Below are 144,179 nucleotides of genomic sequence, written 5' to 3' on the forward strand. Positions count from 1 at the left end.
GGAGGAGCATCCTGCTCAGCAGTTCAGTCCGGCAACCACCGACAGTTGATTAAGTCTACACAGCCTCATTTTGAACCTACCCTCATCTTGAACTATTTCCAAACAAGAACTTTCATCTTGGCTGAATTCTAAACACGAACTTTATACACACCTTCTGGGAACTGGTTATATTTCTTTTCCCCTCAACCTACTGTGAGGATAATATTTTATAAGTTTATTTGTTTATATATGTATATATATATATATATATGTATGTATATATTTTTTGCATATAGCCTAGAAATAACCCAAATAAATTTATTTACGCTACCTCTTGTCTTTCGAATTCGTCACACTACGATCGTACTAAATCGTCCGTGTGTTGCAGCTACGTGGGTTAAATATTCAGTATCTGCGCAATCGACGGTGTAATAGCTTTCGCTTGTTTAGCGTTATAAAGCTATTGAGGGTTAAAAATATTAATTTTCTTGTCTTGCTTACTTTCTGGCAAATTTACTTTATCCTTCTGTTAAGTCCAGTATAACGATTATTCTTCTGACCGAGTTTCTTTACTAGAGCTTTACTTTACGAATACAGCAAAATGCATTCACTTTTCAAAACGTAATTAAGAGCCTTGGCAGTGTGTGTCGTCGACTAGTAGCTCATTTTGAACACTTTCGGAGTTCTTTCTGCTAAAAGAATAGTAGAGAGTATTTTTTTTAAAGTTCTGTTCGTTTTCCTTCTCAACATTAATGGTATGGCTCTTTATAACTTGAAAAATCCAGGTAAGCTATTCTTATTACATTTCTATAATGTGAAATTTTATTTTTTGTTAATGCCGCTGTAGGAATAGTTTAGAATAAATTGTTTGTCTTTGAAGTTAATCGTTCAAGAAATATGTATTTCCAGTATTCTTGAGTAAAATTAGTGTATTTTGAGAGAGTAATTGCTATTATTTATGTATCTTAATAAAACGAATCTTAAGCGCTGTGAGTTTCAAAAAAAAAAAAAAAAAATTGCCGATTTCTCGTTTTTACTTCTGTATGGAAGTACGCAATTGTCAGTTGTGTTTACTTAAGTACACCTGGAAAGTTTATGAAACTAAAAGAGAGTTGTAATGTATGATAAAGAATTAAATAAAGTTTCAAGGAAGGAAACAAAACTTTTGTCAATGCATTTAAATCGGAGAGTAAATGATTTTAATCAACATAATTTAAAAAAAAAAAAAAAACTCTGTGATTAAAAGCGGACTTTGTCCCACTTTTTTGTAATGATAAAATGTGTTAAAAGGAGGGAGTAAGATAATCAGTGATGCTTTTAAATGAATTTTATTTCAGAAGACAAGCAACAGCTTTTTAATACAGCATATTTTAAGCTTACTTTAAAGCTTTTGTGAGATTTTTATCAGAGATAAAAAGCATTTTATTAAAATCGGATGTTTAATTAGGTCTATTATAACTTTCACATTTGTTTTAAAAACACTCAAAGTCTTCATTGTATTATGTAAAATAAGTGTAACAAGCACAGTGAGTTCCTATGGGTAGAGGAATTGATTGTGCTTTCCTTTCCCCCTTCCACTTTTACAAATTAAAAGCAAGGTAGGATTGAAGGATAAGAAAGAATTAACGCCTATTCAGTAGTTAACCGTACTGTGTGATTTGAATTTGATTGGTACAGCCTATTAAACAAACTAAAATTATATTCTTATATTTCATACCATTAACTTTCTCTTTTGTTTATACTGTTTCCTGCAAAATTTTAAGTGCTATCACTTGTGCTAACTTACTGCTTTGTATCTGAAATTTTATTCTATTTGTCGAGTTTCTGAGAAATACAGTGGCTCCCAAAAGTGTTTGTACACTTATGATTTTCATTCAAACAGGGCTCTATCCATTAATTAAAAGTAAACGTTCTGAATGAGATTTTAATAATAAGATCTATAATCTATTCGTAACAAAATTACATGAAATATTTTTTAAATATAGTGAAACTTTATTTTTAAGAAATTAATAATCAAGAAATGACAAACATTTTATCACACAAAAGTGTTTGTATACTGAAATATTTTTGGATAAAATCAAAATTAGAATTATCGTTTGCCCCCTTTTTTTTTTTTTTGGCTAATCTTTGGAATATGGTAACAGGTAGTTTGTCAACATTTTGGTAAGGCGATAAAGGTTACTAGCTAGGACTTTAGCAGTGTACATGGATAAAGTCAAGAGTGTGCGCAATGCCATTTTGTGCAATTCTGGGATGTTTTTTTAAGTGAAAATATGTCGATGTGTACATGGATGATACTGTGTATGTGCAGTTCTTAAAAACGCGGCAAGACGTGGGCGATTCTGCACTTTCTCCCAATTTCGCACCTAATTTTCGTCATGATTAAGCACTTTTGTTCCATAAAAGTTCTAGCATGAGCGTAATTCGGATTGCAGATTGTTGGGAAAAAAATGTTGAGTTAAAAAAAAAAAATGCCTTTATTTTGTGAAAACAAAATGGCGTCCAAACAGAAACTAGCAGGTTGCTGTAGCAGGGTTGGTCGCCAAATTTTCGCCAAAAAATTGCCAAGTTACTATAATCCAAAGATAAGCTTTTTTTTAAAAAAATTTTTGCATTGTGGTGGCATTTAAAAATTGTTTGCTTTAATTTTTTATTGTTTACTTCATAATATTCTATTTATTATTGAAAAATGGGTCGCAGTCATAAAAAAATTACAAACAGCATCCGAAAATTTATATATTTTTTTTTTGCCATAGTAGGGGTAAATCAATTCGAAATATCACTAAATTAGTTAATTTATCCCATTCTACAGTGCAGTATGTGATAAAACGCTTCAAAGAAGAAAATCGGGGTAGAGTAGACTTTAAGGTACCCCTTGTATTATGGCGAAGTTGTTTGATTTATCGCCAAGTTGCTGTTTCATTTATGGTAGCCTGAGTAGTTGAATGATGTGGAAATCCTATTTTGATGTAATCGGGTGCATGATTCTGGGATATTTTGAATCGTGGGATGTTTCGTAAGCATTTTTGTGGTGTGTGTTGGTTTGATTCTTTAGATGGTAGAATGGCCGAATGTAGTAAGATTAATTTGAAGTTTCTGTACGATTTGGAGTGAAAGGGGAAAAGAACTTTAGGTACTTTTCCGTTTCGCCGGCGCAAATCTCGCCAAGCAGACTTTGTTGGCGACAACATACAGTATACACATAAAAAATGTTAATGTTAGTTCTAAGCATTTGTTATTTTGAAGGCATAAACATTTTAATATGGTTTAAAATTTTTTAAAAAGCCAATAAATAAAGACAATAAATTCGTAAAAAGACATTAATTTAAGAATTTACTATGCTTTCATGGTTCAACATCCCGATTCGCCAGTTCTTATCACGTGACCCCCAAGTGATCTCATCTCACGTAAACTACGCTACAAAAATCTAATTCTCCCATTAATGATTTACATTAATTTCAAGTTAAATCTTGATTTGGAATACAAGTTAGTTTAAATGCAAGAATTATTTCAATTCATACGAATAGCTTACTCGGAAATTATGTAAAACCGCACTGCTTTACTTCGCTAGTGCATTCTCATTAGAATGGATGAATTTAAACCTTGATTTTGCCTTTTTTATATTTTATCCTTCCGATGAGCGGTGTGATTGCATCCTAATTGACTTAATTACCGGGAATGGTCTTAGGGCATAAAATTGAACCATCTTGCAAAAATTCTATGTAATTGTATGCAAGTATTGAAAGAATGGCTGCAACTTGTTTTGAAAATGAAGCGTAAAAGGTTGCCAGCGAAGGTATTCCGTTTGCCATCGGTTGTACCATTATTGGCGACTTTATCGTTTGCGCCGGCAAAATGGAAAAGTACCGAACTTTAATTGACTGGTGTGTAAATGAAGGTTTACTTAGTAGCCATTATAAGTGTCCTGTATGTAGGAAGGATATGCGTCTAGTCGAACGTAAAAACCGTTTAGATGGATTTGAATGGGTTTGTAGGAAGAAAGGTTCATATAGTCACCATGTGAAGCATTCAATCAGAAAGAGTACCTGGTTTGAAAAAAGTCATTTGAGTATGATTGATATTTTGATTTTTACGTGGCTCTGGGTGTAGGAAGCGAAGTTGAAAATCATGGTAAATGAATATTTACTTTTGGTAGTGCTTAAATGTAAATGTATAACATGTTTTTCCTTTTTTATATTATTTTATTGTTTGGTTTAAAATGTATTTGGTTGATCTTTAGATTATGGTAACTTGGCGATTTTTTGGCGAAAATTTGGCGACCAACTCTCCTACAGCAACCCTCTATTTTTTTTTTCCCGCCGCCATTTTGTCTTCACGAAGTAAAGACATGTTTCTTTTCTTTTTATCTACTGAACACTTCTTCCAACAATCTACTAGCCGAATTACACTTATGCTAGAAATTTTATCTAACAAAACTGCTTAATCATGACAAATATTCACTGCAAAATTGGGAAAAAGTGCACAATACCATACTCCTTACGCATTTTTCAAAATAACACATACACATAAACCATGTACACGTCGACTTATTTTTACTTAAAAAAACATCCCAGAATTACACAAAAATGGCATTGCGCACACTCTTCACTATATCCATGTACACTCCTTTTTTCTCATAAATTAGAAAAATTTCACGAAAATACATGACAATTTTCTGAATCTTTAAACCCGGTAAAAAGAACATATGTGAAATTACCTGATCGCGAAAAAGTATATACCCTTTCCAAATATGAACATTTCCACATATAGAATAAATAAAATATCCAAAAACTTTTACCTCTAAATCATCTATTATATTATAAATGTCACCAATGAATTCATACCGCAAGCATTACAAATACTTAGTGTCAAATATTTAAATTATTTCCATGCACGTTTACTTCAACTAAAACGTATACCAAATTCCTACAAACATAAAATTCACAAAATAACTATCATTTAATTAAAATATAATTAAATTCAAAAACACTACTTAAAATATAAATAAGCACATACATTAAATTAATAAAAATTAGCTTACAATCCTAATTACTTTAAACTAAATCATTGCTAATAACAATTTTCCCAATAATACCAAATTACTTTACTTCCACCTTACATTTAGAACAATGCATAAAAATAATCTCCTCAAATAATTAAAAATACTAACTTACCTAATCTTCTTCAGAATCTTGCTTACATGGTGGATACACTTTTATTATGGATTCAATCAAATTATTGAACGATTTTTTCTGCGAATTTTTTCTCGACACTTCCTCCGCTAAATAAAAAGCAAAATTCTCTTTATCACATCTAGAATTCACTTTAGACAGCGCCATACAATCCCAAAATTATTCAACCCTACTTCACACAACACACAATGAAGCTTAATACAAAATAATATACGGCCACTGATATTTTTCCAAATTCCCCCCTTTTCCGATTAAAGAACCGTAATTCATCCAATAATATCACATGACATATCCCATGATCTCTCATTTCCCTCACACAAAATAATGCGTAATCGGAACTGAGTACTGCTCACATTATTACCAAAGTCCCAGGTAGTAACCTTTATCGCCTCCAAAATGTCACCAAACTACCAGTTACCATATTCTAAAGATCAGCCATGTAGGTTATTGAGATTAAGTATTTTTTGTTTGCCTATTTTGTAGAATTTGGTGCTCCTTTGACTTTTTAAGTGAAAATATATCGATGTGTACATGGACAAAGTAAAGGGAGTGCGCAATGCAAGTTTGTGCAATTCGGGGATTTTTTTTTAAGTGAAAATAGGTCGATGTGTACATGGATAAAGTCAAAGGAGTGCACAATGCCATTTTTGTGCAATTCGGGGATTTTTTTTTAAGTGAAAATAAATCGATGTGTACATGGATACCGAGTTTGTGCAATTGTTTGTCTTGTTAATTTGGCTTCGCAAGCCAAAATAACGAGTCAAAGAATTGCACAAAATCGGTATCCATGTTTCACCAAGGGGTACCCTAAACTATACTTTTACCGTAAATCAGATTGAAAACAAGGTAAGAAAAGGTCGACCGAGAAAGTTAACTAAACGTGATGAGAGATTTATTATTAGAAAATTTGTGAAAAACCAAAGTTTGAGTGCTGTAAAAGTTTCTGCAAAATTTAATGCAAAGTTTTCTACTTCAATTTAACCTGAAATTGTTCGACGAGTTCTCAGACAAGCTGGATTACATGGGCGTTCTGCCCGTAAAAAAATTTTTTTTGAGAAAAACAGAAAGCTTAAGCTTTCATTCGCAGAATCAATGATAAATACACCCGAAACGTACTGGAATAATGTCCTATTTGCTGACAAAAGCAAATTTAACATTTTTGGTTCAGATGGTCGAATAACTGTATGGAGAAAAAAAAATGAAGAACTTAGTTGGAACAGTTAAGCACGGCGGTGGAGGTGTTCTTGTGTGGGGGTGCATGGCAGCATCATGACTAGGTAATTTGGTATTTATTGTTGGCATAATGAATCATTCTCTTTATTTAAATATTTTAAGAGACAATTTAAAATTATAAGCCCAAATTTTGGGTATTGGAAACAAATTTATTTTTAATCATGATAACGACCCTAAGCATACGGGTTTCAACGTTCGCCTGTGGTGTCTCTATAATTGTCCACAGGTTTTGAAAACCACCTCAATCGCCAGATTTAAACCGCATAGAACACGTTTGGAAAGAACTGGAGGTTAAAGTATGAAAACACGACATCAAAATGAAAAGCAAACTCGAAACAGTCATGATGGAAGAATGGATGAACATTGATACAGAAATTATAAAAAAACTAGTAAAATCTATTCCCAGATGCTTAAAAGCTGTTGTGGATGCTAAAGGATATCCGATGAATCTTCAGATTATGGTAACTTTGCGATTTTTTGGCGAAAATTTGGCGATAACCCTGCTACAGCAACCTGCTAGTTTTTCTATTTTTTGGATGCCATTTTGTTTTCACGAAGTAAAGGCATGTTTTTTTTTTAACTCAACATTTTTTTCAAACAATCTGCTAGCCGAATTACGCTTATGCTGGAACTTTTATGGAACAAAAGTGCTTAATCATGACGAAGATTAGGTGCGAAATTGGGAGAAAGTGCAGAATCGCCCACTGCTTGCCACGTTTTTAAGAATTGCACATAAACGGTATCCATGTACACGTTGACCTATTTTCACTTAAAAAAACATCCCAGAATTGCACAAAAATGGCATTGCACAAACTCTTGACTTTATCCATGTACACTGCTAAAGTCCTAGCTAGTAGCCTTTATCGCCTTATCAAATATATTTTTTTTTACTCAACATTTTTTCCAACAAACTGCTAGCTGAATTACGCTTATGCTAGAACTTTTATGGAACAAAAATGCTTAACCATGACGAAGATTAGGTGCGAAATTGGGAGAAAGTGCTAAATTGCCCACTGCTTCGCGCGTTTTTAAGAATTGTACATATGCGGTATCCATGTACACGTCAACTTATTTTCACTTTAAAAAAATCATCCCAGAATTGCCCAAAAATGGCATTGCTTGACATACGCTTGACTTTATCCATGTACACATCGACCTATTTTCACTTAAAAAGTCAAAGAAAATTGACAAAAATCCAATTCTTCTTACTCTTGGAAAAAGCGCCAAACAAATAAGTGGGCGATTCTGCGCTTCAGCAGCGAAATTGTTTCTAAGTGCTTATTAGCTAAAATCACGATCGGAATTTTCCGGAAAATGTTACATGACCTATCTCATGATCTCTCATTTCTCTGAGACAAAATCATCTGTGATTCGAACTATGTACTTTTCAGATTATTGCTAAGTCCTACCTAGTAACCTTTATTGCCTTACCAAAATGTCACCAAACTGCCTGTTACCATATTCCAAAGATTAGCCAGATATCCTACTAAGTATTAATTTAACGAAAAATGAAAATATTTACTAATATGTCAAGATTTTTTTGCAGTGTACGAAGACTTTTGCGAGATAAAATGTTTGTCATTTTTTGATTATTAATTTCTTAAAAATAAAGTTTCGCTATATTTAAAAAATATTTCATATAATTTTGTTACGAATAGATTATAGATCTTATTATTAAAATCTCATTCAGAAAGTTTACTTTTAATTAAAGGTTAGAGCCCTATTTCAATGAAAATCGTAAGTGTACGAACACTTTTGGGAGCCACTGTGCATCAGGAAGCTAAAATTTCCAAATTATTCCAATCTTAAGTTTGAATTGTATTAATGGAAAGATTAAACTAGTGGGGGTTAGTAATGCAATGTGTAAAACTTTTGGGGAGAAAAATGAAAGGTTTAGTTTCCTGAATGTAAAATCTCTATTGAATTTGCCTTTTTCAAGCTTAAATAAGTGATATAAAACAAGAAATGGATGATAGTAAGTGTCTGTCACTATTGTTATCATGACCATTATTATTTCTAATTCAGGAACTACTCTTATATGCCCCCTCAGGTCGCCAAATGCGGCGACAAATTTCTCGATAAGCATTTTTGGCGGTGCCATATTACTATCTAAATTTTTTGTCTACATTTCGAACTTTAAGTCTAAAATGTCTCCAAAAACGCGGTTTTCGCACATGCAAAAACCATGTTTTTAACACACAATTTAAGCTAAAAATCCAAAACAAAAAATTTAAAGTTTCTAACCAAAAATATTTGACTAGAATCCATGTACACAGCAATATGTTTTAACTTAAAAAAAAAAAAAAAAAAAAATCAACAAATTGCACAATCTTAGGCAACGAATGAATCTACGAACTACGCACACCTCGCTTTAATAAATAACATAACAATAAATTTCAAAGAATGCCATGTACACAGCATCATGTTTAAACTTTAAAAAAAATATATCTATGAATTGCACAATCTAGGCATTACGCACAAATCAACAAAGTAAACTAAAAATACAAACAATTCCAAAAAACAACAATAACAACAGAAATTCATAGTAAAAAAACATAACATTCTACAAAATAAAACCAGTAAAATAAAATGCACTTACCATAATACATTCGTTAATAAAATTTCGGCAGTCACACAACATCTGTGAACAAAAGTACCACGATTTTGCTATATCACATCTCTTTCTGCGACTAAAAATTTCGAAAGTAACGATAAAAACTTCCTCCAAAGTTATCTTACTACACGAAAACCATGATCCAAATCTTAAACTCTGCTGACAGCCACATACTTTACGAGCAAGCATTTGACTGCAAATCCACACAAGAACTATCAGAATGTCCTTCTTCGTCTGAGTTCTCATAGCAGCTCTGTATTTCGGACTCCGTTTTAAAAGTCCCACAGAAACTCCAAAAATGCACTTCAATCATCATAAACACACCCGTGAACGAAAGACTCATTAGCAACTCCAACATCATACCTTTTAATACTAAATTTACTTTTCACACAATCTAAAATATGCTACTGAAATCTTGTCACCACGTCTATCATTTCAACTTAGGGCATTTCAAAACACGCACAACACGAACCAATGAGCAAATAAACCACTGCAGCAAAAGAGTTAAGTTTCAATGTCAAAAGGGTTGCCGTACAAACAACATCATCCCTAAAATCACTGCAATCGTGCCAAAAACCAGCACAGAACATATATCGCGACATTTGGTGATCTTGGGGCGAATATAAGAGTAGAACTGTAATTCAGAATTATTTGCAATTTTAGTCACCTGTGTAGGATGCATAATACATAAGATTTATTTAATTACTCTGTAAAGAATTAGGAAGTTTGTATAAGCATATTTAGTTCACAAATAATTGCAATAACTTTTTTCAGATTATAAAATATGTCCATAATCTATGGGAAAATATCTAAATTTCATATCATATATAGGGCTAGACTTAGTTTAAAATAGAGTAATGATAAAAATGTGAATTCATAATTGTTTTCTTCATATGCTTCATATTGAAAAATTGTTATTTCTATTCAATTTTTGTAGTATATGTGTATTTTAGGTTTAAATATGATTAAAATGTAAAAATATTTTAAAGCCCTGAGAAATTTAGATATAGATAGATACAAGAACATGTATTAAACGGGTCCGTGACACTTAGTCGACAACTACTTAGCCGACGGGACACTTAACCGACGGCGCTTAGCTGACACGGACACTTAGCCGACAGGACATTTACTCGACAAGGACACTTAGCCGACACGGACAGTTAGTCGACAAGACATTTAGCCGACAGGACATTTAGCCGACACGGACAGTTAGCCGACAGGACACTTAGCCGACAGGACATTTAGCCGACACACAGAATTCGCCGTCAGGACATTTAGCTATGGCACAGTTAACTGTCAAGACATTTTAGCTGACGCGTGCCCAATGATTATTTAAATTTACTATCAATTACAAAATTTCTCGACTTCTCCGAATCTTCTTCTTCGAAGATCAATTTTTAAGTTAATTTTTTTGCTTATCAGTAAAATTCAGTTTTCGATTCTTCAAGATCTCATATGTGCTTTTAATTATTGTGTTAATTTAGCATTGTTTGATATGTATCGTGCTGTTTGGTGTATATTGGCCAAATTGAAAAAGCGTTGAAATTTCTTGCCAGGGAATATGAATCAAATTTCGAAAGGAGAAAGAATATTTTTAGCTAAGTATGGCGGTTACTTAATTACATTTTAATATGGGATCTTCAAAAATTATCCGTAAAGCTTCTTCATTTAATCAACTTTCACATCATTAATAATTTTTCTTGTTTACGTAATGATATTAATTTTCCAATCTCGCTCTTTCAAATGCTTTCAAATTTCTAATTATCTTTACGTTTCATTGCTATTTTGCTCATAACATCATGGTACATTCCTTCCCTTAAAAAATCGTTTGGCTCCTCCCACTAATGAAATTTCCTTTCCCTGTCATGAAAAATCTGAATAATGCAATAAAAATTTTTGTTATTCTTGAATTATACTTTTTTATAGAAACATATGGTGATGCAGGTTAGTTTAGCAAATATATTTTATTTTGTTATTAAAACTAATTTAAAAAAGTGAATTTTTAAGACCAGCAAAGGTATAAATTATTTGTGACCTCTATAATTTGCAGTTCATGCCACCATCCTTGAGATAAAAATTATGGGAACTACTCTGATATGCGCCCTCAAGGCGCCTTGGCGAGAAACTCCACGCTGCCATATTGCTATCTAAATTTTTTGTTTACATTTCGAACTTTAAGCCTAAAATGTCTCCAAAAACACGGTTTTCGCTAATGCAAAAACCACGTTTTGAACACACAATTTAAGCTAAAAATCTGAAACAAAAACAAAAAATTTAGATAGCAAAACCGTGAAGTTTCTAACCAGAATTATTTGAGAAGAATCCATGTACACAGCTGTATGTTTTAACTTAAAAAAACATCTACGAATGGCACCATCTAGGCAACGAACAAATTTACGAACTACGCACACCTTGCTTTAATAAATTAACATAACAATAAACTTCAAAGAATACCATGTACACAGCATTCTTTTCAAATTTAAAAAACATCTACTAATTGCACAATTTAGACGGTACGCACTAATCAACAAAATAAGTAAAATAAATTTCAAACAATTAAAAAAAAACAACACTAACTACAGAAATTCATACTAAAAAAAACAATGAACATAACATTCTACAAAATAAGAACAAGAATAAAATAAAATGCACTTACCATTAATGCTTTTTCGAACAACAGAAATACCAATTTCATACCGCCTTTAACATACCGCCACGTAATCACTATCGTATTTATATAACAGCCAGACACACTATCCAGAAAATTCATACTATGGTTCACAAATAAATAAATTAACATATAATCACAAATCCCTACTTCTGTCATGCAAAGCCACTAAAAATAATCTCCCATACCTTCTTTCCACACCTCCAAATAACCATTGCCCCTCAACAGGATGGCCACGACGATATTTCCTTATGCCGAACTTCAATTGAGCAACTTTCACCATTAAATCTTCCCCCCTAGCTTCTCAGACACAAAGCATGACGGGAACCAACAAACTCCAGCGAAAGATTTTTCAACGTCAACAGAGTTGCCATACAACACACAATCGTGCCAAAAACCAGCGCAGAACACATATCGCCACATTTGGTAAAATTAGGGCGTATATCAGAGTTGTACCAAATTATGTAACATTTTATTGACCACGCCTCTCGCTTACAATACTTACGTAGGTTAATGTTTATAGCCCTAAACTAGTGCATAATGTTTAATTTAGAAGTACACTATTCTTTAAGGTTTTGTTTTATTCATAACTGAAGCTGCAGAAGGAGGCGGCCACAAACCAAGTAGGGCGGAGCCTAATTCGGTGCTATCTATCGATGCTACATTTAACTAGATCAGGCATGTAAATAGATAATATTATGTACTATGTTTTGAAAGTCGCAATGTGTAATTTTCAATATAATATGTTATATTAATGTTTTTCTTATAAAATATAATTTTTCTCAATATCTGTTAAAAATGTATAAATTTTCATTTCATTTTTCATTAATTTTATTTTTTTTCTCTTTCATTCCTTCTCTTACTTGTTTTTGGGTTAGCTACATGGTACTGCAGCCACCTAACAGAAGTAGGTTTGGTTTATGTAATTATGACAAAGCCAGAAGGCTATCTGCCCAAGGGAAGGGATGCCTTCGTGGAGGATGTTCTAAAGAAAACTGGCTCATATACGTTACATATGGGAAAAACTAAGGAAACACCCAAACTAAGGACAGTCCGTTCGCAGGATTCAAAATTCCGACCGAACTACCAGTGCTCTGCGACTTTACCACTCAGACGCTGCTGGGCCTATCAGAAATAGAGTGACCGTTTTACTTAATATAGAACCAGTCTCTTCTGATGAAAATTTCTTTTTTAGGCTAAACCTTTATAAATGCGTTGCTCGAAAATGTCCCAAACCTGAATACCGAAGTAAGTATTATTTTTGAATTAAGCTTTTAAAGAAAATATTGGCGGTTTAGTGTTAGATTAGCATCTCTATTTTATTTTGCTATTAAAAAAATAATAAAGAGAACTTTCAAGGTTATGGTGACCGAAAGGAGATGTTTAAAAATCACTGTCACCTCATCGTCAACCGGCAGTTATTTATCATTCTTAAGATAAAAATAAGCAACTTTATTAAAATGTCGGAATCGGGCAAACTCATTTTTACCTACTAACTATGGCCATTATGATAAAACTTCAAAAGTTAATACTGAGAGAGCTGAATTATTGCATAATTTTTGTTTAGGGAAAAAAATGATTGTGTATACTATATATATATATAAAGAGAGAGAAGAACTGCAATACTGCGATATACGATTTTTGTCCTGGGTTTCTATTGCCTGATCAGAGAAGAAAGATGATTGTGTGTGTAATATTATGATTGTGAGTACATAATGTTATATACAAATTAGTTAGGAAAAGAGAAATCTGTATATTTTTACAGTGTACTAAAACATGCACTATCCAATTCCGATAAATCATATTCAAAAGGCTTCCGCGCGACTTTAACACGATCCAAATCATTTAGTAGGTGCGGTTAGAAAATAAGAGTGGAGTTGCATATCAACAGCGTTTTCGATATATGAAGAGTGGAAAATGTAGTTCAGCCAAAACGTTCTGAATACATTTTGCAAAACTTTAAAGAATATTTTAACTCTAAATTAAACATTATGAAACAGTTTAGTGTTATAAACATTAACCTAAGTAAGTATTTTAAGCGAAAGGCATGGTCAATAAAATGTTACAGAATCGCGCTTTTAATTTCCTACAAATTTGAAAGCATTAAGAAGAGCCAGATTGGAAAATTAATATCATTAAGTAAACAAGAAAAAATATTAATGATGTGAAAGTGTTTAAAAGAACCCAGTTGATTAATGAAGAAGCTTTACGGATAATTTTTGAAAATCCCATATTAAAATGTAATTAAGTGACCGCCATACTTAGGTAAAAAAAAAAAACTTTTTTTCCTTTCGATATTTATGTCATATTCCCTGACAAGAAATTTCAGCGCTTTTTCAATTTGTCCAATATACACCACACAATAATTAAAAGCACCTATGGAATCTTTAAGAATCGAAAAATAAGTTTTGCTGATAGGTGAAGAAAATGATTTAAATATTGAACTTAGGAGAAGTCGAGAAATTTTGTAATTGATAATAAATTTGAATAATTATCGGGTACGTGTCAGCTAAACGTCACTGTCGGCTTAGTGTCCTATTGACTAAATGACTTGACAGTTAAGTGTCCCGTAGCTAAATGTCCTGAAGGCTAACTCTCTGTGTTGGCTAAATGTCCTGTCGGCTAAGTGTCCTTGTCGGCTAAGTGTCTTGTCGGCTAACTGTCCGTGTCGGCTAAATGTCCTGTCGGTTAAGTGTCCGTGTCGGCTAAATGTCTTGTCGGCTAAGTGTCCGTGTCGGTTAAATGTCCTGTCGGCTAAATGTACTGTCGGCTAAGTGTCCATGTCGGCTAAGTTTCCGTGTCAGCTAAATGTCTTGTCAGCTAACTGGTGTCGGTTAAGTGTCCTGTCGGATAAGTGGTTGTCGGCTAAGTGTCCGCGACCAGTATTAAACACCAAGTGAGTGTTATATGTTTTTATTAATGTAAATCAATAAAGGTAATTATTCTTTAGTGTTTTACATATTTATGCTTCTTTTACTTACAAATACCAAATATGTATAAAATTATTAAAAATTCTAACTGGTCTTCAAAAAACTAAAAGAAATATTTTTCTTCTTTTTAAAGTTATGATTGCTTCTGTTCCAGCTGATTGTTTTAGTAAAATGCATAGAAGTGTGTTGCTCTCATGTCCGTTGTCTCAAGTGCAATGATGAGTGTACAAAACACATGCTCTATGATCTAAGTAAATATGTTGTAAAAGCACCATATTCTGAATAATCTAAGATGAATGGTCAAGTAGGTAAATTTATGTTAAAAATATGGTATTTCACAAGATTAATGCAGATGCTTTAGCCTGGAAAGAAAGCCTCCATCTAAAAGTAACTTAAGAGGTAGATTATTAAATTATATATATAAACAACAAATAGACGCATGCAGTAATATTTTGATTAATCAAACAGTACGTATAATGTAAGACTGTTAGTATATTATCTGCAATTAACCACCAATTTGCAGTGGATGAAACTGTGTATTTAGTGGAAACTTTCGATAATCATTAGCACTACATACAAATGTAAATTTATTTATCCTTAGCATAGCTAGCACCCGTGAAATATGAATAACTGGGAGGTTCTCATATGAAAACTGAAAGGTTCTGGAAGATTTTGTACTGATGTTATTTCAAAAGAACTTGAAATTGACATAAATTTGCTCTGTAATACATGATTCATGTAACTATTTGTAATGTGATACTTACTTAAAATGAGTTAATATGTAGTTAGATAAATTTTGTAATTCTCTTATACTTTTATACTGAAAACGATGGGTTAGAGTAGACTGAAGGGTATCCTTTGTATTATTGCTAAGTTGTTTTATTTATCGCCAAGTTGTTGTTTCGTTTATCGTCAAGTTGTTTCATTTATGGTAACCTGAGTAGTTGAATGTTCCGTAAATATACTTTTACCTAGAAATGGGGGCTCCTTTAACTTTTTAAGTGAAAATATATCAATGTGTACATGGACAAAGTCAAGGGAGTGTGCAATGCCAAGTGATGTTTTTTTTATGTGAAAATAGGTCGACGTGTACATGGATAAAGTCAAGGCAGTGCACAATGCCTAGTTTGTGCAATTCTGTGATGTTTTTTTAAGTGAAAATAGGTCAAGTTTATGCAGTTCTTTGACTTGTTATTTTGTCTTTGTGTAGCCGCAATTGTGCTTATATATATGGCCTAGAATATTTTTTGTATTATCTGTAAGAACGTATATATACGTGCATATTAAAATATGTCAAAGAAATTAAGGCAATATGTCAAAGTACACAATTTTTTTGTGATATCTGTAAGAACGTATATATATATATATATATATATGTGCATATTAAAATATGTCAAAAGTACACAAATCCAGGTATGTAATACCAGGAGAATTTTTACATTAAAATCAAAAAAATAATTTGTTCTCATAGTAGTTTTTGGAAATTTGTGCTTTCTTAGCGAAAACCCTGATTGCTCAGAGGGTTAATAGTCTTGAAAAGTTTTATAAATGTCTACAATAGATTAAGACAGTTCAAATTAAATAAAATTTAATAAGGAAAATTGTGAAAATCACTGGGGGTTGGAAGAATAGAATTTTCACAAATTAAATTTTATTAATTCAATAAATTTCATTTATTTCTCAGAGACATTTTCTTTAGTAGTTTTTTAAAGTAAAGACTGAAAATTAAAACCTGGGAGATATGACAAAAAATGGGATTGTTAGAAGCTATGCCTTGCTGGTTGATGCCATTAAAAAAATTTAAAGCAGATATAAACATAAAATTCATAGTTGTGTAACCAATAATGCAGCAAATATGCCAAAAAGGAGAAAAGAATTAGAAAATAGTTTTCAGCTTATATTTTATTGTTTAGCATATATACTTGATTTATTTGTGAAAGATTTAACCCTTTGCACTCGGACCCTTTTTCGTGCAGTGCACCAGCAGTTCAAAATGTTTTGCAGCCTTTTTTGACTCGTTTCTTTTTGACTCCTAAAATCATTACACACGCAAATTAATGCATAAAATTTTTATATTTTAACATTTTATATATCTTTACACTTTTATAAACATAATTTTTGAAATATTAGTCTCTGTAATTTTTCTGTGTGTGATATTTCATGTAACAATTCCTAAGATGCATGCCCGGTTTGTAGGGGCAAGTATTACAATAAGTTGTTTGATGCCTTTTTCTGGTTTCATTTCTCTGAGAACAGACTTTGTGATAGATAAGATTTCAGATAATTTTATCTCCATCTAAAGGAGTATCATTTTACACTTCGTAAGATTATACAGAAAGTGCGTAGGAACCTGCTTCGAAGAAACTAAACGTAAACAGTTATTGCCGCGTATTGTATTTCCATATCAAACCAAGTGGTGAGTGAGAGTCACCTCTCGAGTGCAAAGGGTTAAATGTATTAGATGTACACATGTCAAGTCGACATATTTTCAAAGTTGTTAGATTGCTGAAGGCATTATGGCTTTCGTCTATGGATGCCATTTTTGAGTTGCTGCAGATAAAACGATGATAGCTTAGCTCGATGATTTTTAACATTTTTATTTAACACTAGAAAAAGTTATGTATTTTAACACACATTCACTGATACACAGTCACATTGATTACAGTTCGCACGATAAGCATTTTTATAGTTAGCAAGTCGACGTAACTGAAAAATCATGAAAGTGAATTGGAAGAGAGGTGAACGAGTGCTTCAATAACGGCAGCCAGGAACAGAGTAACCAGCCCGAATTTTTCCCTAGTGGAGATGAGGGAGAAAGCTGGTAGCGCCCTCTCTTGGGCCAGTGGACAAATAATAATAATAATAAAGAGTTCTCCACAGCATTAAGGGGCAGACTGCACAAGGAGCTGCCTAAAGTAATTAAATATATAGCACATCAGTTTTGTTAAAAATATTAATTTAAATAAGCAGTTTACCTACCTGACACTATTTCTCTGTTAAAGGCACTTAAAAAAGCTATGTATTTGTGGTATGAAAATGGCTTTCTGTGGTAATGTTAGCACTTTGATATCTTTTTGCTTTCTTCTTGTTCTTAATTCGGCATAGATCTAGCTAGTGATCTGGAGATTATAGAAACCAAATATAAAGTTGATAATTCATATTTAAGTAATAAAATGCTATGAAAATATAGCACTTGGGTAGATTTAGGAAGCACAGCCATTTAGCCATCTATCATGAACGAGACACGTTTGTAACAGAAGAAGCAAATCATAATTGCAAACCCTTCTGACCATCAGAAATTGTTCTAGAAACCAATATGACATTAGTTGCATTACATCATTATGTGTGCAAGCATTAAGCATTAAGTGTTATGTTCCTGTTCTCAACTATGATGTTTCTGCAACTGTAAACAGAAAAAGGCCAATGGCTGTGTTAAGACACATCACTTAACTTTTTACATTGTTTTGTACTGTATAATTTTTACATTGTATACTCAGTTCATCTATGTTCCTAATAATAATTAGCCCCACTCTTACATTGTTATATCTCTCTTATGTTCCTTTCCATTTACGCTTTCTCTTTTTTACTGCTATTATTATGACACACTATTTCTGGCATATCTTTGTAAACCTGCTTATCTGTTGCTTCACACATTACTCAATGCCTTACAGTACCTTCTGCCGTTTTTGGACTTGCTGCAGCGCTTGATGATTTTGAGCTCAGCATGAATGATTTTTCTTATGGTAATGTGATTAGTAAAAATATGCATTAACTAATTGTTTTTTGGATAGGAGCCTTTTTTTTATTATCCTAGAAACTTTTTGCTTAATAGAAATTAAAGAACTAAAGAAGAGAATTTCTGAGGAAATATTTTCTTGAAATTAGGGCATGTAAGGCAAATTTTTTATCATAAACAGTGTTTCATTAAGATATTTTTTAGTAGCTGAATGCATATTTGCTTAATCACATAATTTAATAAAATAGTTTTGTTCAAGGTAATAGATTAATTTTTGTACATTTTTTACACCAAATTAATATTTAATTGCTTTGTTCAATGTCTGCTGTTGTTATTGAAGGCATTAAAACTTCTCCTAGTTCTAAGATAATTACTCAAATCAATTGTGTTCATACTTTTGAGTAATATCTTAAGAGAATAGGGGTATTTAAAAACTTGTCAGTTCAAACTTCTTCTCAAGAGATAGGTGGAAGAAAAAAAAGAGTGGTGTTTGGGATTCTCTGGTTTCATCTTCTGTATTTTCTTTGTGAGAGTTGGAGTTAAGCTTAGGTAGAGCCTATCATGTATTTTGCTTAAATTTAGTAATCAAATCCAGTCTTACTTTTACATCTTATCAAAGATACTTTTTTTTTTTTTTTGGTTACACTCTTCTAACTTGTTCTTGAATTCTTGTTCTTTAATTATATTTGTATACACCATATTTGTTTTATACAAGGTGAGGCAGAAAGGGTGAACTTTTTTTAAGAAACCACAAAATCATTAATGTTTCCCTAAAAAGAAATGCATTGACAAATTCAGCTAGTATTGAAATAACATTTGACAGAATCAAGTGTGAAAAATAGCATCACCCACGTGGTGTCCATTATCACTGATGCATTTCTGAAGATGTTTCTGGAAGTTTGTATACACTTTCTCCAACATCACTCTGTGATTTGGTCAACTTACTTGCAAATAGCTTTCTTCAGTTCTTCCAATGTACAGGGCTTACTCTCATATACACATGCCTTGAGGTGTCCCCACAAGAAATAATTGCAACATGGAGCAGTTAGAGGACCGAAAGGGCTGATAAATGTCACCAGATCTGGAAATTAGGAGAAGAGAAGGCAAATAATGTCTATGGATGTTTTAAATGTATGGGCTGTTGCCCCATCCTGTTAAAATCACACACATCAAATTTGAATATGTTTTCATTCTAATTCAGGTAAAAACACAGTTGTTTAATCATCTCAGTATCAGTTCCCAGTAACAGTGTTCCCATTATTAGTGACAAAAACATAAGGACTCCTGATACCAAATTGTCCACTAAACTGTCACTTTAGGGCTGTGCAGCAATCTTATATGTAATTCTTCTGGATTTTATGGCAGTTCTGTTTATTCACGATGGCACTTGGATGAAAATGAGCTTCATCACTTGTGAACAAAATGGGTTTGTTATTTTGCTCAAAAAATTACTTCCATCTCGTGTATAAAGTTTAGTTACTGTGCAGAATCCCCAAGTTACTATTGTGGCAAGTTGCTATTGTGGCTGTTGTGGAGTAGTTACCTCACAATAGCCACTTGGTAGGAATTGCATTTCTAAATGCAAAATATATGTTACCAAATAATTACTAAGGCTAAGTTCAAAAGAATGCTTAATAGCAGACTGACTTTGACTGCACAGCAAGGCTTATCAGACTCTTTCCACATTTTCAGGGGTATGTGACATCTGTGTAGTACCCACTGGTCCTTTTTTTCAATACTGTACACTGTGTACAAATTGCTTTAGTGTTATAATCAGTAACAGCTTGATTTGTATGGATATTAAAAATGGCAACGAAACTTGAATTGAACTCCATGATAGACTCATTATTCTCGATAAACAGTCATTTGCAAAAATGCAGTGTTCTGTTGTCTATGGCTTCAACTAAAAAGACAATTTTAAAACTACATGAATCTCATGCTGCCTGCCACAGATTTGTCACTCCACCTGATGATGAGTTCAAGCCATTTAAAAAATATTCATCCTTTCTACCCCACCTTGCATTTATAGGCCCATTAAAAAATCGCTGTTATTATAAATAATTATCCAAGTGAAGATTAATTGAAATTTATGTATGTTCTCATGATAGTATTTTTTTTAATAGAAAAGAGCATAGTAATGTTTATTTTATATCATTTCAGCGGTGAAACGACTGATGAGGGAAGCTGCGGAATTAAGCAGTCCAACTGAAGAATATCATGCTCAACCCTTATCAGTAAATATATGCAATCTTTTGTTTGGTGAAGTATATGTAGATATTTGTTTGCTGAAGTATGGGTTAATGTCTGATTGACATTTTTTAGCTTTATAATATGAACTGGCACACCTAAGTCTAATTATTTTTTATACGTTGCAGATGCATATTTGTGAATTAGGATGAAACCAGTTGCTGCATATAAATACAATTCTTGCAGCTAAGATATGTTTGTGAAAGTACCAAATGGAATTTTATAAAAGCACATGTATTTTTAATAATGCTAATATCTTTAAAACACTAAACTGTTATTTAGAGTAGGTCAGTAGCAGAATATTATTTATTTTACATGACAAGAAAATGTTTTTGTATAATAAATGCTACCAAATTTAATTTCAGCTGATAATATAATGTATGACCTCCACACCAATTTTAGTTTGTGAAGTCAGAAATATTTTCAATTTTTTTTTTAAATGATGTTGATAACACATGCAGCTCAATTATCCAAAACTCAATTAGAATTTTTTTATTTTTCTATCTATGCTGAAGAGCTTTGCATGGAGAACTGAAATTATCTGCAACAGCTTCAAGTTTTCTTGTTTCATGAATTAATGCAGCCTTTTAAACAACAGAGCTTCTGTTAACTGATTAATAATAAGTATCATCAAATTATAGTTTAAAATTACTCCTTTTAATATATTTATGCCAGAAAATTTAGGGATTGTAATTTTGGTGAATGAATTTGCATTTTAGAATTAAATACATTAAATATACTTTCATGCTTAGAATATTTGAATAGGTGATAGAATTTTAATGATTCTTTCTTCCAAAATTTGTTTTCTCTTTCATGTTGGCAAATTCATCAGTGGCTGTAGCGCCTTCTTTTTCATCCATTATTTTGAAGCATTGTATTCTCAAGTTTATAGTATAATTTTGAAGGTTTTCCAGAGATCTGTATTTTATTTCCATTTCATTTTAGTTTACGTAGTTGTCATATCTCATAATGGAATTTTCCTTCGTAGTTATTTTGGCAATCAGTGCTGTTTTCTTTTATCTAATGCTATCATACTGACTGACTACTTTTTGAGGGGGGGATAATAGAGTGGAAAGATAGTTTGGAAAAATAACAGTATCAAAGAATTGCTGTCAGCATTTTGAAAGCTGTGTGTGTAAGTTTCTTAATATGGAGTTTCATAATTTTCTTTCATTATTTAATAATTGTGTTTATTGATGTTTTCTTGTATTTCTATTTAACTATTCATAAATAGTACGAAAACTTTCACAAATAGTAGTTATAATTCCAATTTTGCAGACACTCTGGATGGCATGTCGGTTAATGAAGGCTGATTCCATAATACACTAAAGAGCAGCTGAATTACGTATACCTGTCTAGTAACGCATAGCACTCACTACCTTTTGCCTCAATGATGGCTGTGATTCATCTTGTCATGGACTTGACAAGATACTGGAAACAATGGAAAGTTGTATGTATCCATGACTCCTGAACAACCTGGATTTCACAGAGATTAGATGGAAGGCTGTCAAAGCCTCTAACATCTCTCTCAATTGTATCCCAGATCTGCTTATTCGGATTCAGGTCAGGTGACCTTGCTGGTCAGTAAAGCTTATACAGGTCTGGAACGTTCGTCCAACCATTCTGATACAATTTGGGAGTGATAGCATGATGCATTATCTTGTTGAAGGATAATCTCTGTAATAGGCTGTCGAAAACAAACATATGGGAACTGATGGTTGTCAAGGATATTCCGGTAATGTTCACCTGCGAGAAACGATATCACACATACCAGGGGCCCCATTTCAGCCCATGTGAACATTTCCCAAACAAGAATACCACCACAAGCTTGAAGAGTCCTCTGCTGGCAGGAAGGATCCATTGCTTCATGTGGTTTATGCCATACACTGCCATAGGCATGTGCCAAAGTGAATCTCGACTCATCAGTCCAAGCAACATTTTTCCACATCTCGATGGTCCATTGGTGATGTTTGCATGCCCGTGCTAATCATTCAGTGTTAAATTGACAGGTAATTTGTTGCATTGAAGCCCATCTATCTGCTCTTACAATGCGGGCTAGCCACTGCCAACCTTGGTCATCCACACACAATCATCCTTGACAGTTGACCTTGGCAACGATGGTTTTACCGGAATTGACACACTCACAGTACACCCTTGACATGGCTATGTGTGAAAATCTGAGTGTCTGCACTCCTTCCAAAATGGAGTGATCCATTCGTCAGTCCCCAATGATTTGGCCACAATCAAATGTGCATAGACCTGTTGAGCAGCACTCCTTATCTTGTCAAAATGCTGCTTATATCATTTGCAAGTCACTTCTAGGCTTCCACTCAGAACTTGCATAAAGCCAGCTATCCCTAATTCATTTGCTCTTCAGTATATATATGTAGTGGGGAAGTTGAAGATGCTAAATAACAATTCCAACGTTGTTTTCCACACCACAGAACATTTAATAAAGATAATCAGAAAAGGTACAAATTAGATTAAATACAAGTGCTGTTTGATACAAACAGGATTCTGTATAGTTTTACCAGTCTTACCACATAACCGATTAGTGCCTACTCGCACTTGCTAATGTTATAAAGTCAATTTACCACCTTCCCGTGGAAAACTACAATTCCTTATTCTACACCATCACGTGCAGACAGACATCTCACCACCTTCGCGTGGGATAGCAGAAGAAATTCTCTGTCATACTCCTCTTTCACCTCGCTGCTGGCGCATCGGTGAGGCCCTCTGGTGGTTGTGTCGCACTTACGGATACTACATATATATATACATACATAGGGTATATGTTCAAATACCAGAAAAGGCATTTTTTCTGGAATTATGGACTTAAAATCTCTTCATCCAGATGTCTTTTAGAAGGCTTGAGGGCTAAAGAATATAGGTAGGAGAACTTAGGATTATGTCTCTGGGGGTGCTTTTGCCTAAAGTCAAGATGGAGTAGGCTAAACTACCACAGGGGCAATTACCTGGGGCCTCAACTGAGGGGGGAAAATGACAGTTTTTTTGTATTGGGAGAAATTGAAAAATTAAGTTTTGCTAATGGTATTTATATTTTCACTTTTCAATTTTTTAACTAATAATTATTAATCTAATTAGAAATAAAAGTTTATATCTAATTAAATAAAAAGTTTGGTCTGGGATTCAAATCCTGGTGAATGGGTGTGCTATGTGTAATGTGTATACGAGCCAGTTTCCCTTGTAAAGTCCTCCACAAAAACATCTCTTCCCTTAGGCAAGTATCCCTCTATATACAGATGGATCAAAATCCCAGGATCATGTTGGCGCCACTTTCGTCACAGAGAAAACAATAGTAGGGGTTCGATTACGTACAGTTTGCTCTGTGCTTACTTCTGAGCTTACTGCAATCCATCTGGCTTTGACTTACCTTTCAAAACAAAAGTACATAAAATTTATTATCTACACAGATTCCATGAGTGCCTTAATGTCATTGAAAAATCACGCTCAATGTACTCATCCAGTTGCAATCAGAATCCTGAAGTTGAATCATTCTTTAAAAATTCGGGGATACCAGATTCTATATTCGTGGATCCAGTGGACACGTTGCCATTAAGGGGAATGAATTGGCAGATATTGCAGCTAAAACTGCAACCACAATGTACAATCTTCAGATTCCACTAGCAGACATCAAAGGGTTTGTCAAAAGCAAAATCCTCAGCAAATGGCACAAGCAATGGGATGACAAAGTATATAACAAGCTGAGAAATGTAAAACCCACTATTGGATACTGGCCATGTATGGCTAATAGAAAGGAAGATGTCCTCTTGACTCGACTGAGAATTGGCCATTGTCGCCTGACCCATGAGTATCTTCTGAAGGGAGAAGAGAATCCCAGCTGCCCAAACTGCAATGCAGATCTGACAGTCCATCATATCTTGGTGGAATGCCAGAGTTTTAATTATTTTCGCCAAAAACATTTTAATTGTTCAGAACTGGAAATTTAATTGGAAAAAACACATCATCGTAATTTGTTTCTGTTTTTAAAAGATATTGGCTTTTATAATAGACTTTAACCTGTTTTTTTAAAAGATATCAGCCCTTATCATAGATTGTAATCTGTCTCTTCTTACCTAAGCTGGAAGTTTTTACAAATGACTAATTGCATTGTTACCATTTGTCTGGCGCAGATAACCTTGACAGGTTTTGTGCCAAATTACAATAATCCAATCCAATCCAATTCAATCCCTTAGGCAAGTTGCCCTCGAGTGTAGTCACATAAACCAGCCCTTTGGTGTAGTCACATAAACGAAACCAAAGTAATTAAATATAAAAGTGATACCTGCAACTGCATCAATGACTAATCAAATTATGTTAATTTTGTTACCACATGGCACCGCTATGCAGACCGACCTAGATAAAAAGCTTCTAGGCAATGCTAGGGGTAACCAGAAAGTACAACAGATAAGGGTGGTTCTCACCAGAGTCTTCTGTTAAAATCCAACAATCGAGTTTTCTAGAAGATCATTACATATAAAAAGATAATCAAAGACAGTGTGGTTTCTTATCAAAAGAGGAGATTAGTGATTACGCCTTGCAGTTAGTTTTCAGAGATTATAGGTAACAAACTGCCTATCTGTGTGGTCTACATTGATTATTTTAAGCACTGTTGTGTTCTTACAGCCTACTTTCTTGGACTTTTAATGCATTCATCATGCATTGGATTCATTGAACTGTTGTATATGTTTTCATTAGTGAACCTTTCAGGTTTTACAGACTCACTAGAATATGGCAAACAAAGGAATGAATTGGTTATGTATATTATGTAATTATACACACAAAAGGTAAGGAAAACAAGAGAAAATCTGCAGAAGCAGCTGGAACCTCACTGAATTTAACTTCTTGGTTAACTTAACCTGGTCTCAATATCAAAGGTCTTTGAGGTGGGGAATAGTTTTGTGAGAGCATTAGGAAAGTGGAAAAATATTTTTAGGGTTGCTGTTTGTAAGTTACTGAAAGTTCTCTGTAAGTTACTGAAAGTTCTTAAATGCTATTTCTGCCTTTTTGAATTCTGGACTTTGCAACTGCTGCTGGTCGGCTAAGTAGTTCCTGCCCCCCAGAAGCCTGCAATTTCACAGATATTTATTTCTGCTCTTTAAGAGCTGACTATCTATTGTATATAATGTAAATAGTTCTTTTGCTTGATTTTCTTTTACTGTTTGTATCTTGTATGTTTTACTTATTTTGTACAGTAGTTGGCAAGTTAGGAGTTTCGGATTCGCCACCACATCCCACGTGACCAGTCCCAAGCGTTGCTTTCAAAACATCAAAGCAAAGGGCTTCTTTTTGTATCACCTCTTCAATTCTACCTTGTATGCAGAACTCTGATCTTTGGATTCATTATATGTCAGACCCAGTTGGGATTCTTTGAGGGTACCAGCAAGAGCAGGAACTAATTATCCTGCTGAATGCCAGGAAAAACGCCAAAGCATCAAAGCCCCATAGGCAAAGCATCTAAAACTATCTCTAAACTATCTCTAAAACTTTCAAAACTCTGACTTTATGTGAAGTTAAGCAATTAAAAGATCCAGTCTTATTTTAGAATAACTGTATTTTACTCAATGATAGATATTTGATCCATTCAGCTTTGTCATTGTTTCTAAGGTATCGAGAATGTTCTTGATACTTATTGAATAATTCAATCCAAATGTCATATATAAACAAATGAAAAAATCCACATCAAAGAGTTCATTTTTTCCAGGAGGTGTCTCATCAACTTCAACATTTGTCTCCCAGTTATCTTTAAAGCTTCATTTAAAGAGAAAAAAAATTAAATAAAAAAAAAAAAAATGAAAATAAAAAAAAAAATGAATTACATCAAAAGATTAGCTGACTTCAGATCAATTTCATAAGCTTTTCCTGATACATGCACAACATGCGTCATGTACTTCGGTGTTTCCTGTGACTGTAACTGAGGCTGAAAGATCCAAAAGCTACTTGCAAAGCAGTCTGGAACAGAAAAGGATTGCCAGTTTAGCTTTGCTATTAGTTGAAAATAATTGAGCCCAAAAAATTAATCTTGATAAAATAATTAATGAGTTTGCTTCCTTAGCAGTTAGATAATGGATAATTTTATAATTAAAGTATAAAAATAAAGCATACTAAATAATTAGCTAGTAAACATTTTACCTTAATTAAGTTGCATATGTTTTATATTATGTTTTATATGACATCGAATAGCTTTGAATATCATATTCTTTTGAAATAACAGTATTAAACAGGATTAAAAAATAGCATATAATTTCGCACATCGCAACATTTAACTAATAAATTTTCATTTAACCCGTAACAGGGAAAGGTCAAATATTGGGACATAACCGGGAACGTGCGATCACAGAGACGCCGTCTCGTTATGATTTAAATAAAAAGTTCTAATTAAAATATTAAAATTTTACTTTGCTCATTCATTCTATAAACACTTATCTTCAAACAGGAAAAAAAAATTATTTTACAAAATCAATCAACACAAGGAACATCTTTTCTGTAACATGAATTTTTTTTATGAGAAATCACTTGCAAATGTAAATTATGCAAAACAAATCAGAATAACTATTATTTTTATGAATAATAATTGTTTTCCTTTAATTTAACATATGATAGATACATTCAGATGAAAAATATAAATATTGTATGAAACATAAAAGAAATGACAATACCTTAACTATCAGTAATACCATTGTGTTCTTGCAAAAAATATTAACTTAACTCAGCATATTCTTGTGCACATTCATGACATAATTTTTGTGTACATACCAAACAAACTGGCGTTTTACAACTTGCGCATAAATACAAAGTTTTCAGTTCTTTATTTTTTTCTAATATTTCATTTGTGAAAAGGAATCCCGAATGCTTTTGGGATCCATATTTTCACCCAATTTCCCATATGCTCTTAATCCTGGAAGATGTGCGGGAGTTCTCACATTTCATTGAGGTTCAATAGATGACCACTTGAAACGATTCCTCCCATAATAATATTTTGTAGATGAAATGGCTTCAGTCTCTGGTTCAGTGCATTCATTGTCAGTTTCAGAAAATTCTGATGTTGTGGAATGCAAACTTTCATTTACAAAATCTTGGCATTCATCTTCATCACTAAATTAACTTCCCACTTCATCAAGAATTCTTTGCAGCTCTTCTGCATAACGGGAATCAGAAGGATATACGATATTTCTCCGACCAAGTCTCAGAGCAATGTTTCCACTTGGGACAGAAATTGTAACACTGAGGGGGAGGTGCGGTCTGACATACTGCTCTCAGACAAAGGACTAGAATTTCACAATGAAGCAGGCGCAAAAATTGTTAGCCAATGGGTGAGAATTATCAAGGTCACAAAAGGAGAAGCTAGCAGGAGAACTCAATCAATCAGACTAAATATAGAATAGGGGTGATAGGAACAACACCTGTAGCGGTATCTGAGACTGCACCTCCCCAGTTACGGGCTAATTAAAGTGTACAAAACTACTTTAATTATTAAGAAAATTATCAACCCTAACTAGGAAAAAAGCGGTTACAGTTGGGAGAAACAGTAAAGAGGGGGTCCCAATTAGCATCTGTTGTCCCGGTTCCCTGAATCTCTAGTTACAGCCCTTAGATGGAGCTTATGTAAGGGTGGATCAAATAAAAAAGAAACAGTAGCCACAAAATGAAAAGCTATTATTTTCAAATGTAATCACCAAAATTACACAACCACTTGTCTCACTGTTACACCATCTGGTGAATACCTCTTTCGTAGAAAGAATTTGAAACCATTTTCAAACTGTGTTCATGACTTCACTGATGGAGTGAAAACGTTGACCCCGCAATACCTTTTTTAGTGGTTCAAAGATATGAAAGGTTCGGGGCTGTATGGTGGGTGTAACAACACACTCCCATGAAACGGCAAAAGCATGTTCAGTGTGTGAGTAGCTGTATGTGGCTGCACATTGTCATGGAGCAAAAGCATTCTAGAGGACAACATGCCTGGCCACTTGGCTTTGACTGCTGCATGCTCCAGAATATTGCAGTGCTGAGCAGCATTGATCATTTGACTTGGGGCAAGAAACCTAATGAGAAATGGCCCTTTCATCAAAATCGTAAAAAACAACCTTATATTTAGCGTAGGTATAATGAAACACTCAATCGATTTCGAAGGCAGCTAAAGGTCCCTCCTGATCAGGAGAAAGAAATACATAGAAAGAAGAAAATAGGAATCACAGAAACACGTGGTGCTTATCAGCACTGCACGTGGTTATAACTAGATTTTTAATCAGAGTTGCACTGGCCGCCTACTTTTACTGAGCCAGGCTGTCTGATCAAGCATAAAGAAATATTAGCGAAGTTAAAATAGGGAGCGAGGGGCAAATGCACATTACGCTCAAAATCTGAACTTCAAATAATGGAAAGCAACCACTGAACGGATTTTTATACCCTCTGGTAGTACCAAGTGCGAGGAGGTAACGCCATCTATCGGCAAAAATAATTGAATTAAGACAGTAGAATTTTAAAGGCATTAGGAAGGACTGGATTGGACTTCAAATCATTAACTAAACTTCCTAAATCTTTGTGAATGTGAAAAGCCTCAAGAAAATCCAATTCGCCTATGGAAGAAGCCTTTTGGATGATTTTTGCAGACCCAAAATCAAAATTATGGTTAAAAGTCCAGCTATGATACGCTATTGAAGACTTGTTAATTTCCCCTTTTTTGACATAAGATTCATGTTCCTTGATACGAAACTTCAACGCTCTTTTTGTTTGGCCAATATATCTTAAACCACACTGACATGATATACTATAAATTCCCCAAGAATTCAAGACAGAAACGCAATCTTTTAGAATCGAAGGGTGAATTTTATTAATAGGGGAGAAACCGACTTGAAAATTGAATTTCTGGAGAATCCGTGCAATTTTATAGCTAACAGAAGGATAAAATGGAAGCACGACAAGGTCATTGATATTATTTCTAACAGTGGAATGTCTTCTTTGATGGGAATCTGAAAATTTTTTGACGGCTTTATCAATAATCACGGGAGAAAATCCACAGTCAATCGCAACTGCTCTCAAATAATTAAGTTCATTGGTAAGCAAAGATTCAGAGGAACAAACTTTTAGCGCGCGGAAAACATAATAGTAAAAAGAAGCCATTTTTTGCTTAACAGGGTGGCATGACTTGGCATGGGGTGGTAAACAAACTGCAAAGGGTTTACGGTACACAGTGGTGCTAAAATCGGTTTCATTGCGAATTATAAGAATATCGAGGAAGGGGAGGGAATTGTTGGATTCAATTTCAAGAGTGAATTGGATGGCTGGATCAATTGAATTCATAATAGATAGAATCTCAGATAAATCCTCTTTATAACCGTCAAAAAGTGCGAAAGTGTCGTCAACATACTGAATCCAAAGACGAAAAGATAATTTATCAAATAATTTCATCTCAAAATAGTGCATATAAATGTCAGCAAGTACCAGACTGAGAGGATTACCCATAGCCAATCCTTCAACTTGACGAAAATATGCATTTTGGAAAACAAAGTGGGTTTGACTTAAAGAAACTTTAGTAAGCGAAACCAACTCATTAATTTCAGTATGTGTGAAGTGAAATTCCCGAAGCCTAGTTTCAAGACAATTTAGTGCTCCTTCGACCGGAACATTAGTAAACAATGATTTGACATCAAATGAAACCATAATGGAACGAAGTGGGGAAATATTTTTAAGTTTATCAATGACTTCAACAGAATTTTTTACGGTGTGAATATTGTTATCAAGTAGAGGAGAAAATCTGGAAACTAAATATTTGGACAAAGGATATGAAGCAGTACCTATGTTGGAAACAATTGGTCGAAAAGGAATACCGGTTTTGTGGACTTTTGGAAGAGCATAAAGTCTAGCGCAATTAGTAATAGGCGGAATAAGTGATTTCTTCAACTGAGTTGGCAGAATGTGGGAAGATTTAATAGCACTTTTTACTTTCATGAGGTCCGAAGTTGAAGGATCTTTAGGGATCGAGCAGTATGGGCCTTCATTTATCAATTTAGAGACCCCAGTAATATATGTGTGTTTGTCCATAACAACGATCTGTCCGCCCTTATCAGCTTTAGAGATAATGATATTAGTATCAGAATGAATTTCACGTAAGATCTCATTTTCCTTTTTGCTAAGATTAGAACCCAAAGATTTATTGTTAAAATTAACGTTATGAGTAATTAGGTGGCGGATTGTATCCTTCTGCGTTTCCGAAATTTTGGAGAATTTAAAGGCTTTCTCTATAGGGGCGATGATTTGAGGAATTGAAGGTTTAGATGTCTTTGAAAAGTTGAAATTATATTTTAATACTTTTAACTGATCCTCCCTTTCATATCGGAAAAAAAGTCAACATGATTTTGCCCTTACTCTGCATCATCTTTACCTTCTTTGGTAGTAAGGAGCTAGGATGTTTCCATTGTTGGCTTTATCATTTACTTTCTAGTTGGTAGTAATGGTGCCAGAATTCATCACCTGGCACATCTCTGTCCAAGTTGTACTCAGCATGATTTCGGAAAAGATGCTGCAAGGACAATCCCATGAGAAGCCATCTTTGATTGTCTGTGAGATTGTATGGCACCCACTGGCATTCATATCGGAAAAAAAGTCAACATGATTTTGCCCTTACTCTGCATCATCTTTACCTTCTTTGGTAGTAAGGAGCTAGGATGTTTCCATTGTTGGCTTTATCATTTACTTTCTAGTTGGTAGTAATGGTGCCAGAATTCATCACCTGGCACATCTCTGTCCAAGTTGTACTCAGCATGATTTCGGAAAAGATGCTGCAAGGACAATCCCATGAGAAGCCATCTTTGATTGTCTGTGAGATTGTATGGCACCCACTGGCACTCAGTTTCCTGTAGTGCAGTTTTCTCATAGTGATGGCTCAGACAGAACCGAAACTGTGTCTTGTTTTTGCATGGATGATCCGGTCAGCTTCATTCACCAAAGCACCTGTGATGACAAGGTGACTTTGACCAGTTCGCGGATCCTCTTTCAAAGATTCCTGTCCCTCCTGGAAATGCTTGTGCCAGTTCTGCACTCAACTCAGTGATAGCGAGTGTTGTCCATACACTGTTTTCATTCACCTATAAACTTCACGAAGTACAACATCTTTCTGCTGCTAAAAACGAATTATGCTACATTACTCTTCTTAAGTTGGAAACATTATGCAGACATGGATGAAATGACAAATGATTGCCCATTGGGCGACACTATTGGTTGACTACCAGCACATATCATGTAGTTCTGAGTGATAATGTAGGTCAAGTCCATTCCCTAGTAGTTGGGTTGTCTTTCTTAATACCAGCACTTCCTTTACGCTCAGTTTTCATGACACTTGTGCAAAATTATCAAATTATGACCACTGTCATTTGAGTGTACTCAAACAGTGAAGACACAATTCAGAACTGGTTTCAATCTGAGCCAAATTCTTTCTATGAACGAGGTATTCACCATTTGTTGCAACACAAGTACTTGTGTAATTTGGGTGATTACATTTGAAAATAAATAATGCCTTTGCATTTTGTGGCTACTGTTCTATTTTCATTTGATTCACCCTTATAGATAGCTCTACTGTATAAATCTAGTTTGTAATATGAAAAAGCTAATCTTTTTGAACTGTTATACTAAACAGTTTCCATCTATGAAATTATGGAAGGAATGTAATTAAATTATGGTTCCACATTATAACTTAAAATTAAATATATTCTAAATTGCAAGAAAACATTTTATTGGTAATAATTAAGTAACAGATGTCTAAATTTCAGTCTTTCTGTCTTTCTCTTTTCATTTCCTTATGTATCTAGAACACTGATAGCTCATGCAGCTTGGCAAGTTGCCAGTTTTAAGAGATGCTGTTTATTCATGTGGGCAATGGATCTTTAATTTATTTTTTAAAATAAAACTATGCTTTGCATGACAGATTGAACATTTAAAAAACATTTTTCTCAGTAATTTATTTTCTAATAATCTAATTGATATAATTTATATAATACCTTTATTTAGTATAATTTATAATAAATCTAAATTATAATTTTTTTGGCTAGAGTATATTTAAGGGTGCCCCTTGAATTATCGCTAAGTTGTTTCATTTATTGTAACTTAAGTAGTTGAATCTTATGGAAACCCTATTATGATGTAATTGGTTGCGTGAATTTGACTGATGGGAAAAGATTTGTAAGGGCTTGTTTGTGTGCTGGATGTAGGTTAGGAAGTACGTTGTTTATTTTGTGGTTTATATGGTAAAATGGCTGAATGTGTTAAGATTAATTTAAAGTTACTGTACGATTTGGAATGAAAGGGAGAAAAGCATTAGTTGACTGGTGTGTAAATATAATTATAAGTGTCCTGTTGGTACGAAGGAAATGCGTATGGTCGAATGTCGGAGGATACCAGCACTACGGAGGATACTATCGGAGAATACTGGCACTTGTTTTTTACTCTTATTTCTGTGAATTTATGTGGCACCATCAGTATACAGATTCTAGTTCAGACAATTTTGTGAAGTTTTAGGATGCTGTTAAGGAATTTTGTTTGACTGAAGACATGGAAATTTCTAAATAAGGTAAGTGGGTATTTCATTGTGTAGTGCTTAGATGCTATAAGGAATTTCCTTTTTTATGTTACTACGTTGTTTGATTTAAAATTTAGTTTATTGAGATTCTATATCTTTTGTTTGGCTCTAGTGTAGAATTGGCTGCTCCTTTGACCTTTTTAAGTGAAAATAGATCGGTGTGTTCATAAGCAAAGTAAAGGCAGTGTGCAATGCCAAGTTCATGCAATTCTCTGATTCTCTGATCTCTGATTTTGGCTTTGTGTAGCGGCGATTTTTGACGCAAAAATTGCCGCTACACAAAGGTAAAATAACAAGTCAAAGAATGGCACAAACTTGGTGTCCAAGTACCGCCAATGGTCCACCCGTAAATATATTTTTACCTAATTTTTTTATTTCAGTGTACAACATCAGTATATAAAAGCTGTTTTAATGGTACGAGTATATATTGGTATATTACAGAATAATCACTTGAGTAGTGCAAAATGATGAACATGTCATATTTTTCATAATTTTATTTTTAGGGCATTGTCTTTGCATTAAAAACTGTACTTTACATATAACTTGCATACTTTTATTGGATAGGATGGCTTACTGTGGTGGTTGTAGAACTGTTGCACTGAAATCTAGATATTTGGCAAATGTTTTCTCTCTTTTTTTAAGCATGTATCATCATGTAATCAAGAGTTGTCTAGTAATATTTATATACAGGGTGTTTTATCAAATCAGTTGCAGACTTTCTGGAGAGGTAGAGAACATCTAGATGATGGAAAATCACATAACAGTGCGTGGTTAGAAACACTTTCTTAGTGCAGTAGTGATGACACAAAACACAAAAAAAGGAAGGACATGAACGGTGTGACAAAACATGTTTTATTATGTTTAGTATAGCAGAAACCAACAAATAAAAACAGACAACAATTTTCATTAAAGAAAGTGTTCAAAATTATAACCCCATACCGTGATGCAGGCCTCGCATCTCCAGCGCTAGGAAGATGCAGGATGCGCGGTTCCTGCATAACAGCCTGGATCATAATTTCAAACACCTTCTTTTATGACGATCATCTGTTGTTCTTGTTTCTTGGTTTTTGCTGCACTAAGCATAATAAACATTATTCTCAGCCTGTTCCTGTCCTTCCTTTCTTGTGTTTTGTGTCATTACTACCATGCCAGGAAAGTGTTTCCGAGCATGCATTGCTGTGTGTTTTTCCATTGTCTAGGCATACACTATCTGTCCTGAAAGTTATGAACCGATTTTCTGAAACACCCTGTATAGCAGTTTTCAAAGGTGTACTAGAGAATATGTTAATACTGTTTAGAAAAGTGGTATGTTATTTTTCTGAAACTGTAGTGATATTTTATCCCACTCATACACATAACTGTGCTACTAGTGCTAATTTTTTGAAAGATTCTTCTGTAGTCAATTCTGATCAGTTGCAATCATAAGTAATCAATTATTTGTTCAGTTTATGTAAATTTATTCATAGTGCAAAAATGAAAATAGTGATGGAAAGTCTTTCAGTAATATTAATGCAGAAGGATTCCTTTTATTAAAACCAGTTAATTACATGAGTATTCAATAATTTGAATTTTTCACCAATATCAATTTAATTATCAAATCTTCTGCAGTTCTGTGCATTGAAGTTCATTGCTCTGATAATGGTGCTGTAGTCTGTCTTTTATAAGTGATTTTTGTGTGTGTGAGTTTTGATGCAAGTAGTGAAAATATTAACAGACTTTGATTTAAAGAAAACCAGTTTTTACTACTAAAATTGTTGTGTGTTCCATGATTTGTGTTATATTCTCTGAAAATGTGATTTTTAGATGATGATGAGGTTATTGAAATCTTCTAAGCAGAAAGTGTGTTTTCTTTTTATTAAAGTAACTCTGCATAATTATAACATTTCATTAATGCTTTAATTTGTATTCATTGTAAACATAATACTTTATTTCCAAGGGAAAGAAGTATATTAAATTCATACATCTCTGAAATCAAGGCTTATCAAGGTTATATTTACATATCAATACTTGTTATAGGTACACTTCTCATAAAGAATGAAATATTTTATGTTTTTCCCCTGTGTATTTCTGATAAAAAATATGAATTTTTACTTGTTGTTCCGTCATATTTACATAGTCTTGCAAAACCTATAATGGTGATTCATCATAATTTATTTTTTTTTCTTGACACGTTGACTGCCTTGGGGGGTCACTGGTGGCCGGGACTCGACTTGGCTACAGCGCTGTGGGGACCACCGGTGACCAGCGGCACGACCAACAGTAAAAATATATAATTAGAGTAAATATCGATACAGATAAATTTTTAAATGATATCCATTGTTACTGTAATGTTTTGAAGAGTAATAGATCGCAAAAATTTAAATAATAAATCACCAAAATGGTCTGCAGCACGTCAGGGGTGAGCGATAACCCCCACCAGGAAAAATGCATTAGAAACGATTAAATAACTCACCTTATCTTCTGTAGATAATATTTCAACATAGTATGCATCGAATAATAAAAAATTCATGTTGGTGCCATGGGCGAACCATGTAAAATGCACGCAGCATTCAACGTGTTAAATGTTATTTTGTATAATGCTTCCTTCATGCAACTTGAAAATCTGTTATTGTTAGCTTCCAATTATCAGTTTAACTGAGACCTTTTAAGTCTTGAGTTTTTATGAAAAGAGAACTAATTTAGAAAGTAAATAATAATGAAAGTAACTCAGATCTGTGATCAAGACCAAAGAATGTGTAATCAAAATTTTTTCAAAAATAAGGGAGTGACTTGGCATATTTTTGGCATATTTTCAGATGAGGAGTGCATAAATTACTTTTATAAAAGACATCTGTTTGCCAATAAACTTACTTTTATGACAGGGGACTGATATAGGTAGTTAAGGTGAAGGCATGTTATCATAATATAAATGGCAGACACTGATATGGCATTCATAACCACCACCAGTGACATCATGTTTATTTTCATTCTTTCTTCTCTTTCGCAGTCTAAACGTCTACATCAGTGTTATTTCATTTTTATGTGTCTCATTCAGTTCATATAAAACAAAATTCTCTAATTATGTTATTTTGTACTTTATTTAATTAGGACAATCTCTTTGAGTGGCATTTTACTCTTCGTGGGCCTCCAAACACAGATTTTGCAGGCGGTGTTTATCATGGAAGAATTACTCTACCCCCTGATTATCCAATGAAGCCTCCTAGCATTATCATGCTTACCGTATGTTTGAAAATTTATTAGTTTTTATATATATTTTCTAAAATTAGTACAAAGTGATATACTGTTTAATGTGATCTAGAAATTAGTAAATGGTACTGATTTTCCAGATGAAAATGTTAAATGTATTCAAAGATAGAAATGTTAAGGCATCTTGTCCTGACGAGCAATAACTTCTTTTCTTAGAGTTATGACATTTTTATCCTTATGCCTTCATATTTTGTGGGTGCATTCTTTGGGCAACTTAAATTTATAACTTAATGTATATTTTATCACTACTTGTTGAGTAAAATGGAAAAAAGAATAAGCATATAAAAATATTGTAGCAAAATCAACTCCTGAACTTCTGCAGAGATTAAATGTGTTATTTAAAAAGTTAAAACACCTAGAATAATATATCAAAAGATCAAATGTAGAAGTTTGCTCTGTATTTATATATCTTTCTTGATTAATCAGTTTGACTGGTTTTTATATATGTTTACTAAAATTAGTACAAAGTTATACACAATACAGTCAAAAGTCTTTAATCCCGATGTCCATAATCCGGACCTCAAAGCTGCAAGCTTTATGCGCATGCGTCAACGCATTGCACGTAATACCTTTATGCATGCGCATATGCATGTACTCGTGCGCATAATACGTTTACGCATACGCGTTTGATGTATAACGGATGGTATAAGCTAAGCTAAAATTATCTAATTATCTATTTCAGTGAATGTTGCAGATTGCGTTGTTCCTAAATCTTCGAATTGGATCCGGCTTATTATTTTTTGCAGACTGTTAGAGCAATTTTATAAAAGTAAGCTTGAACTTTTGATTATGTCAAAAAGAATTTCTGATTCTGGAGCTGCCAAAGGATCTACGAAGTGAAAGCATGTTTCGATGTCCATCAAACAAAAAGTGGAATTGCTGCAAAAAATGGGTAAAGGCATATCCTTTGTTTCTCTAACCATTCCGAGATCTGTTTATCAATTTCACGCTGCTCTGTGGGGGGGGGGACGTTGCGGCGCGCAATGAACTGAATGTGGATCTGTCAGCACTATCCTTATCTTCAGAGCAGATGTTTTTATTTTATTCGGCTTATAATTCCTTGCTAAATGTAGTATTTCATCTCGATGTACTCCGTCTTTGATATGATTTAAATCAAATTCCTCGTCATTATAAATATCACGAATACACATCAAATAGTTTTCTGGTTGCAATTTTCTAATTTTGACTATGCGTAATGTATGCTTTACGTATGCGCGCATTGAAAGAAATGTTTAATAAAGTAAACAAATAAATATTAAGCTTTTTTTCTGTAAATTTTGATACCCTTTAGATCATAATTGCTCTTTATTTCATAAATTACGGTTCATTTTATAGTTTCTGCATGCCATCTTATCAGATTTAAGCTGATGATCTATAATTCAGAAAAATGGATAATCTGGAATCGCTGAAGTCGCGATGAGTCCGGATTAAAGACTTTTGACTGTATTTTAGAAATTCTAACTTCAGAATGGCATTTTTTAATCTTTAAAACAATTGAATGAAACATGGTTTCCACTCCAAAACAGGTATCACCTAGCAGGCGAATCAGCACTCGGCAAGTTTGCTACCATTGAAAATTGTTCATGAACAGTTTTAATAAATTTAATTCCATAGGACATTCTGTTTTGCAAGTGAAACCAGCTATGATTTAAATTTGTACATTCTTTGGATTCTACTTCTGATTTCAAAAATTTTAATAAGCTGTCCAGTCTGTTTTTTGGGTCTGGATGGTCAACATTTACATTTCGTTGATAGGTTCTTAAAAAATCTATTAAGCGAGGCTTGTTTAAAAGGCAAAGAAGTGCAGCACTTGTATCTGCAGTTGTGTCAAACATTTCTGCAATACATATCATCATATAAGGCACATAAGGTGTTTTGAGAATGACTGGACTTGGCATTTCTCAGGAGTGGTTTTAACATTTTCTCATATCAATTTTCATTTGCAAGTCATTTCAACCAAGTCTTCAAAAATTCTGTGGCCTTGGTATAATTAACTGCTCAAGGAGAGAAACTTTTCATAACCTTTCCTTCCTTGCATGTCAACCCTCATGAAACAAATACTGAAATTTATCATAGTCCGAAATCATGGCATTTTACCCCCCCCCTTTTTTAAGCTGACTCGAAAACAAATGGCCATTCTTTAATTTTCCGTCAAATTTTCGTAACACAGGCTTTCGTAATTCAAATGTATTTTTGCATTAATTCTCATTAACAGATTCATTCAAAAATTAAAAAAAAAATCAAATTTGACATATGTTTTGAACATTCTCAAGAACATCTTTGTTAAGTTTAAATTCTAATGGTCTTGTCTCTGTAGTATTCAATAGTATTACTCTGCTTTAGTTTTGTTTTTGGTCAGAGTGCTGAGAAAAACGTGTATTTTCCAAACATTGGGCTTTTGAAACAAAAACTTTGAGCTCCAACTATATTCCAGAAAATCTACTTCACTTTTGTGTACAATTTCTTATAAAGCAGTGAAGGATTTCATAAATGCAGCTCTGTGAAACTTTAACAGCTTCTTTACCATCAATTTCTATGTTTTAGAATTCCAATCAAACACCTCTTGTGTCCTGCTGAGCATAGCAGAAAATATTCTCTTATGGGCCAAAATAAGCTATTTTCTACCAGCATATCATAGACGCTTAGAGACTAATAAACATATTTTAAATTATCATTTGCATTTGAAAATAGGTTTGTATCTTAAATCTCTGTTTTATAAAATCTCTCTCTTGTAAGCAATAAACACTCTTTAATAAGTCTGCTATACACACATTTTAGACTCATTCTAGGCTCTTCAGTGTCAGAGTGATAAAGTCAATGAACACTGGTAGTTCGGTCTGAGGCTCGAATTCTCCAAAGGGCCTAGCTGTGTGTCTGTTTTCATGGTTTCCCCCATGTATAATGTGTATACGAACCAGTTATCTTCAGAAAGACCTCCATGAAGGCATCTCTTCCCTTAGGCAGATAGCCTTCGAGGCTTTGCTGTAATCACATAAACCAAACCAAACATAAACGCATTCTAGAAGTTGTTTGTTACCACTTCCAAGAAAGAGAACTGCTAATAATTGTTAATGGCAAAAACATAAATAAACTAAAGTGTACATATAATACAAACTACATGCTGTCTTACATCCAACATACCTTTGTTATTAACAGAAAATTACTATTGCTGTACTTGGTTGCATGTGGGGGAGAGGATGTTGAGAAGGCAAGAGAAACAAGAAAATATGTTTATAAGGCTTATAATCACATACGAAATAATGGCTGAGGCTTGTACTCACTTTCCCAATTTCTTACCGCATTTCATGTTTCACAGGAGGCTGGGTATTATCCTCTATATCCCATAGAGATTTTAAATTAAGACATCTTTGATATGTAGCATATTGAGTAGGAGAGGCCAGCATACTTGTGATCTAGAAGTTAGGATTTAATAAAAATGTGTTATTAGACTAAATTATGGAAATTTACTAATAAAATAAAAAGCCTTTTTTCAAAATCAGCATTAATCTCAGTCACTGTAAGTAGAATTGGCGAAAGCAGAGAGTTACCTCTACATAAAAGTGCTTTTCAGAGATTTTGCTTTCTTCATACCAAATCAGATCATTTTGCTAATAAAATATGACTTTTTGTGTTGTATTTGCTTTTCTGGAATCTGTTAATACTAAATTCAATTACGTATGAACTGCTTACAACAGAGGTTTCTTTCCTTGTATTAACATAATTTTACAAAGTTAACTCACGCTTTAAAGACAGCTAAAGAATGATGCACAGTAACATAAAAATATATGTATTTAATTCTTAACTCTTTTTGCTTATTGCATGCTCCGCCCTTATGCACTACACGGAAAGGGAGGAATGCCTTGTGGAGGTCTTTTTAAGGGAAACTGGCTCGTATCCACGTTACACATGGGGAAAACCACGAAAACGCCCATGCAGCCAGCCCGTTCACCGGGACTCGAACCCCCAGACTGAACTACCAGTGTTCAGCGGCTTTTACCGCTCGGCCGCTGGTGGGCCTGTGTATTTTATTTGATTGATTTTTCTATCTTGCTTACTGCTGTAAAATAAACTTTATTGTTTGCTGCTACTGATTTTTGGAAATGTGTTTAAAGCTGTCTTTTCAGTAATGTTTCTAGAATCGTTTACAGTATTGTTTTTGGTCTGCCTTTTAGTTCATTTTTAGACAATGTTTAAAGAAGATTCTTGTAAAGCTACGTTTATACAGTAATATAGAACACGCAGTATAATCCATTTTATATACGTGATCTTAATCATTTGTGTTTTCTGTACCAGTTGAGTCTGATATATGTCAATTTTCACTCTTTTAATTGTGTTGTTTTAATTATCCAAAGCTGTAGAAATATCATTACAATTAATGATATATTAAAAATATCTTGTAACATTTTGTGAAAATTACCTTCTGATTTGGAAAAAAAGGAAGCAGTGAGAAATTATTAATCTGTTGCAAGTCGGTTGGATGTTTAGTTGCAGCTAGCTTTACACTGTTCTGTTAGGATATCATTGTACAGCATAAGCAGATTTCATATGCTGTACAATGATACTCTAACAGAATGCCAAAATAATATGCTAATTAATGGAGGACTATTGATGATTTAATAATGTATTACATACTACCTTTTCCTTATTTGCAACAGATAGCACTATATGAAGTTATAAGAACTTAAGAAACATGTTATGCTTGTGATATTCTTTTATGAGTGGATTCAGCCAGTTTGCTTCCAATGCAACCGAGACTATAGAATTAAGTATGACAACAGCGAGCTAGCAGATAACATTCAATTAACTACATCTATGCTCCCACAAACTGAAAAACAACAGTGAAAAACAACAAAACTGTGTGGGAAGTCATATGCAAAAGTTGAATATCTACTTTTGAACATTTTCATGACACCTAGCATGTATTGGGTAAATAGACGTGATCAGTGGCAGGGGTGTTTGCAGTCTGGATATAGCCAGAATTCCAGATTTTTAACTTTCTCAAATCAAAATTACATATCATATTTAAATCAGTTGTGTTAATTAATTAAAACAACTGATTTAAATATGATATATATCGACACCTGTTTTACTTTGCTCACATGTGCATGCTGTTAACAGTTCATTTAATTCAATCAGTCAAGTAAACAGTTTTTCGTACATCCTTGAAGACTGATAGCCCAGTGAGTTCCTCTAAAAATCCTGTTGGTAAAAGTTTAGGGATAATGTAGCGAATAACTAGGCAGCTTAATAAAATTATATTCGTTCATTGAGCTATTCAAGCTCTGATCTAATATTTGAAGGGCTTAGGTGAATAGACGAAATGTTTTGTTGATCAGACCAAAGGAAAATATCAATGCAACAGTTCCCAGAAATTAAATTATTCCTCTCAAAGAGAAAAAATGCAAGCTAAACATAACAATTATTATTAAAAGTTAAGAAAACGTAAGAGTAGTTAACTCTGTGAAATGATGTGAAACAAATAAATTTTTAATAAATTAAAAAATTAACCTTTTGCTTCTGTGATGACATTATTTGAAAATATGTGCTTTTGTATGTGTTTCACATTAATATTTGGCATTGTGTCAAATTTTTCGTAGTGGGTAGTTTTTAGTATTTTTGAAATGCAGTCACAGTCACCACTGCAATGGGTGTTAAATGAGCTAATTGAAAAATACATCAGCAAGTTTTGTAACTTTATGTGAATTATTTCTGAAATTAAAAAAAATTGGTTATGTGGTCATGATGAACTGTAGATAATTCTAACATTATTACATCAGGAAATATTAGGGCACAATTGTACTTACATATGTTTATGTAATAAATTAACCTGCTTACAATGTATAGCAATGAATCATTCTGTTCTAAATAAGAAACAAATTATGTTTGAATAATGTGTTACAAGTAGAAATAAATCTTTATAGATATTACTCATTTTTGATTTTTTAAAAAATAAAACACTAAGGGCCAAAGAAAATTGCAAGGTTCCACATAGCAGTTTACATCAGAGGAAAGTGATGAATGATTCTGTGGTAGACATGCTGGCATTACCTATAATTGCTTTTTTTGATTGTTAGACAAGTATGCAGCAAATGTATGAAAAAGTGCATACATCAATCCGTATTTATTGATAAACAAGTTTTCATTTTGCTCAAAATAAATCCTAACCATGTCTGATTATAAGCACTGCCAAAAATAAATTATTTGAAAATATGAAATACTGCTAAATCATAGTTTTACATTCTGTGCCTGTCACTAACAGACTATCACAAACCTGTTTAGATACTTCTTTCAGAAATTTTCTGTCTATGCAAACCAAAGCCTATGTGTGAATTATTTTGCCGAAGTGCTTCTGCAGGAGTAATACTTTTTAAAATTTGCTTTACATAATTAATATAAAGTTTGTTCTGAAATTTCTTCCTTCTTGACAAGTTTTATTTAAGCTTATAGTATTTATATAAAATTCCTTGACTGTGTGGCTTAATAGACTTTATCCTTTAAAATTCCACTTGAGGCAGAAGCAGTCTTTTGTTATGTGATATTACGAAGTTCTTTGTCGTGTTTTGGCAGATTTTATCAGCCTGAGATGTTTAAAATGTCATATTAAACAACCTGCCCACCAGCAGCCGAGTGGTAAAGTCGCTGAACACTGGTAGTTCGGTCCGAGGTTCGAATCCCGCGAACAGGCTGGCTGCATGTGCGTTTTCGTGGTTTTTCCCATGTGTAACGTGTATACGAGCCAGTTTCCCTTAGAAAGTCCTTCATGAAGGCATCCCTCCCTTTAAGCAGATAGCCCTCGTGTGCTTTGCCATAATTAAATACACCAACACCATATTAAACAACCAAAGTCTTTTTTCTAAATGTGGTATTAATTAATCTGTCATCACTAACCTATCTTATATTATCTGCAGAACCTCAAGTTATCAGTTAATGTTTTTCTTTGAAATATTTTATGCATTAAAATAGCTCAGCCTGAATTAGTGGTTTCAATTCTAATGACTTTCTAAGATTGTTTTGTGAACAGTTTTCAAAAGAAAAGTTTCAATACAAACCCTGTGTGCATCATTTGTCTGTCTTTCCCAACTTTCCTCTTCAAATTAATTCAGTAGATGGTACTTTATTCAAGATATCTACTGATAGAGCCAAGGCATTCTTAGGCTTTTTGCTATGTAGTGCAGTTACCATCAACCAGAGCAACTACAGTGGTTGCCCTAATTTTGGCACTTTCCTTTTGTACAGAATATATGATCTGAATAAAAAAAAAAAATTGTGTATTGTCACTTCAGAGGTGTAGGCCCCTTTTTACCTGAAATCAGTGTTAAACAAGTTACATTTCTCCCATTTTTTACTGCTTTGATGTGTACGTGTTTTATTCTTCTTATTGCAATGACCTCCTCTGTACTGAACCATTTATTCTTGCGTGTCTCTTTATTTAAATTTGTATTCCTTTGTTTCTGTTTCATTGAAATGTAATTTTTTGCTTGTTGTTCTCTGTATATATGTATCTTTTGCTGTGATGTTCACCTGTATATTCAATGAAATGTTGTTTAAACTTCAGCCCTTAATTATATCTGTTATACTTTTTAAAGAACTATGTCATTTAACTTTTTTTAATGTGTGCAGCCAAATGGAAGATTTGAAGTAAATAAGAAAATATGTCTAAGTATATCTGGACATCATCCGGAATCTTGGCAACCATCTTGGTCAAGTATGATGTGTTTATAACATAAGTGTATTGTATTAGTAGTGTATTTAGTTGCATATTCTCCCTTTTATTACTAATTTCATCATACGAAATCAGGAGGGGAAAATTATGCAAATATTTTAATCTCCGAAGGATGCGGTACAGTGAGAATATAAATAGTGAAAAGTATTTGTTGATAAACTATTGGTAACTATCAGAATATTATTTATTTGAGAGAAACCTACATTCCTTTAAGAATAATTAATATTACTAATATCTAGTTAGGTGTCTTCATTTCTGCTTGCATTTATCTTGAATCTCACCCACTGTTATTGCTTCCAGGCCACTGTTGCTTAGGCCTCAAAACGTTTAATGTTGCTGGAACCATTCTTTGTGTTGTCTGCTGCAGCTTGCAAATTGTTGGCATCGTCATTGCTGAGTCTGTCTTCCCATATGCAGTTATCTTAACCATCAAGAGTATTAGATATCCCTGTTTTTTTTTTTTTTTTTTTTTTTTTTTTTTTTTTTAAAGCTTGTTGCTATTATTGCTTCATCAAGAAGAGCCCATGCATCTAAAACCCAAAGTTAAATTAATTAGATGAAAACGACCTCTGTGTGGACTAATGCATTTTGAAATTCATGGAAAACTCACTTTTGTGAATACTTTGAGGAAGGCAAAAATTGCATCAATACTTAAAAAAATTTCTGAACCGTGTTGCCAAAGCTAAAGGGGAAAATATGCAAGTAAATACAAAATTTTTCAGTAAATTCCACTATGTTTTTTCTGACTAGTTTTGAAACTTTGTTATGTAAATAATATAATGTGAATTTTTTTCCTGACTAGTTTTGAAACTTTGTTATGTAAATAATATAATGTGATATTAAAAATAATTAATTGCTTTGATATTGCAAGAAATTCTTCACATGTAACCTAATTTCGTTGTTTACAGCAGTCTTCATAGATAGTTGTGTTATTGAAGTATTACAGATATAATGGATAAACCAGTTTAAATGTTGAATAGACTATGCATTAAAAGTAATTAAAATATTTGTGATATGAATTAATTTTGTTAACATCAGTATACTTTTCAGTTACTGAAAAAAATGTTATTACCTTAAAAAAATCATTATCACTGAAAATCATTCAACTATTTAATACATTTAAGCATATTTTTAATTACCTTAGCTAACCTTTGGCCTATCGCCAGCACATTTCCAAAACATTAACAGTTTTGTTAAACATATTTCCAATCTTATGTGATACATCTGAAATATTAATTTTGGCAACTGGTTTTGCGATGAATAATAATATTGGTTGAACTTTATAGAAATCGGAAAAGCTGAGTTCAAAATTATTTTTCAGTGCATTTAGGTTTTCCGAGTATTTCTCTGTTTCAATTGCCTTGTGGTTATTAATACGGCTTGATGAATTCTGAAAATGGGTGAAATTTGTTTCTTTCATCTGATTTATCCACATATTTAACTTTATCTGAAAAGCAGTTACAGTCCCAGTCAATTGAAAAAGGGTTCTTTTCCCTGGAGATCTTCGTTCAGATTAGCTGTTATATCCGTGAGAAAATACAGATTTGATAACCAATTTTTATCGTCTAATTCTTTATAACTTTCATTTCCGGATTCTAAAAGCTGTTTTATTGGCGAAAGAAGTTCTTCAAATCGTTGAAGTACTTTTTCCCTGCTGAGCCATCTAACATCGGAAAGAAGTAATAAGATTCCATGTTTACTATCAAGTTCATCAGTCAGCAATCAATTATTTTATAATGTCTTGCAAAATATCTCTTATGACTATAAATGTTTACCATATTTTAACAATTAAAAAAAATAAATGAATGGTTATTTTAAAAATATCTTTTGTTCATAGTACCTAATCAGGCTGGCGAGCACATACAAAACGATCAGCGAGCACAAGGTTGGGCATCGCTGCCTTAACTGTTGAATAGATTTAATACTGCAGTCATTATCAGTCATTTTCCAGTCACTGAGCTAACCTTTGAAATTGTATTCGCTAGGCCTATGCTACTTGGTATTGCAAAAACTTCTGAATGTTAAAAATGAATGTCTAATTGGAAGGTGAAGATTTTCAGCACATTTAAACATTTCTTTATGTAAGGAATGAAAATTATTGAAACTACAAAATAATTATAAATAGGTTTCTAATCCATGCCAATGCATTCTAAAATATTATTACTTATTGAAAATATTCTTTTTGTGTATCAGGTTTCATAATTTGAAACTTTATATTTAGAATTTTATGTTTGATTTATATCCAGTTTTGTCATATTTGCATTCACAATTTTAATGATATTAATAATACATGTAGGTAAATTTTACTAATTAGTGTACTTGAATTATGGTAGAGGTATGTGTAGTTTAGTAATATTTCTGTAGCTATCTGTCCGAAACAAAAGTGCTGTCTAAGAAATATTTTTAGTGCCTATGAGTACTTTGATGTTTATTAGTAAACTAATAAATGGTTCAAGTTGTATGTATATTATTTTTAAATGACTTCTTCCAGCTGTCAGTTCTTTATATTTGTAATAACTTAACTGTTCTGCTAGTTTTAAGCTTTTAACTCTCTGAGTGGTATGAGTTTTTTGATCTGCTCGTGTAGACTTACTGAACCTGTATTTAATAGCTAAATTTGTATTAGTACTTTAGTCTATTTTCATAAGCTTTCATTTGGTAAAGTGATATTTATGTGATTAAAGAAAATAAGTAAATAAAATATTGTAAATTACCTAATATGTACCAAGAGAGAAAAAATCTCATGAGTGGTTATGCCAATCAGGGTTCACCAACAAAAATCAGAATAATAATCCATAATAAATTCAGTTGTTTACTGTTTATGATAATTGTACCACACAGACACTGTAATAAAGCAGACTGAGCTAGTAAATAAATTTTTTATTTACTTGGATTCAGCATAATGGAATCATCAGTAACAAAATCAAGTTACGTTAGACATGGTTTTTTTTTTCTTGGTGAGATTTCTAACTGACAGAATTGTGTAGTTTGCAAATCAGTGATGTTTGAGATTAAATACATGCCGGGTGTAAGCCTGAGAATCATTAAGTAAACTATGTTGTGTACTAAGTGTAGGTCCCCTCCTAGAAAAAGGTCTTAGTCCTTTCTTAACATGTTGACTGCTGCAGCAAATCTACTAAAATACTCTTTCAGACCTTTTTTTTTTAAATTCTAGTGTTTTCATGCCCCATTTATCTTAAAATTCAGTTCAGTACCTAGTTTTCATTTGAATGCATTATTGTGTATTTTCACATTTAATTTTTTGTAGTACAATTCTAAATTTCTATATTTGTCGTATTTATAAATAAATTGTAACTTAATTCATTATCAAGAAACACAAGAGTTCATTAGTAAAAATTAGTAAAATTAGACAAATAATATGACACAATACAAATAGTAAAACTGCATATATAACCAAAAATGAATAACTTAGTGAATGTATGAATATCTTAAAATGTACCACTAGTCTTGTACTCTTTCCGTAAACAACACTGTCCCCTTTAATTATAGCTTCATTGCCTTACTAACATAAAAACATAAAAAGTTACTGCAACATAATATATATTTATAAAAACCATGATTTATTGAAAAAAACTTCCAGAAGCTTAAATGAAGAATACAGAGCAACTTTTTTGAGTCTGTAGAAATAATTTTAACCATATAAATCTGTGTGTTTGTGATGAGCCTGTGACTCACATAGTTTCAAGCGATACAAAACCTGTGAATCACATTTGATGGACATGGCTTTGAAAAGTAAGGCTGTGTTAAATCAACAGTGATGCACATGGCAGTCAAGGTGTTAAATATAACCTTGCAGTTTCTCATAACTATAATAATTCTACTTTTGTATAGTAAAAATTAATTAAAAAATGATAAATTCATATCTGAGGATTAAAAAAACTCTTTTATAATAAAATGATTGAAAATTTAATTTGATATTTTATATTGAAAAATTGCTTAAAGGCATGGCAAATTATAAATTGACAGTAATATTGTGCAAGAGAATCATTATACGAGTCATTTTTTTACTGTAAATTAATGAAATTTTGCATACATTTTTTACAAGTATTGTATTAAATGATAAAACTGTATATTTAAAAAAATATATAAAATATGTTTTAATAAGGCATTTCATTTCAGTGCAAGTAATATAAGCATATGTATAAAATAAATGTTATCTTTATACTTGTATACAGTCAGAACTGCTTTGCTAGCACTTATTGGGTTTATGCCAACTCATGGAAATGGTGCCATAGGATCTCTAGATTATACACCAGGGGAGAGACAACAATTAGCTGTAAAGTGAGTTAATGTTTTTATTACAGATATGCAGTTATTGTTTTAATTATGCTCATTTCAAACTCAGTATACTGAAATTAAGAACTTAAAACTGAGAGAAAATCCTTTATGATGTAAATTGATATGTTAAATCTAGTTCTTTCTTTTATCAAGAAAGCTTGTGTAGTGTTGAAATTTAGATCTTTTTTTCTTTCCCTGCTGTGTTGTGGTGTGTAATGTATGTGTAGGCAGATTCTATACAGTTAATTCTTCTAAAGACAATATGTTTGTATCAATTGTAAATACAAATGTGTTTCATTTGTATCTGCAGGTAACCAGTTGCTATCCATACTGGCCTTACCTTTATGGGAAAGCAAGGCTATTAAAAAATCTAGTTAATTATCTGAAGTTTTGATGATCTATTTCTGAGCAATTCTTAGGATTGTAAATATTGTTATAAATTTCATTTCTGATCTTTAAAAAGTGTAAATAATGATTTCAGATCTCGAGACTGGAAATGTGCTGATTGTGGAGATGTAAATAAAGTTTTTGAGAAAGACTTGACTGAATCATCTGATGAAGTCCAAACTGACAAAAAGATGTATGAGGTTGGTAAATGTTAGCAATGTAATTAACATAATTGTAGTAAATGCATGATTTTAATTACAGTAAAGATTTTGTTACCCTAAGTAAATAAATAACTGAATTTTATGCATACACCTGTATAACATGTTTCAGTGGAAAAAGTTGGTTCTGTATTGCATGTTCAGTTAATCTTGGATTTTTTCAGTTTATTATATATCATAATGTATAAAACTTTTTTCTAGCTTAGCACTTATGAGTAGTCTACATTGAGAATCCTTGGGGTTTTTAATAATTAATTTTATAAACTGCTTAAATATGTGTAAATTATCAAAGCATATTATCAGAGAATTTATCAGGTGTAAATTATCAGAGCATATTATCAGAGAATTTATTTTTTTAAAATGCTGTATAATCCTTTGTGACTATGTAAAGTGCATGAAACAGGAGAAGTATATATTGTGCCTTTTTACACTTGTATTTTAAATAGTAGTTAATTATTCGGAATAGATTTTATTGTAAAAGACATAATTTTCACAATATAATCAAAAATTCATAACTCTATGCCCCTTGTAATTAAAGTTTTCAAATTTCCTAAATATTTATATTTATTTATTCATTCATTATATTATTATTATATATCAATTTATTCATGCTGTAAATGTACCAAAATCAGTGTAGCTACAAAATTATGTAGTGCAAAATTTGTTGAATTTAATTTGCATAGTTTGGGGAATCTTTACTCTAATCTTTGTAGAATGAAAAAATGTCATCTGGAACATCATATAGTTCCATACTTTGAATTTTTAGTAACTGCATTTCCTGTGGAATTAATTGCTGTAATATGTCATACTTTGCAATACAGCTATCCTTAAAAGTGCTCTTGTTATCCCTGTGACCAGCTCATAGTGCATGTATGATAAAGCTGCTTTATCTCATGAATTCCTCGCCCTAGTCATGACCTCTTGCAAGTTATGGTACTGTGCCATTTTTGGAGATATATTTTCTCTTTACAGAAAGCTGTAGTCATCCACAATTCATTTCTTATACTTTATGAAACAGCTGTTTTTCACACTCATTTTTTTAGAGTACAAAATATTATTCCCATATGTTATTAAATGAAGTGTTAACTGAAGACTTATGAAGTAGGAGTGCTGAAATAATCTTAGACTTATGAAGACTTATGAAGTAGGCTTATAAAACCAATGTCTGATTTTTACATCACCAATAGTCAAGTGACTTTTCAGATGATGGTTTTTTTGTTATCTAAACATAAAAATAGTTTTATCTATCTGTTAATATTATAAAGCATTAAGTAGCGATTTATAACCTTAAATTATGCCAAGTCTGAGACAGATTTTATTGATGTAATTTATGCTAGTGTTTAACACACTAGTGTTGAATTTAATTTGCATAGTTTGGGGAATCTTTACTCTAATCTTTGTAGAATGAAAAAATGTCATCTGGAACATCATATAGTTCCATACTTTGAATTTTTAGTAACTGCATTTCCTGTGGAATTAATTGCTGTAATATGTCATACTTTGCAATACAGCTATCCTTAAAAGTGCTCTTGTTATCCCTGTGACCAGCTCATAGTGCATGTATGATAAAGCTGCTGGTGATTTTATCTCATGAATTCCTCGCCCTAGTCATGACCTCTTGCAAGTTATGGTACTGTGCCATTTTTGGAGATATATTTTCTCTTTACAGAAAGCTGTAGTCATCCACAATTCATTTCTTATACTTTATGAAACAGCTGTTTTTCACACTCATTTTTTTAGAGTACAAAATATTATTCCCATATGTTATTAAATGAAGTGTTAACTGAAGACTTATGAAGTAGGAGTGCTGAAATAATCTTAGACTTATGAAGACTTATGAAGTAGGCTTATAAAACCAATGTCTGATTTTTACATCACCAATAGTCAAGTGACTTTTCAGATGATGGTTTTTTTGTTATCTAAACATAAAAATAGTTTTATCTGTCTGTTAATATTATAAAGCATTAAGTAGCGATTTATAACCTTAAATTATGCCAAGTCTGAGACAGATTTTATTGATGTAATTTATGCTAGTGTTTAACACACTAGTGTTGAATTTAATTTGCATAGTTTGGGGAATCTTTACTCTAATCTTTGTAGAATGAAAAAATGTCATCTGGAACATCATATAGTTCCATACTTTGAATTTTTAGTAACTGCATTTCCTGTGGAATTAATTGCTGTAATATGTCATACTTTGCAATACAGCTATCCTTAAAAGTGCTTTTGTTATCCCTGTGACCAGCTCATAGTGCATGTATGATAAAGCTGCTTTATCTCATGAATTCCTCGCCCTAGTCATGACCTCTTGCAAGTTATGGTACTGTGCCATTTTTGGAGATATATTTTCTCTTTACAGAAAGCTGTAGTCATCCACAATTCATTTCTTATACTTTATGAAACAGCTGTTTTTCACACTCATTTTTTTAGAGTACAAAATATTATTCCCATATGTTATTAAATGAAGTGTTAACTGAAGACTTATGAAGTAGGAGTGCTGAAATAATCTTAGACTTATGAAGACTTATGAAGTAGGCTTATAAAACCAATGTCTGATTTTTACATCACCAATAGTCAAGTGACTTTTCAGATGATGGTTTTTTTGTTATCTAAACATAAAAATAGTTTTATCTATCTGTTAATATTATAAAGCATTAAGTAGCGATTTATAACCTTAAATTATGCCAAGTCTGAGACAGATTTTATTGATGTAATTTATGCTAGTGTTTAACACACTAGTGTTGAATTTAATTTGCATAGTTTGGGGAATCTTTACTCTAATCTTTGTAGAATGAAAAAATGTCATCTGGAACATCATATAGTTCCATACTTTGAATTTTTAGTAACTGCATTTCCTGTGGAATTAATTGCTGCAATATGTCATACTTTGCAATACAGCTATCCTTAAAAGTGCTCTTGTTATCCCTGTGACCAGCTCATAGTGCATGTATGATAAAGCTGCTGGTGATTTTATCTCATGAATTCCTCGCCCTAGTCATGACCTCTTGCAAGTTATGGTACTGTGCCATTTTTGGAGATATATTTTCTCTTTACAGAAAGCTGTAGTCATCCACAATTCATTTCTTATACTTTATGAAACAGCTGTTTTTCACACTCATTTTTTTAGAGTACAAAATATTATTCCCATATGTTATTAAATGAAGTGTTAACTGAAGACTTATGAAGTAGGAGTGCTGAAATAATCTTAGACTTATGAAGACTTATGAAGTAGGCTTATAAAACCAATGTCTGATTTTTACATCACCAATAGTCAAGTGACTTTTCAGATGATGGTTTTTTTGTTATCTAAACATAAAAATAGTTTTATCTATCTGTTAATATTATAAAGCATTAAGTAGCGATTTATAACCTTAAATTATGCCAAGTCTGAGACAGATTTTATTGATGTAATTTATGCTAGTGTTTAACACACTAGTGTTGAATTTAATTTGCATAGTTTGGGGAATCTTTACTCTAATCTTTGTAGAATGAAAAAATGTCATCTGGAACATCATATAGTTCCATACTTTGAATTTTTAGTAACTGCATTTCCTGTGGAATTAATTGCTGTAATATGTCATACTTTGCAATACAGCTATCCTTAAAAGTGCTCTTGTTATCCCTGTGACCAGCTCATAGTGCATGTATGATAAAGCTGCTGGTGATTTTATCTCATGAATTCCTCACCCTAGTCATGACCTCTTGCAAGTTATTGTACCGTTATCGCTCAGATTGGCGAAAGTGACATTTCATTTTAAACGTTTGCTTCTTCGTATTGTATTATATCGCTCACACTCTTCTCATTTTAAACTTTATTGTTAGATATGGAAGGGGGGACCAATTTTGCATGGTTTTTAATTAAATGTTGTTATGATTTGCTAATCTTCTTTTAATAGTAGTTACTCAACGCATTCAGGGGGTGGAGTTTTAATATGAAAAACAGGCAGGATTCTGAATAGTTTGTTAAAATACAGAATACTTTTTAAAGTATTTCAGTGTGAAAATAATTGTTAGAAGAATGTACATATAGGTTACAAAACTATCAGTAAAATCCAAGTTGAGCTAGCATTCCTAGTGCATTTCTCAAGCAGCAAAAACTACATTGGAGCTGGAAAGAAAATAATTGCTCCAATGTTAAGCATTAAATCCATTTCAGCGTTTGACATTCGTCATACAAAATTTCATGACTCATATTTTTCTTTATAGCTTTTATAACTTCTTTATTTTAAAGAAAAATATTATAATGCAAATATTATATTAATATATTAATATTATAATACAAATATTAATATAGTGACACAGGTATACTGTCTCATGGTCACGTTTTCTGTGGTGCTTTCGGTGATAAATTTGAATTTTTAGTGTATGCTACACTATTCGGAATGTTTCTTCATTTAAGTGGCTCTCCAAGACTGATGGATTGTCTACGGATGACCATTCTTTTTCAGAATCAGGACCATCTGAATCTGGGCTTGAATCAGAACTGCTTAAAATTTTTGGTCGGAAAAATGTCTTGGATATCATATAATTTCATTGTCACTAGTGGCATGTAATGCTGTTATCACATACGATATTTGTTGCCGGAACAAAACGTTTGGAGGAACAGTTCTGAGAATCACTGTTCCGTGAAATCGGGTTACCATCTTCATTTGATAAATAGGCTGAATGCCAAACACGAATCAGTTATCGCTCAGATTGGCGAAAGTGACATTTCATTTCAAACGACGTTTGCTTCTTCGTGTTGTATTATATCACTCACACTCTTTTCATTTTAAACTTTATTGTTAGTTATGGAAGATAATAGAAAGGTAATTGCTATCAAGTTAATCACTTTGATCTCCACTCTGGCACTTCAAGTAACAGATAAACACACTTCTGGTTATAGCAATCAATTACATCAGTAATAGCCAAATTCTGTATACACTAAGACTAGTTTAAAACGTGTGCTGGATAAGTCTATTTATCAGACATTACTTATGTGTATTTTCTGATGTCTGCATTCCAATGAAAATTTGATGGCTCACTGGAAAATTTGTGACCTGTTGAAAGCATTTTCTTGACTAACTTTATGGCTCATAATTACTGTTCTGTCCATAAATATAAACAAACAAAGAGATCCCCCCCCAAAAAAACAACTTTTTTTGACAAAAATCTTAATAGCTGATATTTACATCCTCACAGCCAGCAGATACTATTCAGCAAAATGAAGATTAAATAAAGCATATGAACACATGAGCAATCAAACATGTACAAGTTGTTTACTGTCCCATAGAACACTCGGTAATATACCTTAAAACATATTAATTATACCAACTCTAGAAATTAGGAGGTGCACATCATGAGTTTGTTTTATGCGATTACGGTAAAGCTTCCAGGGATATCTGCTTAACAGGAGGAATCCCTTTGTAGAATATTTTTAAAAACTGGCTCGGAAAACCAAGAAAACGCCCATCTAGCCAGGCCATTCGTGGCATTCTAACCTCAGACAGAGCTACCAGTGTTCAGCGACGCTTCGGCCACTAGTAGGCCCGTGCACATAATTGGAAAGTACAATGTAAAAGTATTATGTAAACACACATGAAGGTGATAATCAGTTGTGCACTGTTTTAAGTAATGAAATGTTATAAATGCACAGCTGTTACATTAATTATTATTTATTAATCATGTTTATATTACATAGATCATACATATGATATAATTATGAATTAACCCAAAAACAAAATGTGTACACTCTTTAGTACTCAAATGCGCATCAATTATTTTTCAACTGATTATAACATATCCATTATAATTTGCAAAGAACTGATGACTACAGCTGCTGCCAGATACACGATCATTAAATGAATTAGAAGTAACTTCAAATAAACTTTTTGGCAATGTTCAGTTTTGTATTCATACATACATAGATATACACAAGTCATATATTTACATAGAGTGATGCAATGGTTTAGAAGTTGTTGATGTATATTTATTAGTATTAATGTAATGAATAAGATTTATAGTAATGAATGTATATACAAATGTTTTTCATCATGCTTAATAATAATAAATCCATAAATTTCCAATGTTTCAACATGTAGCATTTACAATAAAAGTATAGTTTCTAATGTATTTATAATCGAAAAAGTATTTATTAATAACATGAAAATAAAAGACAAATTTAATGAGTATTCTTATTATTACATAAACTATACTTTTGTTTTTTATGCATCTTTTATGCTGTTTAAAATGTGTCGCTGATTAAGCAATTAACAATTTAAAAGATAAGTAATTAGGAGAAAAGCCATGCATATACAAATGGATTAAAAAAATTATTCAACTTAAATTTAAGAAATAAAATTCTATTATGTAACAGTGATAATACATGATCAGCACGAAATACGACAAATTTGGCGAACTTTTGGTGATGAACAATTTGTAAACAAATCTAAACTGCAAGAACGTCGTAAAATACTGTCAACTCTGAAGTTTCCACGATTATATATTTAATGAATATATAAACATTTTTAAATGACTTGGGCAGTTATATTACAACAAAACAGCAATAATTAAATCGGCCTCTATTTCCATCGTCCATCACTTCATATCGAGAGCCATCGCCATATTGAAAGTTACCCATGATCCTTCAGAAGCAGAACTTTCGTCTGATTGGTTGAATGTATGAGGAACATGTCTCCAGATGGACCATTTTTGGGAAAGTTTAAAATGTTGCTCGTAGCCAGGGCATGTTTCTCCTAGCTAGACGAAACATTTCTCGGAAGCCTCCCACTTAAAGCAGTGCTACTAGAATCTCGTTTCTGAAAATTGTCCCGCGTAGCCGTGCGCGTCCCTAGAAGTGATAACTTCTTAACAGGTGCATATAATTCTTCATCACATCTTATTCTGTGATGGTCCATTTTTAGGAATTTGCTGTAGAAAAAAATCACTTTGTTACCAAAAACCCTACCAATAACAATAATCCACCAATAACTCGTAGAAAACGGGTTTTGTGTTATCCCGCACTTTAATAACTGTAGCACAAAATGAGTTTAGTCTTTTTCCGTGCTAACAATATGCACAAGTTTAGTTGTTTATGTGCTTAAGATGTGTTAATACATAAACACATGTTATAAACAAATTCTGTTACTATATGGTAGCAATCCAATGTAAAATAAGGCTTTTGTAGGAAAGTGGAAGTTTACTGTAAAGTGTAAAAAGAAAGTCTCATACTTCTAAGCATTATATGTTATCACATGGATTCTGTATATAGTATTGTACATATGAAAAGCATTGTAGAAAAGATTACCAAAATATTCTTAAAACTAACATAATGTTGAATTTTAATAAAAGAAGAAAATTTAAAAAGGAAAAAAAACTTGAGTTTAAAAAAAAAAGAGTTTAAAGCAAAGTTTCTTAAACTGTGGGTCACGACCCCGATTGTGGTCGTGGGATCTGCAGCAGAAATCACCAAACATTTTAGCAATTTTTATATTTCTTTACCTTATTAAAGTAACTTTACAATTACCAAATATTTTCACACAGTGTATCTGAAAATAGACAAAGATTAGACAATACAGACAAAGAAAAAGCAAAAATGTCTTGACATATTTTTTTATAGTAGAAACTTTTATTTTACTTGCTTTGCTCCTAACACTGTTCATCAAAGGCCCTGCCTATGTAAGACTGAGTGTTTTGGTAAGATATGCACGTTGGCCATCTTTGACCTTCAGCCATTGTATTCAGCCATATCCTCAGTATCAGAAAATCAGCCGTTCAGTGCGGATTGTTTTCACATCTTTAAGCATCCCTTCACTCTGAATGTATACACAATGCTATTGTAGTCATAAAACAAGCGTTCTGTTGTTTTTGCCATCATTGTTTCATTCATTTCATCAGCAAGTACATTACTTATTTTTAGAAGTTATAGTTATTAATTGTTTCAAACAAGCCCTCCCTTATTTTCTTAACAATAATTATTATCAAATATTTTAACGAATCATGGGCAAAAAGTATGAGGATGAAATCCGTAAAATTCCTGTATCCAAGGATACTGTTTCAAAGTGAATTTCGGGAATTAATAAAGATCAATATCATAGCTAATAACTAAGGCTCAAAATGAGTCCAAAGTTTGCAATCTAGTTGAATGAATCAACCGATATTACCATCTTGGCTCAATTATTAGTGTATGTTAGATATATTTCTATTTTTATTTTGTTGCTCATTGGATGGACATGCAAGAAGAGAGGACATTTTAGTAAAAGTTAATGAATTTTTCATTGGAGAACATTTGCAGTGGAAAAATTGGATTGGCATATGCACAGACAATGCTAAAGTGATGGTTGGAAAAAATTGGTTTTCCACCCAAGGAAAAGGACAGCGGCAATGAACATATAACATTTAGTCATTGCATGATATGTTGAGAGGCCCTGGTGGCCAAAAAAAATATCAACACAGTTAGATGTTGTGCTTTGAGATAGTGTTAACATGGTTAACTTTATTCATGCTCTGAATAGTCGTTTGTTTTCAAATCTTTGTGAAGACGGGTTCTTAATACAAAAGTATATTGTTAGAGGCAGTGGTAAGGTGGCTTTCAAGAAGAACTGTAATTCTAATCATTATTCCATAATAACCACATTTTAAACCATTATTCCATAATAAAACTATGTTATTTGAGTGGCATATTTGGAAAACTAAATTTGCTAAATTTGTCACTTCAAGGAAAACGTTACAACTTGTTCATACTCAGATAAAGAAAATTTTTAAATTACCAATGGAGATTCATGGTAGACAAGGGGTCATTAGAAATGTTTGACACAGGTGAATTTTTAAGTGAAAATGATGAAACAGATCATCAAAAGGGTAAGTTGTTAAAAGTGATAAATGAATATCTTGAGTGTCTTGAGAAAAACTTTGAGAAATATTCCCCTTCAAGTTTTAGTGCCAAAAAACTAATATGGATTGTGAAACCATTCGGAATTAATGTGGGAAATATAACTAATTTTTTATTAAAATTACAAGAACTTGCTGTGTAGTCAAATGATTCAGGGTTTAAAATTAATTTTGATATGAAGTCTGTAGAAGATTTTTAACTAAGAGTCGCAAAAGAATTTCCAACGATTTCTGAAAGTGCCATAACATTCTTTTACATTTTCTACAACATATGTGTGCGAGATATTTTCATCTTTAATCACCATAAAATGTCGATCAAATGCAAAGAATATTAAAGAAGTCCTTCATTCTGCGGTATCGACTGCTTTGCCAGGATTTGATAGTATAATTAAAAATAAAAAGGCACACCCTTTCCCATTGATACTTAATCCTCACATAATGCACTGTTAGAAAGAAGTAAGTGGAATTTTTTCTCAATAGTGACCTTCCAAGATGCTACGCTTATTAGACAGACTATAGTTATATTTGAATTACCCAAGTAATTGAATTTATTTTTTATTATTGTATCATACTTTAAAGTTTTTTACTAATTTAAACTTTTCACACTGTTCTGTCTTAAAATTAAAAATTAATGTTTATGACCTGAAACTGCAATAGTAATTCCAGTACAAGTGAACATATTGACAGTTTCACTCACATGGGTGTCAAATTAGTGCTATGCATAATGGGGTCCCACAAAATTTTAATAAATATTATGGTGTCCTTCACACCAAAAAGTTGAGGAAAACCTGGTTTAAAGCAACTGGAAGTTAGTGTAAAGAACTTACAATGCTTGATAATAAAGCTGTAACTCGCAATCAAGAACCTAGGTTTAAGAAATAAATTGAAGAACTATTGAGAAGTAACATTAGTTTGTGAATTAAGACTAAGTACTGTAGGATAATCTACTTAGGAATGACTCCTTGACTTTCTAAGGAAAAAGTTCTGTGTTTATGTTACAGTAATAGAAAATCACATATTTCCTTATATAGCTAGCCTGAATAGTCACTGAATTTTGATCTGAGGATGAACACTACCAATATTTCATAGCTTATGCCACTGGAAGAAGCTCATTGTAATAACTTGGCTTGATAGCTGAATGCATAAACCCAAAAACTTGCAGACATGGCTGCTGATTTGAATGCATAATTTCATTTTCATAATAGTGCAAGTCTTTATGTACATAATTCAGAATCTGTAACACATTCAGAAGCATCATTTATGGGTTCAACATACACCCCACAGTTTTTTACAGCTTACATCATCTTTAACAGTGGACAAAGCGGAAAGTAAACTCTGCATGGGGTAGGCCAAAGCAGTGGCAAAAGAATGTCGACCAAAAGATCATGCAAAAAGGTGACTAAAAGAGCAAGACTGCACAGCAGACCTTTTTATACAGGTTACATTTTGGATCACATTACAAAAATGTTTACATTAACCTTCTAAAACCTGGCCAAAATTTTCATAATATAGCCTTCAGACTGGTGCGATCCAAAACACTTTTGCCCCCTCTTTGACATTTTCCTAATGAGAAAAGTCGTTAGTCCCCTCCATGGATGCAGTAAAATTTACATGTTTGTCGGAGGCTGTTCCATAGTAGATGGGTTGCTACATTTGCGATTTTTTCGATGATTATTTTGCTTTCATTTAAATGAAGTTCTAAATAAATAGTGCACTGGAAATGCATCCAGTACACTATTTATTTAGAACAAAATGTATGCAATGTTTATATTTCATTTACTATTTCTGATTAATCTTGTCAATATTTTGTGAATTTTGTAACTTTGTTTTCACACTTCAAATTAGAAAATGAGAAGAAAATCTTACAAAATATAATAAATACGAACTAGCTTTGAAAGTCTGTATGTTGGAATTGGATTTTTAATAACATATTTTCATTAACAAAATAATGCTAATGACTAATTTAATCTTTCATGTTTTCAAAAGAATAAGGGCATACTGGGTGTTGACACTTTTAATGTAGTTAAATCTGTTTTTCATATTTCTTCCAGTAATGAAAATGATTACCCTGAAATATTTTTAAAGCAAAATTAAGAAAACTGTTTATGCCAAATTTTGCATAAAGTATCTTCTCGTTTATTCTTTTATTTTTTCATTTATTCTTTCCCGGCTAAAGGGTTGCATTCATGGTTTTTGTGTAACGTAAATACAAGCCAGCTTCCCTTAGAAAGTCCTCTGCGAAGGCATCCCTCCCCTTATACAGGTGATTGTTGTGTGCTTTGATGTAATTCAGTAAGCAAACAAAATTAGTCCAATCAAACCCGGAGAACGGGTTGATTACATGTAGAATTTTCCATCAGGAACGTAAATGCGGGCAATTTTCTCTTAAAGAGGTTTACACGAAAGCATCCACCCACTTAAGCAGATAGCATTTGCGTGCTTTTCCGTAATCCAATCCTAATTCTCATAACATTTAATAGCAAGTTGACATATACCTTATTACAAACAAAATAACATTCTTTTTTTTAAAGATAAATGTTTTATTAGCTTGTCTAAATTCCCTTTATCTGTTGAGTATAAGAATTTCAGCAAATAAAACTGGCTGAAATTTTATGCAAAGTAACTGATGTTTTGATTCAATTTAGAAGTTACATGAGCTTTAATGATATTTAAATACTTTTTGGCAGATGTCATCCTAAAAGAGTGTCTAAAGATAAATTGGTTTTATTTAATTTACAATGAATGAAAATCATTGAAATCAATCAGTGAATGAAATCATTGAAATCAGTCAGTGAATGAATGAAAATTACAAAAACTATTATGCATGCAATTGTCTCTTATTTATCTCCTGATAAATCAGATAAAATTGCCTACATAATAGAAGCACTTTGAAAGAGTTAAGAATTCTTAAAGGTTTTATACTCAAAAAAAAAAAAAAAAAAAAAAAAAAAAGGGTAAAGTAACATCTTATTATTCATAAGTGTAAAAAGGAACTAAATGATAAAAGTGGTTTTACCTATTTTCTAGAAGGGCATTAAATCTAAAATATTAATCTAATCTTATTTTCTATGATTAAAAAGCCTTAAATCTGATAAGCTTAAACAGCGTGCAAAATTGCTGATGCTTTAATCATAGCAAAAGTTAGTACTAAAGAAGTTACCACTAAAATTATGAGACAGTGCTCTAATGTTTAAGAAAGAGCTTCTATTTCATTTTCAAGTATATTGTCACGAGACGAAACCGGCTTTTGCCAAAATGTAGCCAAACTGATAAGAAGAGGGAAACAATGAGTAGCCAGGGGCTATTCTGAGCAGCGACGATGGATCACACACAGATCTACAGATAGGTGATTCTAAAATAGGGAGAGGATGGCTGGTACCACAGTTGTACCACAGCTGGTGTTAAAGGAAGTCATTTTCCCAGTACAACTGCTATACCACCGGCTTTAGAATGTTAAGAGAATTAAATTTCAGATACATAATGTTCAGATGCTGGGTTAAAATTTCATCACTTTCCAGGAATAATTCTGCAATAGAGATCGGGTGATGGATCACTTTTAGAATGAAGAGGGGAGTTAAAGAGCTACCATTAATTTATTATTAGTAAGGGAAGTATTTTACATCTATATATAGTATATGTGTGTGTGTATGTATGTAAAAAAAGCATATCTCAATATCCCTGATTCAATTCATTTAGTGTTCTTGATTGTCAAATAAACATGTAAAATTGTTCAGATAAAAAAGTGCTATAAATTTTAGGAAATGAATGTGTTATTAAAATTTATTTTTAAGTATGACATTACAGTGAAGTTGTAAATAGGTAGGTCTAAGTTTCTCTAAAAGAACTCGGTGCATTGATCTTAAAAAGATCCCTCAGTTTTTCTGAATTGTTGAATTTAGTTTGATTTAGAGCATGTGAAATGTATCTTTGCACTTGAGAATTTTTCATTGCTAATTATCAATTTCTGCTTTGTAGGACGTCTGCTCAGCTGACGAAGTAGGACTTTCAAATGATGTAGCTGAATTGTTGTGTGAACCTGAACAGTTTGCTTGTCAGAATGTTGAGCAAGAAGCATCTGCACAGTTACAGACTAATGTTCCTATTCGAAGAAGAACTGTTTCCTTTGCACATGATGGAGCTGCACTATTTTGTCGACATAACTCAGGGCCAAGTTTTACTTCTGAAACAGGGTCAACACCCAGTTTTTGGTCATTAGTCTTAATGTGGGTTATTGCCTTAATATTTGTAGTTCTATTTGTAAGACGATTATTTTATTAGCAATTTTATTCTGCATTCCTAAAGGTTTTATTTTTTACATTAAAATTATTTTCAAAATTGAGATTTCTGGTCTTTCTTTTCCCTAAAACATTAAGTTATTCCTGTCAGAGAGCTATTTGTGAGGGTACATTTTAAAGAATTGTAATGTGAACATATTTTGAGCATATTTGAACATAATTTGTTATAATTTACTTTTACACTAAATTGTGGCACACATTTATTTAAATTTTTTAACCCATCTTATAATTTTCTGCAAACATTATTTGGAGCATGTCTTATGTGAATTATTATTGGCTGTAAATTTATGAAATCCCTAGAAGACAAGTCAGGGTTAATTTTCATATAAATGTTCATTTTATATGTCATGTTTAAAATGATTTCTTATGCTTTTTCTCATGAAAGTAAATGTATAATAATGTTTCAATAATTATTTTCTGAAAAAGCTCCTTAAATAGTGTCGTACAGTGCTAATAGACATATGCATACAAGGGAAAAGTTTTGAAATAACATTTAGACAGAATGTGCATCATCATGCTGCTCTTGCTATTTAAAGAATGGAATTGAAATCCCTTACGTAAAACTGGATAATTTACTCCTTAGAGTCATGTAAATAGTTAGATTTTAATAATAGTATTGTAAATTCTAATTTTAATATGCATCAGATGATATTCTTGCATTTTCTGAATGTGCATATTTGTTTATATGCCATTTAATTCTTGTTTTAAGGCTTTAGAATGTATCATAACTATAACTTAATTTCAAAGAGAACTTCTGCTGGCCTTTAACAGAAAGTTCTTGACATAGTGAAATTCAATTAATGGTGTTGATAACTACAAAATGTAACTATTGATAAACTTTTTATGTTGTTAAGCTTAAGAATGCTGAGGTATTATTTTAATATGTTCTTTAATTCAGAAATGAGTATACAATTTTAAAGAAAAGCAGTTTAGGGCTATCTACCTGATAAAAATGGTCTTGCAAATTAATATTCTGAGGGGAATTTACTCATATTTGTACTAATTGTATGTGTAACCATGCTGCCAGTGCTACAGTAGTGGAACTTGATTATGAGCACTTGATTGCCTTATTCGTTCTGCTGTTGGTTAGCGGTAACAATAATTCTCTTTATTCAGATTTTTATGAGCCTGCATCTAATTTGGCAGTGGATGTGTACATTTTCATTTTCATTCTTGTAATTATAAATGCTCATACTTGAATAGCATAAAACTGTTGGATATTCTGTATTCATATTGCAATATTTCATACTAACAGGAGTTTTAAAATATATTTGAAAACTGTCAGTTTGAGAATTCACTCTTTAAGATTTCGGTAATGATTAATTGCAGTTGTAACCACATTCTGGATCAGGATGGTTATTCTACGCTACCAGAGTTGACAGCAAGTTGTGGGCCAGCAGATGTCGCTGCTAGTGAAGAACAGGTCTGCCCGACATCCTATATTCTCTGAGTACGGAAGTTGTCGAAAGCACGCGAAAAAGTGTTGCCGCATCGTCAATCAGGGTTGTACAGTTGACGTACTAAGTAGACAATGGTTTTGTATGTGTTTTCGCCGCTGACTTTTTCATATTTAAATGAAGAATGTAGTCATAGATCTCTGAATCGGTGTCGAATTTATAGAAAATATGTTGACGCTTTTGCTCTGCCAAAAGATGTTTTCATTGCGTATTTCAGATTGCCAAAATTTAGAGTTATTTTAATTTGCGATGAACTGAGAGAGTATTTGGAGCCACGTTCAGAAAACAAGAACGCAATTTCTACTGGAAGAAAGGTTATTTATACTATTCCTGAAATTATAGATATAAATTGTAATTGTATGCTTTAAAAATGTAGAAGATAATAAGTTTATTAAGCACATAAACCTTCTTCATTTAATACAAATATAGACATTCGATAAGCTTCTACTCGATTTATGTACAGCAAGAATTACGTTTATTTTAAAATCTAACAATTGAATATCTTACGAACAATACTGTGAACACAAAAAGGAATGTCATTCATTATTATTGCACGAAATTCACAGTACTGTAAAATAAAAATAAAATAATAAAACTATAAAATAGCTTTATAATATTTTTTTCAGTAGCAGTACTACTACTAGTGTGATACTTTTCAGAATAAGTTTTAGCTCAGAGGGACTATTAATTTATTAATTTCGTTTTGCCATTTTGTGACGTTTCACGATAAATGGCGTTTCACTTTTCAACTCGTTTCCACCAAGTATTATCGCACTGTATTATATTTAAAGAGATTAAATAATGAGGAATCTGCATAAATGTATGAATGTTTCTCGTACTGTGATAAAAGCAACGGTACCTAGAGCCATGAAATTCTGAATAACGTAATCCTATATCCTAATATAGGCATCTGGAGGCCCAAATTCGGAACTGGGAATTTGTTTTATTATCTAATTCATATTTTGTAAAGCATTTATGAGTTTTTGATTAAGAAACCCAACAATTTTAAAGCGAGCAATGGCAACATTGTACGGAAAAAAAAAAAGAGGAAGAAAACATTTTCATCTCTAGTGCTCGAGACTATGTATCGGAAATTCTAAAGATATGCTTTTTTAAAATTATATGGTATTGCTTTTGAATTGAATTTTATGGTTTAGGTGCGAAGAACATGATATTTAATAAATAAAGGTAACACACAAAATGCTAAAAATATGGCCCTTTGGGAGTAATAAAAAATTTGAAGGCTTTTTTTTTTTTTTTTTTTTTTGTGTGTGTGTAATTTTATAACGTTTTAAAACTGGTTTCTAAGGGAGGACTTTGTAAGGGAAACTGGCTCATATACACGTTACACATGGGGAAAGCCACGAAAACGGCGATGCGGCCAGCTCGTTCGCGGGATTCAAACCTCGGACCAAACTACCTGCGTTCAGCGATTCTACCACTCGGCCGCTGGTGGGTTTGTTAACAGAATTATATTGCATTATTATTGTATTATGCTATAAAGTAACAATGCTATAAGACTGAGGGTTTGATCATGGAATAGTACTTTTGTAATCTATTAGTATTAAAAAATCATTGTTTCTTTGCAAACTTAAAAAAAGAATACTGTTCATAGCATAGTTCTCATTTTTATATTGTAAAAGAGATATTGATTATTATTAGTTTTCTATTTAAAATTAGTCGAAATGCTGGTTTGACAAGGACTTCAACTGCAGGAGACCTACAATGGTTATTTTTACTTTAGTACTTGTATTGTGAAAATAATATTACTATCTTTTAATTATTTTCACAGAATAAAATCTTTTGAGATAGAAGAATATTTAAAACAAGCAGTTCTTATATATATAAAAAATTCAAATAACAGCAATGTAATATTAAAAAAAAAGGTATTAGTAATTGTGTGACAAAAATTGCAAAACGAATTAAACACACATACAGGATAGATTAGTTTAATTTTGGTTATATATTTTATATTGAAAAAATATGTTCTTTCATATTAATTATAGAATAAATTATTTAAAATAAAGCATATTGATGCGTGTGTGATAACTGAATGCAGCAGCAATTGGCCATACTATAATAGCGAATGAATTTTATTTCTTTTCCTGAAAGAAATAATTTTCATAGAAAAAGAAAATAAAAAAGGGAAGAAATATTAAGAAAGAAATATTTTCTTTCTAATTTCTTACTTAAGAAATATTTTTCTATTATTAACTGTAAAATAAATTGCGTGAAAACAATTGTAATGTAAGCATGGGTGAAAAAAAAAAAAAAAAACTTAGTTTGCTATTAGATTGTAATGCAAATTAATCATATTATAAATTAAATTAATTAAAAGTGTTTCTTTCTAAAAGGATTTGAGATAAGCTTAATTCATTTACTCTTATCTATTTACCGTTGCTTTTGTGGTATCCCATATCACTTTTTATTTCTTAGCTCTAAATTCCTGAGTTAACTTTCCCCTTAAAAAACGGGATTTTCCTTCACATAACACAGCAGCATATTCTGCTGCGTGTTGGTCATAATACTCTTTTGTGCAATTTTTTTTGGAACTACAAATGCAACGTATGAGTTAGTAAAATAATGGGAGAATATTCCTAGAGCAACGTATGAGTTAGTGAAATAATGGGAGAATATTCCTAGAACTTCAGCCAGCGCGCGCTATGAATTTTGTCACTCGTGTGTGCTGCGATTGGTCTAAAGCTCCTTGAAGCCTTGTCACCTTTCAGTAAAGTCAAATGGACTCACCCGCCCACCAACTGAGGACCACAGAATGACTTTCTTCTCCGATAAGTTGTGATGGCTGTCCATACCGGTTTTTTTGTCAATGTTGTTCGCTCAAGTTGTAGACAGATCCAGTGATCATAGAATAGGCATCCAGGGTTGGAATATCAGTGAGTAAAACACTTAGCCTATGTACTTTGTGATAGGAATATGTTATTTTTATAAAAGGAAAAAGAAAATGTTTTGAAATTTTGGGAGAGGTTCGTAGGACATAAACCAAGTAACATCATTTTAGTAAACCTGCTTGTAATATTATTTCATTAGCAATATAACTAAAAAATGAGTTTTTCTTTCTTTTGTAAATTTAAAATAATAAAATGGCAAGAAGTAGTATACTGTAATGCAGTTCTGTTTAAAATACTAAGAAAGGGACTGTATATTAGATGTATTTCATGGGTTTTTATGTCCACACTTTTATATGTAATTCCTTTACAACTTTACTGTGTAAGTATATGATATGTGTTTTTGTATGTTATTTTAAAAGGAAAAGTAACAAATATGCACATTAAAATTATTAACATTTTTAATATATTTAAGAAAAATGTTTAAAATCGCATAAGAGTGAGCATGTCTGTTAGAAATTTTTTACTGGTAGATTAGGTAATTGAAGTAAAATTTCTTAATAACCTGCTGCTATCTCAATCTGTTATTTGTTGATATAATTTTCCATTTAAAACATCTGACGTAAAATTGACTAAGAATCTTTTGTTCTAAACGTGAATCTTGGCAGGCAAATGTAGACTTTCGTTTTTTATCCAATTACAGATTCACTTTAGTACTGACTGTCTGGAAGGAGAATCAGTACTATTGTGAATATGTAACAATATACATAAGCTGATTGAAAAGTTTAGATTGATTCTGTTATTTAGAATCAGATGGATCAGAAACTTAATTTTCTTTTTCAAATTTGAATCTCACTTTTCGCAGTGTTTTATAAATGATTTTAAGATATGAAAGAGTATTTGGTGACATCTTTATGACCATTGCATGTATGATGTTGTTCACTTCCTCTTCTGAAGAGAGTCTCTTCTCAGACATAAGTATCTTTTTAACCTTAAGAATGCCTGGAAATTGGATGACACTACTGCATGAAAAGTGTTTTAATGTTAATCAAATGGTTTCAGACCATGCTGGCAATTCCACGTTTGCAACATTCAACCAAGCATTATCATGATGCAAAACCACTGCCTCTTGAAAAAAAATCTGGGCTTATCTTCTTCATGGCAATCACACAAATGTTTAGTAAACTATCTGCCCACGTGCAAGCAGTGTTTACATCTGTAATCGGTGCCTACCAGAACCTACTTTCTTGATGACTTGTTTACTTTAAGTGGCTTCATGATTAAAAAGCTGCAGCACAGCGGAATGTTTCTTTACCATGTGCTTCTTTACCATGCATACCTAGGCCATTGGCTTCAATGCATACTTTCATAAGATTGCCACCTCCAAATTTAAAACAAACATGCTCAATGATTAATAACATTTTTATTTTATGCTCCCTAAGTACTTACATATGACAAACTGTATAAAAAGTACTCACATATGACAAGTACTTGCATTGAATTTCAAATATATTGTGAGAGTTCAGCCACCCGCGTAATTTTATGCTCAGCACCTCTGTTAGGAACGACATTGGCTAACTGTAGCATTTCAAGCATTTTATTACAGTTTTACCAAAATTCAGTCGCATCTCTACCATGTAGGCCTAGTTTTCCGCACCTAATTTGGTATGCATAATGATAAAGAGCAATTTGTTTTTGGTATGATTTTACTAATATTCTATGAATTACTTTGCACCATACTTAATCAGTAACAATTAGTTAATTTTCATAAATTGATGATAGTAAATAAATATTGATAACAGCATATCGAAATAAAAACGTTGAAAGATTTTTGGCTACTAATACTTTGGAAATCACTGGTAGATGGGTATAATTTATATTATCTGTAATACTGTTAATGTAATAGCATATGGTGATTTTATGTTGAACACTTCCAAAGTGGAGAATAAATTGTTGAAAGAAGTGGTAATATTTTTACTAACTTGATAATCAAGTTTCTCTAGTCATTTTGTTAATTTATTTTGTTTTTGCTGAATTCATTGAAACACTGTCAGTTAAATTTCAATTCTAATATGTCATCTAGTCATGATATAAAAGTCTTAATATTCTTATATACCAAATATTGTTATTTTTGTTAATATTTGGAAGGAGACTATAGTCAAAGCAGTAGAAGAATTTCAATACTAATATGGCATTTAGTTATGATGTAGAAGTCTCTATATTCTTATGTACCAAATAGTGTCATTTTTTCTAATATTTGGAAGGAGACTGGTAGTGATAGTCAAAGCAGTAGAACTCAGTTTTTGTTCTGAATTTTGTTACTGATAGCATAATGAGCAGGCTTCGTGTGATTTTTCAATGTGTTATATAAATATTAGTCAGTTTCTATTCAAAGAATGTTCCAGAAGATATCTGGCCATAGTTAGGAAGTGAGTACTTTGCCATGAGTAAACTTGCCAACCCAGCCAAATAATAGTTCTAGTGCATATTTTAGAAATAGCTCTATTTTTTTTTAGGTATCACTCGGACAGGATAGTGCTTAGACTCTGATTGCCATACTGAAGGGCTCAGGTTCAAATCCCAGAGAAGGCATGGTTTTTGTAAGCTTATAGTGTCTGTGCGGCAAGGAGACATTCAAAATACTTGGCGAGCTAAAATCCTCTCAGGAGGTTAAGTGGTAGAGGAAGAGTGGTGCGTAACGCTCAGACTGTACCCCAGAGTATCCTCTTTTGGAATTCCATTCAGGGTCGAAGCTTAGAAGTTTGCAAGGCCCGATGATAACCTGATATGTCTACTTGGATTCACAGATGGTGGCTTTGTTACTTTCTATACCTGTTATCCTTAGGCCTGGGAAACTGCTTTGTGAAAGATCCTTAATCAAATAGTTTGTAACGTCAGCTCTGTCAGAATCAAACCACTCTATTCTTAAATAGAAATTACCAGGAGCTGGTTAGTGGCTTTGGATAAACTAAGTTGGTAAAGCATCTGTGCATGTAGAAGTTTTGTGTTTCGATTTGATCCCAGATCTCATTCCAAGTTAATGGCCAGTTTTCTAGAAATGGAAAATCTTCTCTAGTAAATAATACAGTTAAAGACTAGTGGTGCATCTATCTAATATTTAGTAATTCTACCCCCCTATGCACGCACACACACTGGAGCGTAAAACTGCAGAAATCCCACAGAACAAAGATTCCGTGAATATAAACAAATATTCTGTAATGCAATAAATGCTATACTTCCTGAAAAACAGTCTTTGCTTTTGTTGTATTTGGAGGTATTAATTTTTGTATTTTATTGTATATTTGTATATCTTTGTACCACAGTGCACTGAATGACATTCAGAGTACTTTTCTAATATTGAGATTTGGTGACTTAGAAAGCCAGGGCAAAATTCCAACTTAGATGTGAGTTCGTCTAATTGCAGTGTGGAGAATTAGCACTTGTGTGACTGAACACTGTATTTCATTTTAGAAGCAACCAGAATCATAGGAATGAGCTAAATTCATTTTTATACGTTAAATTCCAGCTTTGTAAATAAAATAGCATTATAAATAATAAAGTAGAATTTATAAATTACTGTTTAAATTTCTTTTATATTTGTTATATACACTCATATCCATAAATTAAGGATAATTCGGAGTCAAGCGGAAATCAAACTCTAAAATAAATATATCACCTGTAAAATCACTACACACATCTTCAAAAAACATATGCAAATTTCAGGAAGTAACCAGATGACACCGATGGTACGTCACAATGACGAGAGTGTAAGAGAGTGATATATAAGGAATACAGGCAAAGAAGTAAAATTGTTCGCAGGCGCTTTATAAGCATTTCAGTGCAACAACCGAATAGTTATGACACAAAGGACGCATTTGGATGATTTTTTACGTGGTAGAATTATCGGCTGTGTGGAATGTGGGCGTACCCAACTGGAAGTATCAGACGAACTTGGAATTGCCCAGAGTGTCATCTCTAGGCTTTGGCAACAATTCCGAGATGATGGTAATGTGAGTAGACGTTAGAGCACAGGTCGCCCCAGAGTTACAACGCCGAATGAGGACCGTATTTGGCAGTTACTGCCAAAAGAAACATGCGGAGCACAGCCTGAGACCTGTCTCGTCAGCTCTCTTCAGCCATTGGTACGACAATTTCAAGGCAGATCGTGCACAGACGCTTAGGGCAGATTGGTCTATATGCTCGTAGACCTGTCAGATGCGTTCCACTTACTGCAACTCACTGTCACCTGCGGTTAGCCTGGAGTAGAGAGCATGCATAGTGGACACCGCAACAGTGGGCTTCTGTGATGTTTTCCGACGAGTCCAGGTTTAGCTTGCAGTCTGATTCTCGCCGGACTTTCATATGGAGAGCTCCAGGTACCCGTTACCACCAAGAAAACATCATTGAACGACACTTACGGTGGTGCAGGAGTGCTCGTTTGGGGTGGAATTATTCTGGGTTCCAGAACTGACCTGCATGTTCAAATTGGAACCATGGCAAGTCAAATCTATCGGGATGTCATTCTGAAACAACATGTACGTTTGTTTCGGAGCGCCATGGGCGCACAATTTGTGTTTATGGATGACAACGCCCGTCCTCACCGTGCAAACATCGTAAGCGAATGCCTTCAATCGGAGGATATCACCGGTATGGACTGGCCAGCATTCTCACCGGACTTGAATCCAGTAGAGCTCGTGTGGGACATGCTTAGCCGATGAGTTGCAGCCCGTCAACCTCCTCCTACATGTCTACCGGAACTTCGGAGAGCATTGCTTTTTGAGTGATGGAACACCCCCTACGATCAGATCGATAATTTGATACTCAGCATGCCTAGGCATTGTACAGACTGTATTGCATCGTCTGGGAGACGTACAATATATTAACAATCATACCAACCATGTAATATTGTTTTTTTGTAAATAGTTTTTTTTTTTTTTTTTTTTTTTTTTGTAATTTGCTCCAGGGTGAAAAAATCGCGAATTTTTTTAATAATATCAAACATATAGCACCTTTTTTTGCTCTTTACCTTTTGTTTAATAAATAAGCTTTACAAATAAGTCAAATTTGTTTTGCTTTTAACTCTTCCTTTGCCTGATTTTGCATTATCCTTAATTTATGGACATGAGTTTATTTGTAATATGCATAAATAATATATACAAAAACTAAAACTACATAGTTACAAATCGGGAAGAAAAGTTTTATTTATATTGTACTTAAATCTCAGAGTTATCAGTTACTTATTTTATAGATATTAGATTAAATTGTTACCTTTTAGGAAATAATCATAGTCAACCCTTTCATGGCAGCCACCTCTGAAGGTGACCCATATTTTTAAGACCATAGACACTGATATTGAATATCACTTTTCTAAATTTCTAAATTTTCTAAATTCCTCTTTGCTTGTATATTGCCACCTTTTCTTTAACAAAAATTCACTCGAGTTCTTCAATTTCATCATGCTCTTCTGGGAAACTTTGAGGAGCTGGAACGAGCTAATTGTAGCTGTATGCCAGCCTAAATACCACCATCCAAGTCCAAGTTATCCCCGCTTAGTTAAATGCAATTTCACCTGACACTGGCCTGAGCCATCTCCTCACACGTATCCTGCAGTTTCTAATTAAGGTTATCCTATGATGTATTGTTAGTGTGTTTTCCCTAACCGGGGTTATTTGAGGTGCCAGTAATAGCTGGATAAAATTCCAGCTGAAACTGGCAAAAGGTATAGTATCATAGTACTTATATCTTTTTGTATTTTTACTATTTTATTACTTTTTATCTACGCAGATCCTGCTAATGCAGGAAAAGAACATTACTAGACTGACCAAGCAGGTCAAATACTTGGAAATCTTGCAGTAAGTGAGATTCAGCAGAAAAAATCAACACTTCGCCAGTCGAACTTTTATTTTATTGTTATAATCATAATATGTGTTTTATCTTTTAAAATTCCTGTGCACTGATGCTTCACAACAATTCACCTGCCATATAATTGTTTTATCTCTACTAAATAATTGCTGTTTATTGTTTAATTAACAGAACTTCAGCACATTGGTGCTCATGTGGCGCCATCTGGTGGAGACTTAAATAGACAGAAAAGATTTCCTCAAGGGATGAAAGTAATTTATGGTAGTAAAGGCCTCTGAGTCGCAGAATACCTAACTGCCATCTTGAATCTATGGCATTTCTCCCGCATTCTGAGCGTGTCTTTGTGGTGTAGGGGGTCAGCGCACTCGGTGCGTGTTCGAGAGATCCGTGGTTCGAGTCTCGGCGAGGGAGTTGCTCGTTTTTCGTGTCTCGTGCTTCGAATTAACATAATCTCTTAAAAGTATGTTTAATTATGTTTCTCTGAAACATGAATATTTCATATCTTGAAATATATTCTGTACTTCCATGAACTGCAATTATTACAGCTTTTTACATTTGTTGATATTGCTCAAAGTAATTTACCAACAGAAATTTTAATAAAAGCCGAAGATCATGTACACAATGCAAACAGTAAAATTAATTGTGGACGGCAAGGAAGGGTGTATTGTGATATTGCTTTAAGAAAGATCTACAGTAGAAACTATTATTCTCAGGATCTGTTGCAGAATGGGTTAACGGTACTCATTTAATCTGGCATGTTATGAGTTAAAAATTGTTATCATGTAATAAATTTTAATTTATAATAAAATGCTTAATTTAAAAATTACTACATTTTAGTTAAAATTTCGTGTTAAAGATTATTTTAGTGGTAAGTTAAATTTCAATTTTTAAATAATTCGGGTAAATTTCTTTTACAAATGATAAATTTTTGTAGGGGAGAGCAACAAATAACAGTTAGCAGAAAGACCTGGGTTCTATGTTTGTCTGTATGTTACATGTGAAGTACTTTGTCTTGAACTTTTATTTATTTATTTATTTGGTACAGAACTTAACATAAACTATTTATTTTAAGTAATTGATTAAGTATTGCCAAACTCCGCTATCTTAATTTTACCGTTTTGAGTTTATCATTCCTCCAGTTTTTGAATAAAAATTACCATAAGAATTTTAAAAGTATTAAAATTTCAGCTTTATTTTGAAAACAATCAGGAAGCATATAGCGAATTGTAGCGACATTAATTTGTCAAATGTCTGCAAAAATATTTATTTCTAAAACCGTAATTGAAAATTTGAGAAATAGTATTTAATTGTGAAAGTAATAATTTTAATTCAAATTTTGAAACATTATTTCAAAAGATGTTCAGTTTATTTTTAACTGAAAGAAACTCATTATTGCGTAACTGAATAACTATCTAGTCTATCCGCACCAGAATTAGCACTACCAAACCATTTGAAAGTGTATCTGATTTAAAATTAAAAAAAAAAAAAAAAAAAAATGTCGCTTACATTCTGTATACATGCTGATACATTCTATCAACTGAGTTAGTACAGCTGTCACAATGCTAATTCCAAGTTGCTATATTTAACATACAGGATGAAAACCAGATGCAGAAAAGAACGTGCTATAAGTCATTGGTTGTTTTTGAAAGATGATGTATGGTTGTTTGCGTTTAACAAAGATAGTACGCATACTTAAAGTTTTCTATAGCTTGATTTTCGTTTTCTATTTATCTTTCTGGAAACTGTTTTAAGTGTATATTTACCCTTCTTAATTTTAATGTAGTAATTTCTGATTACAGTGAATAACGTGATTCTTCCTGTACTGCCCCTTATTACCGAAGTAAACAGGCTGAAAGTTATAATTTTCTTTTTTATTTTATTTTGCCCATCTTAAAGCATTCGATCATTGAAAACATATGTTGCTCACACAGAATTATTAAATTAAGTAAAAAATTTCTTGATGTTATTTAAAAAAAGATTTTCGATGCAAATGTTATTATTTGTAGATGCTAAAAATTATTATTCGTTGTTAGGTTGTCAGCAATATGTCGTCTTTCTTCTGATTAAAATATATAACAGGCAAGGCTAAACTGCTGTTTGTTGTCCCTTAATTGCTGCTGTGTTGCAGTGAACAGCAGTTTCATTTTTTAAATACACTTTCAACATGAAATAGATATACATTTTTTTTTTATAATCATTATCAGTCGCGTCTCTATTTCTGCGCATATTGTGGCGATACTACTTTCAGAATATACAACCACAATCAGAATAGCAGAATAAACAACCGCTGTGCTAATGTACTCTACCTTAAACGCATCTAGCTTTTAACTCCATAATGTTGGCCTTGACATTAGTTGTACAGGAAAACTAGGCATTATTTTTTCTGAAGACCCTCAGCTAGGTTGACAGCTTAATTTTAAATATATATATGTAAAATAAAACTGTATGAATCAGAATTATAACTATAAACATTAATTCTTCCTCTCTATTCTAAAATCGTAATAACTTCTCTGCATTGCGTCATTCAAATTAATCATGCGATCTTACGTAACCGTTAATACCAGATGCCTCTTGACGACCAATCACCGAATTGCAAACAAAAACTTTTCTCTTCGCGTGCTTCCATCTTGCATAACTACGCACTTGAGCTTTTGCTCTCTACTGTGCTAAGATGTAATTTCGCTGGCTTGCTTTCTATCTCAACAATATAAAAAATGTAAATCTTCTGTGGAAAGGCACGACTAGAGTGCCAAGGGCTTAATCCTAGTATACGATGCACATGAGAGTTGGCGAAATTTGGGTTTAAGAGACTAATAAGCGCGCCAATTGTGGTAACCAAGCCGATTTTGAATGCTCTGGAGGAGAGTGCATTTGGGAGCATTTTCGCGCATGCTCATTAAATATATTAAATTGAGAAGTTTTGATTGGTGCAGTTGGAAGAGAAGAATTATTTCAAACCATTGTTTGAAGTTCCGTTAATCTTCTGTCTTCAGCTGAACTGAACGAGAAAGGATAACGTATGTTCAGGTAAAATTTATTTATCTTTTATTTTTTTGTATTTTTTAAAATAACAGTAGTGGTTCCGCCGAGTTTGTGATTGGTTAATATTTTTTAATTAATCGATTTTTGGTCAGATACTGAATATGATTTTAGTTTGATATCGTCTTTTATTCTACAGTTCTCTTTGCTAACGTATTTTGTTCTACAGTTCTCTTTGCTAACGTATTTTGTTCTACAGTTGGATAACGTTACTTTTCGATTGGTAGGGTACGAACTGCGCCAAATTTGATCGAAAATCCCTGTCCCCCTCTTTTTTAATCCACGAACTGCGCGACGTTTCCTGTCCCCCATTTCTTTCCAAGAAGATTGGGTGCTACAAGAAGTCGTTTATCGCCATTAATGGGACATTCTATTGAGATTGCAAGCCTTTATTTTCGTTTATCAATATTGTAAAAATTGTGCATGTAAAACAAATATTAATTTAAAGTCTGGCGTGTGCTAAAAAATAAATTTCTTTTACACTCATTTTAAAGTTTTATGATGCTTAAAGGAATGATGAGCCAGATCTTTTTTATTCTCTGTAAGAATTAAAAACTTTCCAAATTGTAGATTTTAGTCGCTGATATATATATATATATATATATATCAGTTTTGCATAGTAAAATTGATAGATTAATGACATACACATAACTGATACATAATCAACGTATCAAATATCGGATTTGTAGCTCGCCTTAAATAAGTTTCTTGTCTAGATAAATATTAACAAATCTTCTTAGATAGCAGAATGTTTTTAACTTCCAAATTTACCATTTTAGGTAAACAGTTCTAATTTAATTATAAAAATTATTTTTATTAAATCTAAAAATTGGACTTCTTAAGTCGTTCTAAATTCACACTAATATTATTGCAATATATTCCCGTATTAAGCTTTCCATTTTTAATCAATAAAGTTATTTTAAGCTTATTTTGTTACAAATTTCATATTTTAATACTAGAAACGAACTTTATTATATTTAATAGTAGAAACGAACTTTTAACAAATTCCATATTCTAATACTAGAAAATATTTATTCTGTTTTCCACCTGATGTACTTTGGCATACATTTAATTTCTAATACACATTTAATTAATAAATTGATAATTATGAGCGTCATCAGAATTGTTATAATTAACAAAAAAAAAAAAAAGTCAAACTCCCTTATATTCATATCCTGGGATTTTCAGTCTCCCTTTTAATCCATTCCTTTTTCACATATTGTTGCACTGTACTCAAGTTTTCACGTATGTAAAATTTATATAATTTGTATTGTATATATGCCAATTTATATTTAAATGATAATTTTTACAAATTCTTGCTTCATAACTCTAGTTAATAGAAAATGTTTCTAACACCTTGGCAAAGCTTAATCTTCAGCATGTAGCTTATTTTGTAACCTAGTTTCAGGCTGACTTATTTGTAAAATTAGTTACTTGAAATTATTTGTTAACAAAGATGGTCGCTAAATCACGCTAATAATATTTCTAACTGTTGTAATTTATAATGCAACGAGTTCATACGATTTATAATATAATTCATTTATAATTTTTTCAGCAGTATTGAAATTAATAGCAGATACTGATAATGTTATACATTTAGATTAGAATGATTTAGTTGCCATTGCCTTCTTCACTCATACTTTTATGCTACTTCCTGATATTTCATAATGGCATACAGGTAAGTTTAACTTATTCATTAAACATGTAAATCTCTAATTCAGCCCACTTTTGTTCTTATGTGTGCTGTATCTTCTATTTTCTTTAATATACTGTTCAGCCTAATTTCAAAAGGTCTTATGATCAAGCGGAAAAGTCACTAAACATTGGTAGTTCGACCCGAGTTTCTAGTCCCAGTGATCCCCTAACTCTTTCTTTTTTTGTACTTATTTACTGTTCATGAAGTAAAGTAAAAATTTCAGTTCATGAAGTATAATATTTATTCTTTAAAAATATTGCAAAATTTTTCACCTTAGCGTGTTTTTTTACAAATCCCTCTGATAAGAAAAAATAAGGAAATAAGTTAACTTGGTTTCGGTGATTGATACCTCAGTGCAAATTATGTGTAACTTTTTCCAAAAGCATAGAGTTTATATGGATATCAGTAAATTATGGATTATTTCTCATCTAATTTTCTTAACATTTTTATTCCAGAATTTTCCTTTCACACTGTAGTGTTTAACTTTATGCGTTTTCTATAATAATTTACATTTATTTATAATTTTACGCGAATGAAAGTGATTATTTAATTGTATAAGCTTTGCTGAAAGATAAACGAGAAAACAAAATTCTATCACTTGCGGTCAAGAGAGTGTTTGATGTAATAATTATTATATATTTTCTTTGATAGTTTTTATTTAATTTCTTTCATTTATGCATTACTACATAGTTCTTTTCAAAAAATATTTTTCTGTGCCGCTATGTCCGTATTTCAGTTTCAAGGTGCTGCGTGTAGGGTATATAATGCTTAATAAACTTATGATATGAAAGAGATCTAAATTCTCTTCTCATTTCTGCTGTATTTTTTAAATTTCAACCCCTAAGAAATTTACTCTAGAAATCTTAAACACTTCTTATTTCCTGGAATAAATTCCAGAAAGGATTAAGTATGACTTAATTCGCAATAATAATAAAAGGCGTTATCTTTGTTGTTGCCGAAGCTTAGTTTCTCTAGATTGGCAACAAATCCACTATTCATTTATAAAAAATACATTTCTTTATTTTTATTTTCCTCTTGGCTACAGTTGGCTTCGAAAAATAAAATTGTAACCCTGTGGCCAACGGGGGAAAGAAATTTTGATCGGCGCAGTTGGACTATCTCAGGACGAGGGGGGGGATTTTCATCAGCGCAGTTGGAATACACCCTTTCGATTATGATGTGCAGTGCTATGAATTGCGAATATTTAAACACGAAATTTTTTTGGAAGTTAGAACTGGAAGGAAAGCTTGCTGTAATTCAATGGGCAGTAGATGCCGGATTGCTGCCGAATTTTAAAAATCGCGCCATGGCCTCACCGTATACTAGGATTTGGAAGGAACGTGGAGTGCTGTTAAGCGTGGGATGAAGGGGACGAAAAAGGTAAGCGAAGAGTTTGACTTTTATTTGGTGGAATATATGTGGCGGCGCCTGAAAAATAATAAATCGTCATCCGAAAAAATTAAAGACTTTGTATTTGCAATAAAAGCAATATTGACGCAATAAAAGCAATATATCCGCCACCCGAGTTTGAGGGCCATGGCATTTGAGTTATGATATAGACCCTAAAACATGTGTGACACTGAGCCATGGTATTTAATTTATTATATTTGATATGTGAATGTTTCGTATTTGTTGCGATGCATGTTGAAAATTATATTTTTATTTGTTATAAAGGTCTGTTAAAAATTATTTTCAATTTCTAAATGCTTGCTTTTTTTCTTGTGTCTCACCGTATGCTTAGGATTTATTATCTTATGATTATCATTTTGTTTACTTTTTTTGCCAACTCAAACTTGTGGTGACGCTTTACTTTGAGGTTGCCAAAAATTTGGCGACAAACGTAAACGCATCATTTTGGTGTTGGCGACAATTTTAAATATCGCGCCAAGGCCGCACCGTATACTAGGATTTTACCGTGCCAAGTCATCTGTGGCCACATAATGTCAATTGGAAATAAAAATGGAATTAAAACTGCATCGACTGCCAAGTTCTTTAGATCACCGATCTACAGTGTTCCGTCTTTTCCTTTGCTTTTATTATGACAAAATGACAATTAAGCCGGTAGGATTGTTTCCTGCAGCCTGGAAACTCAATGGAAAACTTAGTTCTGCTTTTCAAATCATCGTTTTGTGATAAATCCAAGATAATGTGAAAGAAGTGAATCATCAACTTTGTTTTTTCAGTGTTTAAAAAATAACAGATCATTCTTCTGCTGTGGTGTTTTGCAAGTGCTTCAAAAAATAATCACACGTAGTGTTTACAGATTGAAAGTAATCTCTCGATAAATTGAGAAGTTCGAATGCCTAGTGAAAAGGAAATCATCAGTGAATTACCGCTTAGGAATTCAGCATTACAGCGGGTTCAAGGTCGATCTGAGTTAGTGTTTGCAAGTATGTGCGACAGAAAATTATTTGCACTTCCGCTTTTTCAACAGCTCAAAAGTTATTACATTCGTGTTAATCTAGCTCAGGAACTAAATTATTTAATGTGCTGCGGATTCTATAGTTTTCATTTCAACATTGGTTAAAATTTCTGCAATTTGTTTTGAGAAAATCTGAAATTCTTGTTCATTAATTTTTCTAATTTTTCATAATTATGTGTGAGCAAATTAAGTAACGAATTTTAAGCTATTTAAATTATTCATAGGGAAGGATATTAAGATAAGTTTTTATGTTTTTGAAATTTTGTTGAGAATTTTATAATTATTCTAAAAATGAAGTTGGTGTAAAAAATAAGTGAAATTATTACAGATACGTAATATGAAATTATGGTAAATGCATGTTAAATTTATGGGTGATTGTATGTTAAGTATAGTGTATGTCGAGGGAGTACTGGGTTCCTAAAACAGAGGCCTGTAATTACCTCTGTACAGTTGTTCCTTTTACCCTCTTCAAGTAAGATAATGTTGGAGGCTCTCATTTTATGAGTGTGTGCAATTTTTTTATATTATTATTATTATTATTATTATATTTTTTTATTATGGAATGTATTAGTGCAGTTCTCAAAGGCCAGTTACCTTAATGCAAGGAACGGAGGCCTTTTCAAGTAACTGCCTAGACACCCTGGGCCACCAGTGCAGAGAACACGCTGGTTAACTCAAGCGGACAGCCCTATTGATGGATATGTTTGTTTAGAAGAATTGCGAGGCTTCCAGTTTGGTAAAATCAGGAATTGTAAATGAAAGATGATAACGGTGAAACCATAAATTCTGAAAATCTTAATCCTATTATTTATGATGTTAAATTATAATTTATCAGTATAGAAATAAGTATCATAAATATTTATGTGCATTACATTTAATTATAAGTAATGATTATGTAAAAGTTTATTTTGTGATATTCTGTAATAACAAGAACCTTCCCTGAAGAATTATGATTATGTGAACTCTTAAACAAAAAGACGACTGAAATGCTGAAAAATTCAATAGGACTCTAAAAATTAAAAATTTATTTAAAAAAATTGATATTTATAAATTATACTTTACAGAACAAAAATTTTATGATTTATGGGTTTTTTTTTTTTTTTTACATTTGCTAGTGCTTTAACTCTCTCTCTTTAAAAAGGCTTCTCTGTCGCTACGCCTTTTTCTTTTTGAAGGGGGGGATATGTAAGATAAAATTATATGAATCAGAATTATAATATAACTGTAATGACCTTACTAATTAATAAGGCACCATAAGGAAAACGACACCAACATTTATTAAAAATTAACTTTCAAAGAATAATGAAAAAAAAAAAAATTAACATTTAAAGAATAAAGGCAAACTCGGAGCACTACCTCTCTCCTACAACATAATTAACCTACAACCTGCCTCCTCTGAGGCTAACATGCAACTGTCCTCTCTCTCACTTGCTGGGCTCTGCCAGGCAGCTGATTGGCTCACCGCTGCCAGATACATGACACCCCCCCGGTAAGATTGTGCTAGCCAAAGCGAAGCAGAATCTGAAAACTGAACCAGCAAATACAAACTTAAATTGTATACTCCACATAGCAAATTAATTCAAAATATATGAACATGTATACATGATGTAATAACATACTTTGAAATAAATGCAATAAACATTCATCTCACAACAGATGAACAGATGGCTTGATACAATACCGGAGTTCTGTAATAAAACATATATGCAATACTATTTCAAAACACACTATTATAATGCAATATTAAATGGAAACCAGTAATTTGATTTTCAAAACAGATGGAAAGTAGCTCTCGTACAATTCCGGAACAAAAGAAAGTAACTAATGCAAAGTTTTAAAACATATTAGTTCATACTTAGTTCACACCTATTTCATTCACCCACTAGTCTTGAAAGACCATCTGCATTTTTTAATTGTGCACCAGGGCAATGAGAAATATGAATATTATAGCGCTGAAGTGCCATTGCCCACCTCTGTAATTTGGCTGAATGCGGTGCCGACTTATACAAATATAATAATGGATTATGGTCTGTGATCAGCTCGATATTCGATCCAAACACCCAACACTCGAACTTTTTTAATGACCACACAACGGCATAAGCCTCGCGTTCAATAGTTGACCAGTTCTGCTGAGTTTTCGAAAGTTTTTGACTGGCAAAGCTGATAGGATGCAAACTGCCTTTGCTGTCTCGTTGTGACAAGCAAGCACCAACACCATATGAACTAGCATCACACTGTATGGTGTAAGGTTTTTCTGGTTCTGGAGTGTACAGTTTTGGTGCTTCACACAGTCGACGTTTCAGTTCTTTAAATGCTGATTCCTCAACATCAGTCCATGGAATTATCTCAGGAATTTTCTTTTTCGTAAGCTCCGTCAATGGGCGAGCTATTTCTGCATAATTCTTTATGTAATCACGATAATAGTTGAATAAGCCTAATGCACTCTTTAGAGCAGTCTTTGTTTTAGGACTTTTTATAATTTCAATGGCTTGTAAATTTTCAGGATCAGGTTGATGTCTTCCAGCTCCTATTATATGTCCTAAATACTTTATCTCCGAACGTGCAAAAACACATTTCTTCACGTTCACCGTTAACCTTCATCACCTCTCTCTCTTTCAACCTAGTAAAACAGGTTGAAAGCAGAAAGAATTTATCCTCCATAGCGTGGACTCCTTATTCACTTCTTTCCCCGTAAACCCTTAATGGTCTCCTTCATTACCCTTCAGCCAGTGCTTTTTCTTAATCACTTCAGTTTTCTTAACGAAGTTGTGGAGGTAATTGCATTAAGTTGAAAAGGTACTCCGGAAAATATCGCCTTGGGCCTTGGGCCGTTAATCTGAGATCACTTAATGTAGTTAGCACAGCATCTAAATGTTTGAGATGCGAATTCCAATCTGGTGAAAAGATAGCAATATCATCAATATATGCTTTGCAAAAATCACTATGTTTTCTTAAGGCATCATTCATCACTCGCTGAAAAGTAGAAGCTGCATTTTTTAATCCAAAAGGCATCACTTTCCAACGATACTGGGAACGATGTGTCTTGAATGATGTTAAATCACGACTTTCTTCTTCTAAAGGTATTTCCCAGTAACCTTTCAAGACATCTAAACAGGTGATAACATTCGCGTGTCCAATTTTATTGATTAGATCAGTCACATTCTCCATTGGAAAATCAACAGGCTTGGTTACTTGATTCAACAACCTGAAATCAATACATAAACGCATACTTCCGTCTTTCTTGGCAACACATACGACTGGGTATGCTATTTCAGCTTCACTTGGCTCAATAAGACCCAAGCTCTCCAATTCCTCGATCTGTTTATCTACTTCAGGTTTCAAAGATTCTGGGATCTTATAGATATATGGCTTTTTTCTTTCAGCTCCAGGTAACAACCGAATTCTATGTTCACCAACTCTGGCTATTTGGATCTCCCCAGAAAATAACGCGATGTGCTTGAGTAAGAGCTCGTGTAATTCCTTTTGTTTGCTATCCTCTAAATGACTAATATCCACCTCGATGTTCCTTCTAGTTACTGCGCAATCTTTTTTATTTGGAGTGGTATGAATTTCCCCAAACTCAGAATCATCTTCAAATATCACTCCCACAGTTTGTGCTCGAACATAAAATTTTCTTATTTTGTTCACATGAACATGCCTCACACTCCCATCGGGTAATTTAACTTTGTAAGAATGAGGATTCACTCTTTCAACAATTTCACCTGGACCCGTCCACCTAGCATATAGCTTGTTGCTAGAGTCTGGTATAAGTAAATATACTAGATCACCATTTTTAAATTCTTTCAAACTTTTGCGACGGTTAAAATAATATGCATAAGCTTCTTGTTTTTCCGCGGCAGATAAAGAAGCGAGCTCAGATGCTTTCTCTAAATTTATCTTTAATTCTTGTAGATAATCAACTGCTGAATTACTCAGATTAAGAGGTAATGGTATTTCACCGGACCATGATGATTTTAACACAGCTAAGGGACCTCTAGCTTCACGACCGTACATAAGCATAAATGGAGATACACCGGTAGTGCAATTTGGAACTTCACGATACGCAAAAAGTAAATAAGGTATGTGCTTGTCCCCGTTAACGAATTACATGATGTAACATTTGTTTAAATACCCGATTCCATTTTTCCACTGAGCCGTTTGATGCTGGGTAACCAGGTGTCGAAAAACGAGGATGAGTTCCTAACCTTTTTTCGAATTCTTGAGTTAATTGTGAGGTAAAATTAGTGCCTTGATCACTACAAATTATTTCTGGAATACCGGTTCTCATAAAAATATCTAAAAGAGCCTCACAAGTAGCTTTAGCAGAAAGACTTTTTAAAGGTATGACTTCTGGTCATTTTGAATGATTATCTATCAAACACAAACAATATTTATGTTTCCTTCCTGAAGGAGGTGAAATTTCGCCAATAATATCTATATTTACTGTATGAAAGGGATATGGCGCGCGAACAATAGGAGTAATCGGAATTTTATCCGATTGTCTTTCCGGACTTTTTAATTGACATCTTTCGCATGTTCTACAATAATTTTCTACATCTTTGGATATGTTCGGCCAATAAAATGAAAGCTTAATTCTTTCTTTAGTTTTCCTCATACCTAAATGATTTCCGAATATGGAATCATGAGCTAATTGAAGGACTTTATTTCGATAATTCTCGGGCAAAACTAACTGTTGTATGTTTTCCCCACAAATTTTTTCTTTATGAAATAATAATTCGTCCTGTAAAAAGAAATTATTCTTCCCTACTTCTGCGTCCTTAAAAGAATTTATTAACGTTTGGCAGTTTCTCTGATCGACCTTAAATTTATTCGATTCCGAATAACTGTTTAGTCTTTCATCATTCTGATTCGCAACTGAGCTATAAAAAAGATTTACATTTGACAGTTCAACGGCGCCAACCTCAAGTTGTTTTTGTTTATGAGTTTCCGGTTTCGTCTCGGGGAAGACTGTTGATTCATTCTCGTCTTCAAATATGCGATCCCATACATCTGGTGTAATTAAACATTGGACATTTAGCTTATCTGTCAACGCGAAAAGAGCTTCTACGCGCGAATATAGACAACTGTTTGGTTTTTTGTAATAAATGGGAATAGTTGCTAACGTTGCCTCTATGACGTCGCCAAATGCGGAACTTAAAATGATTTTACCCTTACTTTCTATTTTTAAATCAGGAATTAATGTAGTGTTCAAAATTGGTATTTCCGTACCTGAATCTTTTATAGCTTCTACTTGCTTCCCTGCAATGTAAATAGTAATCTTTTCCAAGGAATAAAAATTAAGTTTTCCGTCGGAACACTCGGGTTTTTGTAAATGTTTAGAATTTACATTTGTAACAACCGCATTGTCCTTCGACTTACTTGAAGTGTTAACTTTCGGTTTGACCGGGAAATTATCGTTCTGTTTATTGGACCTCTCAAATTTATTTCGCCTGTTCGGGCAATCCTTAGCCAAATGTAAACTGCTAGGTTGATCTTTACAATATGGTAACTGGTAGTTTGGCGACATTTTGGAGGCGATAAAGGTTACTACCTGGGACTTTGGTAATAATGTGAGCAGTACTCAGTTCCGATTACGCATTATTTTGTGTGAGGGAAATGAGAGATCATGGGATATGTCATGTGATATTAATGGACGAATTACGGTTCTTTAATCGGAAAAGGTGGGAAATCGGGAAGAAATCGGGAAATTTTGTATTTGGCTTTATTCTGTGTTGTGTGAAACAGTGTTGGTTAATTTTTGGATCCCATGGCCGTAACTAAAGTGAATTCGAAATGGGTATTTAGTGGTATTGAAAAGGGTAGTAATAAATGTTTGTTTAAGGTTGTGCGAGATAGAAATAAAGTTGTTTTATTAAGTTATTTATTTTACCTGGTACCTTGCTGTGAAATATAAGTATGATTTTAAAGATTCTGAAACAGAAAGAAGAAAAGTTTATCGGACACGTAATCAAGATTCTGAAGAAGATTAGGTAAGTTAGTATTTTTAATTATTTGAAGATATTATTTTTATGCATTGTTCTAAATGTAAGGTCGAAAGGAATTTGGTATTATTGGGAAAATTGTTATTAGCAATGATTTAGTTTAAAGTAATTAGGATTGTAAGGTAATTTTTATTAATTTAATGTATGTGCTCATTTATATTTTAAGTAGTGTTTTTGAATTTAATTAAATTTTAAGTTAATTATTTTAAGATAGTTATTTTGTGAATTTTATGTTTGTAGGAATTTGGTATACGTTTTAGTTGAAGTAAACGTGCATGGAAATAATTTAAATATCTGACACTAAGTATTTGTAATGGTTGCGGTATGAATTCGTTGGTGACGTTTATAATATAATAGATGATTTAGAGGTAAAAGTTTTTGGATATTTTAATTATTTTATATGTGGAAATGTTCATATTTGGAAAGGGTAAATACTTTTTCGCGATTAGGTAATTTCATATATGTTCTTTTTACCGGGTTTAAAGATTGAGAAAATTGTCATGTATTTTCGTGAAATTTTTCTAATTTATGAGAAAAAAAGCAGTGCACATGGATATAGTGAAGAGTGTGCGCAATGCCATTTTTGTGCAATTCTGGGATTTTTTTTAAGTAAAAATAAGTCGGCGTGTACATGGTTTATGTGTATGTGTTATTTTGAAAAACGCGTAAGGAGTATGGTATTGTGCACTTTTTCCCAATTTTGCAGTGAATATTTGTCATGATTAAGCATTTTTGTTTGTTAAAATTTCTAGCATAAGTGTAATTCGGCTAGTAGATTGTTGGAAGAAGTGTTCAGTAGATAAAAAGAAAAGAAACATGTCTTTACTTCGTGAAGACAAAATGGCGGCGGGGAAAAAAAATAGAGGGTTGCTGTAGGAGAGTTGGTTGCCAAATTTTCGCCAAAAAATCGCCGAGTTACCATAATGTAAAGATCAACCAACTGCTACTACACACATAACATTCTCGCGGTTTAAACGAATGTTTCTGTTCATTTACTACTAAATCTTTTCTTAGCGCTGGTGGAATATATTTAGAGTTTTTGTTGTATGAATCACGAAAATTAGCGCGTTTTTCACCTCTTATGTCATCAAAAGATTTACCTTTTGCGATGAAATAAGTGTCGCATTCCTTCGCTAGTTCTTCTGGACGTAGCCAACTTTCACCTTGTCGAACTGCAACATGGCACGCTAAATCACTATTCAATGTTTGAAAAAGTTTGTCAGAAATTATTAAGTTAATTAAAGACTCAAAATCATTGACGTTTCTACTTTTACAATAATGGATCCAACATGATCTTAAACGAGAGGCGAACTGCAAATGAGTTTCCCCCGTCAACCTTTGAGCTTGGCGAACATTTTCTAAACATATAATTGGCGATGGTTCATATTCCTTAAGAATTAAAGATTTAATTTTTTCATAATCTTTCAAATCATCATCTTTAATATATACTAGAATATTAGAAGATTTATCACCTATCAGTTTAAGTAAAATTTCAGACTTAAACTCATTTGGTACATTCTTATGCTTAAAAGCCCTTTCTATGGAATCAAAAAATAAGTTCCATGCTTCACCCTTTTTAGGTACAGAAATCGATAATGCCTGTACAGCTTTCAAAAGCTTATCTAATGAAAGTGTATTTTCTACGTTATTACTAGATTCTTTGCTACTTTCGATTTGCATTAAACGGAATTTCACAATTTCTTCTGACTTTTTTCTTTCTTCAACCGTAGTATTAAGAAATTCAATAACAAAATCTTTATCTTTCAAATATTCTTTAGAACTTAAAAGCTTATCTTTTAATTCTACAACTTTTAAACTAGAATCGGCTTCTTCACCTAGTTCCTTCAACACCGAAATCAAATCACTTTTAACTACTCCTTTAAACATATTTAGAAGTAATTTTCCTTAAAGTTACAACAAAAATTTCTCACCTTTTCTCCAAAATCCAGTCGGCTTCGTTAGCTCTGGTTCTCGAAAGAGAGCGTGCTGTAATGACCTTACGGATTAATAAGGCACCATAAGGAAAACGACACCAACATTTATTAAAAATTAACTTTCAAAGAATAATGAAAAAAAAAATTAACATTTAAAGAATAAAGGCAAACTCGGAGCACTACCTCGCTCCTACAACATAATTAACCTACAACCTGCCTCCTCTGAGGCTAACATGCAACTGTCCTCTCTCTCACTTGCTGGGCTCTGCCAGGCAGCTGATTGGCTCATCGCTGCCAGATACATGACAATAACTATAAACATTAATTCTTCCTCTCTATTCTAAAATCGTAATAACTTCTCTGCATTGCGTCATTCAAATTAATCATGCGATCTTACGTAACCGTTAATGCCAGATGCCTCTTGACGACCAATCACCGAATTGAAAACAAAAACTTTTCTCTTCGCGTGCTTCCATCTTGCATAACTACGCACTTCAGCTTTTGCTCTCTACTGTGCTTAGATGTAATTTCGCTGGCTTGCTTTCTATCTCAACAATATCAAAAATGTAAATCTTCTGTGGAAAGGCACGACTAGAGTGCCAAGTCATCTGTGGCCACATAATGTCAATTGGAAATAAAAATAGAATTAAAACTGCCTTGACTGCCAAGTTCTTTAGATCACCGATCTACAGTGTTCCGTCTTTCCTTCTTTGCTTTTATTATGACATATATATATATATATATATATTTAAATAAATTTAAATTTTAACAAACATGTATATACATAAAAAAGCAAATTTAAAGTTAAAATAATTAAAAAAATTTAAAAAATGTGCAAACATAGAAAAGATTTAATTTTCTGACTAATCTACAATATCACTTAAATTCAGATAGCATAAGTAAATCAAGTGCAAAACCAACCATGAAAATAAATTCACCAATTTAGCAAATTAAAATGAATCTAAAAATTAAAAAAAAAAAAAATGCATAAGTGAATGACTGTTGAGCAGGCAGGAGACAGACTTATCAAGGGGAAGTTGCCTCCAAACCTAACTCTCCAATCATTCAATTCGTGTTTCGTCATTCATGCAGGCAAGGGTAAAAGTCAAAACCAAAAGTAAAAAGTGAAGAATGTCCAAAAAGAAATACCAATAAAGTGGTACCTTTAGAAATAGCAATTAAAAATTAAAGTTCTAAAAGGAAAAAAACCAATGAAGTTTTTTGAGAAATAAGCAATGTAAAGTCAAGTATTAAATTAAACTTTTTTAAAAAATTTAAATTAAAAAAAAATTAATTTTCAGAAAAATTAATTTAGAAACCAATGCATTTTAGAAACCCTTGTCTACAGAACCTCCCCGACACGAATATGCATATCAATAAAAAGAAACTAAAAAGGAACTAGACATAATTTATATAAATCAATAAGAAACAAAAAAATATGCATTTCTAAAATGCATAGGTTTCTAAATTAATTTTTCTGAAAAATTAATTTTTTAAAAAATAAAATTTTTTTAAAAAGTTTAATTTAATACTTAACTTTACTGTGCTTATTTCTCAAAAAACTTCATTGGTTTTTTCTTTTTAGAACTTTAATTTTTAATTGCTATTTCTAAAGGTACCACTTTATTGGTATTTCTTTTTGGACATTCTTCACTCTACTTTTGGTTTTGATTTTTACCCTTACCTGCATGAATGACGAAACACGAATTGAATGATTGGAGTGTTAGGTTTGGAGGCAACTTTCCCTTGATAAGTCTGTCTCCTGCCTGCTCAACAGTCATTCACTTATGCATTTTTTTAAAAAAAATTTTTAGATTAATTTTAATTTGCTAAATTGGTGAATTTATTTTCATGGTTTGTTTTTGCACTTGATTTACTTATGCTATCTGAATTTAAATGATATTGTAGATTAGTTTGAAAATTAAATCTTTTATATGTTTGCACATTTTTAAAATTTTTTAAAAATTATTTTAACTTTAAATTTGCTTTTTTACGTATTTACATGTTTGTTAAAATTTAAATTTATTTCATTCCATGCAGCAATAGTGCAAAGAATTAATTAAATTTGTATTTAAATTAAATTTATTTAAATTCAATTTATTCTTATATATATATATATATATATATATATATATATATATATATATATATATATATTTAACTTTCTTCGGAAAGTGCTCAATCACGTCTTACTATTTAAAAGTAAGAGCGATTTAAAATCCTCAGTTCTTTTTCTCAAATTATTGCATCATTTTCACTAAAATGGAAAGCTTTTCACATATCGTAAAAACAGCTACTTTGTTGTTAATTCTTGTTAAAAACAGTTAATGATTATAATTAGGTGCAGAGGATGGGGGGAAGGAACCCGAAGAAACTGGTAGATTTTCTGTCTAAAAAAGGAAGTTTCAGTATGTCGAATGAAAGTTTAAAATTTGTGTTTCGTAGGAGCAGAAATTTTGCAAACATTTCCTTTACAGATTCATCCATTTTTCCTTCAGCGAACAGTTAAAAAACAATGCTCTGGATGTTGAAAAATGAGAACAAGTTTTAATAATCTTCCGGTATGTTCACAATTATAACTCCGAAGCTGTCAAAGACAGCTTTTGCAACCTCGGCAGCTCTATCAGTATAAAGTAGGTCCAGTACATCCTCAATGAAGATGTTAAACAGTCTGGCCTTGATTGCTGGGCAGCTGGAGATGTGATGGCGAGACAGTGGGATGTCATCTGGGCAATGAGGACAAATGTTGGTGTATCTACGCTGTCCGTCTGCAGAAATCCTCATCCCTTTTAAGTGATTTGTCCTAAGTCTGGTTATGATAGTCGATATGGCTCTGTCACAGTTCAATTCCGGGATGGAGTTTCCCTTAACTTGACCGATTAGTCTTTGGCTGGCAACTGCATTGGCATCAACGAGGGTTAGGCAGTTGGATGGCTGAGGAGAATTACGGGATGCCTTTGCAAGCTCATCGGCCTTCTCATTACCAAAAATATTTACATGAGCCGGTATCCATTGTAAGATGCAGGATCTTTGGGCAGCAATGATTTTGTTTGTGAGCTCAATGATCTGATGACTGAGTTGACATTTTCCTTTCTGGATCGCTTGCAATGCTGATCTGCAGTCAGAGAAGATGATGATGCCCTTGGAACTCTGGTCTTCTTTAGAGAGATAAATCTCCAGAGCACTTTTGATGGCTACGAGCTCGCATGTATATTACATTAATTACATTTTTTAGCTTTCGGTTTCATCTTCTGAAATTCTACAGCTAGTTTATGAATCTTTAAGACCCTAAAACGAGTTTTGTTCGAATATCGACTCTGGATGTTCTGTCAAGTACTTTCATACTTGTATACTGAAGACATCGAGTGTTCTTTTATGAAAATCTTTCTTAACTCTAGCCTTTTTTATAGCTAATTACGAGGTTTTCGAATTGCATTATGGAAAGCAGACGGAAGATATCTGTTTGAGGGAAGAAGAGATACCTTCGTGAAGGATTTTTTTAGGGAAGCTGACTTGTATTCACATTACAATGGGGAGGGAAACGCAAAAGCTTCTGTGCAGCAACCCATTAACTCAGGATTTGAACCCGGCGTCGAACCTAGCGTGCTCAGCTGTCTTAGTACTCAGCCGCTGGTGGCTCCCACGAGATTTTTTAAACGTATATTATTTTTTTATTAGGCTTATAGCAAGTACATTTTTCGCCTTCCTTCTGTAAATTTTTATTTTCATCTGCAAAGAGTTTCTGTAAATCTTGTTGCTTAAAAAACACTGGGGATGTGCTTTGAGAGCTGATAAACATTTCTTTTAAAAGCTGAATCTTAAGGAAGAGCTTAATTTCATGGGAACAACAAAGTAACATGGAGGGTTTGCCCCTGATTCTATGACGGCTTTTAAAAATTGGAGGTTTAATAATTGGGGCAACAACGTTATCACAGCGTGAATTCGTACTATATTTTTTGCAAATTTTAAGGTATTAAAATTTTTGGATTGCCAGGTTCTTCCGCGAACTTCGAGTTTTTCCCCCTGTTGTTTTGAATTTCTGTTCTAATCGTAATATATATTTTTATATTTACATTATTTCTTTGCAACTTCCCATTAGAATTTTTGCAGAAATACAAAGTTATCCTGTTCCAGAATTCAAAGTAGAAGATTGAGCTTTGAATTACACTAAATTTTGTTGGAATTTTCGAATATTAGAAATTTTTTTTTTTTCCCTAAGCTACATAAAATTGGTCTTGTTGCCTATCAGTACCGACAAACTGTTTCGAATCCAAGCGATGTTGTTTTAGAAATGTGCGTCTTAACGAAGAAAATCTCTCTCTCTCCACACACACACACACACACACACACACACACACACACACACACACACACACACACACACACACACACACACACACACACACACACACACACACACACACACACACACACACACACACACACACACACACACACACACACACACACACACACACACACACACACACACACACACACACACACACACACACACACACACACACACACACACACACACACACACACACACACACACACACACACACACACACACACACACACACACACACACACACACACACACACACACACACACACACACACACACACACACACACACACACACACACACACACACACACACACACACACACACACACACACACACACACACACACACACACACACACACACACACACACACACACACACACACACACACACACACACACACACACACACACACACACACACACACACACACACACACACACACACACACACACACACACACACACACACACACACACACACACACACACACACACACACACACACACACACACACACACACACACACACACACACACACACACACACACACACACACACACACACACACACACACACACACACACACACACACACACACACACACACACACACACACACACACACACACACACACACACACACACACACACACACACACACACACACACACACACACACACACACACACACACACACACACACACACACACACACACACACACACGCGCGCGCGCGCGCGCGCGCGCGCATGAGCTTCTGTACTTTGTTGTGTGAGAGATATGCAGAATTATCAGAAAATTGATCATCATAATTAATTTAATTTTATCGGCTAATATTTTTATTTACATCTTTACGTTTTATTTGGTTTGCTTATTATTTGTTGTTCTATTAATTATTATTTTACTTGCATATGTTTTTTCCTGCCGTCGTTTTTAATGGCTTTCCTCAGGGCTTCGTCACTTATAAGTTTAAAAATTAAGCCCTGCTTCTCCTCTAATATGTTAATATAAATCCTCAACTGCGGGATTTTTGTCAAAATCTTTAGAGCAAATTCCAGGCCGCGAAAGCATTTTGCGTTTTTTTTTTTTTTTTTTTTTTTTTTTTTTTTTTTAAGTTGCTACTTACCCTGAGACTGCCTTGAGAATTTTAATTCTTCCGCACTTGCCGCGAGATTATGCTCTAGTGGTGATAACTGAAAATTCGCGTGTTTTTTGCGCTATTAACATATTATGTAGTTTTAAAGCGTTGTTATTCTTGGAGCTTTCTTCTTTGAAGACTCACTTCAGCTTATGAAAGGCATGTGCGCTCTTCTTCGGAAATGGTATCATGCTTTTTATTGGGGAAAAAAGTTTTTTTTAAAGAAAAGGGATTTTGAATTGTCAGTTTAATAGTACTTAATATGCAGTAACAAATCATTTCTTCCATTACAAAAATGAAATTAATTTTAAAATACTTTATTATAAAATGAGTTTAAAGTGATGATTTTACAATAGCAATATTTATGAAATATTAACTTTACATAAGCAATTACATCTCTTCTTATTTTGGAAAAAGCATCTATCGAGTTTTCTATGTATGTAACGGGAAGGCATAAAAAATTATCGTGGTAATTAAAACATGCTGAAAGGTAAGTTTATATTCTCAACTGAACTATTACACCAAATAATTTTGCAAATGCTCCAAAGAAAATTACAGCGTATGAGTTTCAGCTTGCGTAACGTATTATCTCGTAATACACTTATAAAAATAAATCCTATGGGAGTATATATGCAGCTATAATAAAACAGATGGCGCCACTATTTTTTGAGCCTTTAACTGAAAAATAATTATTTCTTTAGTCTGCGCAGGAAAATTTTGAACTTCGAATGTTCAAAAATAAAAAAATAAATAAATAAAAATAAATAATATGAAAGAAATGAGAACTTAAATGATGAAGAATACAGATACGAATACAGATACAAACAGAGTCGTAGCTAGGGTTTTCAGCGCCCAGGAACAACTGAAGATTTCGCGCCCCCTACTGCTTGCCAAGAATGGAAAACATTTAATTCTAAAATGTCGTAACATCAGTTTGGCGCCCCTTGGATTCTGCGCCCGGGGACAGATGCCCCCTCTTGCCCCCCTCTAGCTACGCCCCTGGATACAAATACAGATAATACAAATACAAATATAGAATACAAATGTAATTAAATAACAAGAAAAGCGTCGGGTAATTATAGTATTCAAAAGCAATGTAACGAATTTGAAATATTATAGTAATAATCAGGTCATAGGAATGATGAACATAAATGAATAAATAAGGTAATAAATAAATAAATAAATAATGAAATGAAAATTAAATAAAAACATAAATAAGCTAAATTGATGATAAATTTATTGGTAATATTGCGAATAATTTCTACAAATTGTTATAATTCAATCAGTATATTTATACAAATTGGTATTAGACTCAGCTTTATTTGCGCCTTTGGATAGAATTACCATTACGTTCAGAATCTGGAAATTACTTGAGTCTGGCTTCGATGGGCTGCGGCTAAATTTCAGGCGCGGTAAGAATTACGAAACTTAAGGTACAAATACATTTTTAAAAGAGAGATGTACATAAAATGCATATATTAAAAAAAAGTACTGGAAAAAAAAAAAAAAGAACTGGATGTTATTTTAGATGCACAGTTTTTGCAGTCAGATTTAATTTCTAAAATTAAAAGTTTCGAAGCCCTGCAGAAGGTCATCAGAAATACAGAAAAGAAATTAACAAAAATAATAATAAATAAAGAATAATTCGAAAGAAATGTAATAAGTAAAAATATAAAATATCAAAAATTAAAATAAAATAATCATAAATAGGTAAATAATAAATTAAGTTAAAATTACGTATCAGAAAAATTGGATGAAATAATAAAACAAATGAAACGGGATTAAATTACTAAATTAATGGCAGCCAAATACGGTATTGAGGATTAAAGAATGGTAGAACGTATTCTTCGTGATCAGATAAAATTGCTTCCTTATTTTGGTTTCTAATTCATTTAAAACATATTGACCGAATACGTAAATCCAACAACCCCTGAATATCAAGATAATTAGTCAAAAGAGTGCCAGTAAAGCCCCAAACTGTGCTTGAAAACATCGCATTTCGACATGGACGATTTCTTTCCCAAGTGTACTTGCATCGGGTTTTCCAGCGAATTGTGCTTTTTGCGGGAAAAATGTAATTAAATTCAGGGCTCAAGCTCAACCGAAGCCCGCCTCCGGCAATTGTCACTTTTTAGGTATTCAGCATTCAAATCATAGTCCAACCCTAGAAAAAGGTGAACTCAGTTATTTTTAGTTATTATTTAATTATTTGTTATCTTAATTTATTATTTTATACCTTTACGCTTCATTTTTATTTTAGTTTACATATTTATATTTATTTATATTTCCTGAAAGCCTTCCGTACTGACCTTGCACTTCTAATTTTAAAAATACAGCCCTGACGTAAATCATACTTTCAGTAGACAGTACCAATGCCAACATTCATTAGCTGATAAAATAAATGCTGCATTTGTAAATGCCTCTCTCGGTATTACGATTCAATTCATAACTAAGTGTCGGAGCTCATCTTGTTCGGGCTGCTGTGTACTCTGGCTGGAAACAATTTCGTTCAGAAACTCCAACTGATTTTAAGTCTTGTTTGAAGGATTTAAATGTCAGATAAGAAAATAGCGCTTGCTAATTTGTTTAAACAAAGTATTTTTGTTATTCATTTGCATAAAGTGCTTTTGTTACTCGTTTGCTTATTACAGAAAGCCATGAGTATTTTGCTCCACAAAAAGCACTTTCTTTAGTTATTTATTTCTTGCGAGGCAGTGGCGTAGCTAGGATTCCAGCGCCCGGGGACAACTGAAGAATTTGCGCGCCTTTCTGTGTGCCAAGAATGGAAAATATCACTAAAAAAATTTCGTAGCATCAATTTGGCGCCCCCTGGATGCTGCGCCCGGGGACAAGTGTCCCCCCTTGCCCCACCCTAACTACGCCACTGTTGCGAGGAGTAAATAATTTATAGAAACACAACTGGAACACTTTACAACCTTTAATGAGCACAGCTGCTCGATAATCAGTTAAGTGTAATTCTGTGATCTTCCTGTTTGCTAAAAATTATAATTATGATTTGTATTTAAAATTTATGTTAAATTTCTGCTTCTATTTCAATTCTGTAATCAATGTACAGCAGACCCACAGCTGCTTCCTATTATGAGAAGCGTGTATATAAATTTTTGTTTTCTTGGTAAGCGATTTAAAAGATCCATTTTGATTGTTTTCTTTATAATATAGATAATTTTTCCTTTGATAGCAATCAGAGTACTATATTATAATTTGTCGTTTGAAATATTATCATAAAAATAGCTTACCTTTCTAATCTTCCCAAAACAAAACAACAAAGAAAAAAAAAAGTAATAACATTTTTAGGTAAATATAAATTTTGTTCTTCCCTTGTAAAAATTAGTGAAAAATTACGAATTTAAGTTTAGCATTTAGAACTTTAAATGCTAAACTTAGTGACTTTCAAAAATCTCGTTTTTGCTTCATGAACTTTGCAATAAAGAGCTTTGTGCTGATAAAAGACATCATTTCCTTCATTTAAAATTACCCACTAACCCCTTCCTCCCCCTCCAAAAGGCAGGAGAAGGGAACGTATATTGCTAATTTTAATATTTTAACTATGCACTCAAAAGAATAGCAGGACGTATTCGTGATTTTCTGAAGAGAAACAATGAGTTATCATTCCATCAATATAACAACGGTATAATCTAATACAGTGGTCGCCAAACTTACGAAGCTTCTGAGCTACCATACCGTTTTTAAATCCTACTGTGAGCTACCAACCAAAAGAACTACCAACTTTAAAAAAAAAAAAAAAAATCTTACACTTGTTTTTTGCCTATAAACTTACACTTCTAGTAAATAGGAAGTCAGTTTTAATTAAGCTGTATATAACAAAAAAGAAACTGGAATTTAATGGTACATAGAGAGAAATTGAAGTGTATTTAGTAATAAATAACAAAAGTTTTTTTAATCAGGCTTATTAACTTTAAAGAGAAGGATGGAATTCTTTTTTGCAATCAACAAGTTTTTTAATGTTGCGAGAGTAGGTAGTGACTGCCATTTGAATACAGTTGTCCAAGTGTTCGTCATGGGGTCTGTTTCTCTACTTATTTTTAACAAATTTGATTCTGGAAACAGATATTTCACACAGATATGTAGAGCTGATTGGGTATTTTCTTTAAGAACAAGAGGCCAAATATTTTCAGAGCTTGAAGAAAGCTATTTTACAGATAAATCGTTTTGAAAATCAATCAGTTCCAACTCAACTGCCACATTTTCTTTTTGAAAATCAAGCTGCTCGACGACACGAGAATAGTCAGCATCAGTCTCAGTAAAAGGCGATTTGACAAACTGAGCAACAACTGAAATCCTTTTGATATCTTAAAAGAATTTGTTAAATTCACTTCTCAAATCTGAAATAATTTCAATGTATTGTTTGCTGTTGTAAGGAGGCGTTGAAGACCTTTGCTTGTTTCAAGTAGGCAAAGTGTTCGTATTCACCATGGATGATATTTTTTTCCTATAGTTCTAGCTTTTTTGAGAAGGATTCAACATCTAAAATTGTTCCCCCAATATCTTTATCCTTACCTTGAATAAGGCAGGAAACAGCTCTTGAAAACGTTGTAAAACTCTGCTTCTTCTCAACCAACGAACGTCCGTATGAAGCAGCATCATACTGGCAATCTAATAGTTTGTCAGTCAGTGCTCTGAACAAGCGTTTCTGGATTGCGTGCTCTCTAACCTTGTTCACTATTTTTATGATTGTTTTCATCACATTGCTTATACTTGAAAACTTTCCACACAGTGACTTTTGGTATATTACATAATGGTAAAACTTATAAAAAATAAAATTACTGAAATATAAATAAAATTACTGAAATTTTGGAAAACTGTGGTATTTATAATACGAGGTTATGAATCCTTTCTCTCTGCCTACTATCGCGGGAGCTCCATCAGCTGCTGAGCCCTCCAACTTATTTATAGGAATATTTTCAGAGATGATGAAAGCTTTAACTGCTAAAAATATGTCTTGTCCTGTAGTGCGTTCTGTTAACAGTATAATCTTTACCAGCTCCTTTCTTATTTCGAAACTATCAAAAATAATTCTTGCAAAAGCGGCGATTCGTCAAGTTCCAGGGAAATATAGCTGCAGCGGTCAAAGCTAGTTTTAAGTTATGAGGTAATGTCAGAACGCATAACCTCAACTCTTCTCATTGCTGTATTTTCAGAAAGCTGTACAGATTTAATAGCGGACTTTATGTATTATTTATTTTTGATACTTTCAATTAATGTATCTGCAGCTTTTAAAAATGCAGTTTTGATTATTTCACCGTCTTCGTATAGTTTCTTATTCTGTGCAATAATATTTAAAACTCGGAATGACGCCTCAATTGCTACTTTGTTCTTGTTTAATGGTTTTAAAAAAGTTGATTGTTGAGCATTAAGTTTAGATTTTAGCTGCCTTGAGCAGAATTCAGTGGAAAAAACTTTTCAATCCCTGCGTGAACAGTTTTGAAGTGACGTTCGAAGTTCCCTTTCTTCCCAACTTATACGCTTGCATAGTGCAGTAAACACACATATTTGTCCGTTACCTGGGTAAAGAGGTAATCGGTTTCCTATTCCGAACGAAAGTGATCCGTGTTTTGATTTTTCCTTAAACACGCTATCATTAGAACAGACCTAGCTACCAATGCGTAAATCAAACTATTCAACTTAGCAAATGTATAATATTCACACGATAAACTTAACGTGCAAAACCTCACGCGTATGCAATCAACTATGAGATGAGACTGACAATGGCAGTTGCACGGGAGAAACAAGCAGTTGTTGTCGTCAGCTCTATGGAAAAATCAAAGTTAGCCAACCGAAGCTTTAATGCGATCTGCCAAAAATGTCTAGGCGAGCTATCGACGGTTTCGCGATCATTGATACACTGACTACCAATAAGTATTTGAACACCTATGCAAGTGACGATATCTGCGGTCTTAAGGTACGTCACGGACTCCGCCGGTATATATCGTGTAGGAAACAGCATCGGCTTTAGTCGCATGCAAGATGCTTCGCAGTTCGGAGCTCTCTGATTTCGAGAAAGGTATAATTATTGGGTATCACAAATGTGGCCGATCCTTAAGGGACATATCTAGCGATCTGAAGTACCCAAAATCGACAGTGGCCTATGTGATTAAGAAGTATAAAGTGAGCGGTTATTGTCGGAATGTGCCCCGAGTCGGCAGACTAACGAAACTGGGAGATAGAGACCGACGAGTGCTGTCCAGAGAAATTCGGAAGAACCGCACCCAATCGATGGCCCTTATCCGCGAGGAGTTTCAACAGGCATCCGGGAGTATTGTTTCAATGAATACCATCCGTAAGGAAGCACATCTGCTTGGTTTTCATAGTCGTGCTGCTGCCCATAAGCCTTTGATCACAAAATCCAACCGCGCTCCTCGGTTTATGTGGTGAAAAGCACATCGAAATTGGACCGTAGATCAGTGGAAACGGTTTCTTTGCAGTGACGAATCAAGGTTCACCCTTTACCGTTCGGATGGCAGGGTCTGGGTCTGGCGTCTACCTGGAGAACGTCTCCTGGCTGAATGCATTGTGCCAACAGTCAAGTTCGGCGGAGGTGGAATTGTGGTCTGGGGTGTTTCTCCTGGTATGAGCTGGGACCCTTGGTCCCCATTCATGGTAAGCTCAACTCCGATGCCTACTGCATTATTTTGGATGACAATGTGCTTCCTACGTTGTGGCAGTTTTACGGGTTGGACCCTTGTTACTTTCAGGACGACAATGCCAATTGTCATGTTTCGACGTTAACCAAGGCTTAGTATGGTATCAATGGAGTTCATCGAATGGACTGGCCTGCCCAGAGTCCAGACCTGAACCCTATCGACAACATCTGGGACGAGTTGCATCGCCGAACTCAGGGGTGCACTACCCATGCAAAATCGGTGAAGGAACTTCTATGTCTTCTCCAAGCCGAGTGGAAGAAAATACCACTAGCTGTCATACAAAGACTTGTGAAAAGTATGCCCCGGAGAGTCCACGCTGTAATTACCTCTTGTAGAGGCTCTACCAACTATTGATTTTGAATAAAGTTAGTTTTTCTTTTCTATCACAGGTGTCCAAATACTTATTGGTAGTCAGTGTATAACATAAATTTAATAGTGTGACGAAAATCTATAAGCGATATCATTCATTTATGTAAGGCTGCAACAGGAACAGATTTTATTATGTAACAAAGGTCTTGTAGCGTAGCGGTATCTTAACTTTAAATTAATAAACCTAAGAATACATCAATGCGAGTGGACTGTAAATTAACATTTATTGGGCAGTTTTGACTAAACACAACACAACACAAAGTAAAGCGGCAGAGTTACAATTAGCGGTTTTAAAAATGCAAGAACAAAATGCGAGCTGCGCATACAATCTGCGCATTGCGAAATAATATCTTACAGACAGGCAGAGAGCTCTGGTGGCCGAAACATTCCGCCCGGCGTTGAAACATCGTTTCAAACTAAATAGCTTTTACAAAATGAAATTATCATAACAATATTAAATTATGCAAAAATATATCATTAAAATATTCACAAGAAAACATAATATGAAATTATGCAATGAAACTAAATTGTTCTCAAAACAGATGCACAGAAGCCTTGATACAATTCAGGAATTTAATTATAGTTAAAGTAAAGTACAATGTTATAATGCTTTAGGGGAAAAAAAACTTAATCATTGATGGCAAAACACTAAGTTTGTGAATTGGCCTTTTGAAAACTCCATTAGCAGTTTTGATCTTCACGATATGCACAATATTATCTGAGCTAGGAAAAACTTCCATTGGTTTTCCTCTTCGAGATACAAAGCGCTTCAATACGGCAATAAATGATTCTGATGTAAGATTACCTACTAATTCAATATGTATAGCTCTTGTAGTAAAACACACGAATACACAAATGTAGCATTTCATTGGTTTTACTCCTCGACCTTGCCTGGGCTTCACTTGAAATGGCCGACGTAGTCAATTCCAACTTTGGAGAAATCCTTTGACGCAACGACTCTAGATGATGGTAAATCAGACATTATCTGAGTAGATGTTTTAGCTCGTACACGATGACATTTCACACATTTCCAAATCTGTTGTCTTACAACTGACCTAGCGTGGATTGTCCAATATTCTCTTCTAATTACTGATAGCAATAGCAGGGGGCCAGCATGAAGATGGGATTTATGAAAATGATTCACTATAATCTGTGTTATGTGATGTTTCTTGGGCAACAAAATAGGATATTTTCTGTCCTGCGAGATGGCCGAAACGAGCTTGGGTCATCTGGGGATCTCTGCTTCTTCAGGAACAGGACCACTTCTCCTTTTTTGAAAACAGTTGGGAAGATCTGGTATTTTAAGAGCTTGCTGAAATATTTCTCGAAGAAGGTAGGGCGGGATGTGTAAGCCACCTTTATTATAGCATAGTCTAGACCGTCTGGTCCCGGAGCCTTTTTTATGGGAAGAAAACGGAAGATTTGCTGTATTTCAGCTGAGTCGAAGGGAATGTCGTCTGGTGTGTTAGGAATGGAATGGTTGTCCCGTATCTTCTGTTGTTCTGTTGAATCATCATCCGGGTTATCTGCTGGGAAAACTGCATTAAGGATTTGACTGCAGTCTAACAACAAACCACCACTTACCACATCCAACGAATGATAGAACACTTTACTATCGTTTCATAATCAAACACCCGCCAGCTATAAGGAGCATCTGCGCAGTTGTACAGCAAATCAACGCCCTAGGGCAAGACATTTGCGAGCCACAGTAGCATGGTACTGCAGACAATGTACTCAACTATTAGATATTCGCAGTATGTACACATTCTGTAATACACATTCCACATTCAATTTCGAGCCTCGTGTTAACATCTGCTTTCAATAGCCACCAACTTGCAGATATAATGTTACTGACATGTTTATCAGTGTGAAGCACTGGGCACCCAATGGAATGATGTGTTATCGTAAATCGAAATATATAATATCCGTACAATGCACGAATGTAGTGTATGCAACGAAATATGTAATTCATGCAACAGAAGCCCCTAATGAAAGTATGTACATTATGTATTATGGGAACTAAGCATATTTCCGCACAGCACTACTGCTTTACGCACACCTCACTATGTCTTATATGTTTCCTCTGAGTGTAATATTTGCATTTATGTGCTCTACGTGTTTCCATATGTATTCTATGTGTCATGATATGTATTTTCGTGTGTGTTTCTATGTCTTTATGTTACGTAATTACGAGTGTGTTTTTATGCTTTTACGTTTAATTTTGTATATCTATGTGTTTCAGCTTATATGAGTGTTTTAGTGTTTTAATGCTATCCTTTATATTCTTTCTAAGTTACTTTGTGTTATTAACAACGTCATATGTAAAAACTACCCGACATCTAGCCCCTGTATGGCCATGTAAACTCCTGGTGCAGCCTCACGGGGCTCCAGCGAGTTGCTTCTTCGAGATAGTGGAGGACGTGGGACATATGCCTGTTTACCTATGTTATACATCAGGCGTCCCCGTCCTCCGTCACCTGTCCTGCGAGATGTTGGATTGTCTTAATCTTCCTCCAACGCGTATAAGTCCATTCTTATCGATAAAGGGGTTCAAAGAAAGGATCTTACTATTTGAGTTTAACGGTTGATTCTTTTTCAGAAGATTATAGTCATTAAAAAACTCATCCATTTGAACTACTCTAACAATTGCATTTCTAGCGTATTGCAATTCTTCGGTTTTAAGGTAACCTTTAATCCTTGTTGCAGTAGATTTAGCTGAATTATTCGCAAACCGAAAACACCATGCGATGATTCTCTTAAGTTTCAAGGATGATGAAACTTCATTAAGGACTGGAATTTGCGAAGCGACTGTTCCAATTGAACAAGAAATATTTTTCCGTTGTTCCCTTAAAGACTTTTCTGAAAATGGTAAGTTGATAGAGAACGGAATATTATTTGAATTAAGCCGCTGAGGACCTGTCCACCACAAGCCATGAGTAGAAAGCTCTGAAGGCAAAAGACCACTTGATGCGCAATCAGCTGGATTCTCCTTTCCTTTTATATGATTCCAATGCGATGAAGGTAAGACTGATTGAATTTCTGAAACGCGGTTGGCTACGAAGGTTTGCCAGCGTGTTGGTTCTGATTGTATCCAGGACAAAACTATCATTGAATCACTCCATGCGTAAATATCGTCAACATGAATTTGCAATGAATTCTGCACAGCTTGAACCAAATGCACTAATAGAACTGCAGAGCAAAGTTCTAAACGAGGAATAGAAATTACTTTCAGGGGAGCTACGCGAGGTTTTGATGTTAGTAGCTGCACCGAAATTGAAGAATTATTTGAAGACTTTAAATAAATCACTGCGGCGTAAGCTTTCTCTGATGCGTCACAGAAACAATGAAGTTCTACATTTGTAGATTTGGGCAATAATACTCTCCTAGGAATATGAATGCATTCAAGATTTGCGATATCTTCACAATAGATTTTCCATCTTTGATTGATTTCATCTGGCAAGGGATCATCCCACGAGATTTGTAAATTCCATATGTCTTGAAGCAAGATTTTTGCTGCAACTATAAAAGGTGCTAACCAACCAAGTGGATCAAAGATTTTCGAAATAGAAGATAAAATTATTCTTTTAGTAGAACACTCTCTGTTTTCGAGATTTCCTAAGTGACAAGTAAACTCGTCTTGCGTTGGATACCACTTCAAACCCAATAATTTTATTGATTTAGTATCAACTACTGTACATGAAGAATTTGAGTTACGAGCACTCAAAGCAGTTTCCAAAATCGAGCGATCATTTGTACACCACTTATGCAGTTGAAAGCCACCTTTTTGCAAAAGTTCACTCAGTTGTGAAATTAACTCTACTGCGTCCTCTACTGTGTCTGAACCAAATAGGACATCATCAATATAACAATTGTGTAATATTATTTCAGCTGCCTTTGGGAATTTAGTTCCTTCGTCAATTGTTAGTTGTTTGAGTACGCGAGTAGCCAGGTATGAAGCTGAAGTAGTACCGTACGTAACTGTGCACAACCTGTAAGTTTTAATCGTCTTCGATGGATCATCTCTCCAAAATATTTTTTGGTAATCGCGATCTTCATTATGAATTTGAACTTGTCGATACATTTTCAGTAAGTCGCTAGTAATGGCTATGGGATAGCATCTAAACATCAAAAGAATAGTAAATAAGTCGTCTTGCACCTTGGGACCATTCATTGGCGTGTCATTAAGCGATATCCCTGATGTAGGTTTGGCACTAGCATTGAAAACGACGCGTAGTTTTGTGGTAAGACTGGATTCTTTTAGCACGTGATGATGAGGTATATAATAATGAAAATTTACTTTATCTAGATTATCATCGGATAATTCTTCCATGTGTTCAAGTGATAAATATTCGGACATGAAGTCTTTATATTGTTGATATACTTCAGGAGATTTTATTAGTTTTTTCTCCAGACTAAGAAAGTTGCGAAAGGCTGATGGTCTGGAATTACCCAACTCATTTCTTTTAGGCTTGAATGGCAATTTTACTGAGTAACGACCATTTTCACTACGGACGTGATTTTCCACGAAATGGTTTTCACACAATCTTTCCTCTTTAGTTAAAGGTTTCGATGTGGGAATTTGTTCCAAATCCCAAAATGATTTAACTAATTCCTCCGTGTTTACGTTTAGCGTATTGACTGAAACCTGCTTACGGTTTGGGAATTAAAAATGTGTAGTTCCAGCAATTACCCATCCTAACTTAGAACAACATACAAATGGAAGATTTTTGCCCCTTTTTATTACCTCGCCATTGATTAAAGTAAGGAATACATTAACTCCAAGCAAAATATCAATTCCTCCCGATTCATGAAATGTAGGATCTGCTAAATCTTTGAAATTTTCATATAAATTCAAAGGTAATGTTACACTTGGAATGTTTCCTGTAATTTTGTCTATTATGTAAGCGGACGTTGAAATTCTGTAATTAGTATGAAAATGAGGTGTAAACAACAAGTCAACTTCTCCAGTAGTAGTTGTATTGAAAGTACCTAAGCATGACACTTATATCTTTGAATCCTTTATGCTCAATCCTAAATTGATAGCTGTTTTCCGACGAATGAATGATTTTTCACTACCTGAATCTAGTAAACATCTACAATTTATGAATTCATTTTTTGAGTTTTGAACCTTAATTAAAGCAGTACACAAAAGTACATGACTACGTTTACCATTAGCATGAGCTCCAAAATGTTTATTTTCATAGTTGTTTGCACAAACAGTTGGAGAAACCTCACTCAAGTTGTTTTCTGGTTTAATTTGCGATTTCGGAACAAACACTTGTGCTTCCGGTGAAGGGAATCTAGAAGCACTTTTTGGTTTGAAATTATTTTCTAAATGCAAAATGCTATGATGATGCTTAAAACAATGCTTGCAGGTATTTGCACTCTTACACATTTTAACTTTATGGACATTAGACAAGCAATTAAAACAAAGTTTATTAGTCTTAACAAACTCTATTAGTTTTTGCACTGGTAAATTTAAAAAATTAGAACACCTGTATAAAAAATGATCTTCTTTACAAAATAAGCAAGTAGAATTAGTAATCAGAGAAGTAACCCTATTATACACTGGTTTATCTGATTTATGCGTTTTACTAATTAAAGGTTTACTGTTCTGTAATGTTCTAGCGTAATTCTTCAAAAATTCTATCAAGTCATTCAACTTTGGTATTTCGTCTTTTTTTAATTGACGCTCCCACCACAACTTTGTCGAAACATCAAGTTTTGCAAAATAATATACAACAACAAAGTATCACTAAAATTATCTATCCTGTTTACGTTCGTCGTATTAGAATGGCGCCGACATGGATGACGCAGTTTAGGTTTTAAATATCCTTAATAAATTCCACGACTCTTGGTGTATTTAAATCAAACTGAAGACATTTAATAATATAACATTCACACGTAAACATTTAGTAATAATTCAGGAGTACAGATAAGCATAAAATAAGAATTTACAACCGTTACAGGTCAGCTACGCGTTTAGCGACCGAATTCTACGAACGACAAATCTCAAAAGCGTGTTGCCAACGCAGGGCAACGAAAAGGTAGAAATTAATTCGATAGGCGTGGAAGTGAACATACTCCCACCCTGTCAGGTTTAGTCCTGATACACAGGCAAAGGTGAAAGTTTATTAATTGCTCGCTTGAAAACACCAGTTTTAGTTTTGACAGTGGCTACGCGAACTAAGCCGTCCTTGCCCGGATGGACATCGATGATCCGTCCTATAGGCCAAGCTAGAGGTGGAGATCCATCTTCGATGATAAGAACCACCGTGTCGATTTTTAGATTGAGTCTGTTGTACTGCCACTTGGATCTCTGCTGAAGAGAAGTCAAGTATTACTTTTTCCATCGCTTCCAGAATCCCAGACGTAGATTCTGTACAAGTTCCCACCTATAACTCCTTGTGCGAACAGTCTGATGGGTCTCTGTAATAAAATGAGAAGGGGTTAAAACATTAATAGAGTCAATATCAGAATCGTTCACGTAAGTGGACGTGAATTCAAAATAGCCTCGATCTGGGTAAGTAGCGTTGACAACTCTTCGTAGGTTAAAAGAGTCTCTTTCAATACTCTTCTCAGATGAAATTTCGCTGAGCGAATGCCGGCTTCCCATATTCCTCCGAAGTGGGGCGAAGCAGGCGGTATAAAATGCCATTCAACAGATGACTTACTTAGTTCTCGGGAAACCGATTCTGTTGCATACAAAGAAGACCAAATCTGATTTAGTTCTTGTAGTTTTCGGCATGCTCCCACGAAATTGGTACCGTTGTCACTGTAAATGTGCCGTGGTGCACCGCGACGTGAAATGAAATGTCTAAGTGCAGCGATAAACGAGTCTGCCGTCAGGTCACTGACTGCTTCTATATGCACAGCTTTAGTCGACAGGCAAACAAACAGAGCTATATAGCCTTTCGTTGTTTTAGAACCACGACCCTTATTAAATTTCATGGTAATAGGACCAGCGTAACCCACACCAGATGCGTAAAAAGGTCGTTTCAAAATCACACGATGTTCAAGTAAGTCACCCATCAATTGCGGATTTGAAGCAGCTTTAAATCGATGACATATTAAGCAATGGTTGACACAACTGCGTATCAGTTTCTTTCCTCCAATTATCCAGTAAGATTGTCTGATGAGGTGTGATAATAAAGAAGGACCAGCATGAAGGTAAGTAATATGAAGTTCTTTCACTAGTAATTCGCTAAATTTATGTCGAGAAGGAAGTATGACAGGATGTTTGATGTTAAATGCTAAAGATGAATTTCGAAGACGTCCTCCCACCCGTAAGAGACCATCTTTATCTACGATTGGATACAAAGAACGTAGTTGGCTCTTCTTGGGTAAAGGTTTCTCTTCTTTAATACATTGTAAATCATCTTTGAAATAATGATTCTGAATCCAACGAATAATGAAATTTTCTGCTACTCGAATCTCTAGAAATGTTAGCGGCATAAGGCAGCTGGAGTTAATGCAACTACGTGAAATGTTCTGAGTAACATGATGCTTCTTGCAATTAGTAATAAATCTTTGGCAGTAAGCCAGAATACGAACAATTTTACAACGCGAAGAATAATGCTCGAAGAAATTAGCTAACAAATCATTCGATTTACGTATATGAGAAATAAAAATAGCATCAGATCTTTGTTCGGCCTTTACTTCAGTATCATCTTCAGATTTTAATTCATATTTAGGCCATTTTTCCTCTTCCTGATGCAACCATGGTGGACCATTCCACCACAAAGTACAATTTGGTAGGAGTTGAGGTTCAATACTACGAGAAGCAATGTCTGCAGGATTCATTTTAGAGGGAACATGATTCCAATGTTTAATAGATATCACTTCTATGATTTGAGATGTTCTGTTTGCCACAAAAGTTTTCCACTTACGTGGATGAGCTGATAGCCAAGACAGAACTACCTTGGAATCCGTCCACGCAAAGATTTCAAAATCAAACTTCTTTAAAATGTTCAATAGAGATCGCATTAATCTGGTCAACAAATACGCAGCACAAAGTTCTAATCAAGGAATGGATACTTGCTTTATAGGCGCGAGTTTAGTCTTTGATACCAAAAGATTAACCTTAACCGTACCATTGCACTTTTGGCGACAGTAAATGGCTGCTGCATAGGCCTGCGATGATGCATCAGAAAATCCATGTAGTTGGATAACACTGTCCGTTGTAAGTATGACACATCTCGGAATCTCACAATTATTGATTTGACTGAATGTCTCTTGAAATTTAAACCAATCATCTGAGATATGCTGGGGAATAACTGAATCCCAGTCGCCTTTAACTAACCATAGTTTTTGATAGAATATTTTAATCAATATAGTGCAAGGAGATAAGAGAGCTAAAGGATCGAAAATGCGAGCAGATTCTGCTAATATGCGTCTTTTTGTTATAGGTGCGTTGATGTGCAGTGTAGCTTTAAAACGGAAGGTATCAGTAGTTGAATTCCAAAAAAGTCCTAAGACTTTCGAACTCGAATTAGGAGATATCTCAAAATCAGAATTCAATGAACAATGTTCTTTAAATTCAGTTAAGAATTCTACTGAATTTGAATTCCACTTCCTCAAATCAAAACCACGTGCATGTAAAATTGAAGATATTTTCTTGCAGACAGATACTGCATCATCAACTATATTTGCACCCGACAATAAGTCGTCCATATACATATCCTCTTGCAATATACGAGATACATCTGATTCCTCTTTAGACTCTAAAGCTACCTGCTTCAGACATCGAGTTACTAAAAATGAAGCAGAGGAAAGACCATAAGTAACTGTTTTCAACTTGTATGTGCGCATTTTATCACTGGAATTGTATCGCCAAAGTATCAATTGATAATTCTGATCTTCAGGGGATACCATCACCTGACGATACATCTTCTCCACATCGGCTGTGAAAACAATTTTAGAAAATCGAAAATTAATCAAAATCTCAAAAATATCTCTTTGTAATTTCGGACCTACCCCTAAAAGTGAATTCAATGATATACCATTTTCAGATTTACAGGATGCATCAAAAACCATTTTCAGATTTACAGGATGCATCAAAAACCATTTTCAGATTTACAGGATCTTAATTTTGTCGTTGTGCTAGAAGGTTTAATTACCGCATGATGAGGAAGATAAAACTTTTCTGTATCCGATCTGTTAGATAAATCATCATTAATCACAGTCATATGTCCTAACTGTTCATATTCATGTATCAAATCTTTATACTGTTTTTCAAATTCCGGATTATCTTTGAATTTTCGTTCCATGGAACGCAACCTAGAAATTGCTGCCGGTTTTGAATCACCCAACTTCAAATGCGATTTATAAAATGGAAGTTTTACAACAAATCGCCCATCTGAATTAACAGCATGAGTGTTTTGAAAATGTGATTCACAAAATTGTTCCTCAGGTGTCAGAAATTCTTTCTTTCCAACATCGACAATATCCTCCATTTCCCAGAAACGCTTAAGTTCGTAATCAATATTTATATTATCTTCTAACTTTATAAAGTGTGCATTTGCTGTTTTTGGGCCTTCCATATTATTTCCGACCTTCCCAGCAATCACCCAATCGAAAATTGTATTTTGAGCTACAGGCTCATTTTTCGAACCATATATTTGGCCACATCTTAAAACGGAGAAAAAATAATCAGCTCCTAAAATAAAATCAATTTCTTTGGGTTGAGCAAAATTCGGATCCGCTAACGGAATAGATTTAATGTATTCTATATGCTTTACATTAATCACTTGTTCCGGCCATGGCAAAGTTAACCTATCCAAAATGTATGCGTTAACATCAATTACTTGATTATTTAACTTTGACTGAGTTTTAAAATCAACAGAACCACGAGTTTTGGAAGCTGGCACTTCGCCAATTCCCCGCAAAAGTAACCTTTGATTTGTTCTTTTTAATCCTAATCTTCCAACAGCTCGTTCAGAAATAAACGAACTTTCACTTCCGGAATCCAATAATAATTTGATTTCGATAGTTTCGCCACTGGATGAAAATGCGAGTGCGAGAACTATAGGCAAAATCGCTGAGTTGCAATTTTGAATCGTATTACTGGCAACTACCTGACCTTGACCCTCGCATGATTCATTCGAAATTCTTTCTGGAGTGCTTTCGTTTTCATTTGGCGCTTTTAAAAGCTGTACGTTGTTAACTTTAATATCTTATGCAACAAACTATTATGTGTTTTTGAATTACACAAATTACACTTTAACTGTGAATTACAATTTTTGATTAGATGTGAATTTAAACATAAAAAACACAATCCTCGTTTTTCACAAAGTTCTTTCTAGCAGGAGCATCCAAATTCTTAAATTTAACTCATTTATATAACGCATGAAGTCCGTTACATTTCGAACATTTAGTATTACTAAATTTAGAATTCTGTAATGTTTTAGAACTAACATTACTACTTTTATCAACAACTTTAGCTTCCGCTTCTTTATTTATGATAATTTCGAGACAAGAACACCTTAAATTTAAAAATTCAAAAAATGATTCCAATGTAGGAAAATCATCTTCCGCTGTTTTCTGGGCCCATAACTTTCGAGTTTCTGAATCTACCTTTTGAAGCAACATAAATATTAACCATGGATCCCTAGAAGTTGCTTTGTCACCAAGAGCTTTTAAACCTCCGATAACTTCATCGGAAGTATCAGCTAATTGCCGTAAATTAACATTATCAACCTGTGAAATACATTTTCGATCCATAAATGTTTTAATTAACGATTAGACGATTTGTTTCTTTTTATCGTACCTAGCGAGCAATTTTGCCCATGCTTCTTCATAAGAATTATTTGATAACGGAATATGTTTAATTATAGAAGCTGGTTCATCAGCAAGTGATCCGATTAAATACTGAAATTTCTGTATATTCGATAAAGAAGTATTATGCACTGTTGCAACAAACAAATCTTTAAAATTCATCCAGTCATTAAAGTTACCCGAAAATATAGGAATATTTAACTTAGGTAACTTAAAGTTAATAATATTAGAATTTCCTGTAACATTTGGCACATTAGCCACATTTAATACATCTAATAAATTTTGATACTGAAGTTTCAAACCAAAATACTTCGATTCAAAATCTTCAATTTCTGACTGTTCTTCTGGTAACTGGGCATCAAATTTATCAAAATCTGAATAAATCCTTTGTAAGTGCTCCAGATGCAAAATTACTTCATTTTTAGATAAATCGGAAGAAATAGTATTCTGAAGCCTTGTGAAGGCCGCTTTTGCCCTACCACGCAATCTAGTGACAGTAGCTTGATCCATAATAAGTAATCGAAGTATTCAAGTTCAAAATCAATACAAAATAGATATAAAACTTCAAGAATCAAATTTAGATGTAAATCGAAATAAAAATCACTTATCTGTACTTGAACTGCTGACGAATTCTTGATCTGATCTCGCCGGTGCCTCCAAAAAACTTGTTTACGTTCGTCGTATTAGAATGGCGCCGACATGGATGACGCAGTTTAGGTTTTAAATATCCTTAATAAATTCCACGACTCTTGGTGTATTTAAATCAAACTGAAGACATTTAATAATATAACATTCACACGTAAACATTTAGTAATAATTCAGGAGTACTGATAAGCATAAAATAAGAATTTACAACCGTTACAGGTCAGCTACGCTTTTAGCGACCGAATTCTACGAACGACAAATCTCAAAAGCGTGTTGCCAACGCAGGGCAACGAAAAGTTAGAAATTAATTCGACAGGCGTGGAAGTGAACATATCCTTTGATCTAATATTTCCAATGAGCGAGTTATTTCGTTTACGTTATCTACTAAACTTAATATCGAGGATGCAGATTCCGTTTGTATTTGTGAAACGTTAAGAATTCTTTTAATAAAAGCAAATATCTGTTTTCTCTTATTAGAAAATCTCTCTTCTAGTAAATTCCAAGCAATACTGAAATTTTGATCAGCAATGGGAATTGATTGAATAATGCGATAAGCATCATTTTTCAAAGAACTCTTTAAATATTGTAATTTTTGAGCTCCAGAAAGATTTGGATTGTTGCGAACACTAGCGTTAAATAAATCTTTAAATGTTATCCATTCAGTTAAATTTCCGCTAAATGTGGGTAAAGATAATTTCGGTAACTTTAAACTTTCAGAAATTGATTCAGGTACGACAGGTTTATCGCCATTTGCATCTACGACCTTGTAAATCTTTAACTTACGAATAATTTTTAAGTGAACCTCCTCAATTTTCTCTAAAATCGACTGTTCTTCCTCAACAAAAGTGTCTATTTTATCATCATCACAATTTGTATAAATTTCTCTAAATAGAGATTTAAAATCTTCCTTAAAGATTTTACATTTTTCTAAGATTAATTCAGCTTCAGCATTATCTAAGTTATCATAATCTATTCTCTCGATGAATTTCGTTAACTGTGTTTTCAAAATTTTCTTTCGTTTTTTTTTTTTTTTTCTATATCTGACATTTTGAAAATATTCTAAATTCTCGATTTTACTAATACTTTAAACACAAAAATAGTAGCAATAACGAAATGTCAAATGCAATTAAAATGCGTTAACTATTTCACTCACTTCGTACACTGTATCCATTGCGAAACTCTTGAGAATTCTAAACCGAAAGTAACACCATTACGAACACGTAGAATTCTTATTCATAAGCGCGGGTTTTTCTCGAAGCTCCGGCGTAGGACGGAACAGAATATTGTAGCATAGCGGTATCTTAACTTTAAATTAATAAACCTAAGAATACATCAATGCGAGTGGACTATAAATTAACCTTTATTCGGCAGTTTTAACTATCAAACACAACACAGCACAAAGTAAAGCGACAGAGTTACAATTAGCGAACAAAATGCGAGCTGCGCATACAATCTGCGCATTGCGAAATAATATCTCACAGACAGGCAGAGAGCTCTGGTGGCCGAAACAGGTCTATAATAGCAGCTGCAAATTACTGTTGTCAAGTGTTATTAGAGCTAATCCGCTTGAGTCATTAAATTTATCTATTAAGTATGTTTACCTATGCTATGTTAAATATGTTCCTCTTCATGATGGTTGCTCGGATTTATCATGAATCGTGTGTGTTTTCCGCCTCATAAATGTTTTGCATGTCGATTTCATGTGGAAAGTATATACACTGGTTTCCAAAAATTAAGGAAAAATCACAAAAGTAGAGATAACTAGTCCAAAAATAAGCCAATCCGTATAAAATGTGAATATATTGTCGAATAAGAGCTATTGAGTAAAACTGCAGCATGCAAGTAAGTTGCGCTGCAATCGGAATGCGTCATCTGCGAGGAACATAAAATTGCATGTTTGATAAAAGGCCTGTAAATTTCCTGTGATACTGAAATAAGAAGTCTGCGATAGCCAATCCGTAACAATGACCTCCAGGCATCATTTGCCAAAGAACTGCGATGGAGAGTTATTGGAAGACTAGAAGCAGGTAAAGTCAGACAGAAGTAGCCAGATGGCTTAATGTGAGTCCTTCTGCGGTTCATAAAGTTTGGCAAAAGTTTCTATCTACAGATTCGGCATCCAAGAGGTTCAGCCAAGGACTGCAAACCGCTACGACGAGCGTCGATAACCGATATTAGTTGTTATGCGCGCGAAGGAATAAAACTGCATCTCCGATTCAACTCAGATCCTCCCTTGCTGCAGCCACCAGGAGGTTGGTGTCAACGTCAACGGTGCCTAGAAGTTTTGACGAAGGAGATCTGTGCTGGAGGCGACCAGCCATTTGCGTGCATGGACCTTGTAAGAGGTAGACTAACCCAGTGGGCGGGGCGCACGTCCGCAAGAAAGAGTAGGGACGATCTGGTTTACTTTAACACTGAAACCTATGGCGTTTGCATCACATAATTGTTTTTAATTATTAAATGTGATGCGTTGTATAAGTGATGAGGTTATGAAAGTCACAGCTTTTTCAAATAAGATTTAATATATCTCTTTAAAGCAATTTTTACTGCATTTTGCGCATTCTTTTCACGCGTAATTTTTGTATAAACATCTTTAATTTGGTAAGAAAGTAAAAACTCTAAATAGAAGATTTATGGACTTACTTTTGAGCACAAATAAAGTAAAATTAAATAAGAATGATAGTACATGAAGCTTTGAAACAAATAAAGCATAATTAAACAAGATCTGATATATTTAAAAAAAATTTTACGAGAATTTTCGGGCAGTGGTTTTTAAAACTATTATAACATTATAAGACGATCATTTATTTGATCATATGCTCATTAATTATTGACATCATAAGATGATTATTTATTTTAATAATTCATGAAATTCGGAGCATAAACTTTTCTCAGTGTAATGAAAATAAATAAATAAAATCTGGAAGCACTCAGATTGTATGTTACGCTCAAAGGGACGTTTTTTAACGCTTTGTGTGTTACCTCTATTTATTGAATATCATGTTCTTCGCACGTAAACCACACAAAATTCAATTCAAGAGCAGTATCACAAAATATTTGAAAACAGCATATCTTCTAAAGATATGCGGAAATTCTAAATTTCCGCGCTGGAGATAAAAATATTATTTTCCCTACAGTGTTGCCATTGCTCGCTTTGAACTCGTTGAGTTCCTTAATCAAAAATTTGTTAAAGTTTTACAAAATATGAAATGGATTAAAACAAATTCGAAATTCGGCTGTTCTGGTAGAGGATTACGTTATTCAAAATTTGATGGCTCTAGATACTGTCATTTTTTCACTGTGCCAGAAACATACATGTATTCATGCAGATTATTTATTATTAAATTTCTTTAAATATAATACATAATATTTGGTGGAACAATCTGCAAAGTGAAACGGACGTTTATAATGAAACAGCGCAAAATGTCGTTTCGAAACTAATAGCCTTTCTGGGCTGCCGCCCCTTTGGGCTAATAAATTAAATTCACAGTAAATAAAAAAAAAATTCTGATGCGGAACTAGAATTAAATTAAAAAAATAATCACTATAAAATATTAGCACAATCAATTATTACAGTTTACAATTTTGACACTAGAATTAAACGTATAAAAATTATTAAGGTGTTAAAAGTGTTTATCAGTATGATGTATTTTGAAATATAATTGAAATAAAACTCTTTATAAAAAAAAGTATGCTATAAAATTCACCTATAATCTTGAAAAAGTAGCACAACTTAGAATTTTAAGCAAAAACTTATCAGGACTTGTATTCCTCTTAACTTGCTTTGGAAACATGAACTGTCCTGACTCGGAACAGGGAGCTTACTCAAGCTATGTTCAATAAATTGTGAAGTAGACAATACACACAGGAAGGGTATATGAAACCCTTTACTTTTCTATCTTTACAGAGATTTCCGGAACTTCGGAATACAGAGACCAACCACTTGTGGTCTGAACGTAAGAATATAAAACTACTAATTAAACTAACTTTGGATTAATATACAAGTGCCTAACTTTAAGATTGGCCGTTATTTAACAAAATCCGTATGTAGTACAGAGAGCTGCTAAAACTACGATACGTTTGAAATTACCAAGAGGACTAAACCTCTGGCCCTTGAAGGCAACCAGCAACCGAGTAAAACTACTATGGCAATCGGCCTGTTTCTAATAAGTCCTTCCTCTCTCTTGCTTGGCAAAAAGCCACAACTTAAGTACTTGGCGTTAGCAAGACAAATTTGCATAAATAAGTTAAAGCTTTTAATTCTGGCCGGAAGTAGAAAATAAGAAGTGATAGTAAAAATTTAAAATAAAATAAACGTTAGTAAAACTTAGGATCCTTACATACTTCCCGCCAGAGTTAATTAGTTTGAAAGTGAGGTCTAAAATGACCTTGTTGAAAACTTTTAACTCTAGAATCTAATGCGAAGCCAATCTTTTACAAACATTTCTCCCTAGAAATTATCTAATCTAGAAATTAAAAAAGTCGTTTTCACATTATCAGATCCATGGACAAATAATTTTCATCTGTACTGCATCTCTGGAAGGAAAACTAGTTTAATGAAATGTTACACAATCAAATGACAAGTAACATGGATATTTATATTTCTCTTTTAAAATTCTTATTTCATTCATGACGTTATTTAATTATCTCCCTGTGCTCTCTGACATGTGTTGTAAAGAAAAACACCAAACACGTGCGTGTCTATGTACAAGTGTTCAACACTACCGTCTGCAATCAAAACACTAACGTGTTAAAATTCAACATAACAAGACCTCAGAACACACCTTATATTCATCTCTAAACCCTGAGGTATATTCTGAAAAGTGGCTAACTGTGAAGTGTAGCGTCAGAGAGCCTAACTACATTCATTCAACCTTTAACACATATTCACAATAATTTGCTCTTTTTACAGTCACACCAATAAGTTAAAATTTTTTTGGCATTACTCTAATATTTTCACTTTTAACATATCACAGTATTTCTTAACTTTTAAGATAACAGTTCACATTGTATCTAAGGACATATTAACATGCCGTTAATTTTACGCATTCTAAAACATACATTAGTAGTACATTGTTAACTTCTATTCTTTTCCAAGCAAGTGCCAATTCTTTTTCTTGTTACTTTCAGTTTTCCAACGGGGGAATTTTCTTTTCAACTGCTCCTGTCTACTAATGGTTTGGCCTTGTGATTGTCGTTGTTCCACCTCTGGTGATTGTGCCTGCCGTGCCGGATCCTGCAAAAGATCTTGAAATATTGGCATTTTATTGCGATTATAAAATGGTTTTATCTGGTCAACGTTTGCGGTGCAGGTTTCACCATTCCTGGCTTTTAACACCACTACAGCCTGAGTTATTTTTCCTATGACATATGGTCCTTCAAATCGTGGAAAAAAATTTGGCGGTTTTATCTTCTGGTGCTGAAGAAAGTGAATGCATAATTTTTAATACTTCATCTCCTACTTTATAAGTTACTCCCCGTCGTTTCAAATCGTAATAAAGTTTCTGTTTTCTCTGTGCTACTTCAGTGTTCTTTTTTGCTTCTTTAATTAATTTTTCTATATCACCCATTTTAAATTCTGGGGCTCTTTGTTGAACAAAAAATAATTTATCCAACGGCGTTATAATCTTTCTGTTTAAAAATAACTCAGCAGGAGTTTTGCCCGTTGTATCATGTTTTGCGGTCCTAAGGGCGAAAGCTAATTCATTGACATAGTTATCCCAGCTTTTATGAAAATTTTTAACATAAGTACGGATAATTTTCACTATATTTCTATTGACCCGTTCCGCTATATTTGATTGCGGCCGAAACGGGACCATTTTTAAATGACGTATGCCCAGTTTTTGGCACATGTCTTCAAATATATTACTTACAAATTGAGGACCATTATCCGATATAACTTTTAGGGGCGCCCCGTATTTTAAAATATATTTATTTAAAATAGAATCAGTAACTAATTTCGCGGAGGCTCGTTTTAAGGGAATTCGGTCCACTTACTAAAATGATCAACCATAACAAGGAGATAGCGACTTTTATTTAACTGACTTTTTGGGAAAGGGCCCAATAAATCGATGCCAATTATTTCATTTGGAAATTCGGATTTAATGCTATTTAGAAACCCGGCCGGGCGGAAATTAATATAATTAACTGCTTGACATGTTGGGCAGGACTGGACATACGCCCTTGTTAACTTTTGAAGCTCAGAAAAATAAACTGCTTCGCGTACGCGTTGGATGGTTTTTCGAATACCAGCATGAGAAGCTAATGGGGAGTCGTGTAACTCCTGCAGTATATTTAATCTAAGACTAGCTGGGATAACAGGTCGAAATTCGTTGTTGGAATTCGTAGTTTTTGTATAAAATAATAGACCATCTATTAGTTCGTAATGGGCCGCCCTATTTCTTATCGCCACAATATCTTGGTGGCTAAAATTTTCAGGATCCTTTAAATACTCATAAATGTTTTTAAATTCCGGATCCTTACCCAGTTCGGTTATTACAGTTTCTCGGGAATGTATCGTACATGCTGTGAGCATTGCCACCTTTCCAGTATTACCTTCTTCATCTATTTTTATTCTTGATAGGGCATCTGCTACGATATTTTCCTTTCCGGGGGTGTGCTTGATTACCAGATTATACTCTTGTAACTTGAGTGCCCATATTATTAACCTTGGGGATAAGTTTTTCCCTGAGTACAATCTAGTTACCGCCGCATGATCAGAATACACTGTTATTGGCGCCCTTCCAAAATAGACTCAACTTTTGCACTGCTAACAGAACTGCAAGTGCCTCTCTCTCAGTCGCGGAATAATTTCTTTGTGTTTGATTTAAAGTTCGACTAAAAAATGCCACGGGCTGCTGATTTTGCGAAAGTACAGCTCCTACCGCATAATCCGGAGCATCCGCTGAAATTTCTAAATTCTCATCGTTTTCAGGAAATTTCAAAACAGGGGCTTGCGTTAATGCTTGTTTTAATTTTTCGAACGCACTATTGGCTTCGGCCGTCCACGAGAATCTTGCCTTTTTCCTTTTTAATTTTAACAATGGTTCAGCAATAGCTGCAAAATCTTTTATAAAGGACCTATAATATGAACAAAGTCCTAGAAAAGAAGAGAGCTTCTTCGCCGTATTTGGCGGCGGATACTTTTGCACAGCGATTATTTTTGATTCGTTCGTCTCGATTCCTTTCTGAGATATTTTGTAACCTAAGTATTTTAATTCAGGGGCTGCAAATTTGCACTTTTCGACATTAACTTTTAGACCGGCCTCATTTAATAATGAAAACACCTGTCTTAAATCCTGTACATGTTGGTCCAGATTATCACTAGTAATAATGATATCGTCTAAATCGATAAATGTGGTCTTTCCTAGAACAGACCTTAGCACAATGTCCATACATCGCTGAAATGTTGCCGGTGCCCCTGAAAGGCCAAACGGCATACGCAAGAATGCATAAGTCCCAGACTTGGTTATAAAAGCAGTTTTAGGCACATCTTCTGGTTTAACACCTATTTGAAAATAAACAGTCGTTAAGTCTAACGTAGTCATGTATTTCGTAGAAATTATGTTTCTTAAAATTTCTTCAATAATAGGTAACGGATATACCGGATATTTAGTCATGGAGTTTAATTTACAATAGTCGATTGCAAAACGCCACCTTTTCGGATGTGTTACTGGATAGTCATTATTTTTCTTACCTAACGCAATCGGGCTAGCATAACTACTTGAGATGGGCATTATGATCTTTTTACGTAACATATCTCGAATGTGCCACTCTATAATTTTTTCTTTATTCTTATCGTACCGATACGGTTTGTGGCGAACTGGCAGTGAATCTCCTGTGTCGATACTATGGTTAGTAACTTGAGTAAATCCGGGAATATCAATAAATAACGAAGAAATTCACTTACCACTTGGCGAATTTTTTGTTGCTCTCCCGTAGGCAGGTGGTCGTGATTTAATGTGGGTGGTTCTCTTTTTTCTTCCAGAACTGGTTTCATGGTCAGCTTAAGGGACTCTTGGTTAAAATCCAGCGTTGCTTCTGCCTCTGAAAGAAAATCTATCCCTAGAATGACATGTGCTTGTAGATTTTTTACGATAAAAAACATGATCTTTACTTGCTCGTCCTTAATGCGAATATATAATGGTATTTTACCTATGCATTTGCATCTTTCTCCCTGCGCAGCTAACACTGTCGTATTATCCGAATTATATATTCTGTATTGACAGAAATACTTCCTAAAAAAATCTTCTCCCACACAGGAACACTGCGCGCCTGTATCCAGGAGTGCGGTGGCTGGGATGTTGTTCACCAAAACTTCAATCTTTGGAAGAGTCAAATTTTTCACAATAACTGTATTTAACTTGAAGGAAGAGGGGTTTTCTTGGCCTTTGGATTTCCGCACCCTCCCGTCAGCAGAAATCCGTTTTAGTTTAAATTTTCTGTCTTCCCTTTCATGCCTTCAGACTTTTTTTCTGGCTTACTATTGAACTGTCGACGTTCACCGGTTGTTTTTGGATACTCAGGTTTCCTTGCCCACTGATTCGATTTGCTTCCGTAGCCGTGTTCTTGCCTTTGCTGTGGTCTTGGTGCACCAAATTGGCTTCTTTGCTCATACTGGCGTCTTCTTTCAATGTCCGCCGTTCTTCTACTTTCAAACTGGATTGCTAGCTCAAATAACTTTTCCAGTGTAGTCGGATTCCTTAATTCAATAAAGTCTTGTGCTTGGGGAAGTAACCTAGGCAAAACTACTTGGATTATCTCAGGATCCAGACGGCTTCCATACAAGAGTTTAAAGACGTGAATTTTTCTTAAAATAAAGCTTGAGAGATTTTCAATTCGTTGCTGGTATATGCTGAAGAGTTCCGCTTCTAATTTTGAATGATTTCTTACGACAGGGAAGGCTTTTACCCCCATAGCACAAAACATCCTCAGGATGTCCTATTGAAGTCGCAATATCCCGACACATACTTAGGATGTCCTAAGGATGTTGATTCTCAGATGTCCTGAGGAGATCGTAATTTAACATCCTGAGGATGTCTTATTTAAGTCGCTATGTCCCGGGATATGACAGGATGTCCTGAAGATGTTGATTCTCAGATGTCCTGAGGAGTTCACCAATTTCATATCCTGAGGACATTCATTCTGCATTGTCCGGAGGACTTTCGTTGTCAAACATTTTGAGGATATTTGTTCTCAAATTTACCAGTTTTAATTTTTTGATATTGCACATCTGAAACTTGCACATTATTTTATTTTTCATATGTATTTTACTAAGTTGTTTCTAAATGCTGTACATTAAAAATATTGATATGATTGATGATTTATTCTTGTTATTTTGTTATTAATTTTAACTGCTATTTTTTCTGACGTTTTTAAAAATTTATTTAGTCATGGAAAAGAATTTTTTCAATGGATTAGCATTTTCTAGAATATTTGCAAAATTCTAAATAACATATATATATTTTTTATAAAAAATGTATAAATTACATGTATAATTACTTACAGATTACAAACCCTACTACAAATTACGGAAACGAATTTTTTTTTAAATTTGGGTATAGAGACATTAGGTGTTTTTTTGGAAGCAGGAAACATGAAAAATTAGCAACTGCCTTCGCCGGGAATCGAAGGACGGACCTCTGGAATACCGGCCCAGTGTGCAGAACCACTACACCACGAAGACACGCTAGGTGTGGTGGTGGTGTATTTAATTATTGCAAAGCACACTAGGGCTATCTGCCTAAGGGGAGGGATGTCTTCGTGGAGGACTTTCTAAGGGAAACTGGCTCGTATACACGTTACACGTGGGGAAAACCACGAAAACACCCATGCAGCCAGCCCGTTCGCGGGATTCGAACCTCGGATCGCACTACCAGGGTTCAGCGACTTTACCGCTCGGCCGCTGGTGGGCCGAAGACACGCTAGGAAAGCGGGAGAAATACCTTATATTACTTCTCTTTTTAAAGGCCGACATTTTTTTTAAGGGGATCCAATCACTAAATCCTGGGTGTGGATATACCTCATCCAACATCTTTTTAATTCGGGCGCCACTGTAGAGACATTAGGATTTTTTTTTTGGGAAGCCGTAGAGATGAAAAATTAGCAACCGCCTTCGCCGTGAATCGAACCACGGACCTCTGAAATACCGGCCCAGCGTGCAGAACTATTACACCACGAAGGCACGCTAGGAAAGCGGGAGAAATACCTCATAAGGAAAATTTTTTTCCTCTGATTACAGGACAGAAAATGTTTTTCAATCGCGCGATCTGTTATTGATATTGAATTACAGTCGTGCGATAATTTCGCATGTAATTTCGCAGTAAAGATACATCTCTGATGACTATCCAAGACTATCCACACACATGTATTTACATGCTTTATATTTAATCTTTATTTCTGAATAGTATTCCATTGGATGAAAAATATGTGAATATTGACCCAATGTATGTATTTTTGTGTGTGTGCATCCTAAAATTTCTTGTTTCTTATAAAGTGCTTATTTGAATTACTACTTGTGAACAGAGCAGTAGATATGAACCATAAACTAACCATTTTGCCAATTTTCATAGCTTTGCAGATAGTCAGAAAGCACCAAGTTTTTAATGTCGATAGAGTTTAATTCAAAAATATGCCACATTAAGGGTTACTTTTTAACCTAATTTAAAATTTTCATTACTTTAACATGTCCAATAATTGTTATTTTAACTCCGATATTGTAATAATATCAAAATTCCTTACTTTTTGATAGGTAATCCAAATGTAAAACAAGAAAAGAAAAAATTAAAATCTAGAAGTATATTTATTTCATACCTCTAACAAATAGACTTTTTTTACAAATAGACACTTTTTACTATCTATCTGCATAGTGTGGCATGTTCCGTAAGACTGAGATTTGTATGGTCAAATCCATGTTTCAGTTAAAGGAAAATGCATGCACAGTCTTCTGATTTTCCCTTCGATTAAGGATTCTGTATATACTAGCATAAGAAAAATATTAGTTAATGCAGTGTTATACATCAATATTTATAGACAATTATTGTGGCTATGTTTATTATAATTTTGTTCACTGTAATGGCTGGAGTGCCTAAACCATCATGCTGTGTAAACAAAACTCAAATCTTCATCTCTGCATACTGCTCCACTAGTGTTTAAACCACTGAAATGGTGATTATGGTAGAACATCTTTGGTAAAAATTTACTCTACTGTAACCCTTGGCGAATCGTTTCTTTTTTTTATATCAAAATCGTCACCTAAGAGGATCGGCACCAATTTCAAGATGGCCGCTACACAAAACCAAAATAAGAAGTCAAAGACATACACAAACTCTGTGTCCATGTACACATCGACCTATTAAAACAGAGAACTGCACAAACTGGGCATTGTGCACTGCCTTAACTTTGTCCATGTACACATTGATCTATTTTCACTTTAAGAAAATCAGAAAGTTAAAAATATCATAGTTACCAGAAAAAATTCGCCACTGTCTTAACACACAGACAACCAAAAATACACAAACAGAGAGGAATAAGTTACCAAAAATACATATTTCCTAACATAAAAACATTAAACAACAAATCTTCTAACAAAAATTAACACACAGAGACAAAAAAAATAAATGAAACGTCATTTTTTTAACATACCTTTTTTTTCACATGCATATGTTTAGGCTTCCCACCACCATCCTCCAGGTAAGCAATTCAATTAAATTTTTCGTCTCTTAGTCACCTCAGACATACTCAAACGATGGTACCCACACCAAAATAATAAATAGCATGTTCAAAATACAAGACCATACCACTTTCGTGCAACCAAACACAGCAATTGAAAAGAATGGTAAGAACCAAAAACCTGGGACCGTACAAAAGGTTTACTATTAAAAAAAGTAGCCCAAAACTAAATTTATCACAGCACGTTCGCAATATTTGCAGAAATAACTCCTTTTTATTGACAAAAAAAAAGTTCTTTTTTTCCCAAAGGCTACTTTCGCCAACATTATCAACATTAGGGTTACCGAAAAACTTATTTGACGCAATGGGCTTCCACATTTCACAAACAACCAATACTACTTTGCGATTTTTTTTCAGACAGAAACCAAGGTGTACCACACAGTAAAGATTAGCCACATCTTCATTTACTACTGTTACAAGTACTTCTTTGGTAAATTTCTGCGGTTAAATTCAAAAGTTTAAAATTGCATTAACATGATCAGATTCAGAGTCATAGCTAGGGTTTTCAGCGCTCAGGGACAACTGAAGATTTCGCGCCCCCTACTGCTTGCCAAGGATGGAAAACATTTAATTCTAAAATGTTCTAACATCAGTTTGGTGCCCCTTGGATTCTGCACCCGGGGACAGATGCCCCCTTGCCCCCCTCTAGCTACGCCCCTGATCAGATTTTATTTTCTGCACGTAGCTAACAATTACTTATGTGTTGTCAGATAAATGTTACCAGATGCAGTTAATTATTTTTTACTTGCCAATATCATGAGACAAGTTTTTTTCTTTGCTCCTGCAAGACTTTACTTTGTGTTGCAAAATAAATTCATTCTCACTCTTTTTGGACTTGCCTACACATTAAATTTAAAATAGTTTTATGAATAGGTAAGATGTGATTATCATAATTTTGTTTCTCTCTTTATCTTGGCAACTTTATATGTTGATTCAGTATCCAGGTTACCTACCAGTGGCTGATTGATAAAACTGCTCATATGTTCAGCTGGTGGTTTGAGTTTATTTTCTGACATAAAAAATTTTAAAAGGCATCCCACATGTTTATTTTACTATAATCGAAAAATCAAATAATTGCTACTCTGTTTATAGGTACTATATGTTAAAATATTTTAAATGCTTACTTTAATTTGCATTCTAATAGTCATTTGTTTAAATTTAATTATGAATTATATTCACACATAGTAATTGTGAGTGTTTTTTTTATTTTAGGTGTTGTGAAAGGCAATGACAGGGATCCAATTTATCAAGAGTTCTTATATACATAAGAATACATGGATATAAGATTTTTTTTCATGAATTCAAATAAAATGTGATAAATTGGATTAATAAAAACTATTTTGAATTTTGAAAAGTGTTTTTCCTCTGTTAATCATAATGTAGTGCCATAAATTTCTGAATGTGTTTATTTTTCATCCAAATAAATAGCTTTACAAAAATTTGTCATATTAATAGATATTGCATAATTTAGCATTATTATAAATATTTATTATAGCAGATTTAGCTGAACTACTTTTTTAGTCTCTTTGCAGATGAAGTCACAAAGGTAAGTGGTTAGATATTTTTCTGTATTCCTCATTAAGTAATTTTATCTGGTAAATTACCATTACTTATATACTAAAGGTGAAAGAATAAGCTTTCCTTGAAGATACAAAAATTTGCAGATATTTCAAAAAATTGGTATACGTAAAAAAGTTCTTAAATTGCCACATATGCGAAACTGAAAATGTTATATATGAAATAGTTCAGAAATATAAATATTTTCACTATTTTCTAACTATAATTCACTGCATTTGTTATATATAATCACAGTTTAAGGTAACAGTGCTTTTCTCACTGTGATTTCTCATGTATTTTGATTCATAAATACACGTACATAAATCCACGTATTTTGATTTCTCTTTTGAGACCGAATAAAAAATGAACTAAACATTTTCGTTGACATTGAGAATTGAATAAAAGCTCACCTCAAAATAAAATGAATTAATAAATTTATGGAAAATTTTACATTGCATATATTGAGCAGAAAGAGTAAACTGAATATACTTAATGGAATTAATAATTGGTAGAGTTGATAGCAGAATAAAATGCCTTAATTGCATGGTAAACAGTAGATCTTTTGAAGTTTTTCTATGTTGCGTAAAATGCAGATTTAAATTTTTGATATTGATTGTCATATAAATGACAATTACTGTTTTATTTTGTTCTGAAATGAATTGTTAGTAATAAAATTCTGGATGAGACAACCTTTAACATGCGCTAGAATTTACAAAGTTTAATTTGGTGCTGATTTCAACGGGTAAATTTCATTTTACTGAATTTTGCGTAAAATAATACCAATGAACCATTGCAAATTATTTTCAGAACTTTTTTTTTTTTAATCTAAAAGGGCTATTAGTTTTGAAATGTGACTTCATATTGTCAGTCGTAAACTTGTTTCGCTTTTCATTCAAGTCTTGCCATTTGGCAAAATTTAACATATTTACCTTTAAAATCTAATATATTATTGACTAACAAGTCAAGCTATTTAAAAGCATTACACACAGTTCTTAACAATGCTTTTTTTAATTTTTAATCTGATTGATTTAAAATGCATTTAATTCATGATATATCTAATTGAAAACATTTTAATATTTCTACATAATTACATGATATATTTCTTCATTTTTCAAATATATAGAAGATATATAACTTTCTAGTGTCAGTATCTTATAAAATGTTTTGCTATTTCCACTGCCCCATCTGTATTGATAATCTATGCATTAATAAACTTTTAGCCTCTTTGAGTGACTGCTAAAATCTGAGGCCTTTCAGATTTTTTTTTTAATTGTGTGAGCAGAAAGATAGAATTTTAGAAGAGCTTCTTGAGTTACCTTTTGAATGATATAAAGAATTGTTAACATAATGTCAAATTTTTACAACTAAATATTAAATATATAAAAAAGCCTGCAGCATTCTCATGTTACGAAAACATATTTATTTATTCTGAGGCTAGGAATTGATTTAGTTTTAAAAATACAATTTATTCCTTTTAACAATTTCCCAACAGTGTCATCAAAACACTATAAATTCCTTACATGTTTTAAAGAAAGATGATTCATTTATGTAAAGATTATTAAATGGGTAATTTTATTATTCAATTTTTAATACAAATTAACTGAAATTAGAAACTGATTTTGTAAAATAATTTAATTATGAATAATTCAATTTGGGGGCTATTGGATGTTTAAAAATGATCAAAAGATTTTTAATATCTTAAAAATAAAAGCAAAATTTTCAGTTTTAATATTTTGTATTAATAATTCATTTTAATTTCCTTGCTCAGTTTTAATATATTCACAAATTCAGATTTAAAAACAAAATAAGTTGTATAAATATTTTCAACATTTCTGATTTTTCCATAGTAACCATTGGAGAACGATTTGAGACTATCTGTGTAAAAAAAAGTAGGTTTTAGATCATCGCACCTTCACATACTTTCACTGGAATTTTCCTCTGTATATATACTGGGATGTGACACTAAGCAGTTGAGAGTATGTATTTAAGAGGTTAAAGGGATATTGTAACTAGTGTTTCAAATCCTGATAACATCCCATACGCTGTCGGTGGGACGTAGATAGGATGTCCTAAGGATATACTGGGATGTGACATTAAGCGCTCAGGAGGATGAGTTTAGGAGGAAATTGGGATATTACGGGATGTCCTGAGGATGCAGTAAGTAGGACTTTAAATCCTAATAACATCCCATATGCTGTCGATGGGACATAGATAGGATGTTTTTAGGATATAATGGGATGTGCTTAGGAGGTTTGTGGGATGTCCTAAGGATGTAGTAAGTAGGAGTTCATATCCTAATAACATCCCGCACGCTGTCGATGGGACTTGGTTAGGATGTCCTGAGGATATCCCGGGATGTGACATTAAGCACTCCGGAGGAGGTGTTTAGGAGGTTCGCGGGATATTCCGGGATGTCCTCAGGATGTGCGCATATCCCGCGAGCAACATCCTTGGGATATCCCAAGGATGTTTTTGTGCTATGTGGGTACTAAGGCAGTCTTGAAATTTTCGTAAGTATAGGTGGGGCTTCCCACTTGACCCAAGAGGTTTCTGCCTATACATTTGAACCAATTAAGCGCTTGGCCCCTCAAAGCGCTGGTAGCTAAGGTGACTTTCTGGAATTCATGGACTGGATACAGCATGAAGTGGTCATCCAATTTTTCCAAAAAACTGGTTACCGGTGAGTTTCCATTGAAGGTTGCTTCTGGTTTCATCGATGCGCGCATGGTCTGGACGATGTAACGAAATCCTTCCAGGGCGGCAGCTGGCATTTCTGGATTCTGAGCCCCTTCTGCAGGCACCACAGGTTCTTCTTGAAACTCGGCCATGGTTATTCTTCTTCGTTGGGTGCCACTATCAGGACTTGTATTCCTCTTAACTTGCTTTGGAAACATGAACTGTCCTGACGCGGAACAGGGAGCTTACTCAAGCTATGTTCAATAAATTGTGAAGTAGACAATACACACAGGAAGGGTATATGAAACCCTTTACTTTTCTATCTTTACAGAGATTTCCGGAACTTCGGAATACAGAGACCAACCACTCGTGGTCTGAACGTAAGAATATAAAACTACTAACTAAAGCTAACTTTGGATTAATATGCAAGTGCCTAACTTTAAGATTGGCCGTTATTTAACAAAATCCGTATGTAGTACAGAGAGCTGCTAAAACTACGATACGTTTGAAATTACCAAGAGGACTAAACCTCTGGCCCTTGAAGGCAACCAGCAACCGAGTAAAACTACTATGGCAATCGGCCTGTTTCTAATAACTCCTTCCTCTCTCTTGCTTGGCTAACAGCCACAACTTAAGTACTTGGCGTTAGCAAGACAAATTTGCATAAATAAGTTAAAACTTTTAATTCTGGCCGGAAGTAGAAAATAAGAAGTGATAGTAAAGATTTAAAATAAAATAAACGTTAGTAAAACTTAGGATCCTTACAAACTTTCGGAAATTCATTTTTAAGTATTTTAGTGTTTTTTACTTATTTACGCCAATGAAAATGATAAGAGAAAATTCTTTGTTTGAAATTTTCTATTAGTTCAGATTTAAAATATTATTTTCTAAAAGAAGTAGTTACAAATTTTCTTACAGCATAGGAAAAGCTAAAAAAATAGCCAGGTCTGTAAGCATGCAACAGCAATATAATTATTTGGAACGTTAATTATGCTTGATAAATATGCTAAATTTTTTAAAATCAATCTCAGTTTCAAAAATAAAAATATCTAAAAAATCTAATTTGTGAAATGAGGCACTACAACCATTTTTTTCTTGACAATTATGCACACTGCAATAGCCAACCACTGTAAGTTTCTGCAAGTTGCCCCTACTTCCTCCGGATGTGGTCAAGGTGACAGAAGGGAATGCGTCAGAAGAGGAGGAAAAGCCATTTGGGTTGGTCTGTTTCTTATAAGGTCCATGTTTGCGTGCCGCTGACGTCACACCATAGAAGGAAACGTCTGAGGTGAGCACGTTAACATATCCATTGGACGGTGATCAGTGGAGGGTTGTTCTTTTTATGGATGATTCCAGGTTTAGCCTGCAAAGGGATAGCAGGCGTTATTGGATTTCGAGAGGATATGGAACCGTTATCATCTATCAAACATTCGTGAAAGAGATGCATACGGAGGAGGCAGTATCTGTGTTTACGCTGGTATCTCTTTGGGCGGATGCACAAACCTCCGTGTATTTCCACATGGAACCCTGAATGCTATATAGAGATGACATCTTTGGTGCTTATGTGCGCTGCTATGCCGGGGCAAACGATGATAATATCCTGCAACAGGTCGACAACGCTAGACCGCACAGAACTCGCATCGGGGATGATTATATTCAGCAGTAAAGAATTCAGCGCATGGAGTGGCCAGCTAGATCACTGGAACTGAATCCTATTGAAGCATGTTTGGGAACTGAATCCTATCAAGCATGTTTGGGATGCTTTAGGAAGGCATGTAGGTGCTTTCAATCCTCCTTTTCAGACTCTTGCCACACTTGCAAGAGCAATGGCTCTCCCTTCCTACGGAAATGATCGACGATGTAATTGACAGAATCACATATCGCTGTATGTGCTGTATTGGTTATACGGGAGATCAAACTCCATATTGAAGGTAATTTTCGTATACCAAACTGACACTTTTGAGTCATAAGAACGAGCTTCGCTCATTAGGCGGGCCAGACTGCGTCCCGATATGACCAAACTGACATATCTAATTTGTTAATTTTATACCTATGCTAATTTCTATAAACCATAATTGTCTGGTAATTTCTTTTCATGTTGTTTTATACTGTAGGTTAGTTTTATGGAAATCTAAATGTAATTTTTTGAATAATCGTGATTTTTGTGATTTTACCCTAAATAATGATAGACAATTTATTTTCTAGTCTTATTCATTTTACACAAATGCCTGGAAGTATTTAAGTATTGAATAGGGAATCATATTTTAGGAATTAAGATCTAAGGCATCGTAATATTCCATCTTGACGTGGTCTTGAGGTACAAAAGTTTATCAAGTATAACTAGGAAGTAAACAAAAAAACAAAAACTGTTGTTCGAGTCCCGAAGAAGTCGCTATGAATTTTTTATGTTTCCTGGTCCGAAATGTCTAATGATCTCTACAAGGATAGGCTGAAAGAATATGCATTGTGAATATGCAATGGCGATGGGTGTTAAAGAGTTTTTCTGTTTTATCATTTTCAATAACAGAATGGAAAATTTGCTAAATTTGTAATGGTAAACTCTATTATGATTTTCAGAATTTATCCCTTTTTTAAATTAAAAATAAATAAATAAGTAAAATTAACCAACTATGAAGGTAGATTTGGAAAATTTGCACAATACTTCCTTCAAGGAAGTTAGCCAGGGCTTTTAATTATAATTTTACATGTAATACATTGTCTTTTCAGTAGACGGACAGGAATCACGATATTCTTTGTCAGTAACAGTTCACAGTATGACAAGCTAGGGGATTTTTTTCCCCCTCGGGAAGTCTATTAGTAATTTCCTATTTATATTTCCTGTAAAGAAAAGCAATACTTTTTCTCTGTTTGTTAAATTTGTTTATGAGAACATCTTTTAGAACTTTATTCATATGGTATTTATGAGCTTATCTTAATAATCTATAAAGCGGGGACAAAAGAAAAGATTAAGGAACAAAATGTTGGCATTTCAAATTTATCAAGGAAGAAAAAAGGCTTCAACATTTTGAGTTGTTAAATTTTTGTACAGGACACAGCAATTTTCAGTGAATTTGCTTTTAAATTGTAATTCTAATCAATCTTTTTAGCTGAATACGTTAATTGTTTTTTTATCATGTATCGTAAAATATAATGACCTTATAAAACTCTTTCCTCCTTTTTTTGTATTTATTTTTTTTAAGCTGCGAACATATTTCAAGCACTGAACTACAAATCAAAATACGTATTCCCTTATTAAAATTAGAAAAAGTGTAACAAGTATATCCCCCAAAATAATTGGTCGTGCAGGGGATAAAATACTACAACAAAATCAGCTTTTCAAAATGACCGTTTTCGATTCCAGCTCTATTGCTCGTTCATGTATGATGCAATATTTAAGTAAGAATGTAAGGGATTCTATGAATTTGTTTTTCTCTGCTTGAAAATTTTTACACTAAATTCTGATTTAAGGATTTTTTCCGCATCTTAAATCGTTTAAAGATACATTTAGGATATACTAAAGTGCTAAGACAAACGTATTTAAAAAATAGGGAGCATCAAAAAGTGCCAGTTATTAGTAACCCGAAGTTTTTAATGTTGTAAAAAGGCCTGAACAAAATGGCACATCGAATGGATTAATGCAGTATAAGCTATGACACTTAGACTCTGTTTTATTAATATTTGCACTGCGCTAAACTGAACTACCGGTTACGATGCCTAGAAGGGAAAAGCTGTTTTGCAGACAAGACACAAGCCTCCATTTATAAACGATTTATGAGAATTTCTGTGTATGCCATGGCCTACGGATTACAAGTTGCGGGAGCTACAGACCGGAAAGAAATCTTTTCTGCTTATCTGAGTCTTTTCTTTACTGAAGTCTTTCTTCGCCGGCGGGTCCCACCGCAGACTGGATTGTGCGGTAGCTTTCCTCCTGAAAGACTCTTTTTCTTTTCTCTCGCTTTACGATGCTTAGCCAAAAAAAGTCTATGTACATATTCTTTGGCTTAGCTATATAATTGTACCGCGTAAGCCCGTTCAGTTGGGTGGAGCAAAGAAGAAAAGAATCTTGTGATGAGTCTGGAATAATGTTAGCAATCTAGGATAAAGGTGTGTGAAATATACTTCACCTAATATTTATTCATTCAGATTGGAATATGTGTGCAAGTACCTGAATAAAAATTTTGTATGGTACACTGCGAAACATACGACAGTATCCTCAATTCAATTAAAGTATTTAGTAAATATATGCACGGATGCAGGATGCATCGGTGTCCACAAGGGAAAGATGGCCTACCCATAGAATAGAGTAAAAAGTGTGTATTTGCTTTAATGCAAGTATAATAATTGTGCTTTTGCTGTTAATGAAAGACTGTATCCTATAAAGTAGCTGTGAACTCCACCTCATATCAAATGATTAAATAAAACTTTATTTATATAAGTATTTATTTCCAGCGTAATACTTTTAATTTCTAGTGTAATCTTAATTCAAATAGATTAAGTTGAAAATATTTTTATTTTCTTTCTACGCATCAAAAAAGCAATTGCTCGCGATGGAAGATTTCATCCGATTGCAGTTGTTTATACTTTATGAAATACAAACAAATATACAATTTATTATATAAGACGTTTGTTAATTATCTAACATAAGAATTTATTATATTAAGTAAATACTCACGAAAGAATTAAAGACGTTTCGGTAAAAGGGCGCATAACCAGCTGAAAAATTTAGGAATGTAAAGTACTATATGTCTTTCAGTTTATTTTCATTAACTAGAAACTTAGCAGCGCTTCTAAACATTTTCCCCCAGAAAGTTTTATAACCGTATAACAGGGGTGGCCAAGCTCCTTAATAGTTCGATCCATTTTTCAAAATTTGAAATTTTTCGCGAGCCGCAATTAAATACGTATTTAAAAGGTATGCAAAAAAGGTATTAAATTTTTTTTTACAGAAATTATATTTATTAAAATTATATAAATAAAAGTACAAAATATGTTTATTGAATTTAAATATTAAAAATTAAACACATTTATTTTACTTCTCTTGATAATTCTTTAAAATTTGGTGAATAATTGGTGACAGGACTTCTCAGTAATTCTTTGAGATGCTGGTTAGTTAATACAGATCGGTGTTTGGATTTCACGAATTTTAAAGTGGAATAAAATGATTCACATAAGTACGTTGTTCCGAGCATTGAAATAATTCGACAAGCAGCCTTTTTTTAATTCAGGATACTTCGATTCTGGTACAAATTTCCAAAATTCAGCAATCGGCGTCGATTTATATTTTAATTGTAGAGCTTGATCTATTTGCATCTCTATTCATTCTAATTTTCCAGATGCTTTTTGAGTCGTAATTATATTGGAAATGGAAAACTCACCTTAGATTATGTTTGTACGTTCCGTTGTTTAAAAATAGTGGACTGTAAATTGACTTGATATTACTTCAGTATAGAACCCAAGAAACCTCAGAGTGATAAAGTTGACCGAAACTTCTTTATTGGCTTTCAAACATTAAGTTGGTTGAGGAACGGCGAAGACCACACTGCAAACTCCGACTTCGGTAGCGGCTTACCACACAAAACTCAGAAGAACCTCTGCTTAATTGAAACTCCAGTAATTCACAGCAACCTCAAAGCTCTAAACGCGAGCTTTAAAAACCTAACAAATTTGCGTCTGCGCCGCTCCTCGGTACAAAGAAAAAATATTTGCATAACATCGAACAATGTTAATTTCAAATGGATTCAGAAAAAAAATCAAGAGACGATGGACGGAAATGAAATTTGTTACAACGTTGCACTTAATCTTTCATATTTGTTGTCTGTAGTTTAAAAGACATTTGGAAACACATACGGAACGATAATAATTTTTTAAAAATATAATAACACAAAAATGAAAAGGGAACTGGGGTACATTTACCGACAGCCACAAATAATCCTTCAAAGAGCCGCATGTGCCTCGGGTTGGCCACCCCTGCCATATAATATGACTGCTTATTGATCATGTAATTATTACATGGGATTATAAGTGAGTTTCATGGTTCTTTAGGATTATCATGATGTCATATGTTATAGTCAATATGCTACTTTTCTTAATTTTCTGGGTAGCTATTAAAAATTACCGTATTCAAAATTGTCACATTAGAATTTTGGGTGATGTGACACTTGCGCACATGGCAGTTCCTCATAGGTGACATTTCCGTACACTTGCGGGTATATGAAATTTTCTAACAGGTGTAACCAGTTATGGACAACAAGTGACCATTTTCGCACAACCTGTCAGAAACAATCAATCAGCCTTATGACATGATTTTCGTTAGGTAGTACCCATTCCTACTTTGATCATAGATTTCTAATAACAATAATTTTCTTGCTTGCGTGCACCATTGCCCCGAAATTATTCGTCAGAATTTTTTAAAAAATTTACTAACTTTATAAACCCTAAGGGAGTTCAAAAAGCGCAACTACTATACCTCTTGCCTAAAAAGTTTCTAAATTTTCGTAAATTATGTTAAAAAATAATTGATTTTAGAAGCGCGGAAAAAAATAAATAAAATGCAATTTATTTTTAACCTAAGTCATTTTAATTGTACATCATTTTTCTATTTTGAAGAAAAAAAAAAAAAATCAACTAAAAATGCCGACTTGTTTATATAATATTGCGCACAGTACATACTATAATATTATGTAGGTAATAAAAAAATATTTTATTTAAAATATTTTAATTGTTGGGGTATAAAATAAAAGTAACAAATACATTGTAAGAATATCGAAATAAGTTGACAAAATTTCATGCTCATAAGCAATTATATAAGTATTGAGCTTTAAAATGCTTTGTATTTTCAAGACATTTTGATATTTTAAAGGTATGTGAATTCTTAAAGTATTTATCATTCTTTACACGTTAACACGTATAATATAAACATTTCGCTGAAATCTATATTTGTGCAGTCCAGTAGTTTAAAATTTTGTAAAGCAAATTAATACTGCAAGTTGCTGTTCCTAGTTAGCGAAAGATAATCTAGAAGATGTGGTTTTGTGCGAAAGTGTGTCTAACGCCATGAATGTTAGAGGCTTTAAAAATGTTTGCACTTTTTAGATTGTCTCTTGTAGCTAGCTTTTTGTCCCATCGTTCCTAATGCTCGAACAGAAATCGGCGGACATCGCTGAACTCGACTTCGTTTTAATCTTTATTGCATTGTTATAATTTGCGGATGAAAGCGTTCTCCATACTCATTGCTGACGTTATTGCAATTGTGAATAAAGAAATTCAAATGAGAGTGAATGTGTTTTCAGAGTCATTCAGCGCCTAATCTTTTCCTATCATGTTGTAAGATTCTCGTCTATTTGTTCATAACTGTCCGCTTTTCTGTCTCCCGAAACAACGGGTCACAATTATGGAAATGCATTCCAGGCTGTTTTTTCATCGTCACTAAATGTCTGTTCAAATTTAGAACCACGTAATAAATCACGAAACTGCGAGGTCCAACAAATATACATTTTTTTTTTAATCTCACAGAAACAGACATGGAAATTTGCTGTTTTAGTATTTAAATGCCGAACCATTTCTGTGCAACACCTTCGTAAATCTTTATCAATCCCAATTACATATGAAGTGAGGAAAGCAATACCTTCATTCAATGTACAAGAGTTTTGGAAGAAACATTTTTCATACAGGTGTAAAAGATCCAGGTGGAGGCCAGGAGTAATAAGAAAAGTATGAAAGTGGGGGGAGGGGTTCACGACCAGGAGTCGGAGCAAGCCTGCAGGCGAAACGCGCAGGCCGTTCCTGGGACAAACTATCTGATAATGGTTGTGCGAATGAGATTAAGTGTTCCAATGTGATAAGAGGTTTCTTTTATTTATTTTCTCGCAGTAATTATCTTTAATTTTAGGACATTTAGCCTTTGTATTCCAGCTATTTTATACGTATATAATGGTTAATTTGTATGTACCTTTAGCAATACCTGCTCTTATTTTCAGCTTGATTGATTCGCAAGACCTTTACTTAATTTTAGATGTAAATTTTTAATTATTATCGTGTTATGAAATATGTTAGGAAATCAGGAGAATTAGGTGAATGGATTCAAACTACAGTAGAATATCGGGAGGAAATTTACAGTGAAAAAAATGGATTCAATTGCCTAACCGAAGTTCTACTCTCAATAATATAAACCCATCTAATTCCCAAATCTGCTCAAACACTAGAAAGTAACAGACGAGATGGCATTAAATTACCTAAAATATCTATTCCAAAATTTTACTGGTGATATCAGACAACTTTTGGAACTGTTTTGAACTACATCCTCTAACAATTATATCCTTTTGCAACTGTATTGAACTGGCTATTCACAAAAACGAATCTTTAGAAAACATAAATGAATTTATTTATTTGCTTTCACATTTAGGCGGAATTGCATTAAGCACAATAAAAGGATTTTCACTTTCTTCCGAAAATTATGATTCGGCTATTAATTTATTAGAAGCTATGTTCAGAAGTAAAGATCAGTTCATTAATACACTCTTAGATAACTTACTGAAAATTAACCCACTGAGAAATTCTAACGACATTAAAGCGTTTAGAAAATTATTCGATCACTTTCAGACTCATATTACGCAGTTAAGAAGCATTAAATGTTCCATCTAATACTTACAGAAGTATTCTATGCCCTATTCTGCTTAAATCCCTTCTATCAGATTTAACCCTTTGCGGCACAGTGTGTCCGGTCTGAACACACCTAAAAATTTCCTTCTGTACGCACAGAAAATTGAATGAAAAAGTATTTATAGGTTACTCTGAACCTTCTTTATTTACAGTAGATGGCAGTTCAATACAAACCAGTCCATATATTTTAGCCATGTTTAGTTTTTTAAGACCCTCATTTTTCAAAGAAATCTTCCAGATTTTTTTAGGGTATAAAAGGAATTGTTTGAAAAGAAATTTCTATGTTATTTTTTGGCTGTATGCTAATCTCCTTATTCTATATTAGTTTTAAATTTTTACCTTGAAATCTTGTCTAAAATAAAACGACGAACCCTAGGTGTGCCCAGACCTGGCTCACCGATAATCTAGGACAACAGAGAGTCTGCATTCTTTGTTTCTCCGCATCTCATTGGTCAGTTCATTGACAACAATGCTAGTTTCAGCACTCTTTTCGGAGCTCTATTCAATCAGGGTGCCACTTTGGGCACACCAACAGAATTAAAACGATAAGTGCTATCTTCACAAAATTTTAATTGTGTACTCCTCTAAGCCTAATTAAACTGTCTACCTTTTTTTTTTTTTTTTTTTTCTTAAATCAAAACTCCGACTTTAAAAGGTAGCGTGCCGGAAAGGGTTAATCCTTGAGTATAATAAGCATGAAAAGGAACGTTTAAAATATAATTTACACAATCTAATGGGATTTATTTCTCAGCAAATAATTACACGGGGAAAACCGCTTTACAATCGAAACAAGCGGTGCCAATAATTTGGAAAAAAAAAAAAAAAGCATCAAAGCAAGTTGTCAACTTGACATGATAAACGAATATTAGATATAGCGTTTGCGTCGCTGTTACTGTCTACGGATGACATTCGAAATTTAAACATTTGAACAGCATATTTTGTGATTCAGATCATCAGAGTTCAGAATGTCTGAATGCAGTTCGTTTAACCTTTGAGGAGAGAAAGCAGAAATTAATTAAGAGAAGAGATTGTTTTAAATGCCTAAAACCGAAACATCTTTCTCGTTTACGTAAAGCCAAGTGTTCCGTACGTGTTAAGGCTCATTTTTCGATTATGTAGTGCAGCGTTCAGAATGATGTCACGGAGTTAATTCCGTGACATCATTCTGAACATTAATGAACATTCAGACATTAATGAACGTGAAAATGTTAAAAAAAGACTGTGTTCTGACGAATAAATCATGTACGCAGTTAATTAATTTGCAAACTGTAGTAGTAAAACTTCGGGGGAATGGAGACGAAAAATATGTGACAATTTTAATAGATAGCGCTTCCTAGCGATATTAGATTTAGATGTATAAACTAGTATCGTGAATTCTGAAGCATGCAATAAAGAAGAATTCATCCATGGTTTGTTTGGAGGATCTGACAAGAAAAGAACTTATAGTAAATATTTAATTAGATTGAATAGCCTTAAAGGTGATTATCACTGTTACTTTCAAGCTTTGGATCAGGATAAAATATGTACTGACAATGTTGTGTTGTGTTGATAATAGTTTGATTTCGTTATGAAAGAAATCAGGTTAATTATTTTCTTATTTAGGAAAAATCTTAATTTTTATTTAATTCTTTGAATTATTAATTTAGTGTTTTATTATTTATGAACAATTCAATATTTGGTTATGTAAATTCTTTAATTTGGGGGAAAAATGAATTTTAAAAATGAATTTTTATTATTTTCCCTTTATTTAAATTTATTCAAGATTTCTGTGTCTTTGTGAAAGGATTTGAGAAAAGAGACGAATTTTCGCTTAGTCATTCTCTCTCAGGGTGGTTTATTTCCGTAGAAGGTTCTAGTAGGAGCTGCTTTGTTTCGGTGACCTTTAGGACAGGAAGTACGTGACGAAAAGTTAGAGGTTGGCATTTCACCTACACCAAAGAATACATATTCTTTGCCTACACTGGAGGTCGCTTAATTGGCGATCTAGGTGTCCGGTCGTTTGGCCGCTTGAGTGATGAGCAGTAGGCATATTCTGGTCTTTAAGGGTGAGAAATGAAAATTTAGTCCCGAAGTGGGGGGAGCGAAAAATGAAGCCTAGATGGTAGCCGTATTTTTGAATGAAGTGAAAGAGGATTTCGATGATAGAACACTTTTTGCTCGGGACATCTTGGTGGAAATCGCATTTGCCGTGAAATGCGGCGGGGAGCTGCAATTATGCTTCCGACTGGCTTTTCAACTTAAAAACTCGAAAAACTATGAGACTATGAGGCTAACATCGGGAATAATGAGGAATTTTCAAGTATCGAAAGAAAATGAAGGTTGCTCCCGCGTTTCGTTCATTAATTGCTCTAGTCGTCCAGTTTCTTCATGCTAAAGGCAGTCAAGAATTAAGCCTCGTGTCATGGCGTGTGTGTGTGTGTGTTCATCAATGCGAGATTCTATTTGGTTGCATCCCACACAAAATGTATTAATTCTACCTAAGGTTATGACTACGACATCTTTCGACAGCCGCTTGACGAATCTAGAAAGTTTCTATTCAGTTCAACTTGGTGGCATCGATGTTCTACTATTAGAGTGTTCCACGTGTTGGGAATTGAACTTTCGCAGATGAATCCTGAAAACGTTATTTTTGCATGGCTATTCCTTTGTGGAATGAGACACACCTGCTTCTTCTTAGTTACTTCAAATCGCCGTGTTGGAAAAATCCTGACAATTGCCTCGATGTCTTCTTCATCCGGGAGCCGAGCTGAGTTGCAGTATTTTGAGGACTTTGGGTTCCCCTCATGTGTCTCGACGGCAGTCCAGTCCTCAGGTACCCCAGTGGGAGTCCTTGATTCACCATCTATCCACAGATAAGTTAATTACTTTATTCATCTTACGTAACTGTAACATAAGCTTGGTTGAACATTCGTCTTGCTCCTCTATCATTTACAGGAATTTTAATTTAGGCTGAAAGCTCCTCATAATTAATAATGTTAATTTTTTGTGAAATTATCATTTGACCAGATGTTAAAATTCAGGTGTAAACCAAAAGAGAGTGATGTGCATTGTTCCTTCTTAATTTATCTTCATAGCTTCTGTCCAATGTCAGCTAATTATGTCATAATTGTAATTTGGTACCAAAACTTAAATTAGTTAAAATATGAAAGTATAATAGGTAATTAGTAAGAAATAATGATTTGGAATTAATTATAATCTGAGGAGACTTAATAAACTTACTATTAATGTGAAATCTATATCATGTTTTCATTTGTGTATTGCATTTATCTTTCATCCGATTCTTTTTCTGAGCACGATCTCGGACAACTCATACTCACAAGGCAATGACTACCTTTGATTACGATCACAATTATATCTAATTTTCTAGCACTCATATTTTTATGATTTCTTGGTTTGCTAGTTCAGTTAATTTAAATTTAATTAGTAATATTAACTTTGTTGTGGATTCACCAATAATACATTTATGCCATTTGTTAGTTTACGAAATCACCAGTCAGTTTCTGTATCAGTACATCATTAGATATTAAAACACAATATTACAGTAGAGACAGATATCTTACTGAACTGCGGAAACGCGAAATTTTTTAACACATGTAATAAATCTGTGGATTTTCCTGTACAAAAAATCGCCTTCAGAAATTTATGTTCTAAGTGCATATGTAACGGGAAAGCTCTTAATAGGAAAGGTTAGACAACTCACATGTTGGCTACTATCTTTACATACCGGATTATGATGGATAATGATGGGAAAAACTGAAAACCGTTAATTTAATACCAGTATGAAAACTGTGATGTCATTTTATAGAGGTATTTCTTCCACTTCCCTAGCGTGTCTTCGTGGTGTAACGGTAGCACGCTGAGCCGGTATTCCAGAGGTCCGTGATTCGATTCCCGGCGAAGGCGTTGTTAATTTTTCTCTGGATTCCAAAAGAATATTCTAATGGCTCTACAACTTCATATTATTGATGCTAAAATTTCGGATTTATGGTGTCTTCACTCGTCAGGAAAAACTGATCCTGCTATAACCAAAACAAGAAAAAAATTGGATGAGTCGCTAAAAATAATTTTCTCAGTCATTAAAGAGAAATAGTGAGGGTATTAACTATCACATAGGGATGTAATTTTTTAAAGAATTCACTACAAAGTTAACACCTGTATTTAGTGCGTCAGATAGAAATGGTGTGTCCTTAAATGGTTGTTTAGAACAGGGCTCAAATTATTTGGAATTAATACGGATTTCATATTTATTTTTTTAAACAGATTTCGCCTAGGTAAATGTGGGATTATATATTTCATATATACGTAAGGCCTTTTTACAAATAGGTGTGTGTACTCGAAATGGAGACTTTCTTCGATTTCTGTGGTGGGATGAAAGAGACGCCTAAAACTTAAAAATATATAGACATAAACGCGTGGTACTTTGCGTTAATGCCAGCCTTTTTTTTTCTCTCTCCGCAACACTGAATTGCTATCTGAGGAATGTTTCGGAGCATGTTACAGTTTATGTAGCTGGCCACGAGAGGGCGCAGCGTTTTTTATTTTTAGCTTGTTATATTTTTCTTACCGCATGATTATTGCGGATTTTTGAGATAGATGTAATGGCAACCAGAAAAACATGATGAATGTTCTAATGTAAGCATACAATTCTTGTACATAGATGTAAATAAAGCTTCTGTGTGATAAAAATGAAAAGGAATTCCAAGCGTTCCTGTGGATATTCAATAAGAAAGGTAAGAAAAATATCACTTATCGATGTTGTTAAATATAAATAATAAGAATAAGAAAAAAGATCATAAGTTAAAACATGGTGCCGAAATTCCGCGATAACAGTGATCTTTAGATATATTGTGATTTTGTAAGGATCTTAAGTTTTACTAACGTTTATTTTATTTTAAATCTTTACTATCACTTCTTATTTTCTACTTCCGGCCAGAATTATAAGCGTTAACTTATTTATGCAAAATTTGTCTGGCGAACGCCAAGTACTTAAGTTGTGGCTTTTTGCCAAGCGAGAGAGAGGAAGGAGTTAGTCGAAGCAGGCCGCTTACCTTAGAAGTTTTATTCAGTTGCTGGTTGCCTTCCAGGCCAGAGGTTTAATCTTCTTGATAATTTTAAACGTATGGTAGTGTTAACAGTTCTCTGTACTACATACGGCTTCCTGTTAATATAAGGCCAATCTTCCACGTTTATTATTTCAAAGTTAAGTTAGCGTTTAGTTATATTTTTATATTCTTACGTTTAGACCACAAGTAGTGGGTCTTTGTATTCCGAAGTACGGAAATTATTGTAAAGAGAGAAAAATAAAGGGTTTTGTATACCCTTCTTGTGTATCCTGTCTACTTCCCACAGTTATTGAACATAGCTTTAGTAAGCTCCCTGTTCCGAGTCAGGTCCTTGCATGTTCCCAAAGAAATTAAGACGGAACATTGAACCTGATAGTGGCGAACAACGAAGAAGAATAACCATGGCCGAGTTTCAAGAAGAACCTGTGCTGCCTGCAGAAGCGGCTCAGAATCCAGAAATGCCAGCTGCCGCCCTGGAAGGATTTGGTTACATCGTCCAGACCATGCGCGCTTCGATGAAACCAGAAGCAACATTTAATGGAAACTCACCGGTAACCAGTTTTTTGGAAAAATTGGATGACCACTTCATGCTCTACCCCGTACACGAATTTCAAAAAGTTACCTTAGCTACCAGCGCTTTGAGGGGCCAAGCGCTTAATTGGTTCAAATGTATAGGCAGAAGTCTCTTGGGTCAAGCAGGAAGTCCCACCTATACTTACGAAAATTTCAAGTCTGCCCTACTAAAAGCCTTCCGCGTTGTAAGGGATCGTGCGAAATTAGAAACGGAACTTTTCAGTATATATCAGCAACGAATTGAAAATCTCTCAAGCTTTATTTTAAGAAAAATTCACGTCTTCAAACTCTTGTATGGAAACCGTCCGGATCCTGAGGTAATTCAAGTGATTTTGCCGAGGTTACTGCCCCAAGTGCAAGACTTTATTGAATTAAGAAATCCGACTACACTGGAAAAGTTATTTGAGCTAGCAATCCAGTTTGAAAGTAGAAGAACGGCGGACATTGAAAGAAGACGCCAATATCAACAGCAAAACCAATTTGGTGCGCCAAGACTACAGCAAACTCAAGCACACGGCTACGGAAGCAAAGCGAATCAGTGGGCAAGGAAACCTGAGTATCCAAAAACAACCGGTGAACGTCGACAGTTCAATAGTAAGCCAGAAAAAAAGTCTGAAGGCATGAAAAGGAAGACAGAAAATTTAAACTAAAACGGATTTCTGCTGACGGGAGGGTGCGAAAACCCCTCTTCCTTCAAGTTAAATACAGTAATGGTGAAAAATTTGACTCTTCCGAAGATTGAAGTGTTGGTGAATAATATCCCAGCCATCGCACTCCTGGATACAGGCACGCAGTGTTCCTGTGTGGCAGAAGACTTTTTTAGGAAGTATTTTCGTAAGTATCGTATATATAATTCGGATAATACGACAGTGTTAGCTGCGCAAGAAGAAAGATGTAAGTGTATAGGTAAATTACCGCTGTATGTCCGTATCAAGGACGAACAAGTAAAGGTTATGTTTTTCATAGTAAAGAATCTGCAAGCACATATTATCTTAGGAATAGATTTTCTTTCAGAGGCACAAGCAACGCTAGATTTTAATGAAGCGTCCCTTAAGCTGACAATGAAACCAGTTCGAGAAGAAAAGGCTGAACCGCCGATGTTAAACCTTGACCACCTGCCTAATGAAGAGCAACGAAGAATCCGACAAGTCATAAGTGAATTTGCTTCGTTATTTAGTAATATTCCAGGATTTACTCAGGTTACTAACCATAGTATTGACACCGGAGATTCAATACCAGTTCGCCACAAAGCATAACGGTATGATAAGAATAAGGAAAAAATTATAGAATGGCATATCACCGATATGCTACGTAAAAAGATCATAACGCCCATCTCAAGTAGTTATGCTAGCCCGGTGGTTTTATGTAAGAAAAATAATGACTATCCATTGACACATCCAAAAAGGTGGAGATTCGCAATTGACTACCGTAAATTAAACTCCATAACTAAATATCCGGTATATCCGTTACCTATTATTGAAGAAATTCTAAGGAACATAACATCCACCAAATATATGACGACTTTAGACTTAACGACGGGTTATTTTCAAATAGGGGTTAGGCCTGAGGACGTGCGTAAGACTGCTTTTATAACCAAGTCTGGCACTTATGCATTTCTGCGTATGCCGTTTGGCCTTTCAGGGGCACCGGCAACATTTCAGCGATGTATGGACATTGTGTTAAGGCCTGTTCTTGGAAAGTCCACATTTATCTATTTAGACGATATCATTATTACTAGTGATAATCTCGACCAACATGTACAGGATTTAAGACAGGTGTTTTCTTTATTAAATGAGGCCGGTCTAAAAGTTAATGTCGAAAAGTGCAAATCTGCAGCCCCTGAATTAAAATATTTAAGTTACAAAATATCTCAGAAAGGAATCGAGACAGACGAATCAAAAATAATCGCTGTACCAAAGTATCCGACTCCAAACACGGCGAAGAAGCTCTCTTCTTTTCTAGGACTTTGTTCGTATTATAGATCCTTTATAAAAGATTTTGCAGCTATTGCTGAACCATTGTTAAAATTAAAAAGGAAAAAGGCAAGATTCTCGTGGACGGCCGAAGCCAATACTGCGTTCGAAAAATTAAAACAAGCATTAACGCAAGCCCCTGTGTTGAAATTTCCTGAAAAGGATGAGAATTTAGAAATTTCAGTGGATGCTTCGGATTATGCGGTAGGAGCGGTACTTTCGCAAAATCAGCAGCCCGTGGCATTTTTTAGCCGAACTTTAAATCAAACACAAAGAAACTATTCCGCGACCGAGAGAGAGGCACTTGCAGTTCTGTTAGCAGTGCAAAAGTTCCGAGTCTATTTTGGAAAGGCGCCAATAACAGTGTACTCTGATCATGCGGCGGTAACTAGATTGTACTCAGGGAAAAACTTATCCCCAAGGTTAATAAGATGGGCACTCAAGCTACAAGAATATAATCTGGTAATCAAGCATACCCCCGGGAAGGAAAATATC

General features: G+C 33.6%; 1 protein-coding gene across 1 annotated transcript; it reads left to right on the plus strand.

Moving 5' to 3' along the window:
* The first annotated feature begins 517 nt into the window (after positions 1-517).
* On the plus strand, positions 518-62,274 carry LOC118202677 (ubiquitin-conjugating enzyme E2 J1-like). The gene is made up of 7 exons (XM_035374852.2): positions 518-764; positions 20,513-20,586; positions 36,282-36,413; positions 44,061-44,145; positions 48,360-48,465; positions 48,944-49,049; positions 61,911-62,274. The coding sequence occupies exons 1-7, from the start codon at positions 737-739 to the stop codon at positions 62,211-62,213; spliced, it is 834 nt and encodes a 277-aa protein (XP_035230743.1). The 5' UTR covers positions 518-736; the 3' UTR covers positions 62,214-62,274.
* Positions 62,275-144,179: the final 81,905 nt, after the last annotated feature.

Source organism: Stegodyphus dumicola, chromosome X1, assembly GCF_044657685.1.
Source record: "Stegodyphus dumicola isolate Sdum_Otavi_A_Nest chromosome X1, ASM4465768v1".
NCBI lineage: Eukaryota > Metazoa > Arthropoda > Arachnida > Araneae > Eresidae > Stegodyphus > Stegodyphus dumicola.

Bases quoted from the DNA above. Each gene is read 5' to 3' on its own strand.
- LOC118202677 (XM_035374852.2), top strand. From the start codon at position 737: ATGGCTCTTTATAACTTGAAAAATCCAG. The intron at 44,146-48,359 runs GTATGATGTGTT...ACTTGTATACAG, and splicing joins TTGGCAACCATCTTGGTCAA to TCAGAACTGCTTTGCTAGCA. The intron at 49,050-61,910 runs GTTGGTAAATGT...TCTGCTTTGTAG, and splicing joins CTGACAAAAAGATGTATGAG to GACGTCTGCTCAGCTGACGA.